The sequence below is a fragment of the Tachypleus tridentatus genome, chromosome 6 (genome assembly GCF_004210375.1).
Source record: "Tachypleus tridentatus isolate NWPU-2018 chromosome 6, ASM421037v1, whole genome shotgun sequence".
NCBI lineage: Eukaryota > Metazoa > Arthropoda > Merostomata > Xiphosura > Limulidae > Tachypleus > Tachypleus tridentatus.
In genome coordinates, this window is record NC_134830.1 from 116,796,463 (window position 1) to 116,940,641 (window position 144,179).

The following is a 144,179-nucleotide window of genomic DNA, read 5'->3' on the forward strand; positions in this document are numbered from 1 at the left end:
TAGATATTAATGCCTAGTTTCACTCTGATAATTTTACATATTACAGAATTTATTTTCCAGTAACGATAACCTGTTTGATAATGAAGAGGTCGTTTTCAATGTGCTAATGGTGTTTTATTTTGGGTTTGTTGTCTTCCTAAACGGTTTGCTATGTGATTTTAGTTTCCATTGGTACATGTTGAAGGCTCCCTTCTTCGAAGAAGCAAGGTTTGCACATATTTTTGAAATTCCATTCTTAATTTCAGTTGTTTGAAAGTGCTTGAAAGAGAGTACTTTTGGAAAAGGTCTTTAAAATATTATAGCGGAATATATTCATATACTCAACTTTAATACACATTGCAGAGTTGAATATAACGCATAAACCCATTCATTTCTTATTTCTCTGCATTCTTATGTAGAATAAATAAACAGAAATTGCATTTAAAAATATCTGCGGAGTTGGATAGAGTTTGATGCCGAATTTCTTAAAGTATTCTGAAGTGCTTGAAATTAATCTGAGAAATTCTGTATGAACCATGCATATTACCTGGTTACACATCAATCTTGCTTCGTGAATACCCTTACCTGAAACATGTCTGTGGTCGTCAGACTCTCCGCAGCACCATTGGACTTTGGAATAGGTGAGAGGTTAATATGAACAAAATATATAGATATTTAAATATCTCATACCGGCTAGGTGTCTCAGAACTTAGTATAATTCCCATATTCCTAATTTATAAAAGGGGGAGTGGGGAATTTATACAAAAGAAAGTTCACTCGTGTGAAATACTATATTGCACACTGATAGCGCTTATTAAGCCTAATCATGCTACGAACCAATATATTCTGTAAGGAAAACGTGACAAATAATAACTACCACGAAGTTTTTAAAGTAGTAAAAATTATGTTTATGCACGTGTTTTCGAAGAAAGATAAGTATTCGCGTAAGATTTTTTTTTAATACCCATTAGGCCAGTAGTGTAATAGGCTTACCTAATTGTGACTGTTTGAGAGAGTACATTGTAAAGGTTATGGCATTTTGACTGTAGTGTTCTGTTTTCTTTACCATCCCACCAATACCCCATATACCTATTTTAGATATTGTATCAGTAGGTAGAGACGACTTGTGAAATAATACAATACGCAATTCTCTTGAGTAGACTCGTTTTTATTTTTAATTACAGATATCTTTTTTCGCAGGCCTGTTGTCATTTTATTCATTGTTTTAAATTAAAGATATTATCTAGCAATAGAAAATGCTTAAACTATTGCATAATATTTTTAATTTGTTCAATAATAAATGAACCACAGAGAAAACGATTTAAAGAGTTTATTTGCATACAGCGCTTTCCATAATTATTTATAATACCGCTAAGGATATGTCAAAATATCTGAATGTTCTATCAGAAAAACTTTCCATAGTAATAAGTGTTTACTGTTTTGGTTATTTTATCACTTCCCAAAACTCTGTTGTGATGATTTTAGCTTTTCTTTCTTTCTTTTTAGAACTAGAAATGTCGCCCACTAGTACAGCTGTAAGTCTCCCGATTTACAACGCTAAAATAAGTGGTTCGATTCCCCTCGGTGGACTCATCAGAGGTGGCTTTGCTAAATAAACACATACACACAGAACTAGAAATAGACCCGCATGGCCAGGTGGGTTAAGGCGCTTGACTCGTAATCCGAGGGTTGCACCAAACATGCTGGCCCTTTCAGTCGTGGGGGCGTTATAATGGTACGGTCAATCCTACTATTCGTTGGTAAAAGAGTAGCTCAAGAGTTGGCGGTGGGTGGTGATGACTAGCTGCCTTCCCTCTTGTCTTAGTGTCTAACTTAGGGACGGATAGAGCAGGTAGTTCTCGTGTGGCTTTGCGCGAAATTCAAAAACAAATTTATTACAATAACATTGCAAAACGTAGTTTGTGTTTTAGTGTAATGCTGGGTCTTGAGCTACCGCTACGTGATCAAGAACCAGTTTCTGGTGTTATAACTCTAAGGTACTGTTGGGGAAAATATGGTTACGAAATATAAACCAACACAAAATGTTCGACCACTTTCCCGATTTAAAAAAAAAAAAAAAAAAAGTAATAGTAAACTTTTAAATGCTTGTGAATTAATTGTTATTAATTAAAAGTTATTGAGATGTCGCTTCAGAACAGAGGTGGGTAACTCCATGGCACAGTTGCGGCCTGCTCGAGTTCAGGAATCAACTTTTTCCATTGTTTATTTTTTTTTTATCGCAAATTTGGTAATCAGCAACTACAAACTTACGTCTTCGCTAATGTCGCGTGCGTCATCAATGCCACAAACTCTGCCTGTTTTGTGACGTCAGTCTGGTTTAGATATTTATTGAGTGTGCGTTGTTTTGAATGCGCTTCATATTTTTTATTGTGCAACTTTCAAACGCTTAAATATATTTTGTTTTTAGTCTCATATGGGTAAGTGGATAATTCGAAAACGAAAGAATCCAGATGATGATGAACACTCAGAAAATAAATACAATTTAATTGATTCTGGTATTACTGACGAAACTAGAATGGCGCGTGACTGGAAAAACATGAACCGAGAATTTAATGAAAGTTGGAAGTTGAAATTTGCAGTGATTGAAATAAATAATAAACCAGTGTGTCTATTGTGTAACAAAGTTTTTAGGAATAATAAAGTATTCAACCTTAAGCAGCACTTTAACAATTTTCACAACGAATTTGATGTAAATTTCCAGTTGATAGCAAAAATCGTATGTATGTATGAAATTAGCGTCTGAAAGCAAAACTTCAAGAACTAGTTACGTTAGCTTGGATTCTAGCTCAAAAAAAGAAATTTTCTGATGCTGAACTAATGAAAGAAATATTGATCGTGGTCATTGAAACTCTGTTGGAGAATTATGATTTAAAAATAAAAGATATTCTTCAAAAGGTAAATAATTTGAAATTAAATCGAAGAACAATTGTCCGCACAATGCTAGAGTTAGCGAAAGACAAACATCAGTTGCTTGAACAAATAAACGACTGTATTTTTCTTGAGCACTAGATGAGTCAACAGATGTTAGTGACACTGCGCAGTTGATATTTTGGGTTCAATATGTAATTTCAGATCTTCAAGTGAGTGAAGAAATGCTTGGCCTTTGTGGATTACGAGGTCAAACGTGGAAAAAATCTTTGAAAAAATTCTCGAAACGTCAAAAAATTCAATCTGGATTTTAAAAAAACTGGATTCTGTCACAACAGACAGTGTTTCTCCCATGACTGAGGCGAAATTAGGATTTGTTTCTCTTTTGAAGCAGCATTTAATTGAAAATAATGTGAAGTCCACGCTGCCATCTTTCCATTGCATTTTGTATCAGAAAAATTTATTTGCTCAAGGGTTTAAAAGTGATTAATTGAAAAATTTGATGGGCATTGATGTAAAAATCGAGAATTGTATTAGAAGTGGAAGCTCTCTCAACCATCGACAGTTTGTTGAGTCTGAAGAAAAGCAGTGACTGTACTTTTGATAATCTTACTGATTTTGCAAATATAAGATGGTTAAATAGAGGAAAAGTCTTGGAATGATTTATTTCATCAAATAAAAGAGTATGTTGTTGAAAAAGGTAAAATTGAAATTGAAACTTTGTCATGGTAGTGTGATTTGCACTTTCTGTGCGACATGATGGCTCACTTGAATAATTTAAATACGAAGCTTCAGGGAAAAGGTAAAATGATAAGCGAGGAATCACAGCATATTCATGAATTTTAATTAAAGCTGAACCTTCCTTGCGGAAAAGTTAAGAATGATTTAACACATTTTGAATAGTCTTCCAGAAAATAATGACTATGATTTCTCTGTTGAAAATGAACTCTATGTAAACTGGATCAAAAATCTATCTCAAAAATTTGAATTGCGTTTCTTCGAATTTAAAAATTTGAAATTGATATTTGAATTTTTGCATGATCCATTTTAAGTTGACTTAGGAAATTTCTGTAAGGAAATTACATCTTTTCTGTCTTTGGATAAGCGTGGATTTGAAGACGAGGTGCTTATCCTGCAAAGTGTAGAACACATAAAAGGTAAACAAAAATGTATCGGAGAGATGTGGCTCACTATTCTGATAAATGAGTCTTCCATATTTAAAAATAGCGAACGGGGTTTGAACCCGTGACCCTCAGATTACGAGTCGAACGCTTTAATGGCTTTACTGGCCATGCCGGGCTAGTATAGGTACCTCTCAAATACCTTTTTCACAAATTTCAACAACAAACAAATACTTCTGCAATATATCCCTTGTGCACAAAATTAGGCATGGCACAAAAGAAAATAATAACCCTACTTTTTACTGTAACAATCAAACAGCGACAGTACATAAATAAAAAACTGAAATCTTCTTGCATCTCATACAGGCATTCTCGCACCCTAACCACTACATTTTCAGCAATAACTTTTAAAAATAAACAACTACATCTCAGAACAACAAAAACACAGATTCACAAATAAATTTCCAGTAGATGTTAGTATAACAGATATCACAACTTGTGATAATATTTTGGACCGCAGAAAGCGGTAAGGCTATTCAGGCCATGGCCGTACCACGCTTTTATGGCATGTATAGCTGCAACTTGTGTATTAAAACTTGCTTATTTTAGTCCAATACATTTCGGTTTTTTGTATACAGTATTTTGTTTCATTAAAATGGTTCAAGATTAAATCTTATAGCACTAAAATTTCGAATATTTCCAATCGCACAGGTCCCCAACCCCCGAACTAACAACGGCTTAACCTCTCAAAGGGGAACAACTGTCGAGGAATCATTGTACATTATAAAAATAATATTCTGTATTTTACGCTGACTTTTGAACCAATTCCTATATTACTGGGGCCAGGCAAGGCCTAGACGTTTTAATGCTCGGGTTGTAAATCTGAGGGTTTTCAATTTTGTTCCCATTTTCACAGAAACAAAAACACGCTCCGCACTTTGGGGTAATGCGTATGATAAAAGAATGACGGTAATATTCCACTATTTGGTCAGAAATTTGTATCTCAAAAAGTTAGCAATGGATGTTGCTAACACTCGTCTGTCAGCTAAAAATCGGGAACGGCTTTGTGCAGATACTTTTAGTGTACCTTTCACAAAACTTCTAAAAATCAAACAAATAGATCTTTCATCGTTGGCGATGCTCAGTGGGATAATTATGATTGTGCACTGAAAACGCAATTTCAACTGTTAAAAAAGAAAAAAAAATGTGCAAAGGACGATAAAGCCAATTTTAAACCTCAGGCCTTGACAAACATTTAACAGACATTTGGCTGTATGTAAATATTAGGTTCCAAGAACATATTCAAGTAGACTATTGGAAAACCATTGGAACTGCATCGATTAACTGACAATTATGTAATCGAAAGAAGCGACTGCCTACTTTTCAAAATCACTAGTTCTAAAACTGTAGAACCGAAGATTTTGCTAACAGTGAGTTGTCTCAAAAGATGGATTAAAAAAAGTTTATAAATATTAGCAGTTTTTAATCTATGATATTTCATACACCTAGTTAGATCATATATTAAATTAGAGGCATTATTTACTAGGTAAATTTTCCGTTCTGCATGTAGCTTGCTTTAATCAGAAGTTTTTTGATAATTGGCTGGAGTACTCGACCTCTGGACTGAAGTTAGGTAAATTCATAATTAATAAAAAATTTATCTTAGAACGTGAAAAATTACTTTTCGTATATGTAATTGTACAAAACACAAAAGCATCGATAAAAACAGTAAAACTTAAAATGTGAAACCACAGATTTTTAACATTCCCCGCGTGGACTCGACAAATCTACTTGTCAAAGTTTGTGAAGATACATCAACAGGAAACAACGTTGAGGTAAAAAAAATAAAGAAATACCAATGAATTTCACAAAACGCAAAACTGAACATTTATTCATACTCCATCATGGTCATAATAAACTTCTATACCATTTTTATGGAAGATCCACTCACACCCTGTAAAGTGGTTGTATGTGCATGCAAAAGGTGTCCCTTCCCCGCTAGTACAGCGGTACGTCTACGGATTTACAATGCTAAAATCAGGGGTTCGATTCCCCTCGGTGGGCTCAGCAGATAGCTCGATGTGGCTTTGCTATAAAAAACGCACAAACACATGTATGCAAAAGGTAGTACGATTATATTTATATAGATAATAGCTTAACTCACAAACTCAGTATCAGATCGTCGATGTAGTAAATAAGCAACGCCAAAAAGCTGGGCTGTATTGTTAAATGTACCCATAGCAAACTTAATATGCAGAACTTTATTTATTTGCTACAAAGAGAAAATATTTTATAGAAGTTACTTTTTCTTAATTATTTATATTCTCATGTTGAAGCTCGAATAAACCACATTAATGTTTGCGATATCATTTCACCCCACTGGAAAGAGTCGTTTTTTTTAATGCTGCCGCTGTATAACCATGACCCGGTTTGTTTAGCAAGGCCTTTTGGTTAATAACTTTAAACTCTAGAGGGCGCAACTTAAACTAAGTTGTTGTCCTCCACGTGGATAAATTAATTTATATATATACATATTTTTTAAAGAATCCGTATTCGTTTTAGTTCCACTGAAAGTTCTAACAGAACGTAAAACAAGGTAATTTTGAGGTTTCCGGAATTTTGTAATATTAAGCTTATGTGAACTGAGTATATTTGAATACTATTCCAAAATATTAGAAATGTTTATAGGAATGCAAAATTTCTAAAGAAAATAAATTATTTTAAAAGAAAAATTAAGTTATCCATTGATTATAATACTACAACTAGTACAAAGACAATACATTTAATTTTAGTATTATTTGTAGTTAGAATTATTAGTACAACTGCTTTGATAATCCATGTAAGTTCTAAAAACTTCAATCCTGGATCTGGTTTTGTATTTTCATTTACTGATTAACTTGACTGACACTGCTCTAACGTTTACAAAAATAAAACATAAAAATAGTTGACTCTAGAGTTACACTAAGGGAAAATTCTGTAATGCTGTGCGAAAGTGATAAAGGATATTTATTTTATTTTGTAAATTGCAGTTGTTGTAGTAGTAATGCAATAACACTTTTTGTATTGTGGAGTTGGTAATATTTGAGGGCCTTGCTATATTAAAGAGTGTGTTCGGTTGGGGCTAGTTGGTTTGCACAGTATTAATACTGTTAATATTAGTGAATACCATGTTTTAAGTAAATTGCTTAGTAATTAAACGGTTGATATGTAAACGTTTGTAATGTGGTTTTGTAGATTCAATTTCCTGAAAGTTACAATTTTTAAAGTTTCGTTCTGAATGAAAAAAATGCAAATAATTGAGTTCTAACGTATTTTGAAATTAAAATTAGTAAAAGTGAATATTATGATTGTGAGATGTACTTTGTAAATTGTAATATCATTTTTAAATGTGAAATATGTTTTTGGGGTACGTAAGATGTTTGTGCTTGTTATTAAAACTGCCAAGTATCAAGTTGGTCAGCAGCGAGTCTGAGGGCTTTATGAGTTAGAACCCTATAATTTAGGTTATGATACTCGTGGTGTTTGAGCATGTCACAGATAGCCCATTATGTAGCTTTGTGCTCAACAGAAGATAAACAAGTCGGTTATTACTATCGTGATTTTACCTTTCACTTGATGGAAAATGCACAGCTGTTCACTTGCGGAAAAACTCCCATTTGAAACTTAGCGGCTAGAATTGAGTTTTGTAAGTACGTTGTTCTAAAGTTAAGTTCATGTAGGTAATAGTAAAAAAAAATTTGAATGTGTACGCAAAAGTAAAATAAAATATTATTTGTTCTTGTGTTTTTAGTCTAGAAATAGTCACAAAGGAGTGAAAAAGTATGTATGTGCAGATTGTAATAATAAGATAGTTATAACACGACTGCCAAGTCACATTTTAATACTGTCTCAGTATCACATAAGTAGCAAATGTTTTGATGATGTCACTGTTTGTATGTCAGTGAAATAAAATCATAAGGTGGGCGACCCAGAGTCGTAATGGAGCGGTGTTAACCACAAAATGTATAATATTGTATCTTAGAATAAAGATGATTCATTATGGGGGTGTTATAATCCATAACTCAGAGATGTATGATAGCTGGAAACTGTTTAATGGTGGACATGGACTATTTTATATGAAGATATTTGGCAAAGAAGGAGATAAAAGAACAACCCTGAAATAGGGCACATTTTCTGTTTTTGCTTTCTTACAGATTTTTGGCTCTGGCTTTAAAGACACTGATATTCAATCAGTTACATGTCAAATATTACTTTTTACAAAACAGAATATGCAGTTGGAATCTAACATAGTCATTAAGGTTGTAATAATTAAAGAAAAAATGGGAGCATTATCTTTGTCCTTTATATAATTGTTGCATTCTTAATCTTAATAGGAACCTTCAAGAATATATTTATATATATTAAGAAAAATTCAAGACTATAAGATTAATCACAGTTATAATCAATGTTCCCTCTAATGTTTTCACTCCATGCGTTGAATGAATTTTTTCATGTGCATCAGCATCAAAGCAATGTGCAGATGTGTTCTATAAATGTTTTTTTTTAGACTATCAACTCTATTGAATTTTCAGGTCACTTAACAATTTTACCAGTTGGTTATTTGGGCTTTAAGCCTATTAATTGCTAGGGTCATTGAGGTCATCAGTGTGTTGAAACTTGTCACAATTACTGGGAATGTGGCCAGCTGGAATATTTAAGTGCACGACATTTGGTTGGCTGTAGTGTGGCTGCACAGCCTAAAGGGAACACTGGTTATAATCAGTTTTTTAGAAAGCTTAATGTAGAACTAATCCTTAAAACTTATAGAATTTATATGCTGATAACACTTGTGAGGTTACAATCTCTGAAAGTATACTTTCATTTGTATATGTTGTGTATAATTAATACAGCTGGGATAAATGAATACATCACATAAACTATTTTAACACCATAACATTACTTAGAAGTGATAAAAACAGATGAAAATTGGTAGATATGCTCTTTGTAGACATCCTCATAGCTTAAATTAAAACATTTGCAAATTTTCTTCATTGTTAATGACCTTTAGGCAATTAATTTTAATTGGTGCCTCAATTAGCAGTAAATAGATTCATAACCAAAGCATCTGGTAAAGATTTTTGAATAAAAAATTCAAAGTATGGAAGAATGTAATATCAAGTGTGTTAAATTCTTTGCTGATGTTGGCTTTAATGGTAAAGTTACTGTGTTAAACTGGTGACCCCAGTGAAAACTGAGTTTTGAAAAAAATAGCTGCTAAGACAAAAATGATTTTTGAAATATTGGCGGTGCTGTTTGAGGGCCAGTGCTACTTAAACTGGTTATATGTCATCTTTGACTGAGATATTATGCTAATAATGAAAAGTAAAAATAGGAAGCATTTTGAAGGTGAACTTATTTGGAATCATCTATTTTTAAATTACAAGCCTCCAAATATAAGAGCTACTGACAAGGGTAAACAAGTCAACATTTAAAAGTCACATTTTTGAGTTGACGGTAATGTGATAAGTAGATTGATTTCTAACATGATCAGTTTAGGTACTTAAGTTTTTACTTTAAAGAAGTTCACTTTCAAAATACTTCATACTTATTATAATATTTCAATTCAAAATTTTGGATTCATCATATAGAATTTTGTATACATTTCATTACATAACAGTCAATCAAGAGAAAAAGGTTTTAAGACTGCTTTTTTGTTTTTAAAGAAAGTATCATAATTGGTGTCATGTATTTTTAATCTTAGTAATTAAGTGCTTTATGAATAGTAAATCATTAAGTTAAATTATTGTGGAATCCATTAGAAAGTTGATAGAAAATGGTTTTGATGGTACATAGCAGAGAATGTTGATGTATCTATTTTATGTAGAAGAATGTCCCATAGCTCTCTCTTTAGGGGCTCTTGTGAAGTAAATAACTACTTGGAAAGTAGTTCTTTTAAATCTGTGGAAATTTTTTAAACTTTAACCATCCATGTCTTTTTCTTTTCTTTTTTTTTTAAGTTAATGAGTTAGAAAAGGAGTTTCAATAATGAGAAGTGCAGTGTAAGGTGTGAACTGAAGAAGGAATTCCTTGCAAAGGTGTATTACAGTACTGAAATCTGTTTACAGAAACTTGAGTTTAAGAATAAAGAAAGTTATTGGAATATTGTGCAGGATTTTGGTGAGGTTTCATTTAAAACACCATGTGTACTATGTCTCCTCTGTTTAGAAGTGATATAGGTTTGTTGGAAAGAGTATGAAAACAGAATTTTAACATGATCTTTGATTTAAGAAAAATTTGACATTTATAGCAAGGCAGAAAATGCACAGTTGTTTTGCCTGGAACATAAAAGATCTTGAGTCAACATGTTTGAAATTGTTAGGTTTGTTTTTTAATGATTGAAAGAGATCTGTTTGAGTGGTGAAAAAATAAATTTAAAATGGAAAATATTAATTATATTATTATAGACAATTAGTACATGTATATGACTCAGGTCCAGGTTCATTCTTTGGTAGAATTTCTTCTTTTTTAATAGTTATAACCTTGTAGAATTGGTTGCTTGGCCCTTTATATTGTCTTTATTTTACAATTGCTCATATCTTGATTTACTGATGTAAAGGGTGATATTTAATGTAGGTAGTATTTTTAATGGTTTCAGGGTGAACTTCACCAAGTCAAATTATTTTCTGTTCCTCATTTTAAAGGAAAACTTTGTTTGCAGTTATGTTTACTTGTACTTTTCCGTATTTATATTTTTGCTTCTCTCAGGAAGTGTCTTTGTTCTCTTTGTAAAATGTATCTTCATTCCATCTGGCACACAGGACTTACTGAAGATCCACCCAACATTCTCTAAAACTTTTAAAGTTTATTTTGTTTTACTAGGCATTGTGAATAATTTTGATTGGATTTCATGCACTATACATGTACATTCAATCATATGTTTAAGGTAAATTGTCACCTTTTTTTGTTGTTAAATTTCCCTAAACACTTGCAGGTTTGAATCATAGGAGATTTATTTAAAAATAGTATAATATTGAATGAATATTTTTGGGTAGTAGCCTTCTTGGAACACATAGTATAGACAATCTTACTAGAATAATTTTAAAGCTTAACATTTGTTATATTTTATGCTAAGTTGTTTTGCACCATATATTTATCATGAGTGTACAATTGCCATTCATTCCAGTATATTCATAATAAAAAGGTCATTTTACATAGGGGGGGGAAAAATGGAGCAAATTGACCTGACAAAATCCACTTTGATGTGGACTCCAACAAGACGAGACACAAATATTGATATTTTGAGAAGAAAAATAAATTTGAAATATGAAGTAAAGCTTGGTAAGTTAGAAGAACAGTTTTTCTGCTAATTATTTAAGTGTGTATATTAATGAAGCTAAGTAATGATATGTTCTCACATAAACTGTACGTTGTTGCTTCTTTCATGTATTTGGCTATTATAGATTCAAAATGTATTGTGAGGTGCAGTGCTTGTATAAAGCATTTTCTTTAAACTTCAAATGAATTTAATTTGTGTTCAATAAGGGAAGACTTAAGATAGATTTTAAATGTGACTTTTAAAACAGTTAGCTATATATAAATATTTTTTTTTCAAAATGAGTAATTTAAATAAAGGTATCTGCTATCATTTTTAATGGTATTAAGAGTGCTGTAACCATGGAAGATGCTAAAAAGCATCTAACTAGTAAGCTGTAGTAAGCTAACCTTTTAGCTCGGTTGGCATCTGAAATTATCATAAGAAAAAAACTGGAAACCCTGATATAAATATTGGTGAGAGGGAATAGTTTGGTAGTTTCAACTATCAAAAAATATCTTAGTGGCAACTGCTCATAGGTTAATTCTCCAGTTCAGTTCATAGAGCAATCACCTGGAGAAAAAGAATTCGGTTTGATGTTGACCTCAAAATAAAAATGTTAATTACCATGGAGTTTCATTTAAATCTGATTACAGCTTACATAAATAAACTGATAGTCAGATGTTTAAGGTTATTCTGTTGTTGCTGTAAAAATAAAGTAAGAATTAAAATCATACTTAATTAGCTTAAGATATTATTATAATGGTTGTTATTCATGAGAAAAGTTATGAGAAAATGGCATACAAGTAGAAGCACATTGTTTGTTATAGGTTTGTATGTCATAAAGTGCTCTCACCTTGTAGTTTATTTATTTCAGGTGTAGAGTAATTTTTCTATAAATATTTGCTTCAGTGATATTAATGTGTATTTTATATTTAGAAAATTATTGGAGTTTCCATGACTGGTCTATAGAAAATTATGCAGATTTTTGGAAAGAGTTTTGGGATTTTGCAGGAATTATTCATTCTCAACCCTACGTTCAGGTATTTACACTTGTTTGAGGTTTTTTGTTTTATTAAAAGAGTCAATGAATGGAAGTGTGTTGATACTTGTTACATATGCTTATGTTAGACTGGTATTTCTTCTTGTGTAAAGTTATGTTGTATATGCATTTTAATGCCTGTACAAGAGTGCAGTTTCCCTAATTGTCTTTCATAATTATACGTCATGATTGTAGTATATGAATAATGTAACAAAAACAAACAAATCCAAATAAATCAGGTAGTTTAAAAATGTAGTTGCTGTTTTTAAACTTAATTCTATAATTCAACACTACTATTTTTTTGATATATTTTTCTAACATTTCTATTATAAAATGATTCAACATAACACAAGACAAATGACAATAATACAGCTACAAGTGTTTACAGAAAGACATTTCATTCTTTTTTTTCCTTCTGTGATTGGAGTACCTTCTTAGAACAGGCCAAATTTCTGAATGCCATTTTCAAAATACAATTTGTAACCATAATTGTTAAGTAGTTCACAAAGTAAAACTACTCTCAGAGCAGTAGGTAACATAGGTGTGTTATTTTTCTGTATGTGATTTAAAAAAAAAAGCAAAAAAAACAAATTGATATGATTTAAATAACATTTTATTGGGTGTGGGTTATGAAATCTTACTACAAGCAGTCTTACTATTCAATAAATATATCAAAATTAACAGTATCTACAGCTGTGTAATTATGATAACCATGCTTTAGTAAATAATCTGTTTAAAACTTTCCAAATAATGCCAACATATTTATTAGTGTACATGTGGGTGTGTGTGTATGTTTTGTTTTTAATAAAGTACTTTAGAATGGAGTTCAAGTAAAATTAGCATTTCTACTGTCTAAGTTAATATACAATTTTTTTGGAAAGCCTAATTATTAATGTAATAAAATAAAAGAAGGTCTTGGGAAAATAACTAATACAGAAATGCTAAGTTCAATGCTACATTATGTGCTTGTTGCAATATTATAACCAGTGTTTGAACCAAAGGATTCCATCACCCAGAAGAATTTAAAGTATAGAAAGATAACAACAACAACAACAAAAAATGCATAATTTTGGGAGCATAGATCTTTTGACGATGAAAGAAGGAAAATTTATTGATAGTTTATGTACTTATTCCATTTGACTAGGAGTCTAGAATGCCAGATTTTTGCACCATAATGTTATAGTTTTATAATATAGTATAAATATATATAAAAAATATTCACAGATTGTCAGATCAGTTACAGTTTTTGAAATTTCACAGCTACAATTCTAAAACTAATCAGCATAAATGAATAGCATAGTTTCATTAAAACATAAAACTTCATGTTAACAGTAAACTCAAAATTACATCAAACTTTTTAAAGGCTATCTTATCAGTTGGATGCTGCACTAGAACGTTTTTAATGCTACGTTAGATCTGTTATAATACTACATTGAACTTTTGTAATGTTTCTCTGTAAGTTTGATGCAAAATCAGAACTTTTTAAAATAAAGCCAGGTGGAAAGATAAGGCAAAAATATTTATTTTTATCTACACCTTTCTAAATGTAGGTGTATGTGTTATCAGAATGAATTAATGAGTTAATATGATGTATGTAATGTCATTAAAAATGAATTAATATGATGTTGTATGTAATGTCATTAAAAATGAATTAATGTGATGTGTTCTAAGTGATGGTATTAAGAGTGATTTAGTGTAATGTTTTATACATAATGTTAAAGAATTAATGTTGTCTGTAAATTCATCAAGTATGAAGTAATGTAACCTGTTATAAAATGGTTCAACATAATACAAAACATATTAAACATTTTACTATTTAATAGGTTTAAAAGTAAAGTTTAATTTGAGGTCTTTAAAAAGCATCTATGTATCAGACCTGAAGTAACCAGCTTGTTTCCTTGTCTTTGTGTACTTTAGTACCTGTACACACACACACACACACACACACACACACCTGTGATCCTAAGCAATTATGTTATGATGTTGAACTGTACAAGGAAACTGGAGATTTTTCTTATTGCTTAGGAAGTCCCATGGGATTTCCATGTTTGATTTTTACATGTTAACTGGCTGAATGCCAATTACTAAATAACAGATGCCAATTGGCTTTTATCATACAAATACATTTCGTTCTTGTATTTCTGTGCACTTCTTTTTGGAAGCTCACATTGTTGTTTTTATTAACTGAACAATAACCATTGAAAATGTGTTAAGTGTTGTGCTGCTTGACTTTAAAAGTACAAAGACTTTTATACAAAGAATAAACCAATATTCAACATGGTTGTTATTAACAAAATAAGGTAAACCAGTTTCTTTGTAATACCATGTCAATTGTTTGCATCATGGATCTAAAATGCTAAGTTTATTCAGTAATCAACTTAAGTACTTCCAGTGACTTAAAAATGAATGTTTATTGGGTATAACTAAACTGCAGAATATAACAATGTAAATAAAACATTTTTTAATAATTATATTATATACACTAGAAATGTTTTGGAAGGTAAATATTCTAAAAATGCAGTGGATATCATAATAAAGTGTATTATCAAGTATAGTAAAGTTAAATGTGACACCAGTTAACAAGTTCCATCAAAATATTGTTTTTACTGCGTACTGCAATATTTTATAGTTTTGTTTTGTTATAAACTGTTCTCTACAGTTTATTTAATTCATTCTATATGCTGCTCCATTTTTTAATTTTTTAACAGTTCATTCTGATATGGTATCTGGCTGAACAAAAACTAGAGAAGTGAAAATCTATATTATCCATTTATTTAAACATTTACATTGTATCTTAGAGGAAAGTATACTAAATTTCTTATGGTGTTCTTGCAAGTTTGTTTAAATTCATGTATACTGAGGTATGGACCCAGAATGTATAAGAGAAGATTTTCATGGCAAAAAAACAACAAATATTTTGAGAAGACTAAAAAATGTTTGATTTCATATATATTGATTTAATACATGAAGAAACCTGTGGGGAGTATATTTTCAACATTAAAAGTTTTGTTGTCTGTTTCAAACACTGGAAAAATATGTTATCTGTGAATAAAATTTAAAGTATTTCCATACACACATTTAACAATTTTAGAAATTACACCATCTTTTTTTTTATTTTATTCATAAGTAACTTATCACTAATATAAGAATAAAAAAAAATAACTTTTTGTACACATTTGAATACCTGAGTTATAAGTACTGTAAATATCTTTTATTAGGCTTGGTAACTGATTATTGACATCCAAATCAGTTTATATGTACTGAAATTGGATAAAATATAGAACAGTGAACTAAAATGTTGAAAGCAGTTTGCTATTTGTATAAGGAGATAAATTAATACCTTAGCTCATTGAATAGCCTTACACAAAAACAATGTGATCTATGTCCACAGAAAGCATCAAACCTCAAATTTTAGCATTTTTAGCCCTAAAGTTTACAACTGAGCCAAGCAACAAAACGTTTTTAGTTGAGAAAAATAGTATACTTTTAATTGATTATGTGCATTATAAAACCACAGTTTTTAAAAATGAAATCGGACCATTCAGGCTTAAGATTGGTTTTTAAGTTAAGACAAGTATTATGGAGAAATTCAGGAAGAGGTACTGCAGTTTTTGTTTTTTGTAAAAAAAAAAAAAATTAAGTTATAGGAAGACATCATACATATTTAATATGTAAATTTTAATAAGACTTGGCTTAATTGAGCTGTTGTTTGGAATTTTTGAATGTTTGCAGTTAAACTTTTGTTTTAAAGTTTTAAATTTAATTTTAGGCTAAAATATGTTAAAAAATTCAGAGTAATAATAGCAAATAAAAGTATTGTGCTTTAAAAAATGTTTTTATTTATTGTTGTAACTTCAGATATTGGATACCAATTTTTGAAGTTTAAATAGAATTTACTTTTTATTAATATATTTATTTTTATTATCAGTTTTTAGACTTTCCAAAATTTAGCAATATTTGAAACTTGCATTTGGTGAACTCCAAGAAAAGATGTGTATTTATATCATAGTATGAGATTGTGTAAACACTTTCAAACAAGTGTCTAGGAATTAAATTTTATAAAACATTAATGTTTCATTTTATTAATTAATTCCAAAATCAGACTTGTTAAAAAATAATTTGTTTGAAATGTAAGTAAGTTAAAGAACTGAAATGAGTTGTTACTTTTTGAATAGTTTAATGTGAATAATTTTAAATGTCTCAATATTATTTTTTTTGAGATGTCAAAACACTTTTTGTATGCACATTCCACCACTGTATAAAGCCTAATTTAATTTTTTCGATTTGCCCTAAACCGTGCAGTAACAAATGGTAAGCCTAATGATAGATTGGAAATTATCACATTTATTATTTGGTATCTTAATATTATCAATATTTGATTGTTTTATATGGGAATTGTAATTTTTTTTCTGTTGTATTCAAGGTTGTTGACACAACAAAAAACATAAGTGAAGTTCCACAGTGGTTTACAGGTGCAAGACTCAATTTTGCTGAAAACTTACTTCGTTACAAAGATGATAAAATAGCCCTTTATGTTACAGGTATGTTTATAAACAGTGGTTTGATATAATAGCTCATTACAGATTATATCAGAAACATAAATCATCAACCAAAATACTTATTAAAATATTGTAATTTCCCAAAGTTTTTATTTGTATATATAGGAGAAGGAATGAGTCCAGTACAAGAAGTGACATATATGGAGCTCCATGACAGGGTGGGAGCCTATGCAGCAGCAATGAAAAAACTAGGAGTACAGAAAGGAGACAGAGTTGTTGGTATGTGTGTGTGTATATATATATATTTGAGAAAAACAAATTTTACTCTCAGTTTTCAATTTGTGTATTTTATTCAAGTGTTTTTTGCTCCTTATTTCAGTTATTTCTGAGATAATGTGCCAACCTTGCTTGGTAAACATAAAGGAATACACAAAACCTAGCAAATATATTGAAATGTTAGAAATGGTCTTATCAGGTGATGAAGTTAGATATCAGTTTAACCAAGGGAATAACTCGTCCATTTTTTAAGTGAGGTTACCTTAGACTTTATATATATTTTAATATGGACTTCCATTACAACATTGACACTTAACCAAGTAAATGTCTTTTTTGTTTCTTTTCTAATATATCTCATTCAGTTATTTTGTAATTTCGTATTATTTATATACAGTTTTGCTTTCACCTGAATAGTGTCATATGATGTTGATACAGGTATTTTTACAAAACATTATTTTAATATTCTTAAAAACTTGGATTTTACAGTCCAATAATCTTCTGATTTTGAAATCAAACTAAGAATCAGAATGTTATGTCTGTATTTTTTCTTATTTTATTATAGCTTCTTTTTTTTTCTTGTTTTGTAAGCTCATGTTATTTTGATAAATTAAATTTTTGTTTAAGAAGAATAAAAAGGTCTGAATCATGATGGTTACTTAAATGTTGAAACTTTACAATTGTTCTTTACCTGTTTTATCAATATATTGCATTGTTTACTTCTTACAGGCTATTTACCTAATGGCCAGGAAGCTGTGGAAGCAATGTTAGCAGCTGCAAGCTTGGGTGCTATTTGGAGTTCAACATCTCCAGACTTTGGAGTCACAGTAGGTGGCATTATTGATCATATGGAAGGTTTAAAAAATATTTAATCCATCTGTTTGGGAACCACATTTGATTTGCTAGTGCAATTTCAGATCTGTTGAGAGGATTTACTTGTGTCACTCATGGCAACTGTTTTAGAAAAAATTAAAATAATACATTGTGCTATTTGTTTTAGAAAGATGGATATTTTAATATCACATTTTAAAGTGTGATGAATTAAGAAAAATAAACAATTACATTCAATGGAAAGTAAGAATTCCAAAATAAAACATTTAACTTTGATGGTTTTCCATGTTAGATTTTTGTTGTGTTCAGCATTTCTTTGTATGAAATCTGGAAATCTTTATTTGTATTTTTTTTAGGTTCACTACAAAACTTGTCTTTTTGCAGTTTTCATATCATTATATAAAAAAAAGCTTTGTTTCATTTATGATGATAGTTTATCACTCATCCACCTCCCCAAGAAAAAAGCTAGCAGGCTGGCTAGAGGGGTCACCCATTTTAACCTGTTGCACCAATATACAGTAGTGTGTTCTCAGTCAGTCAGTCAGTAGAAACTAAAACAACATTGCATAATAGATGCTGAACATTAGAATTACTACTGTCATGACATCAGTAAAATGTGCATGATGTGAATCAAGAGAAGAATTATGCACTCTATAGACTACAACACAGCACGAGATATGAACTTCTATAGCAAGAATTAAAAATATTTATTACTCTTAATTTTGGTTTTATTTACTCTTGAAACAGAACACTTTAGAGACACTTTGGTAGTACATCTAATCATAAAAGTTTTGCTGAGGTGTTGCCTGTTGCTTTTTGCTTTGTATTTATAGATGTGTGAGTAAAGTACTAATTCTGACTGTTTGATAATTTTGTTTTCCTCATTTTATCTTGAGCAGAATGGGGAGAAATGTTTTTGCTTCATGATTTGCTTTTGTTAAGTCTTGTAAAATTATTTGATCCTTTTTGTTACAAAATTAAAAATTTGGCAAACTTGCACTAAAGTGTCAGTCATTGATTTTGTGTATAGATGTTGAAAAGTAGTTTATTTTTTACACACTCCAGGGAGTTCTTGATCGATTTCTTCAGATTCAGCCCAAGTTGATATTTTCTGTGGATAAAGTTGTATATAATGGAAAGCTTCATGATCATCTGGAAAAGTTGCAACTGGTTGTTCAAGGTTAGCAATCAAAGAAATGTGTTGCATTTGATATTTGCACTCCTGATGTTACAAGGTCCAAAAACAAATGTTGACCAAAGAATTATGGTGGGGTTATAGTATTATAATTTTTTTCTATTTGTTATTAGTTGGTTAAACCTTAGCTCAGTTAGTAGAACACTCACCTGGTATCTGGAAAGTCTCGGGATAAATTACATTATCACAGAATTTTCTTTTGTTTACATTTTAGGGGTGTTATTTAGGAAGTGAAATTTCCATATTATTTTGACAGAAATTATATACAGTCTCAATATTAATTATTGAATATTATTTCCTGGCTGTAAAGTATTATCTACTGTTTTGTACCACTAGGTCTTTTAACATCAATGAGAACAATAATGTGAAGTAATATCTCCAAACTTGATTTATAAGTTAATATAATTAAATATATAATTATATTATTATATATTAATATAATTTATATAATTAATATAATTAAGATGATATAATTTTTAAAATAAAATTTTAAAGGAAAAATAAAACTTTATAAAGGAAAGCTTTGCAAACTACTTTGTCTGAAAATAGTTTCAAAAGAACATCAAAAGTTTGCTCATTAAAACTTGAATATTACAATATCAAAAGTTAATTGAGCTATCTTTTATTAACTATTAACTATTTTAACTATGTTATGAATGTAAGACAGAAAGCCTATAGAATACATCTTGTATAATAAAACCATGGCTCCATATGATTATGAATCTTTAAATGCTAATCAGAATTATTTTTTAATTTCAATTTGCTTTTATTCACTGTAGACTTGTTCTTCTAACCTTCTAGAACTCCACTAGATATAAGTGGATATCTTGAGTATCTGAAATTTGGCCATTTACTCTTATAAAAGACAATGTCAGTTGTGTTTTATAATCATTTTTCAAATGTAGTATGCTTTTATTATGTGTTATTTGGCTCTGTGGTAAACTTGAGGGTTTATAAACTTAAAGCTGGGGTTCAGTACCTATAGTGGGCTCAGCATAAATAGCCCACTATGTAAGTTTAAAAACAAATAACAGTGGAAGATATGGCTTCAACAGAAACTGAGCCATAAATATTTTTAATAGAGACATACGGTGGTGTCAACAAAAAATGTGATGGTTATTATAACCACACCAAAAAAAACATTTGATATTCTGTTCTTTTTCACTTTATTGCTAATTTTAAAAATATTGAATAAATAGTTTTTAAAACATTTGTTTAAATTGTATAGGTTGTTTTTTTTATCATAAAATCTCAGGTCTTCCTGCTATAGAAAAAGTCGTAGTTATTCAGTTAAAGAAAACCTGTGGTAGTGGAACAAGTGAAATTACTTCTATTCCACAAAGGTAATCACATATTACTTCCTTCAATGGAGTATTTGGTGAATTATCTTAACCAGTTACTGTGTGTGTGTTAGCTTGTGTATTTTTGTATCTCGTTAAATTGTACAGTCCTTGCATCATATTGCTTTGAAAGTAGACTTGCTAAAATGAACCATGAACATAAAAAAATTTCTTGCTTGAAAGGATATAAATTCAATTTTTTGAAATTGTTTACTTTTAACTTTGGACTAGACTTTATAACTTGCAAGACAGGGAAAGATGCAATAATGATTAGATATTCTAAGATTAGAAATACATGTATCTTTTAATATTGAAGTACAAAGGCCTGGTTAAGTATTGTCTGTTCACAGAATACTGAATGTTTCATGTATCTGATAGCTGTCATAAATAAAAACAGTGTAATGAACTGGGAAGATGCGTAACATGTTTACATATTGTAATAATAAGTATTTAGGTATCAGTGTTTGGTAATTGCACTTTCAAAATTGTTTATTAATAAAATAGAGGAATATTAGCTGTTTTGAAAGAAAAGTTTCCATATTTGTCAAAATATGCAATAATAAGGATTATTTTATGTAATAAATAATTCATTTAATTTTGAAATGTAGTTTACCATGAAGGTTAGTGTAAAAAAAAATTTCTCATGCTTCAATTACCACCAAATTAGCTCATTTTGTTCTGAAACAAATTCCATTAACTGAAAGAAGTGTCAATGGAAACTAACTGATGTTTACTAGTTATTTCTCTATCAGTTTAAATGTTGTTTACAAATTGTGAATACAGTATTAAAAACCTTCATGTACTAAACAAGTCCAGAGTACAAAAATTTTGATAGTTTTGTGCTTTTCAAGACAGACCTGTAGAAACTTGATAGAGATATGTACTGAAATATAGATTAAAGTTTGCTGTTATACTACAAGATGTATTTGCTGGGCATACATGTAAACCTTGGTTATCTTTAACTAGCCTTGCATACAGAGAATGGGAGACTGTCTGCTAAGGAAATTTTCCAGATGTGTCTACCAACTTAATTCATCTGTTGTGAAAACCAAAAAAAAACATTTAATTCCTGAAGGTAGTGAAATAAAACGTTAATGTTCTACAGTGAGATAGTGTTTAATTTATTGTTAAACCTTAACTTTCTTTTTCTCCAGAAAGTAGTAAAGCCATACTATGTACAAGTCTTTCTGTGAAATTTGTTAAGCAAAAGTTTGTTTGTTATTTATACTGTTTAGGTATAAATATAAAGTTTGATTTAAAAAAAAATTGATGCACTTAAATATGTTTGAAAAAGTCTGCTTTGAAGGTAGAGATCAGCCTGTGATTAGCAGTTCTTCCATAGATATTATTGCTTAGAAAGACTGATGTGGAACTGTACTCAGGAGAAGTGGATTAGGGATATCATATCAATCACAGTTGTTTAGCATTAATATGGGAACTTTTTAAATTGCATCAGGAAAATGAACTGTTACCATGTTCAGCTAAGAAGTGCAGATTCAAGTAGATTCAGGTCTAAAAAGCCAAGCTAAAGAATATTACTATTTAGTTTCAACAGAAAAGCACATTAGAGGTGTATTAAAGAATATATGTTTATCATAACATGTTGAAGTTTATTTACATATTTTGATGAACTTGAAAAAAAAGCATTGTTATTTTAAATTGATATGCTAAAATAATGTTAATGCCTGATTTGTGTAGATCGGTATGTACATAATCCTGAAATATTTTAAGATTTTACTTAGTTTTTATATGCAGAGTAAAGACTTGTATCTAAAGACACAATTCATCCATACATCTATACTACAATGATTTGTATGAAATAGAAGGCTAAAAGTGTAGACACTAAAAACTACTCTTATCTTCAAGTGTGTTTTATTTAATTTTAAAGCAAATGTTAATAATTCAAGAAATTATTAATAATTGTTTTCCTAGTTGTTCTCTTGAAGACTTTCTAGAAGTTGGTAAAGATAAAGAAGGTAACATTCCCATCTTAGAATTTGTCCAAGTTCCATTCAACCACCCACTCTGTATCCTTTATTCTTCTGGTACAACTGGACCACCAAAGTGTATGGTTCATTCTCATGGTGTAAGCACAGTAAAGAAATAGAAAAAATACATGTAACAAAAGTGTAAAAATTTGTGAAGTTGTTGTTTGCTTGAAAAATAAGAAAAAATTCATTGAAGCTAAATTTGATATCTGCTAAGGTTCCATAACTCTTGGTGTATGTCTCTTTTTGTGATATATATTTTTTAACATAAATAATAATTACTTCTATGTTAAAATCAAGTGGGATTTATTTCCTTAAACATAATTTTATTTTAGTGAATGAACTGCTTGAACAGTATGAAAATAAATATTAGTATGTAACACTATTTTTATGGTTTTATGGATTTTTTTTTACCTTGAAAAACTATTTTTAAATGATTAAAGTTTAACACAGCATTAAAGGACAGCAAGGGATCTTTTGATTCATTTAGGCTATTCTATCTACTAATTTAAACTAAAACCATTAAAAGAAAACCAAAAAACTCATAGCCACCCTTTATCATTCAAGTGCTTATTAAGCTTTCCCACTGAATTTCCATCTGAAATTCCCTGCAGCCACTATATCTGAGGGTAATCTATTCCAGTGATCAGTGACCCTGTAAGAAAAGTAAAACCATCTTAACCAAAGATGGCTTTTCTCTTCCAAAATTTGTGTGTCCCATAGCCCTACCATTTTTGCCCCTAAATGTGAAAGAAAGATGTAGCAACACTATCAGTTCCCTTAACAACTTTAAACACCTCAATCAGAGCATCTCTAATTCTCCTTTTTTTCAAGAAATATGTTCAGAGATCTTAATCTGTCTTCATATGATAACTTGTCCATCCCAGGACCTCCTGTGAATCCTTTCCAATAATTTATTGTCCTTTCTGAGATAAGGAACCCAAGACTTCAATAAAATACTCCAAATGTGGCCTAACCAATATCCTATACAATGACATTTAGACTTGTATTCAATATTTCTGTAGATACAACTTAAGATCCCATTTGCCCTATCAGTAGCAACAACACATTGCTTGGATGGCTTAAGAGACTGAACAATCAGAACACCAAGATTTGATAACCCATGTGCATTACCTTCCACTTGTTATAATTAAAAGCTATCTGCCATTTATTTTGTCAGCTTCCCAAATATTCCAAATCCTCTCGTAAGGCAGTAGTATTTTTCTCATAATCACCACCGCCAAAAACTTTAATATTGTCAGTGAATTTAAATAATCTATTGACCATTGAAGTTTAGTGACTTTATTAAATTTATAACTTATCTTGACAGCATTTGTAAAATTCCTAAAATAAAATACCATAATTTGTGCTGAAAAGTAGATCAGTTGACAAAGCATTTATTTCTAGGCTGGCTGTTACCTAACACAGTATTGTTACCACATTTTAACTGTAAATACTGTATACTATTTAGAAAAGGCCTATCAGAGTTTTTGTGTTGTTGCATAAGCCCTAGTGGCCAATGTTACAAACTTGTAAATTTAATATCTATAGCACACTTCAGTTTTTTTTTGAGGGACAATAACATTGTTCTATATTCCTTCTTGTCCCAAATTTCCTTCTTCAAGCTTCTTGTCTCTTTTCAAAATCCATCAGTTTGTAACTCATTATAAACTCTGTTTGGTTATAATTCACAAAACACACAGCTACACAATGAACTATCTGAACTAAGCCCATCATGGGTATTGAAACTTAAGTTCTTGTATTATAAGTCTACAGACTTACCACTGGGAGGTACCATCTTTTGTAACTCAAAGCAAAAGATCATCCAATATCTAGTAGTTTGTAAATACAATAAAAAATGCTTGTAACACCAAGAATGTAATATTGAGCCAAATGAGTTTACACCTGCCTTTTGCTGTTCTTCCTTTGATTTTGGTCATCACAATCTTGTCTCTTCTTTTACTTTACTTTTATATTTACGTATTAATAGTTGAGACACTGAGGTAGGCTAAGTTGAAATACTAGATTTGAAAGTTGCATGTTATCAAAGTATAACATTAGTGTGTTCAAGAAGAAAGTGTATTTTCCACATTAATATTTATATTATTAGGGGACATTGATCAAGCATTTGGAAGAACACTTGCTTCAGGGAAACATGAATCAGAATGATGTGATAATGTATTACACTACGGTAAGGTTTTTTTAAAGGCTATCCGAGTGTGACAAGCTAGATGTAGTGTAGAATTTATATATATCTTCAATTGTCCTGATTGTTTGTGTGATGTTTGGGCATCTCTGTCACTGTGGTCAATTTTTTGTTCTGTAGAAACTGTAATGGATTGTTATTTGGTCAGATGTTGTGTTTCAGCTCATCTTATCTTTGAATTTATGCCTATTCTTAAACATTAATTATAACTATCTCTGTCTGTATAATTAAAATATTAATGTGTTTGTATGCATGGGAAGCTTTTTAAACCATGCAAAAATGAAATTAGGAGCAGTGAAGTACAGATAACATCACCATATGTGCAATAGAGTAATGGGTATAGATAATACTGTGGATTACAGGAGGAAATAAATATTTCATACCTTGGAGCCCCTTCTCAGCAGTCTTTGTGTTAAGGTTTGTTTATGTGAATTAGTTCATTTGTTCATAGACACTTACAGTATTTGGTACCATCAAACTGTTGAGTAGGAACCTGGGAGAGATATCACTAAGTTTTAATACTTGTCCCTGAAATATAGGTTTTGAAAGTATTACTAGATCTGATGGAGTTTTACTAAACAAATTGATTATTTTATTCTTTTTCATCAGACCATTCAGCTGAAGATATTTTTGTATTAGAGGTGTTTGTTGTATATTACATGTTGTGGAATAGGTTTAACCCTGTTAACCATAAGGCAGCAGCAATGGTCCTGATTGGTTTTTACATTTCATAAATTCATGCATTCAAATAGAGAGTATCACTTGTCTTGTATATGAAGCACAATTTTCTCTCTAATTTTGAATTGTTGGTTGGTATGGATTTACAGAAAGCATCTATACAAATACAATAATTGGCCTAATTCATGAAATTTCAAAATTTGGAACCCTCTTAAAAACAATTTTATCATTTCTCTGATATTGTTAGTATTATTGTGTATTTTGTTGGTCTTTGTTGTTTTCTTTTTACTGTTTTTATGAAAATGTATACAAAAAATCATCTGATATAAATAATTGTTGTAATCTTTAAAACATAAAGTTCAAAACCTATAAATTATTCTACTCTTATTTAGTCCTAAGAAGTAGTAGCTTTCATGTGAATTAAAATTGTTGTCATAGTTAACTTCTCATCAATATATGCATACTTATCTTTTCTACAGAATGGATTTTACTAATATTGCTGTTTTTTATGGATCTCTGTTATATAAACAATCTAGATATTACAATATTACTTATATAGAAATTTTAAAAACGTTGGAATTATAAAAGTTTAAGATATGTTAGTTTAATGAAAAAAATTTCTATTTTGGTGTACTGGTAAAAAAAAAATTCGTTATTTATAAAAAATAATTCGTTATTTATAAAGGCACAATTTTGTTATGAACATTAAATATCTCAGTTTCTAACTGAAATGTGACATCTCTACCATAGACAGGTTGGATGATGTGGAATTGGATGGTAACTGCACTTGCTGTTGGTGCAAGTCTTGTACTTTATGATGGCTCACCATTTATACCAAGCCCATCAGCTATGTGGGACCTTGTGGATAAAACTGGAATTACTATTTTTGGTACCAGTGCCAAATGGCTAGCTGCAGTGGAGGCTAAGGAAGTAAAGCCCAGTAAATATATGTTTTTGTTGTTGGTTCTGTATTAAGTATGTTGTTTCATTTACTTTATAAATGGCATATTTACCATGTAAATAATATTTGATATTTTCAGCAGAATGTGCAATGATACAATAAATATTTATAAATTCTGATCAAAACTAACTGTTCAGCCCAGGTGTAAAACAGTCACGTATATTAAAGTCAACAAAACAAACTAACACAGCATACGTGTATGTGCATGTGGAAAGATGTTTTTGGATAATTTGGTATAAACACTAAGTGCTAATATAACTTACTAATTTTTTTCACATGTGTGATACTTCTCATATATCTCTCAGTACAGTACAAGTGTTTACAGAAAAAGCCATTTCATTCGTTTTTTCTTTGTGATTGGAGTACCTTCTTAGAACAGGACACATTTCTGAATGCCATTTTCAAAACACAATTTTAACCATAATTGTTAAGTAGTTCACAAAATAAAACTACTCTCAGAGCAGTAGGTAACATAGGTGTGTTATTTTTCTGTATGTGATTTTAAAAAAAGCAAAAAAAAACAAATCTGATATGATTTTAAATAACATTTTATTGGGTGTGGGTTATGAAATCTTACTACAAGCAGTCTTACTATTCAATAAATATATCAAAATTAACAGTATCTACAGCTGTGTAATTATGATAACCATGCTTTAGTAAATAATCTGTTTAAAACTTTCCAAATAATGCCAACATATTTATTAGTGTACATGTGGGTGTGTGTGTATGTTTTGTTTTTAATAAAGTACTTTAGAATGGAGTTCAAGTAAAATTAGCATTTCTACTGTCTAAGTTAATATAGAATTTTTTTTAGTATAGTATAAATATATATAAAAATATTCACAGATTGTCAGATCAGTTACAGTTTATGAAATTTCACAGCTACAATTCTAAAACTAATCAGCATAAATGAATAGCATAGTTTCATTAAAACATAAAACTTCATGTTAACAGTAAACTCAAAATTACATCAAACTTTGGTTTACATTAAAAAAAAGTAACAAGATACTACATTATTACAGTGTTACAAATAACATCCCACCAAATTTTACCCAAAGCCTTCAAACTATTTATTTTGTTAAAGTGAAATCATGCACTTTTTAACAGCATATTTAAGTACTCCATCATATTCAAGATTTTTTCATAAGCATTTTTTATGGAACAAAATTTCACTCTTGTCAACAGAATGAATTAGCATGAATTTCAAACACTGATTAGGACATTATTAATGCAACATTATGACCTGGTGTTATATTTGATTATTTTATAAATATTTATAAGTTATAATCAAAACTAACTGTTCAGCCAAGGTTTAAAACAGTCATTATATTAAAGGCAACAAAACAAACTAACACAGCAAACATGTATGTGCATATGGAAAGATGTTTTTAGATAATTTGGTATAAACATTAAGTGCTAATATAACTTGCTAATTTTTTCACGTGTGATACTTCTCATATCATATCTCTCAGTACATTACAAAATAATTAATGAAAGTAACAACTAACTAACTAACAACTCTGCTATCGTGTTTTATATCGCTCAATTAATTTCTTCAACTTAAAATAAGATTGAGGAGATTTAGCCATGTGTTTGTCACATGGCATAAACATTGCTTTAGACAAACAGAGCAAGCAATTTTTTTAAACATTATCTTATAACAGTGCAAAGCAGACTTGTCCATCTGTCTGATATTGCAGGTTGTAACTGGCTGAAATAATTTTGGCAAGTCCTCAATAATATCAAAGTTAAATGGATAACTGATAGAAGAGATGGTTTATGTTTGGAAGGCATTTCACTTTTATTGCCTTCACTGACAGATGATGACTTCACTTAAAGGAGAAGGGCAGCAGCAAAATACATGAAATTGAAATGTTTATTGCTGTGTGTAGCGTGGGTACCTTTGCATTGGCCAACAGGTTTGTGTGCTGTTGTTCAGCATAGATAAAACATATCTTTTTTCATCCTGGCATTGCTAGCTACCTTTGTCAATTATGCAGTAAATCAAATTATAAGAAAGCTGAAACCTGTAACGATGAGATAGCATTAAATTATTGTTTTGGTGTCAATTGTTATTAAGTTTTTATGGATATAAACCTAATAAAATCTTGAGAGATTTAGCCAGTGTAGGATATTTAAAGGATAAAATAAAAATAATCTTCATAAGTATAAAATTAATAAATAATAATCAGATAAGTTAAGGAACCGGTAGTAGGTTATTACTTACGAAACGCATAAATTTGAGTCATTTATTCATAAGATTTATAAAACTCTACAATACATAAAACTAGAATATACCATTAATGTTCATGTGTTAGCAGTAGTCCACATTCAACAACAAAAACTGGTTGGATTTTCAGAAAAAAAAATATAAATCCCAAACAAAAGGAAAGTATCAACGTGTACAGATAATTTTACTCAAATACTCTCACTGATTTATATCTACTGGTACAGTAAGTGTTGTGTTCTATTTATGTAGCAATTGCTACGTTTTTTAACTTAAATGTAACATTTTTGTTTTCAGTAAAAGATTTTTTAAGGATCAACATGTTGGGCGGATTTTAAATTTTGTATTAAATTTATATTAGAAATGTGGGTTTAAGTTTTTCCTTTTTTCTGTATAAAAATGTTATTGCTATAAAAATTAATAGTATGTTTTACTCTCATTTAACTTTTGTGTTATAACAACTATTAAATCAAAAGAATTAATTATATTATTTGATGTTTTTTAGTTTGGAAAAGGGTGCTTTGATATATCTTAAACTATAGTCCATTTTAATTACAGGTATAAAGAATGCATTGTTCTATATCAAATAAGTTAAAACATTTCAGTAATTTGTAACCTTAAGGATTTATAAAGATGGACCTTCTTTCTTTGGCCCAGCATGTTAAGGTGTTTGACTCATAATCTGAGGGTCATGGGTTCGAATCCCCGTTGCACCAAACATGCTTGCCCTTTCAGCCATGGAAGTGTTATAATGTTTCAGTCAATCCCATTATTCATTTTTATAAAGAGTGGCCCAAGATTTGGTGGTGGGTGGTGATGATTAGCTTCCTCCCCTCTAGTCTTACACTGCTAAATTAGGGATGGCTAGCAGAGATAGCCATTGTGTAGCTTTGTGCAAAATTCAAAACAAACCAAAAAAACCTTTTTTCCTCAGGAGTGAAATGGAAAGCAGAAAGTCTGCTATTCAAAAGAGCTTGGGCTGTTTTTTTTTTTTTAGTTGTGATTTGGTCTTGTCTTTTTATTTTTTATTTTTCTGTGTGTTTTGAAAGTATTGCAAATGAGCTACTTAAATAAAATTGTAGTACGTGTCCTTGTGACAGAGTTATTTCTGTTTTTCTGGTTGTAGGAGAAACCCATAGTTTAAAGACTCTTCACACAATCTTATCAACTGGGTCTCCTCTCAAGCCTCAAAGCTATGATTATGTGTATAAGCATGTTAAATCAGACATCCTACTGGGTTCTATCACTGGTGAGTTATAAGGGTTTCAGTCATTTCCAGTCTATTCTAGCTAAAGTTTGACTCATCATTTATTGCTGAGTAGTTTCAATAGCATTTAACTTAACAGAAAAGATTGAATTTTTATCAGATCTCAAAGCTATGAATAGTCTGATAATCATTTTATTTTTATAGGGTTTTCATTCATATTTCATGAATTTATTTGATTATATTAATTGCACTATTCCTTAATGAATTAAATATTATACAGTGTTACTGAATTTGAATTTCTGCACTCCAGCAACATAAATTTAAAAGTAAATTTATAATTAAGAATACATTTCTAAAATTTTTAATAAAGCTCTTTGTAAAATCTTTAAATTTTTTATCAGTAGAAAAGTAAAATATTTCTAAACTTCAAGAATCCAGAGGGAGTGTGTAGATATATAAACAAATGAATTATTTCATTTGAGAAACTTTTTTTTGTTTTTTCTTCTAAAGTACCTACATTTCTAAATTATAAACAGAAAGAACCTACTAATTCGGTAACAATTCGAAAAAAAAGGTGTAGTTCTATTAACTAATCTGAGTTTGCAAAAAAAAAAGATTATCCACATGGGAAAAATATTAGTTCTGTAAAAACATTTTATTCTTTTACTTCTGTAGAGAAACTCATTTAATCCTTGTTAAGTAAGATACTTAATATCAAATGAAAGCACAACAAACTGATGCAACTACAGGAAAAATTAAAGAGTCTATTAAGAAGTAGAGAAACGTTTTGATTAAATTATATTAATCCAGACCAGTTTGATTTGTTCCTTGACCACTCCTTTCACCCCTCTATAGCTTAAAATCATTACAAGTTAAATTCAGTATCATTCTGGTTTTTCAGGTGGTTCAGATATCATTGCTTGTTTTGCTGGACAAAATCCCACATTACCAATCCATAGAGGAGAGATTCAGTCTCAACACTTAGGGATAGCCTTTGAATGTTGGAATTGGGAAGGTAAAGTGACTAGGTTTTTCATTCCACTAACTCAGCAAATATTTATATTATAACTTGTAATGCATCTATTTTACTTTGATTCAAAAATAATCGTTTATCAGGCTGTGAGTAACAAAGAAATATAGAATGTTTTTCTCATTGCAAATTAGATAGTGAACTTGGGACAGTTCACCAAATGTGACAAAGTGGTCATTAGAGTTATCTGTAACTAACATATAAAAAGTTTGTGTTTAAAATGTCATTTTGTAGCCTGGTTTTGCTCTTGACTGTAATATGTCCATCAGACCTTTTAAAACATATGTTCTAATTATATTAGGGACAATAAATGCACATTAGTCAGTTACTGACAGGTTCTTTGTGTAATCATTATTATGAGAAGATGTCTTCATCAGAAATGTGTAAAAGAAACATATTTTATAAAAACAGTTAAAACAGATAAGTAAACGAGATTTTAAAGGAAAGGCAATATCAGCTGTGAATATGTATTGCTTTCCACAAAGGTAAAGCTGTCGTAGGAGAAAAAGGAGATTTGATATGTTCTAAACCATTCCCATCTATGCCCACCCACTTTTGGAATGATCCAGAAGGAAAAAGGTACCAACAAGCATATTTTACAAAATTTCCAGGTGATTTCACTTTCATTTTTAATTTCAGATTTCTACTTTTATAGTTGCTTGTGTTTGTTTTTGGAGTTAATGATTTTGATGCTGTGGTACATTTATAATACCTTTTTCGAATGCTTGCAAAAACAAACAAATCAAATAAATGCATAGTTACTAAATCAATACTGATAACTGATATCTTCACAAGCTCAGAAATACCAGTGTTTAGTAGTAATATTTAATTTTTCATTAAATTAATCATAATGTTATGGCAAAAACAATCAAGCTCCACTGGTATAATTTGACCATTTAATTATATAGTTAATGATTTATGTATTACAGTAAAACATGCAAGATCAATGGTTTGATTAATAGAGATATATAAAATATATTTAAAACCTTGGTGCTTTCAATTTATAGGCCTATCTAAAACTCCAGGGTTTATCTTTTTACATTTGATTACTTGTGATGTAACAATGGATTAATATATTTTTTTGATTGTCAGTTTTGTGTAACAGTTCTATAAAATGTTTATTAAGGTTTATTTAATATTGCCTTAACAATAGATTAAAGTTATGAAAAGGGTTCTGTTGCTTTTTACTATACAAATTGTTAAGCACTGTTTATGACACTTTGTTTTTATGTGGAAAACTCACTTTTGCATGTTATCTAAATAGGGGTTTGGTGTCATGGTGACTTCTGTTTAATAAATCCTGAAACCAAGGGAATTTTAATGCTAGGACGAAGGTAAGTAAAAACCTAGGAAAAGTCTTGCATTTTTGACATTCAGTAGTTATATAAATCAAGCAGTAGGAAGACTTTAGTAAAGAATCTATAGTCAATACTAGTTGTAATGGATGCTATGTTACGTTCTATTGGGATCATTTAATTGTCATTAATGATTTGTATATGAGAAATGGACAAAATGTGATTATTTATTCATAATATTAATAAAACATTTAACCTTAAGGTGACAACTACAATTGACAATAGATTTTTAACAAAATCTTAATACTTTTATATTAAGTTCATCACTGTTTTATACTGCTGATTTTAATCGTCTATTGACAATTCATATACTTAATAGCATTGAAGCTATTTGTTTCATTTTATATAGATATTGGTATCATGGTATAGATATTGGTATCATGGTATAGATATTGGTATCATGGTACTTATTATCTAAGCTGTAAATACAACTTACATGAAACAGTGTAATTAAAAAGAGGACATTAAATGTGTTTGGTATTATACTCGGACATTTTCAATATATATTCTCTTCTTCAGCATCAAATTGAATTATTGCATGCTTTTAATCCTAAAAGTATTGACTTGTTTTCATACTATTCACAATTAGAAACATACTCATTGCATCGTATAAAATAATTTAATACTTTAGCATTGTACAACGCATTCTAAAGAATTGACCCAAATGTTTGAGTGAGATCTGTCATCTGTGTAAGATATACATGAGACACATTGGTATTTCTGAGTCAGTGTTTATTTATTTACATTATCCAGTCAATTTGTATTATATGGTTTTTAATAACTTTTCAAACTTTGAAGTGATATGTTAACTTTTTCTTTATACAGAAATATTTTTATTAAAAATCTTCTTTCTCCTCTTTCAGCATGTGTAACAATATTTTCATGACTATCTTATTTTAATTCTGTTTTTGTTTTAGGACCACAATGCATGTAAACCTTACAAAGGTTTTATGTTAAATAAAGTATGGTATGAAAGAATTAGGTTTAATATCAACAGTCCGTTACAATTGAGTTTGCAGAGAAATCTTAGAGTTTATGAAACTTACAAAATTATTTAAAATGTATGAAAGTGGCTTAATTTATTTTGTGAACTTAAAAGAAATTTAACTTTTATACTAATAATATAAAATCAAATGTCATTTTAGTCTTGACTAAAACAGTGTTTAAATTGTGACAGTTAACATTTTTGCTTTCTTTCATAATTTGCAATGTTTCTTTTACTGTAATTTGCTTGATATTACAATGTGAGAGTGATTTGAAACTTCTCCAAAAGAAATTTGCTTGTGATAAAATTAAACTTGTCTGGATTATGTGTGGATTAAAGACTAAGATAAAAGTTGCAAACATTTCTCAGAAATTCACTCCAATTAAAAATTAGTTCCTGCTCACCAAATTTGTAGGGCAAGAATCTGTAGTTTATGTAAATTACTGGATATATATAATAGGAAGCTGTTTCATTGTACATTAGAATATTTTGTCATTACATGTATTAAATAAAAAATAATTAGTGTTCAAGACTATAATCTTACTACAGAGCTTTATTGTACACCATATACAATTATTTTATATTTTTTATTACTAGTGATGCCACTCTTAACCCTAATGGAGTAAGATTTGGAAGTGCAGAAATCTACCATGTTGGTATGTTTTTCTTGATAAAATTTTCATTGTTTATGTTAAATTTTTAGATCATCTGTTACTGAACTTTAAAATGTTAATTTATACAATTTTACATCTCTAATAAACATTTTGTAAAGCACCAAATACATAATTACAATAAAAAAATGTATATTTTTCTGTCCATTTTAGTTAACCTTAGTTTTACATTATATCTATAAAAAATAAGTGAATTTTGACCTCATGTATATTCTTAGAAGTTAATCAAAACTCAGATTTTAATGAGAAAAAGTGTTATTCATAAGTGCTGTAGGTAGATTTATATTTTTACGTTTCTGTTATTTTTAGTGTAATTTACATTTTGTTGAACTATAAATCAGTCACATAATGCTTGCATATTTTCAGTTGAATCAATAATGGAAATCCAGGACAGTCTATGTGTATCCCATTTTGATCGAAATGGAGAAGAGAAGGTTATTTTGTTTCTTAAGATGGCTTTGGGGCAGGTGAAAACGGATGACTTGATTGGTCGTGTAAAGATGGCAATACAGAAAGAGCTATCTCCTCGACATGTGCCTGCTCTAATACTTGAAATTAAGGACATACCAGTAATAATATTTTACATATAGGTTAAAATATGATAAAACTAGAGATCCAATTTATGTAAAATTAAAGGTTTTTAGTGACTGCATGGTATTTATTGTGATTTAAATTAAGACCTAATTATGAGGCATCAGGTTAACTAAGAAGTTCCTATCTTAAGACACTTTTACATAGATTCTGCTTCTTTTTAAAAATTACAACAACTAACAAATACTTCAAGTACATTTATTTATTAAAATATTTAATTTTCTAGTTGCTTTTTGCACTTTTAAGCTGGATATTTAAGTAACTTTCATATCTACAATTTTCAAATCAATTTATAGAAAAAGTAATATTTTCGTCCTAGTCTAAATCCATTTCTCACTGAATATTTAGGTAATTGTTTCAAAGCCTAGAGTTATGTAATGTGTAATACTTAAACAATTATCATATTTTGACAAATTTGATAAATCAAAGTAAAAAAAATTGCTTTCTTACTACTTTCCATATGTTTCCAGTTGTATGATCCAAGAAATAAATTCTCATTACTTAGTAAGTACTGACTAACTTACCAAACTGGTGTTTTATTTTCATTACTTAGTAAGTACTGACTAACTTACCAAACTGGTGTTTTATTTTCATTACTTAGTAAGTACTGACTAACTTACCAAACTGGTGTTTTATTTTCATTACTTAGTAAGTACTGACTAACTTACCAAACTGGTGTTTTATTTTCATTACTTAGTAAGTACTGACTAACTTACCAAACTGGTGTTTTATTCTCATTACTTAGTAAGTACTGGCTAACTTACCAAACTGGTGTTTTATTCTCATTACTTAGTAAGTACTGGCTAACTTACCAAACTGGTGTTTTATTCTCATTACTTAGTAAGTACTGGCTAACTTACCAAACTGGTGTTTTATTCTCATTACTTAGTAAGTACTGGCTAACTTACCAAACTGGTGTTTTATTCTCATTACTTAGTAAGTACTGGCTAACTTACCAAACTGGTGTTTTATTCTCATTACTTAGTAAGTACTGGCTAACTTGCCAAACTGGTGTTTTATTCTCATTACTTAGTAAGTACTGGCTAACTTACCAAACTGGTGTTTTATTCTCATTACTTAGTAAGTACTGGCTAACTTACCAAACTGGTGTTTTATTCTCATTACTTAGTAAGTACTGGCTAACTTACCAAACTGGTGTTTTATTTTCATTACTTAGTAAGTACTGGCTAACTTACCAAACTGGTGTTTTATTTTCATTACTTAGTAAGTACTGGCTAACTTACCAAACTGGTGTTTTATTTTCATTACTTAGTAAGTACTGGCTAACTTACCAAACTGGTGTTTTTATGAGTTGATTTCTGTATTAGTTTGTTTTTTTTTTATATTTAACTTCTACATGGCATGTGCAATAAATTATCTTTGGTTAATTTTCCACACTTTCATTGTAATATAGTATTAACCTCTATTGTATTTGTTTGGGAGATTTTTGAAATTTATTGATTACATGGAGGAATTGTTTTAATGGTATTTTTAATATCCTTTTATCAGTGTTGAAAAAAACATGTCACTGATGGGTTGTTTTTTCCTTTAGAGGATAAAAACAGTTCATAAATTGTTATCCAGAATAAAATCATAAGGTGTAACATTAAAAATAACACAGTAGTATTATATACATTTTCTAAACATTTGAGACTGAGTAATAGCAATAATGATTACTCATAAAGCACCATTTCACAAGTGTTTGTTGAATGTTACTGAAGTTTATGTCAGAGCGTAAGTAATGAATTTGTATAGTTAATTGTTTTTGTTTATTTTCCCTAGTACACCATTAATGGAAAGAAAGTAGAAGTCGCTGTTAAAGAAATATTATCAGGGAGAGACATCAAAGACAGGGAATTTTTGGAAAATCCCCAATCATTGGACTTGTTTTATAACATTCCTGAACTTCAAGAATTCTGATTCTGTTGGGAAAAAAAAACAACAAAACTAATTGCATACAACAGCCACTATTGATTATTTCAAGAACATTTTGGAATATCTACAATAACTTCTTTGTTACAGAATAATTTGTTCAAAAAAGATGAACTGTCAGCAATTTGTGTGTGTGATTGGTTGAACTTAAAGGTTCTTGACTTCAACTGCTATATATTGCTCAAACCACAATACATAATAAGCAAATAAAAGAATTCGAACTGTTTAGGTCTGTGTTAAAGGATTTATAATGAAGTAGATAAAAGTTAAATCTGCAATCAAATTTCATTTTGGTCTTTGACAATCTCTGTGAACTCTGATCACAAAATGCAGGTTTCTTTTGATCAAAGTTAGAATTCTGAGACAGATCAACATATATATTTGTATTAGATGGCACATATAGTAGTCAGTAGATTATTAATAATAATAGTTTATGCCAACATTCAATAGTCTTTTCTGTAACTTATCTATATTACTAAGATTGTCTTATTTAAATACTTCACTCTTTAGAGTGCTTTTTCAAATTCTCACGTTTGATCAACTACATGGCAGCTGGCTAGGGAAGTAAAATACAAAATTAACATCTGTCTGATTTTTTTGTTGTTAATTTATTATGTTACTTTGCATATATTGTTTTTTATAAAAGAAATTAAGAAACATGTAGTACTACATACTAATCTTTCTTTGTTTAATCTTTAATTTTTAACAAAAATACTTGTTAGAATTGTTTTTTCTGTAGAAAAAGACTTGTAATGTTTACTGAAAGCTTGCCAAGTTTCACAAACATAAATCGTCTCATATTGCTGTATCGCCATGCCTTTAACATATATACATACGATGTAGGTAGTCCAACCTGCACCTGCATGTGTCTTTGTATTTACATACATATATCATATAAAAAATCATTCTTTTATAAGTACAATTGTTCTATATGTATTGTATTAAAATTTACACTTAACTTTTTTTGTAGCAATGACACATTTTTTAAGACGGCAAATTAAAACGCGCATACACACACACACACACACACACACACACACACACACACACACACACACACACACACAGGTATATGTTTGAATGAGGACAGTAGTCCCAATCTCATGTAATTCAGTCTCCCAATAACATGATACTTTGTATGCATACTTCCGACATTAGAAACCGGTTGTCAGTAAACATGGTGAGCTTGGCATAGATAGCCCATTTTGTAGCCATACTTTACTGTAAAAATACTTGTACGATCCAATTAGCTCATTAATATCATAAAGTGGAAGGTATTGAGCATTAGTACATGTGGCTTAACATTTTTAGAAAGTATTTAACTATAATTTGAGTAATAACTGTTTATATTATTCAAAACCTGGAGATTGTCATTTCTACTGAGTAACATACGTGATAATTCTCTCTAAAAAGAACTGTGTACAGTGGAAAAATACAGCAGATACATGTGATTTAAAACACAGTTTTGTTCTACATGCCATTATTTGGGTATATTAATTATTAAACAACAATATCTTTGTTTATATGCCCTGCTAGCTAATACCCCCCTTTTAACCCTCAAATTACAGACTTGCCTTCATACTACTTGCTATCAACAAGTCCTGTGTACAATAATATCGTATTGAGTAATTACCTTTGCCTCAGGAAGGAAAGTAAAGGTATTGCAGTCAGGTCCATGTACGTGCCTATTAGTGTTTCCACATGTATATCTTGAAACTAACAGACTAACGTACATACATTTTACACAAGATGGAAAAGTGCATATGTGAAATATTATGTTCACTTGTGGCCTGGATCACTTTGAAGCATGTTTTATAATTAGAAAATGGGGCATTTTTTGCAGTTTTATGTTAACAACTTGCATTTAAACTGAGATTTTCATCACACCACAAAGAGTAATCTGGATTTCAAAAGGTATTTTGGTTTTCAAATATGAAACTTGACCATATCCAATATAAATGCATGCACAGGAAAGGAACAGTGAGATGGAGGAATTCAATCTCTGATTGCTCTTGTTTTTTTTTTTTTTTTTTTTTTGTTTGTTTTAAATACTCAACTTTAAGGGAAATGAAATTGCACAAAATTATCAACCTTCTATACAAAATATTTAAGGGAACCTAGAAGTAATAATTGCAATATCGTTGATACTTAAAATGGGTTTGTGTGACATGAACATTATTAGAAATATATGAACCCATGAGAAATTTGTGCATAAATTTAAAATCCAGTGAGTATCATTGGCAATCTTGTTAAGTTCTACACTTAAAATCTAGATATAGAAGAAAAGATTAATGGTATATCTATATAACAGAAATCACTTTTTTAAAAATTTAATTTGAAATGGATATGAATAAATGAATTAAATATTTGAACAACTACTGATGTATAGTGAATCCTGCATTTAGGAAGTCTATATGTTATATGTTCTGTATGTTATACGTTCTATATGTTAAACTTTCTTACTAAAATTTTTCAATATATTGATGACAGATATTTAGTCAAGTTATTCAATTTTAACCAGATGTCACTTATTAGAGAAATCACATCATTAAATACAGATAATATTGGTAATTTTGCTAAAAGTACAATAGTTTCCTATTGAAACTAATTTTGGTTTTAATCATGAATAGAAATAAGCAAGCTATTTTATTTTAAATATTTGATGTGTTTTTTTAACTTTAAACAGAATCTTTTTGTTTTGTGGTGTGATACTAAGTGGATTTATTATAAACTGATAGACCATTTTTAATTACTTTTATCAGTTATTTTCTCTTTCAGAAAATGCCAATATATAACTGTTACAGGGTGAACTAGTACCAAAATGTTTATATTTCTCTTTGGTTAATTTGTGTTCAGGGTTACTGATGAGTGGAATTCTCCTAAACTAGTACTATCCAATAACACACGTTGATCAAGGTGTAAATTGAACTTAGTTTTTGAGTATATAAGTTTTAAACAAATTATGGATTACTATGTTTATTAACATTAAGATAAGTGATGTGATACTAACTGGTGGACAAAATGATGTATACACTTGACGTTATATTTTAGTATTCGCGTGTTCAAGATTAATTAATGAATTGAAGAACAAAATCTGATTTATTATTATACATTTTCTTTGTTTTGTTGTTATCGTCCGTCTTAAAATGGTAAAGGTATTTTATTTGTACAATAAAATTTAATATGGCAAAATTGTTTTTTCTCTCAAAACAACAGTAAATAAATTTCATGATACTTAGTACAGTGCTGAGCTGTAGGTTTACTGGTTTTTCTTTTTTTTATTTTCTTATAAGTATGTAGTGCATACATTTGTACCATTATAAATTCAACTTCACAAGTATGTAGTAGAGTCATGGTAACATTTGTACCATTATAAATTCAACTTCACAAGTAAAACTAGATACATAAAAGATGACAAACAAGTAAACATACCCTATACTTTACGAGTCATGTTGTATGGTAATCATAAAATAATGTAACTGTAAAGTAGTAATCAAATTAAAACAAAAGTAGTAATCAAATTAAAACAAAAATACTTTAAGATTGTTATTTACCTGTCGCACACACGGCCCTATTTATGCATTGACAGAACATTTTCTGCCTTGGAACAAAAGCAACAACGAACTTGGCAGGGGTTTAGTTTAGAGAGAGAGAAGTCTGAAGAATTCTCTCCCAAACAGTTGTGGTCAGGAACATTGTGGTTCCTCTTCGTTCCCTCACATGAAAGATTACTTAGCTTTGCTTGTAAATTTTCCTGTATTTTACTTGTTTAAGGGGATGAAGTGCGGTGGAGCATTATAAAAATGACGGGGAGAGAGAGACAAAGGCGGCACAAAAGAAGAGAGCCAGGCCGAAGTCCGAAAAGCCGATGAGATATCAACATAAAACGAACCCTATTTAGGGCTGGGCAAGAATATTGTCTTGCTTGGATCTAAAGATCCAATGCCTGAGATTTGGATGTGGGAGGAAACGCAAGTGGCCTTAGAAAACTCAATTTCACAGGGTAGGCGCCGAAAATTTTATCTGTCTTATGCCCCGATCTGAAAGGAAATACATATTAATATTAACATGTATTCACCTTATCTGTGATTATGTATTTTGTTGAGTGGTTTGTGATTGTTGAAGTACGTTATATGGTGAAATGTATTTTGTATGTGCACTGGCTAGTTTACATAATGATTCAGTTAGTTGATTTCTATGTTCCGCTTTTAAGTAATATTTGTATGATATTTCTGTGAGCCTGTTTCTAAGGGTGGGTACATTACTGATTTTATGTGCATAGTTTGCAGGTGTGAATGATGGTAGTCGATTTCCTGCTATTAATATTTTATTTTGTTGTATTTGGATACTCTAGTATGTTGTTAGACATTACATGTGACTTGACATTCATATTCTATTAACGGTCGGGTGTAAACCTTGTATATTTGGATGATGATCTCTGGTGAGCAGTTTAAGTGTTTGCTAGATGTGGTCATCAAATGTGAAATGCGTTTTTTGATGGATGAGTGTATGTTGTTAACGTGTTTTTTTCCATGTTAATCTTGAGTCGAAAGTAATGCCAAGGAATGTAATGTGCTTGCTCATGTTGATAGGTGTATTGCCGAGTGAGATGTTTACTTTTTCTAGAGTTTTTCTGTGTCTTTAATTTCCTATAAAAAGTGATTGCTTGCGTTTTTGTTGGATTCAAAACCATCTTCACCTGTTGCTCCAGCTCGAGACAGTATTTAGTGTTTTCTGAACGCGAGACATGGCCATTAATTAGTTTCTAGAAATACTCCAGATAGCAATGTCGTCTGCGTATTGTAAATTGTAAGTGTACGTTAGACTGGGAAAAGGTATATCACTAACAAAAATAATGTAAAGGGGTGGCGAGAGAACGGATCCTTGGGGCACTCCTGCAGTTATTTTGAAAGATTTTGATAAAGTTTTGTTGACTCTTACTTGAACTGTAAGGAAGTTTGATATCCGTTTGATTTACTTTTAAATTAGTTAGTTTATACTTCATGGCGTTATAAATTGTTTTTATTTAGCTTTGTAATGCGGGGGGCGTTGCAACCCGCAGCATCAGATAGAGATACCAATTAAGAGCGATTATGTAGCTGATCACGTGATTAATGGTGCAACTAGGCGGGCAAAAAAATTTTCTTAACGCAGCCCTACGTATTAATGTGGTTCATACTCTTCATCGTGAATGTAAGTGATATGTCATTAAACGACCAAAATTTGTATTGAAACAATTTGCAGACGATGCAGCTATTTGAAAGAGTTCCAAACGTCATCAATAACGACCACAAATTTACAGCCCTCATGAAATAACATCTCAGAATATTGTTCTAAGAAAAGAATAAAAATTAATATATCACAAACAAGAAATTTAGTATTGGCAAACTAATTGAAATCAACCCCAAACTGTAGCTTAACAGAACACTTCTCCAAACAGCTGGCACAATATGATCAGGTAGGTTAATTTGTGCGACTCGTAATCTGAGGGTCGAGGGTTCGCATTCCCGTCGCACCAAACATGCTCGCCTTTTCAGCCGTGATGGCGTTATAATGTGATGGTCAATCCCACTATTCGTTGGTAAGAGAGTAGCCCAAGAGCTGGTGGTGGGTGATGATGACTAGCTGCTCTTCCTCTAGTCTTACACTGCTAAATTAGGGACGGCTAGTACAGATAGTCCTCGAGTAGCTTTGCGCGAAATTAAAAAACAAACAAAGAAACTGTTGGTTGATTACTCCCAGCCCATTGAGTGAATCTCAAATAATCTTGGCAGGTTGACGCTTTGGACCAGGGGGGAATTTTAGGGTTTGGGACCACAGATTGGCAGACTCAAACTGTTGGAATATTGATCTTTTTACAAACTACAATTTACAAATTGTACATAAACTACAAGACATCACACTTTATTCAATAAAGTGTAGATTATGGACAATCTGTAGAATCGTAGTTTGTTTTTAATATAATCTGTGCCATTCAATAAATTGTATTGAATGTCACAGATTAAAGTAAAAATAAAGACAAATATTTCACTTTTTTGTCTGTGGAAATATTCTATTTATAGTTATCTTTGACTTATTTTTTATTTACAGAATTTAGAGCCCATCATGTGTGTCAAGAAAGAGGGTACGATGATTCACATGTTCAACATGGATTAATATCCATCATCATCAATGAAGAAGAAAGTCATGAATGTGTTATTTATAGCAAAGTTTTGTCAAATGATTCTATGAAACCAACAAAGTTGAAGCAACATTAGTAGAATGTTCATCCTCAACACAGGGACAAGGATGAAAGCTTTATTGAACGTAATGGAAATGCTCTCAAAAAGATGAAGCTGCATTCAACAGGGGCATTCTAAGAAATGGACCAAAAGGTTATTGAAGCTTCTTATGTCGTAGCATTGGAGATAGCAAAGCAGAAAAACACATACAATTGGGAAAACCTTAATCAAACTTTGAGCTCTCAAAATGATGAAAATTGTCTTGGGAAATGGATTGGAGAAAAACTTGCAGCAGATTCACTATCATACAGTACTGTTCAAAGGAGGATCAGCGACATGACCATTGACATCAAGGATCAAGTTGTGCAGAAGATCAAGTCTGCAGCATTTGGCTTATTTTCAATTCAACTTGATGAATTGACCAATGTGGCATCGTGTTCCCAGTTGCTGGAATTTGCAAGATATGTTCACTCAGGCGCATTTAGAGAGGAGTTTCTTTTTTGTTTTCCTCTTGAAACAACTACCAACGCCTCAGATATTTTGATAAAGGTTTCATATTTCTTTGAATCAGAAAATATTTTGTAGGATAATGTCTGTTGGTGCTGTACAGATGGAGCACCAGCTATGCTCGGGACAAAATCTGGATTTCAAGTTTGTGTGAAAAAGCGAGCTCCGAAAGTGAAAGGCATTAATTTTATGATCCATCGTCAGTCACTGGCCTCATAAACACTTCAAGCTACACTAGAGAAAGTTTTGGATCAAACAATTCAAATTGTGAATTTTGAAGAGCTCTCAACTCACGACGTTTCAAGCAGTTATGCACTGACATGGATGCAGGCCATCAGTTGCTTCTTTTCTACACAAATGTTCGTTGGCTTTTAAAAGGAAATGTAACTGAGCGAGTATTTGAGGCTAGAGATGAGCTCAAGTTATTTTTTGAAGTTTAAGGTAAGATGGAATTTTTGCTTCGCTGAATGATGAGGAATGGATCATGAGCCTTGCCTATTTGGTTGACATTTTAAGCAGCTGACTAAACTGAATCTTCAGATGCAAGGAAGGAATACAAAGATCATAAAATTTATGGATTCCTTGAAAGCTTTCATGAGCAAGCTGGAAAATTGGAAGAGAAAGGTCAAGATAAAAATATTGCAGTGTTTGAGAAACTATCATCAATTCTTGTTGCTGGTGGTGAAGAGCAAGTGCATCCAGAATATGCAAAAAAATGAAATTTTGCAGCATTTGACAGCACTGGAAAATGAATTCAGCTGATATTTTCCTGAACTCAGTGATGTAGTGAGAAATCCATTTAAATTGTCAGTTGAAAAAGTTCCTGATGATTGTCAAGATGAATATCTGAAGCTGAAGACTGATTCTGGAGCAAGAGATATGTTCGATGAGAAATCAGCCACAGAATTTTGGCCCTTGACGTGCGATTCCTATCCAAAAGTGGCAGAAAGAGCTATCCATGCATTGCTTCCATTTGTGTCGACATATCTTTGTGAGTCAGGCCTGTCAACTCTGTTGTTACTGAAAACTTTGCAACGAAGTTGATTGGAGATTGAAAATGACTTGCATTGTGCCCTTTTAAACACTCCTCTACGCATCCAAGAATTGGCTAAGAAAAACAATCGCAGGTTTCTCATTGACTGTGATCTTCATCAGAATAAAATGAATTACAATACCCTGATATTCTATTAAACTATTTGTTTATGGAAGTATGCTTCAGTAACTTTAGTCTGTTAAGTTATTAGTTATGAATATAAAAATATATAAAAAAGCACTGTATTCAAATTTTAAAATTCATCATCATTTTCTATTGCTATTAAATTTGAAACTACATTATAAAAATAATCCAAGTAAATATATATGAACTAATATAGAAAAGAAATTCAATATTATGTGTATATTATTTGGAATGCACCTATTGAGTCAGACAATCTTGGAAAGGAGGAAATGACATATGGTAAAAAGGGTATATGGGGCAAAAAAGGTTGAGAACCACTGCTTTAAACAATGTTAAATATTCGAAAGGGATTCAAGGTCAAAATATGAAAGTTACTGAACTGTTACCGAAGCAGTCATGCTTTTCTCATGGCCAGCAAGATGTAGGTGTTCAAGGGTAGGATCACCTCAAAACTTCTATTTATTGGTAAATAGAAACAAACTGCAAATGTTGTTTATGAAGAAGCTGTGGTAATTTATAATTTTAAAATTTTGAGATAAAGTTTATGTTCAGGCAATTACTTTGAAATATATGACTGCTGCTAAACTAACATTGTTTTAGTTAAATATTCTTCGCCAATCGACTGGTATTTCATTTAATATATAGATAAGTAGGATTTGTTCTTGAAGTTTGTCTCAAACAGAAATGTCTTGAATACGCTTGCATGATTTGTGTGCAAAGCCAACAAAGAACAATACGTTATAAATAAAACATACTGAAAATATGAAATTTAAAATAAATACTTATTTTGCGTGTATAATTATTTGTATTAATTTCTTCAAGTAGTAATTTCATATAAATTGTCTACGTATGAAATGGATGCGTGAGCACTGAGTTTAAAGAATTAACCAAGCAAATTGGATTAAATATATTAGAAAGTTTAACAACAATTAACGTAATAATCAATTTTCTGTACAGTATTATGTTACTTTGTTTTTGATACTTGAATAAATTCATTTGTTTTGTTCATATTCTGAAATGTTACAATAAATGTTACTTTCATAATAATTATCGAACACAACATCCTGATGGATCGGTACGTGGGCTATCTTCTCTCACTAACACCCCTGATTTCTTCAGAGTCCCTTTTGCAGTAATGGACCCAGAATAAATTTTATCGCACTCTCGGGAAACCTGTCTAATGGTGGTATTGATGTATTTGAACATTTCTGCCTACGTTTAAAATTATTTTACATTATTTGCATGTAGTCTTTTCTTTATGCTTATTATCTGATATTTTGATATATAATTATTTGTACCAGAATTTCATAACTACTGACACTTTATTCATAATTTACGCCTAACTTAAATACTTTTCACCAGAAATTCCTTGCTAATTCGTCGATAACAGGCACATTAATATACTCACAGAGTAACTTAATAGATACAATAATTCTTATTATTAACAGTAAAAATAATCGTTCATCGACCCACATTGGCCCCTAGTAGCTCAGCGGTATGTCTGCGGACTTACAACGCTAAAATCTGGGTTTCGATACCCGTGGTGGGCAGAACACAGATAGCCCATTGTATGGCTTTGTGCTTAATTCAAAACAACAACGAGTCACATTAAACTGATTTTATCTATGCATTTGTGTTTATATACTGCACACGATTTCTAGAATCTACTGAGGCATTAATTTTCACGATTTTTTTAAAATGTTATGTCATGTGCTCTCTAATCCCCTGGTAAGAGAGTGGTACGTCTATGGATTTACAATGCTAAAATCAAGGGTTAGATTCGCCTTAATAGATACAGTTGAGAGTTTGACGTGTCTTTTCTGTAAAACACACCCTAGAAAATAAAAAAAAATATATAGCAGTACCTCCATCCTGGTTGTGAATTCCTTTGAAAAACCTGGTACACAAACAAAAAAAAGTATACTAAACTGTATAATCACCCAGCAGTTTTTGGGTTTTCTCTTCTATGGGTTGTATTATGTATATATATAATTACCTCTTATCCTTTATCATTATGTATTCCTGATACAAGAATAACTCTTTCTAGGTAGGTCGTCAATAGAATTCAGTAGTGGCTCTATCATTGATGATCCTCTGAAAGCAGACTTTACAGGAACCTATAGCTCTTCACTTGGTTAAATTCCTGTTGCATATTCTTTTGCGAAGTTCCTACCTCGTCATTCTCTCACCAATATACTTCGAAAGATGATCACAGTGGATGACGTTTGGTTTGGAGTGCCTATCCTTCTGGATTTTGTAAATCATGTCATTGGTTATTTCCTGTCCAATACACAGCCCTTCCTAATCCCTGCTTAAGTTTAAGTTCGTCATTTTTTGTGGCAAGAATTGCACAGTCACAACATGCCACCACGATGGAATTCTATCTTATCAACATCAGCATCATAGCAAATTTACATGTTTTTTTTTTTTTTCACAAATTGATCTAAGTCTTTCCTAGGTAAAGTCAAGTATGGCACTACTAGTGTTTCTTAATCTGTTTATTTTATGTACACTTCTGGTGATCAACTATCCCCCAATGTGATAACAGAATGTCCAGTAGCACATTAAATTATTTCAATAAAAATTCCAGTTTATTCCTGGTGATGAGAATTAGGTGAGATAGAGAAAGAATTTAGGGACTGCATTTTCCATCTTGTGGGCAAGATTAATATGTCATTTAAGGATAGCTTCAGCCCCAGCAAGCTACCATCTTCTAAGCACTTTACCAAGTATTAGTGATGATGGTGTATTACCTGTAACTTCATAAATAGCCATTCAATAACTTGCAACTAGCAATGGAAGACCTTGATCTAACATTTTCTGATGTTAATCAGTATAAAATGTAATTGTATAAAAGTGTATAATTGTATCTCTCTAACATGTTGTTGGAAGAAATATGAAGAGTTGTTGTCCTGTTTTTATTCTAAATATCTCACGTATTTCATAAAATAAAGTTAATCTAAATAATGAAGTTTCATGGGTACTCCATATCTTAAAACTAATTAATTAACAAGTTGCCATACCAGAGTTTCTGTTTCCTTTCTTAGGAACAAAATATTTATTTGGTGAAATAGTTTATCACAAGCATATATTCATCCCTACTATTATTTTGTAGCAGAAAATCAAGCCCACTGACAGCAGTTTTCTCGGGTGGCGCTGCAACACAGCACTGCTGTAGCTATCTAATCTGTTTCTTTTACGAACCTTTTCATTTACAACATAATTTATACCAGTTATCTACAAATCTTTTTTACATAATGCACGGCATTTCTATATTTAATAGGGACATTAGTTTTCGCAAAATTTCCAGATGTTATTTCGTCTGCCGTCTAGCAAATACATTTTAAAATTAGATATATAATATATTTATCAATATATATGTTATATATATATATATATATATATAAAACAAATATGAAACGAAAACAAATGCTGTGGTTATAAACGACACATGAGAAAAGTTATGGTTCTACGTTTTGAACAGCAAATGCATTTCTATTTTGATAAAGTTTTAGGCGAGAAGATTTATAACACATAAAGGCAATAAAAATATAAAAGTAAACAAAAGTAAGCGACGTTATCGTCGCTTTTCTAAGTATAGCACGAAGATATTGTATAGTGCATTAGTGCATACTACAGTATACCAACTAAATTGATATGCAGTGTGATCGGTATAAGCCGTTATAATCAAACAATAGGTAGCGCCACTTGAGAAATATATGTGGTGGACAAAGAATATACTAAAACTACAAGAGTTTGAGATACTTTGCTTCGAAGCACAATAAATGTTTTTCGAGAAGTAATTCTAACTACAGAATTTTTAACATTTTTAAAAATGATGTCCAGGTCGGTCCGTGCAGAGACACGAAGTCGAGCAAAAGATGATGTTAAACGGGTGATGCAGGCAATAGACAAAGTTCGGAAATGGTACGGTAGGTCAGGGTTGACTGCTACTGTTTAGTTTCCTAGTTTTTCCTTCGTGTTGGACGATGACGATACATTAGATCTGTTGTAGATGGGATCAGGTTTTGTAAATGGTCATCCCAGCAACCTGTTCAGTCTTAAAGGAAATTATATCTACTTTTAAGATATTGTTATTGCAAAGCTCTCATATGGTACAGTTTTACGCTGTAAGCAAAATCAGACACATATGTTTAAAATGCCCAAAGTAGCTCTTAAACGTTGAATTGAGGCATGGTTGAGCCAAAATTATTATTACATTTAAACATTTGCTTCTGTAACCAGTCCTAATAAAGTTTGTGCCACAACTACAAATACCCGTGAAAAAATATTATATACTTTAAAAATACGTTTCAAAATTCTCTAGTGCTTAAGTACTAAAAGACACGTAAACAGCAAAAGTAGAAAATCAGCAAGTAATTATTAAATAACATTTCTTCATATTTTGTAATTGTAATGTATCTATGTGTGTTTGATTCTTCCATCCAAATAGCATTACTTTCCAGTAACAATTTTCTCTGCTTTTAAAAAATTTTGTTTGGGAGAGTTGAGAGAAGGTGTGCTATTGCTGCAATAGAAGATAAATAATTTTTTCCTATCCAGTTAAATTTTCTTCTGATAACTACCAATCATCAGTATAAAGTATAGATACCATTATGATGTATTACTTTGTACATTTTATAAGGCATCTGTAGATGTTGAGTTAAATTCTGGTTGTGGTATATGTAATATAACCACTACACATTTCTTTCATTTCAGGTACAGCTTGCATGTAGCAGCAGCTTGGAGATTATGGGCTTAGTGTACGTTATAAGGACAGGGACATTGTCTGTTTTCACTTATGGTGTACTGTTGAGCGAGGAGCTTTGTAGGGGATACATGAAGACAGCTGATATTTTGTCTACTACTTTAGCATTTCTGTATACATGTCAAAGCTACCTTCACATGGTTGTAAGCTCACAGTACTAGAAGTTTTTGTACATAGTTTGCTCAGGTTTCCATACACATTCTTGTCCTTGTCTCTCACATCAGAGAGATATTCTATTAACATTTTTGGTGTTATTGTGGACTTTGCCCTGTTGTCACCTCCAAGGATCTGTAATTCAGTGTAGGTTTTATTTCTAGTTTTCTTCCCAAAGTGAAATTGTGCACATGTGGTATTACATCTAAAAAATGCATATACAAGTGGCAAGATATTTTAAAGAACATAAAGTATTTTCTACAAATTCTGTTTTTAAAAAGAATTACATATGCAGATCTGTGCTTGTTGGTGTGTTGTAGAGAGAGAGAGAGAGCCCAAGAACATCAGTGTCTGCCAGACTGTGGATCTTATGACGGTTCACAATTTTATGCCAGCAGTTGATGTCTGTTTTCTTTTGGTTGTTGACCACATCTGAGATAGTTTGGAATTTTTCATAGACTGAGTCAGCAAAAGAGACTGACAGTTTTATGTTTATGGAGGAGTTTGCAGGAATTTGCTATTACAGATACTTGCACAGATATTTGTGAAGAAACTTAACTCTCATTTGTTACCATTTAAATGCCAAGTACATATTTTAACACTGACACAGATCTCTCTTCAGAGAACTAGTATATTTTAGATTCTCAGTATCTAGCTACTCTCTAAATGTAATAACATTGTTCACATTTATGTAAAACATTTCTGATTATGTGTTGGAGAGCCTAAAAACCAACCAAAGATAATTCTGTCCATGATATCCAAATATGTGATAATGATTCCCATGGCATCTCTAATATGTACACTTGAATCCTTGTTGAAGGAAAGGAGAAATATAAACTTGGCATCAAGATCATGGAATAGCAGTGACTCAATACACTGTTTCTGTAGTCCCATCTTTCTGAAGTTACATCAGTTTTAATACTACTTGGAAGATCAGTTTTGGGCTTGGCTGTTAGTTATCTTCACTGTAAGCCCCTTGCTTGGAATTTTTGTTGTCCTGTATATACCAGTAAATGTGAGAATTGAAAATTATTGAATAAAAGCATTTATGACAGCCCACTGACAACAGTGCTTAAAAAACTGCTACAGTGAGTGCTGGCATTTTCTCAAGTGCTTTTTGCATATAGAAGTATTGAAGTTTGTAGGTATATTTATTTTTATAAATCATACCCATCATCTTTAGCTAAACTGTATTACCCTTGTTATTTCCAATGATTGGTTTGTTTTGAATTTTGTGCAAAGCTACTCAAGGGCGATCTGCGCTAGCTGTCCCTAATTTAGCAGTGCAAGACTAGAGGGAAGGCAGCTAGTCATCACCACCTGTTGCCAACTCTTGAGCTACTCTTTTACCAAAGAATAGTGGGATTGACCATCACATTTTAATTCCTCCATGGCTCAAAGGGTGAGCATGTTTGGTGTGACTGGGATTCGAACCTGTGACCCTCGGATTACGAGTCGAGTGCCTTAACCACCTGGCCATGCTGTGCCCATTTCCAATGAAATTATATGTACGTGTAGTTTTTAGCTAAGTTAAAATAAACATTATTTTCATTAAAATTATGTTACCCATTTAAATTTCAATTCTAGACTGTGTTATTCATGTAATATTCAGCTAAAGTATATCATACTTTACAGAATATTATAAACCTGGAATAAAAGACTTGCAATTAAACACTGTTAAAGTATGTACCAACTAACTTTAAGAATGTTTATACCTGATTTTTTACCCATTGAATACTGATGCATACTTTTGTTTTATAGGAATAAAGTCTAATAATAGAAAGTTCTATAACATATAACTTTGAAAGATTACTTGATGTTGTAAATGTTGAGGTACATTATGATTTTACCACTGTTGGCAGAAGCAAACGTTTACTGGATTATGCCAGGTTTAACAAGTGTTAATTTTGTGCATTTAAATATTGTTGCCTTATTTTGTTTACAGCATAAAACTGCACCACCTGAGGGCCCCACAACAGAAACATTTAAAAGTAGAAAAAACCTTCCATGTGATAAACTGTGTTGTGGGTATTAGGAAGGTTGGAGAGGTGGTTACCACACTCCTAAAGTATGGCTGTTTATTGAGATAAAGCCAGTAGAGACGCATATTAAAGGTTTAGTGAAATACTTGCATGTACTTTATTATGAATACTATTAGGCTCAACCTTGTAGTGTGTAATAAAATAAGAGAAATTATAATACCATAAAAATGCTAAGAGTTAAGATACTATTTTTACAACATTGCCCCTCTTTTAGTTTAGATCGTGGAAAATAAAAGTTACATTTCTGAGTATACTACTATTGAAAAAATGTTGCTGAAGTTGTTAATTTCGTTTACTATTTGCATGTAACAACGGAAATTCTGAATTGTTTATTATGCCACGATTCGTAAAATAGCAAAGTTTTTTTCAAGTACAAACTTCTAGCTCACAGCTTTGTCATCTCTGAACTGATTTGAAATCTGACTGTAGTTTTGGACTTAGTAGGTCAGATTCTTTCGATTGTTGTATTTGACCATACCTATTGTCTCATAGATTTATTTACTCTAATTCTGGCTTAAAGAGTTACAGTTTGAGGGTAAGCTAGAAGAAGTTCTGATGAACAATAAAATGGATTGGGTATTATATCGCTGGCACACAAAAATATAGCTTAGAAAGAGGTTTTGTGGTTGAATTTACTCTTATCATGCCTAAAAAAAACATCTCTTTACATTTGTATAGAATTTATGTGTGATACCAATAGTCTAATAAGTGCAGTTTCTTGACAAGACTGACATTGTGTGATAATAAAGTGGGAAGTATGCTATGGACAAGTTTATAAAAGTACATTGTAAATTTCGTTCCAAGTTTCTGTATAAACATCAAGTTACAACCTGTTTCTCCATAAAAGTATATGAAAGTTAATTTTTCTTGATTTATAGTTTTATCTTTTATTTTTCTAAATTTAGTCTAAGAAGACATTACTATTACTTAACTGTTACATCACAATCACATACTCTTCATAATTTTAAATAACTTATAAAATATCATATATGTGGACATTTATTTATAAATGTTGTAACTCGCCTCCTCAGATTGGGTGACTTGCAGATGGTTACAATTTTCATAAACTTTATGTTGTGTGCCATCCCTTGCTGGGAAAGCTATAAGTCTTCAATTTACACTGCTAATATCAGGGGCTCTATTCCCCCTCGGAGGACACAGCAGATACCCCAGGGTGGCTTTGCTGTAAGAAAAATGCACCTTGTTATATGCCATGTATGAAATTGTCAGATTTGAATCAGTATGTGTACCTGCTAATTCTATTTGTAGTATTTTGTATCTTTTTCAAACACACTTATTTTAATAAAATTTAAGCATTTATTATATGTAAAGTCTTAATATTTTCAAAACTATACTTTCATAATCAACTAATTACGTTATTATTTTCCTTAGGGAAAAGAAATGGGTCACTATTGGAGATACCACCATGAAGATTTATAAATGGGTTCCAGGTTTGTATAAACAGAAACTAAAAATATTCTTTGTATGTTTTTAAGAAGTGATACTTGTCTAATTTTTTAATTGGAAAAGAAAAATGCCTGAAACACATAAAAATATGATATATCTTTTGACAGAGTTGTCTTGGACATTATAAAGGCCAGTCAATCTGAGTTTTGAAGTTGAAAAAAATTTGAGTGAGTTTGATAAAAAAAAAGCTTTAAATAATAATTTGGTGAAATATGATGTCATAAAAGAAAGCTAACATTGATTCACCAGTGATAAAATTTGCAATATTAATCTGTTATCAAGGATACTATTTATTAGCTTGTTAAGGGAAAGGGTGTAGACTTAGTGTACTTAGATTCTAGAAAAAGCTTTTAAGAAGGTACCAAATAAAAGATTAATAAAGAAAGTTACATTGATAGGGGTTGGGAAAAGACTCGTTAACTGGATTTTATGGTAGTTGGATAGGATAAAAACTTTGATATAAATGAAATTTAATCAAACTGAATTCCTGTTTCTATTGGAGTACCTTGGAGTGCTTGGATTTCTGCTTTTTTAAATTTACATCAGTAAAGTTTGCAGAAGACATTAAATTAAAGTATTTCTCCATGTATTAAGGATGTTGATCAACTAGCAAGTTTGACATATATTTGGCAAATGACATTTAAGCATTTTAAGCATAACATAAAGTGTTTGGGTTGCCATAACTTGGATCACACACTTAAGTACCTGAATCTAATCAATGGTGTGATTGGATGAAAGGATCTTAGCATAATGCTTAGTAAGTCCCTTAAGTCATCAAAGAAGTATTCCATTGCTAGTAGTAATGCTAATAAAATTGTATGTTTTTTTTCACAAACATATTGATTTACAGGTCAAATAAGGCAATTATCTGTATACAAATCACTATTTATACCTCTCTGGTATAGTGTTAATCTCCTTATATGAGAAAGGATATTGACTTGTTGGAAAGGGTTCAGAGGAAAACTATTGAGATGAGTCCATGGATGAAAAGGTAATTTCACAGAGATAAAATCTCTTAAATTACTTTCTCTTGAGGATAAAATATCTAATTGAAGATTACAGGAATAGCTGGAAATCATTTTGGTAAAGGCTTGTTATTTTCTTGTGCTGTGTTTGGAAGATCAGGTATGCATGTTAAACTGGCTAGGCTTCAGTTCAACAAGTTAAGTCTTTCTAACAGGATAATTGACTAAGTTTCCATCTTCAGTAGAAGTTGAGGCTAGAAATTTACAAGGTTTTACATTTTTACTTTTCCAAAAAAAAGATATGCTAGGACAACTTTGAAAGACCAAATGGTCCCTTGTTGTCAATATATTATGTCCTCCTTTGTATTCTAAAGATGGCTGGTATGAGCATTAAAACTTTAATTAAAATAAAGTACAGAACAATGCTTCAACCTTCTTAGATCATCTTTAGTTTAACAAAGAGACTTTGCAACTGACCGTTGCTGGATATGTATCTTACGGCCAGGAGTGGGAATGGTTACGAGATTGTAGGGGGCATTACAGTTAGACATTAGTTATTAATTAATGTAGATATAAAGGTGTTCCTTTATATTGGCTTAACTTTGGTTTGAGTTCATGTATAAATAGAGCTTTATGATTTTTCTGTTGTTTGTATTTGTTTCCCTACTTAGTATGTTGGTGTCTTTTATGGTTATGATGTGCTTATTTGATTTGCAGTGGTCAAAAATGTGTGAATGTGTTTTTTTATGTCCTCCTTTGTTTGGAAAACTATTGAGACTAGAATATATTACCAGAAGTCAGTTTCTTGTGCATAACAACTAGAAAACAATTTTTTTTATTTACTTCAGTTATTGTAGGTTTAAAAATTTCAGTACTTTTACATATTATCTTGATAAAAGATGAATGTATTATTTGCTGAATAGAATGTAATGCAAAATATTGAAGGATACTCATTTTGTTACTAGTTTTGACTTTGATATTGTAATTTGAACTCACTTGTTTTTGTACTGATGGCACATAATGTGGTTACATATAATGTCACCAGATGTCCCAGTTTTGCCAGGACAGTTCTGTTTTTCATCTTCCTCTCTTTGTGTCCCCATAAACCTTAGGGGATGCAAAAATGTTCTGCTTTATCAAAATTAATAATGGTATAATACCAATAAACACTACCATATTATGACTGCACTTAAGATTTTTCCTGTCATTTTATAACATCCTTCTTATTTTTTAATGCAACCAGTTTTTTATTCATCAATTAAGCATCCTGCTTTGGATTCCAGTGAATCTGGTCACATAGTTATGTGTGTATATACAACTATGTAATTAGTAATCACCTGTTATTACTTGTTTAAAAACAAACAGCCCAACATGGCCAGGTGGCTAAGATACTTGACTCGTAATCCAAGGGTTGCAGTTTCGAATCCCTGTCACAACAAACATGCTTGCCCTTTCAATCATATGGGGGAGGGTATAATGTGATGGTCAATCCCACTATTTGTTGGTAAAAGAGTAGCCCAAGATTTGGCAGTGGGTGGTGATAACTAGCTACCTTTTCTCTAGTCTTACAGTGCTAAATTAGGGATGGCTAGCTCAGATAGCCCTAGTGTAACTTTGTGCGAAATTCAAAAACAAACAAACAAACTTTTGGTTAATTACTCCCAGCCCATTGAGTGAATCTCAAATAATCTTGGCAGGTTGATGCTTTAGACCAAGAGGGAATTTTAGGATTTCAGAAGGAAAAATTGGGATCACAGATTGGCAGACTCATTTGGCTGCTGAAAGAATGATATAAAACATAAAAAGTTCTGATCGTGTAGAATGTTTTTAGAGGGATGTTGCCTGTCTTTATGCAAATAAATATTTTTAGTTTGCAGATAAATATCTCCTGTAGTTTCACACAGTATCAAAACTAAGCATATGGAAATAATTTAACTGTGGTAACTGCATGATGAAATATCTATTGACTACATGTTGTGTATGACACATAGCAATGATTGAGGAGGTCTGATGTACTTTGAATGTTAAGACATGGAGTTATCAGGCACACTTTCAGGTTTGGGTTTTATATAAAGAGTTGGAATGAGTCAAAATTATTTATTATATGCTATTTTAATTAACTATTTTTAATCTGAGGTAATTTGCCTTTTCAAAGCACCATTTTGTGACCCTTAAAAGTGCAGTAATGCCAAAGTTAGAACTCCCCAGCAAAGGCACTGCCCCTACATTTTTGTCAGGAGAGGAAACTCCAGTACCTCACCCATTGCACTGTTAGTCTCTCATGGTGTTTTATTCTGTCAGTGTGCTATTTCCCTTATATATTAATTAAAATTGAACATTTATTGTGATTAACTTCTCATCAAAGCAATTTACCTACAGAAATCAAAACTAAAACATAACTCAATAATTAATATAGCTGATTTAGTACATCTTCTAACTAGGAATGTAGTTAGACACAAGTTGACCTTGTGTATTGCAGTAATTGTTTTTTTATTATCTAAATCTTCATTAATATACACAAAGTTCATGAGTGCAAATTATTTGCATGTTTTCTCACTGATTTGTACTATCACTCATCAGTCAAGTGTTTAACCTTTTATCTCTCACTGATTATTTGTTTTCTAAGCATATAACAACTGCATATCCACTGAAAAGCAAGCACTTTGTTGCTTTAACAATATGTGTAACAACAAGAAAATATTTTTCATTAAAATTGTTCAATTTTATCATGGTACACACATGTTTTCTTTTACATTTTCAGCTTGTTATTGGTCAGAGTTTTTATATGGCTTTAATTTTTTAGCAGTTGTTAACCCGGAAATGAGCCAAGTAAGTAAATTTTTGAGATTTTTACATTTTGAGAAAGACTTATCATTTTTTAAAATTAAATTTATTTTTCGATGGGTCTCCAAGTAATCTTTTTGTTGCTGAATTTTGAAAAGTTTTCAATATATTTGCTATAAAATTTCTTAGTGTTAACATTACTACTGTATAACATATAAAGAATGTGTTTTGAATAGATTACTGCAGTTGAATTTATACTTAAAATGCTGGTTTATTTTTGTACATTAGGAAAGGTTGTACAGAATATCATTAAGAATATTATCACTGGTAATTTATGAATGATTGACACATCTACTTACTGAAATAAATGATATAAACCTAATTAATGAAGTATGTTTGGCCACTGTAGAATGAGTTTTTGTAAATAACAAATTATTATATCATCATGACATGTTAAGTCTAAACTTGTATTAACCTAATATGGAATGTATTGTAAAGTTTAATGTGCTTTATTTTTTTTAGGGTTAAATATAAATTTTAGGCATAAAGTGTAAGATACAAAACATAAAAATTCATGAAAAGGCTGTTATGGTTTTCTTGTTTAAAAGAAGGAAATAATTCACAGTTTGTTCTATAAAAATTGTTTTCACATTTTTTTACACTTACATTTAATGTTTATCCACAATTTTTCTTTTTTAATTTGGGAATAAGTTTTGTATAAGGTGTATCAAAAGCTTGATTTAACAGAAGCTTTATACACTGCTGGCCAAAATCTTAAGGCCAATGACCATAAAGAAAAAATATGCATTTTGCATTGTTAGACTCAACCACTTATTTGAGTAGAGCTTCGAAAGATGACAATAACAAGAGGGAAAATAAAAAAAAAACTTTTTTTGCATTTGATAGGGAAAATGTGAACACTATGAAACAAGCCTAAATACTAGCTGATCAAAAGTTTAAGACCATACTGAAATGAAGGGTTAATCAGTAAACACATAATGAAATTTAGTCATTTGTGTTCAAGCATTAGTGTTGTCAACATCTCCCACTGACATCTCCTGTGTTACATTGGGTAAAAATACGGCAAAGTCGACAGAGTTTAAACGTGGCAGAATTATTGAGCTGCAAAAGCAAGGTCTCACTCAATGTGCCATCGCTGGTGAGATTGAGCATAGTAAAACTGCTGTTGCAAATTTCTTAAAATACCCTGAGGGATACAGAACGAGAATTTCAAGTGGTCAGCCCAAGATAATTTCAGGCGTTAAGTAGGAGGATTCAACTGGTTGTCTGGCAAAACACCAGTCGATCGTTGAACCAGATTAAGGCCCTTATGGATGCAGAATGCAGCTCAAGAACAATAAGACAGCATCTATGAGAGAAAGACTTTAAAAACCGTAAATGTCTTTAAAGGCCACGCCTCCTTTCACACCACAAATCAGCTTGGTAGAACTTTGCTGAGAAGCACCAAATATGGGACGTAGAAAAGTGGACGAAAGTTTTGTTCTCTGATGACAAAAAATTTAACCTGGATGTTCCAGATGTCTTCCAACGTTACTGGCACAATAAAGATATCCCACGTGAGACATTTTCTACACGACACAATGGAGTAGGTTCCATCATGATCTGGGGTGCTTTCTCCTTCCATGGAACAATGGAGCTTCAGGTTATTCAGGGGCATCAAACAGCAGCTGGCTACATTGGCATGTTGGAGAGAGCATCGTTATTGACTGAAGGCCCTCGCTTGTGTGGAAATGACTGGATCTTTCAGCAGGAAAATGCTGCAATTCACAATGCCTACAGGACAAAGAACTTTTTCATGACGAATAGCGTGATTCTTTTGAACCATCCAGCGTGTTCGCCCGTACTGAACCCCATTGAAAATGTTTGGGGGTGGATGGCAAGGGAAGTCTATAGAACTGGATGTCAATTCCAAATAGTGCATGATCTTCGTGAAGCCATCTTCACTACTTGGAATAACATTCCAGCCAGTCTTCTGCAAACTCTTATATCGACCATGCCAAAGCGAATGTTTGAAGTTATTCGCAATGACAACCGTGCAACTCACTACTGAGACCTCTTCTTGGGCATTTCCTACCCTGATTAGTGGTTCTTTTTGGTATGGTCTTAAACTTTTGACCAACTAGTATTTAGGCTAATTTCATAGTGTTCACATTTTCTCTATTAAATGCTAAAAATGTTTTTTATTTTTATTTTCCATTTTCATCTTTTGAAGCTCTACTCAAATAAGTCATTGAGTCTAACAATGCAAAATGCATGTATTTTCTTTATGTTCATTTGCCTTAAGATTTTGGCCAGCAATGTATATTACAAATAACTATTGTGAAAATGTTAATAATTAATGCACTCACTATTCAGCTGAGTTTAGTAGTTTGTTGTAAAGAAAATTCTGTTTGTAATTTTTTTTGTTTGCTTATTTTTAATATTTCAGTAGTCAGTTACTGACAGTGAGGGTTTGAATGAAAAATGTGTATTCATGCAGTAGGGGCAAGAAAAAAATGAATGAAAGCTTGGTGTATTTTAGGCACGAAACAAAGGAAAAGGAATTACTGGTGGAAGCAACAAGGAAAATGTTGGAAAAGGAGGACCAAAAATTAGTAGATCACAAAGTAATTTTTTTTATCTTTCTTTTCCATATATGAATTATAAAAGTTTAAATAAAAAATTATTAACCATATCTGAATCAGTGAGCACTTTTCAGGAGTCAAGCACTCCTGTGCATATCAAATATCAACATTTAAATAAAAATACTAATTCAAATAGGGATTGCACAGAGTTTAAATTTTTTAAATTTAAATTTTGCTTTAAAAAAACTTCTTGTATTCCAATAAAATAACTTGAAAAACCCTTAAATTAAAGTATTTTATGAAATTTCTTTCACAGTATGCTCTTTAGTTTAATAGTTGATTAGTTATAAGCTTCCTGAGGTTAAATCAGTTGCTAAATTGTTTACTTTCATAAGTTATTTTTTGCCTGAGCAGCGGACAGGCATGGCTAGGTAGCTAGGGTGCTTGACTTGCAATCTGAGAGTTGTGGGATCAAATCCTTAGCCCACCAAATATGCTTGCCCTTTTCAGTCTTGTGGGATGTTATAATGTGATGGTCAGTTCCATTATTTGTTAGTAAAACAGTAGCCCAAGCATTGGCAGCAGGTTATGATGACTAGTTGCCTTCCCTCTAGTTTTTCACTGCTAAATTAGGGAAGGGTAGCACAGATAGCTCTTGTGTATCTTTGCACAAAGTTCAAAACAAACCAAAGCCTAAGCAATATTCTGTTCATTCTTGTAGTGTTTCTCAGAAATGTAATTCATTTATTTATTATTATTATTTATTTTTTTGGCAATTAACAACCTTTTTGATACTTTAGTTTTTCAGCATCAATGTAACACAGTAATTAATTGAAAATGGCAGTAAATATCTATGTATAATCTTTTTTGAAAGTATGTGATATTTGATCTTAACCAGTTTTCATGAATTCAACCTTTATTAACCTTTATTAAGCTATGAGAAAGTGCATATTTAACATGAATTGGTTAGACAAAGATTAATTCTCAAGATATGCCACAAATAATGTGTTGTTACTCTTGCATTCAAGTAATTGATCAGTGAAAAGATGGTTGAAAGTGTGCTAAGATTTCACATGGAAATCACTTTATAAATGTGTAGGCTCTTGAGAGAAACTGTTCTAATTCTCTTCCAGGATTTATTTGTATGAGGAATAATCAAAATGCAGTGTTATGGATCTTGTGAATCATAAAAGATAAATTTTAAAATTGTATGAATTTCTGTTGTTGAGATTCTTTACAAAACCTTGAATTTTAGTGCCATGAGTGTGTACAATCCCTGTTTAACAATATTTCACTCAGATACTTTTATAATTGATATTTTGTAACATCTGTACAAAAAATCTAAAATATTCAATCTTACATATCCATACAGCTCCAAGAAATCTTGTATTTAAACAATATGCATTTATCAATTAATTTCGGAATTTTGTGCCCATTCAAAATTGTAGGCTTATATCTGCAAAGAAGCTGTCATTCTTCAAAATCATATTTAAAAACAGTTTTTTTTTCATGTATTTTTATTCTCTTTTCACTGATATCTAAACACATCTTCCCGTTCTCAATTTTTTATGACTTCAGAGTACGTACGTAACATGAACAAAGTGACACTGACCTTGGACTATAGATACAGATAAAGTTTAGTTATCTTTGGTTAAATCAAGTTATAAACAGTTTACACCAATCTAGAGTGTACACAATGGAATTAATAGTAGTATATGGTTTGTGGTAAAATGGCACTTGCTGGAAAAAAAACAACAGAATCTGATGGGAAGTTAAGACTTAGGAATAAACCACAGATTTAAGAAATGTTTTTATAATTTACTTAGACATGATTTTCATTCTTGGAAATGTATTAATGTAAAGTTATACCTTTTTGAAAAATTTAGAAATGTTCATATGGAAGCCTAGTTAAGTTTAAAAAGTACAGGAAGTGGCAACAAAATATTCTGATTTGAAATCTGTCTCATGCATATTTACTGAAAGCTAGCAGAGTACCTGGCGTTGCTTTGATGAAAATGGCTCTATCTAATTTAGTTCTTTATTTATGAGCTGATTTATTTATCTAATGTAATTCTTTTTTGTACACAGTTAAATATTGTTTTTGTGATGTCAAAATAATAATTCAGTTTTGTATGAATTAGGAACTCGAGTTATCAATATTGACAAGCCAGAATATAAAATAAGAATCTCATGTCTTTTCTCTTTGATGAGATACAGTGGCCCCACTTACCTGTTTCCTGAGCCTGGCATGGCCAGGTGGATAAGGCACTCGATTCGTAATCTGAGGGTCAGTGTTTGAATCCCCTTCACACCAAACATGCTCACCCTTTCAGCCATGGGGGCATTATTATGTGACAGTTAATTCCATTATTCATTGGTAAAAGAGCAGCTTAAGTGTTGGTGGTGCTTGGTGATGATTAGTTGCCTCTTTCACTGCTAAATTAGGGATGGCTAGCACAGATATTCCTTGTGTAGCTTTGTGCAAAATTCAAAACAAAACATACCTGTTTCCAATTTTGGAAATGGTCCCTTATATTCACTTAGTTCAATATATGACATGTGAATAACCAACTGAAAGCTCAGAATGTCTCACTGACTAATTTCTCAGCCATTTTAATGTGTTAAAAGTAATCCTGTTCTTTTAAATCAAGATTTACAAGAGGTAGGTTGTGTCTTTAGTCTGCTTGAAACTTCATATTTTTTTAGATCAAAATACAGCTTGTAGGGAAATTTCGAGTTATTGAAAATTATAGTTGATTTCTGTGATATTGAAAATTGGTATTGATGTAGTAATATATGATTTTCTGGTTATTCGACTGAATATATAAAACCAAAAAAAATATATTTAATTTATTCCATGTGAGAAATTTTAAAAGGCTTAGCTACTAAATTGAAAGATTGTAGCTAGGAAAGATAATAGTTTGCTTTACATCTTTACTTACTATTCTATATTTTAGAAACTTAAGTTTTAAAATCTGTTTCTAAATAGTAATAATCTATATACATATATAATGTATAATAATTGAAATGTGAGTGTATATTGGAAAATATAGTCCACTAAAATACAGCTAAGGCAAGGTCACTTTGTAAAGGCTAAAGGTCAGTTTTATATTATTGGATATGGTAACATGAGTGCACGTGTGTCTTGTCAATGCAAGTTATATAATGTTAGCTAGACATGAGTGGAAGGTCAACATAATTAAAACAATAAATAAATGGAAATGCTGCAGCATTGTTGAACAAACAAATTTTGGAAATTTTATGACATAGAAGTGATAAAAAGTAAATTACATAAGAGTTTCAAAGATACTACTTATTAAACTTATCTGGGAGAAAGACAAAATCTTGGGATATCAGTGACACCTCTCTAACCTAGAAAGGATTAAAATTAAAACAAATAACTTCATGTAACTTTTCTTTCATATAGTAAGCATTTAATGAACCTTGTGATGACTAGAAACCCCCTTGAAGTAAAAATGTATCTCAAGATTTGTTAACCTGAAGATGACCTAAGAAGGTTGAAATGTTATTCTCTGCTTTATTTTGGTAAAAGTGTTAATATTCATACCAGCCATCCTGAAATACATCCTTAATGAATCTATTTACTAGTTTTTTTTTACAGAATGTGTGTTTATGTGCTAGTTTATAAGTTTAACTCTTATTATGCACAAATCTATGTGTTACTAATGTGAAAAGAGGTATCATTAGCAGTTATCTTGACGACAACTGATCAGTCTCTGATTTAGTTTATAATTGTTATATATTCAAGGCCTTTTTACAGAGGCTTTTTTTATTTATTAGTACGGGTTCGGGAAGCCATTCAGAGTCAGGACATTAGTCTCCTTAGTAGCCAGGAGTCAAGCATAACTCACATCTCTGGCATAGTTGATGAATCAACAACAGGTGAGTACATGATTTCATGTTTTGGTGGTTTGTCCTTTGATATGAGGAATACAAACTACTATTAATAATACCATGAAGTCCATTAGTTACATAGTTTATAATAAACTATTAATAATGAAATGAAATTAACTTTATAATGTTTTATAACAAATATATTTTTCCAACAACCTTTATTTAACTACTTAACATTTCCTAAACCTAATCTCACACAATCAAAGCAATTCCTGAACAAACGATAACTATAAGATCTGTTACAAGAATTTAAAAAAGTATTAGCCATGGATTTCTGAGTGTAAAGGTTTTGTTTTTGTTTTTTAGCTAGATACATTAAGCCTAAATGTATTCTTTGTTGTCACGTTTTGCTCTCTTTCTGATGGTCAGTCCTGTTACTGGACTGAGTTATGTAGGGTTGACTGTTGGGTGTTGGATATTTGGCTATATGAAGATCATTTTTCTTTTGTTGAGTGCACATGCTGTTATTGATTTTTGTCATAGTGCTAATAACTGTCTGCTAAGTTGGATGTGCTTTTATCAGTTTGTCTAGAAATTATTCTAGGTTGTGGGTATCTCATAGCATTACCACCTGTTATGTATTTTATGGAACCATTCCTTATTTCAATAGTAAAACACAGCATTCCAGCTCAAGTGAAATGGAATGTGACTCGTTCCTTATTTTAACTAGGGTAGAAGGTCCTGACTTAACAAAGGTGTTAATCGAATGTTGAAAAAGTGTTCCTTATGTTAGATCAGTTAATGTAGCAACTCTACTATCTTCATAGATCAAGAGAGAAAAAAGTCCCCTTCTTTACCATCTTACCTGTACCTTAATTGGCAAATCTTTCAGAGTTATTCCCCAAACACTAAAGTTATAGAAATTGGGTTTCAGTTATTCTTGAAGTTCAAAATTATATAACAGTAATCTGTTGGTTTCAGAAAGTTATTGGTCTTTGATCCTATTTGTCCTTTAAAGTCAAGTTAATTCCATGGCTATGATTAAAGTAGTACAGAAGCTCAAGCCATTAACTTAATTCTTTATTGTGACAAGTTCTAAGTCTTAGAAATGCACATAGGTCAAAGTGAGAAACTCATGTCTTGAATGAAAATTCACTTTAGTCCCCAGAGAAATAAAGTTAGGTGCATCACACAACAAGTATTATTTTTTATCATTTGTTTAAACTGTGGTCAAAATATGAATGTTGTACCTAAAATACAGCCCAACATAAAGACAAATATGAGTTTTGTTGTTGAAAAAAGAAGAGTTGGAGGTGATGTGATTGAGGTGTGTAGGATTGTCAGTGAAATCGATATTGTTAATGTGGTCATTGGTGAGAATGGTTAGATAGGGGACATACACATTTGGGCAGGGTAGGAATCAGCTTCAACTTTACTGTTTCTAACAGGTTAAGTAATGGAAGCAATGAACTTAAAGTAGCAGTGATTCTTAAAAAACTTGTCAGATTTACATGCTAAGGAAACATTGTTAAACACTTTTTTTATCCTTCAAGTTAAGCACAAAACAAAAGTATAATTGAAACACTGAAATTACATTTTTGGTCATGTGTATAATTAATGTGGCAGAAATAAATGAATACATCACATAAACTATTTTAACACCGTAACTTTGCTTAAAAGTGATAAAAATAGGTGAAAATTGGTAGATATGCTCTTTGTGATTACCTCAAAACTATGTTCTTAAAATTCAGCAATCTTTGCCATTTGTATTGTTACTAGTGTAACTACTATTAAGGAAGGTATTAATTAAAAATTATTTGCCCATGATACATGAACATTGAAAATAAGTTGCAACGTTTTTAATCCAACCTATGAGGATGTCCACAAAGATATTGACTATCAATTTTTAACTGTTTTTATCATTCCTAAGTTATGGCATTAAAACAGTTTGTCATGTTAATTATACATATGACTGAAAGTGTAAAATTTAGATATTGTAACATCATACTTTTGTTTTGTTTTCAACTTGGATGATGTAAGAAATGTTTAACAGTGTTTCCTCAACATGTAAATTTGACCAGTTTTAATGATCAGTGCTACTTTAAGGGAGTTTAAGGAAAAGCTTTCACTAAATATTTTGAATGATAAGAACTCTGTTTAAGGCTGATTTGCTAAGTAATGCTTTAGTGGATGGAACAGCCTAGATGGACTAATAGGTTCCTTTGTTGTCCTTTAATGTTATGTTATTCTTATAAACATGTACGATGGGATTGTTTCATCGTAATTTCGGTTAGTCCTTTCTGAAGTTAGAAACATTCAGTCTAATTTTATGTTTTTCTGTTCAACTGTACACAACAAAGATGTTTACTTCTCTTACACAAAGTTACACGTTTTTGTTAATTAAAATTCATGATGAAGTTAACTGTAATTCAATGAAATGGTGTATTTCTTTCTAAAGTGAGTTGAAATGTTCCAGGTAAAGTTTTATTATAAGTTTCATTCGAATTTTTTATATGTCAGTTAGTACTGAGAGTCCTAGTTTTCTTAAAGAGGGCTATTATTTACAAAAATACATTTTCACTGAAAATTACAGAAAGTTTTATAAATAAGTGTTTTTTTTCTGTTTCTATATTCTCTTTGTTTCTAAACTAAATTTATTTTTGTTTCTTATGTAATGTCTTTAGAGTAATTTAACAAAGTTCAACTATATATTGCAACTTAACCCTAATTCCTTACCTTTTTACATGTTATAATTCTTTTGCAGCTTTTTCTGAAATGAGTCAGGACTCTCAGGGAGAAGTTTCTCAGCCAGTTAGTGATGATGGTACAAATCTCAGCTTTCTCGAGAACAGTAGTGATGCCCAGTTTCCCGATCAGTCAAGTAAGGTTGAAAGTTTGTTATGGATCAGTTCTGTTTAAAAACTAAAGCCAAGTAGTGAGTCATGTATTTGCTTGAAATGGCTACTTGATTTATCATTGTTTGATATGGGTTAATTTTACAAAAATAACATAAAAAAATGGCTGTGTAAATACTAAGCTGCAGAAAATTATTAAGAAGGTACTCTAACAGCATTAAATTTTGATTTTTATTTAAAAAGAAAGATTAATACGGTTTGTGAAGGAAGGAAATAATTAACTATTATATCTATATGTGGTACTATGTAAAGTTTGTGTTTAAGAAAAGAGTGGTTTCATTTAGAAAAATGGAGGTTAAAGGTATCATATAAATATTTCTGCATTGTCATCTGAAAAATTCAGACATGCCATTGTTTGTAAAGGAAAACATTGAAAAGAAAAACTTGCATTATTTAGTTTTTTAATAGTAAGCATAGTTTTTTATTAAGACCTTCCCTGTCAGTGTGTATTTTTGCAATCTGTGAGAGTTGTTGATTACAAAAGGATGATGGATTTCAATCCATGGGCAAAATGTGTTACAGTTATGTTACTGTTTGTACTTAGTTAGGAACCCCAGCTTCTTCATTTAAGGTATTAAATGCTGTTTCTTAAAACCCTTACACTTGATTTAAAAAAAAAATGTACACGGTTTAATTGTATATTTTGGTATTTTCTATTGTTAACATCAGTGGAAGGTAAAAGATACTTAATAGATCATTTTATAAGTCAAGACTGAAAACAAACATGGGTGTGCGATACCGTTACTTCCAGAACTCTGTGCATTTATCACGTAATCCAAATGTTCAACAAATCCTCTGGTTTTGAATTATTTTAAATATACTGGTATTACTGGTAAAATGTACAGTAACTTGTCAGTATATATATTTGAATAATTTACTGATTATTAAGTTCCTTTGAATGAACAAATTTTGAATGTTCTATTATTGATCAACTTGAAATATTAACAAAAATGAATGTTATTATATATATTGTTAAGTGTGTAGTCTTTCTTGTTTATCACGTTAAAAAGATTTGTAAAAGTAAGAAGTGTTTAGCACCTATCATTTCTACATCTCTTATATTATATAGATTTAACTTTAGCCTGTCTACATTGAACAGTAATATAGTTTGCATAGAGTCGTATTACATACCTGTAATTTATTCAACTTTTTCAGCCTGTCTCAAGTTTATACACAGCATTTAGTCCTTTTATATAAAGCTAGGCCATTATGTGGAAGACGTCATTTTTTATGTATATGATAAAATCAAATATTCTTAAAAGATCATTTTTTGGAAAATGAAAGATCAAAGGGCTTAGTTAATTTTTAATTTCCTCTACATGTAAAATTATTGTGTAATCTACCCAAAGCTAGCAGTACACTAATGATGACAAAACATTCCAATACAGATTGTTATTTTTACATTTTCTACAGGTCTAGCAGCTTTGAAACAGGATGATACAAGTGAAGATAGCTGTGAGCCTCCAACAAAGAAAACAAGAAATGAACTAGAAGACAGCTCTAAGGACTGAAAGATTAAGACATATTTATATAAACAAATCATTTTAAAGACATTTGCTATTGGGTGTTGTTTTAAATATCATTACTTCAGAGTACGAATTAATGTTTCAGTTTTGAAAACAGAAAGTGGATACAATAACATTGGTGACATTTTATAACTAATAAAATAAGCATAGATGCGAAGTTGTTCTTGTTTTATTTTGTTATTTTGCTCAGTTTTCCTGAAATATTGGAATTATAAAGAAGTAAAATCAGGCTTACTGAGAAGACCTGGTTTGAGGTTAATAGGATATTAAAAGCTATGATAAATTTTAATTTTTCTGTTAATATGTATTTTTAATTTTAAGTACAACAGTATTATTTGTAAAAGATGGAATAAAAATTCATTCTTAAAAATAACTAATGACCTAAATGCCAAATTTTTGCTTTGTTAGGTTAATTATTATTTGTACTTTTGGTATTTTTAACTGAATATAATTAAGGTTGAACAAAATTAAGTATAATTTTAAGAAACCTTGCTCTTCTAAGATTTTCGTTTTTTTTATCTTATTATTTCCACTGTTCATTGATTACTTTCCTGTAACAGGTATAATTACATGAAACTCAGTTAACATACTGATAAGTATCTTTTATTTTTCAATTATAGATCATAATTATTGACTTGCTAACTATAAACAAATGTTAACATTAGGATGAGTGATTCTACTTGTACTCGCTTCATAAGGTAGTAGTGACCATTGAGATAAGTTTCTTTTTATGGTTTGTATAATAACTAAGAACGTGATGTAGTAACAATTTGTACCCCCAATGTGCTGTAAGCAATTTCTATATTGTATGAAAGTGAAAGAGAACTGTATACAAGGAGAATAAACACAGAAAGTTGTCACTGAAATCCTTGAGAGAGAAACATAACAAACTCAAATGGATCAGATTTTCTACCTTACTAATATTTTCTTTTAACTGTACAAAAAAGTTGTGGAAAAGTGTGCTAATGATAATAACAAATTTTTATTCACTGTGTCTTGTTTCTTTTAACATGATTCAAAGTTTTGTAACATACAGTGTTATAAATAATTTTAAAACCATTTCATTTGATATTTAACTGAGTAACATAAAAATAGTGAAGTGTTTCACCTGTCTTTTTCTTTTTTGACACTTATGTGACAACAAATGTTTTTATGGTGTTACATTGAAAAAACATTCCATATTCAAAGATTAACATCAATCAGAGTCTTAACTTTGAGAAACGTTATGAAATGCTTTCTATATTGATGTAAGATTTATTAAATTTGACATACTTATTTCTTTATATACATAATGATGCATCATTTCTGTTTTACTTTCTCATAAAAAAATCCATAAACTTCACTTTCACAGTTTGAAACTTAGTTTATTTAATATGTAACACGTTGTGTAGAAAATAAAAATGCACATAAAATGTCTGAGGAGTGTGAAGCTCATTTATGGTCCTTTGTTTTTGTGTAATAATGTCAACGCCATCTGCATATTATACCATCAAGTGGCAATAATATGGTTCATTGGAATTGTTTGAGTGAAAAGAAAGACAGAAACCTAACATGTAATGTTTAATATGTTTTTATTAGTTGCGTTTATATCAGGATAAATTTTAAGAACCTTAATGACTGTAGGCTATTTTGATACAACTTTTTTATTAATTGTACTTCACAACAAAATTTTTATCAAATGAGCAACAAAGATCTCGGATTTCAGTTCATCAAGCTTTCATATTTATATACACGTTCTAAATCTTGTTGGACCAAGATAAAGCAATACTTAAATGTAAAAACTTAATTTGTGAACTATAGTATTTTGGATAAAAAAAGTAAGATATGCAACTTCATTACTTCACAAGAGAAAAAAAATTAAATTTTATTGTGAAATACTGTGTCCTCCTCTCACTAGCGATTCAGTTGTAACAATAAATATCGAGTTTTAGCACCAATGATGTGCGCAGCAGAAATAACTTTTTCTGTATTTTTGTGCGTAGTTTGGTTTGTTTTTGAATCTCGCGCAAAGCTACACGAGGGCTAGCTGTCCCTAATTTTGCAGTGTAAGGCTAGAGGGAAGGCGGCTAGTCATCACCATCCACCTCTATCTCTTGGGTTACTCATTTTACCAACAAATAACGGGATTAACCATCACATTATAATGCCCCCACCTCTTAAAATGCTAGCATATTTAGTGTGACGGGGATTCGAACTCGCGACCCTCGGATCACGAGTCGAGCGCCTTAACCACCTGGCCATGTCGGGCCCACTAGTGGTATAAAGAAATTATTGACTGCAAATAATTATACCTTCACAAAACTATTTTCAGAAATTTAATTAGCAAATTTTAACTAAGAGGGATGGTTTGTATCATATTCTATTTTCTTTGAAAGAACTATTGTAAAAAACAAACAAACTTAGTCCTTGGTTGTCTACAAATTTTACCGTACACTGTGTGTGTATACACTTATTTCAGTGTTTTATAAAAGAAATCAGAAAACTCTTTATGTTTCTACTAGATTAGAAAGAAGGAAGAGGGAGTTGTTGTGAAATATATATGTAAAAACGGCTCGTTTGGGTTGAGAAAATTTTTTTACGTAGAGGAGTGAACAACGTTTCGACCTTCTTCGGTCATCGTCAGGGAGTTGTTGTATTTTAGTGAAAACTGTGCAATTGGCTATCTGCATTCTTGCTACCACAAGGAATCATTTCAACATTGTATATTCTAATTCTTGCCGCTGAAACCTACAGAGTGACATACATACATATATATATAGAAAATCTTTGATCTGGGTTAGAGTTGCACGTGTCTTTTTGTTATTTTCTAAAAATTTACAGCTTATTGGGGAGGATGTTACAGACAAAATTATACCAATATTTGGCTGTCATATTATCAAAACTATTTTATTCTTTTATGTAAATACACCGTGATCAGATGACTATTATTATCTGATCAGGCGTAGTTTAACAACGATTAGTTTATTATGATTCTTAAAAGAAAAAATAAAACTAACATGACTGATAATTCCTTGTATAAGTAAAAACATGTAGTTTAAAGTAAACACCACTTTTTTGTTAGTCCGAGCATCGCATCTAGAACAACACATCTGAATACTGGTTTATCAAAATTATTTGAAATTTGAAAATGAATTATAAGATCGTATGAGTTATAGTATGGAAGAATGTATAACAACGTCATCTACAATGTATCAGCTATATCCAGTGCTGATGAAGTCTTTTGTCTAATATTTGAACTTGTCATTCCGAATGGAATGCGACAGACAACAGTGGTTGAAATGCTATTTACATTATACAATTGAATGAACAACAATTGTTATGATGGGAATTATATCAAATTGGTAATGCATGTACACAAATTATTTCATTCTTTATCAATTGTGATAATTGCAATATAATTTTAAAGTAAGTATTATATCTTACTCGAACTTACTAAAATGGATATAACAAGTTCCTACCGTAATTACTGGCTAACTTAATAACATATTTTGTACAAAAATGTATTGTTATATATCACTATGAGACTGCAAATGTTTATTTATTGCTAACGCAAGCTTATAATACGAAATAATATCTTTATGATGGGCCTGGCATGGCCTAGCGCGTTAAGGCGTGCGCTTCGTAATCTGAGGGTCGCGGGTTTACGCCCGAGTCGCGCCAAACATGCTCGCCCTCCCAGCCGTGGGGGCGTTATATTGTGACGGTCAATCCCACTTTTCGTTGGTAAAAGAGTAGCCCAAGAGTTGGCGGTGGGTGGTGATGACTAGCTGCCTTCCCTCTAGTCTTACACTGCTAAATTAGGGACGGCTACCACAGATAGCCCTCGAGTAGCTTTGTGCGAAATTCCAAAAAAAAAAAACAACAAAATCTTTATGACATAATTTAGCCCTGTAGTGACAGAGCGGAATGTCTGCGGTCTCATACCGCTAAAAACCAGGTTTCGATACTCGTGGTGAACAGAGCACAGATAATCCATTGTGTAGTTTTGTGCTTAATTCCAATCAATCAAACAGACATCATTTAAAGAATGCTGGATCGAATTTAGCGAAAGAAATTACAAGAAAAATACTTTAGACACAAAAATAAAAGAAATAGACGTTCATTTGTTTAAATTACACAACTTATTAGGTCATTTAGCGACTCAAAAGAATACATTTTTTTTACTGAAATTGATATTTGTATCTAACCCTGATCATATTTCGCGATTTAAGTAAGTTGGTTCAAAATGCATTTTTTTTCGAAAATTATATTTAAAAAATAAACATAAAAACAATTTCCAGTACTATTTGTCTAGGTGGTGCTAAATGTATAATACTGCTCATATGAGATGGCAGCGATGGGTAATCAGTGGGAAGGTAAACATTTTTTTTGTAACTATTATGTTTCGCTTTTTTATGCAGTATTTTAATACACATGAAATACAGAACTTATGTTTTGGAATTTACAACTGATTTTATAGTAAAGACGTTACATATATAAGTGCTTAACATAAAAAAATCAGTTTGTTAAGCCTATCATTGTGCAATGAACAATCGGAACAGTAAGTGAGATGTTACGATCTTAGTCTAATAATTCTATGTCAAAATTAGTTTAACGTAAATTTTACGCTTAAAACTTAAAAATAGTACAGTAATAGTATTATAAAGTGAGATCCCCCTTTTTTATGTATACGTCCTTGTTTTACAAACTGATTGAAATTGAAATATGGCAAGTACGATTTTACTGGTTACAGTATACGCATATATAAGTTAGTCTATATTCATGTCATATGTTTTATTACATATTGTGCATTGTTGAATTTGAAGACAGTAGAGAATTGTTATTGTACAAATAAATTATCACACATTTGTTGATACAACTATAAATTTAGTTTATCTGCTAATGGTATAATTATTACAACTTTTTCACCCTGTTTGAATTATGTTTAACAAATTTAACATAATCATATACTTGCAGACTATTAGGGTGGGAGAACATTTGGAAAAAGCAAGTTAAGTTCTAGTTAAGCCAGTTTTATTTTTTTGAGATGTACTATTTTGCAGAAATCATAACTTGCATAACTCCTTTGAATTTTGCATAATTGATGGATATAAAAGATGTGTATAACAGTTTTTTTTTCCTATGATTAATAAATTAAAATGCAGGTGTATTTTATACAATAAATCAATTGCATTAAATTACAGTTAAAATATGAATGTGCTCTGCCCAACAGGCTTATTAGATAATGAATGAAAATGCAGATATTCAACTTAAGGGTCAACAAATCAAGTTAAATGTAGGTGTATTCTGCACAATAAGTTAACTTAGAGCAATATATTTGTGACAGACAATTCTTCATAAGTAGTTGAATCTAAATAAGAGGACCAAATTTTACTTACTATATATTCTGCTTATGTATGGAAAGAATGAACAGTTTCCTCATTGTTTCTGCACTTCATTTTTTCATGAGGTATACAGAACTAGGTCTGTGTAACTTAGTATATGTAGTAGACCTTATGTAAACTTATTATCAAGTAATATGCTGTCATGCTGAGTTGATATATTATGCAAAATTAACCATCATTTTATCATGTTGTATGGTAGCTCATGAAAAATTACTTATCATGTAGGATCAAACCATTATTAATAATATGCTTGTGTTTTATCTTGTTATGGAGAATCAACATATTATTGATAACGTGCAAAATTTAAAGGAATTATGGAAATAGGCAATTTATATGGAATGGTATATCCCAGTTTTTATAAAAAGATGATTTGTTTATGAATATTTAGTTAATACAGGTGTTCAAGATCTGTATTTTCAAAAAATGTAAAGGGTTGATTTAACTTTTACATTTTTTGTGGGTTTGTGTGTGTGAAGGCACAACATTGAAGAACATCTTTACTGAATGAACTATACATATTGTACAGTCAGTGAAGTTATTCATTGCTGAATTTCAAATGATTTATTATACTCTAAGGTAGTTATAGATCCAAATGTTAAATGAAGACTGGCACCAGTGTCACTAGGTTTTGGTATAAATTAAGTGTTATTGTATCACATGTACTTGAAGTTAAATCATGAATATATTAGAAGGATTTCAGTTCAGTTGATAAGAGTGAAGAAAAGGGTCAAGGCTAATGGGAAGGAATTTAATAAGTTTATTGAAAGGTGTATATTTATCAAAGGATTTTTAAAAAAGCTAGAACTTGAATTAGAAGAACAGGATGCTAAATTTCAGGATTTTGTTGAAAGATAAATTATTAGCAGCAATGAAGAAAGATGATTTTTTTTGTTGATAATAATAGAGAAAATGATGTTAATTATTGGATGTATGAGAAGTTACCTTGGGCAATTAACATCAAGACGTTAAGGATAAAAGTCAAGTTGCTTTTCTTATTCTTCCAAACCTTAGGTGACAGTAAATTTTAAACAGTGAAAAGATTTAAATGAGAGAAGACATAGAGTATGTTTGGAGTAACAGATGAACTGGTTAGATTGTTGATTAAATGTAAGGGTAGAGGAAAGGTGTTGCATGTAAAACATTAAAGAAATTTCAGGAAGTACTTTTTTCTTTGTTAAAGAACAGTTTAAATTATGTTTAGATGGAAGTGAAAGAGCATCATTACATGGATTTTGGAAGACAAAATAAATAGATTAAATATTAGAAGGAATGAAAGCAGATTCTCTTTTTTTGTAATGAATAATAGAGCAAATTAACTTAGCATGGGAGACATGAGGAATTCTACTGATAGAAAAATTGAACATTATGTTGTAAGTTATGTTTTTATGTTTTGTTTTAACTTAGACACTTGTGTTAATTTTAGCTAAAGGGATTTTGACATTTATAGGATGAGTGTGCAGCTCAGTGTGGAATTTTGTGTTTCAGAAACTGTTTGACCAATGCATATAAGTGCAAGTTAAGTTGGAATAGATTGATTAGTAAGTTTGTTATAGGTTTTGACTGATTTTGTTGATCAGTTTGTATGGTATTTCAGTTTTGCAACAATTGAGTTTGTACATTCACTGATAAACAGAGGTAGGAGAAAATTAGTAAGTAAATGTTTAGGATTATTTGTGAAGTTAGGTCTAATCAGTTTGTGGAATTGTATATGTATATCTCTTGTAGTTGAACATGTTTAAACGATTTGATTATTAGTGCAGTGGATTTTGTTTTATTTTCTACCAGTAACAGGGTTTGAAATTTTCTAGTTAAAGCTGGACATGTCCATCAAAATATCAAGTTTGACTGGCACTTTCCCATCTATCACCAGACATTGTGACCGGTGGTCATATTCCTAACATATCAGACACAAATACATTGTTCATTCAAAAATAAGTGAGGCAAAAGCTGTGTATGCACAGCTCAAAGATTTTGCTTAAAAGTATATTCTATAATGAGTGGAATATAGCTTGCAAAATGTAAGATTTAATTTAAGACAAAAAAAAAGCAAATTTTGAAAAACTGTCCTGAACACTCACAAAATGCGCTTTTTAGGTCGCCTTATCCATGCCGTCCCAGATAGTTACGTGACTGCCAAACATTCATGACGATCTGACCATGGCGTCTGATAGTAAAAAAAACGGGAAAGTTTCATGATCTATTTCAGTTTGGCTTCACGAGCAAGACTAATGAATCAGAAGACAATACTATGGAACCCCAAGTGAAAAGACCCAAGCCCAAGTGTTAAAGCAAAAACTGTTACTGCTTGTACTGGTGCTAAGCCTACTCGTCATTTCCAGGATGAATGGAATAGAGACTGACCGTGGCTGGAGTATAATAATGCTACAGGACTGATGTTTTGCTCAATTTCTCAGGAATATGACCAAAGTAGTGAAAGGCAGAAAAACACCATAATAGGATCTTCCAACCTGAGAGCAAGTGCTGTTAAGGAGCATGAAAACAGTCGTGCCCACAGTCTAAGTTATCAAGCTAAGACAGCAAAAGAAACATCTGATTTAACTCCCATGATGAAAGAATTGAGCAAACTTAACCAACTGAGAAAGATCGTTTACTTGTGCTGTTCAGGACTGCCCTTTATATGGCTTTGAATGCCAAACCATTCAGCAATCTTCAAGAGCTTCTGTTGCTGCAGGAGCACAACTTTGGTATGAACTTAACAGAACATTATGCCAATGACAAACAAGCACTTATCTTTATGAAGTATATTGCAGAAAAAAATTAGAATTAATGTCAGATCTTGTCTGCACACCTCATTATTCTTTGGCATTATGATTGACAGCTCAACAGACACTGCCAGCATTGAGCAGGAGATAGTCTATGTAAGATACTTGGACAGTGACTGTTACCCAGTAACCCACTTCCTGTGTCTGCAGTCAGTTGAGAAGGCTGATTCTGAACACTTGCTACAGGCACTTAGTTCAGGTAAAGGTTTCTTAATTACCTGGGATGAGAATTTTCTGGATTTATCCTGAATTCCTAATTAAGAAAAATTAAAATGGACAATATTTCATGTACATTTATGTTTTAATTCAGGTTTACATAGTCATTCCATTATTAATATACATCAGTGAAAACTCAAGCATTTTTCAATTGATTTAAACTAAGAAGAACCATGTATTTACCACTGACAGAATTGGAGCTTAACCTAGCACAACTAACGTATTAGATAATGGAGTAATTGAATTTTCCAAAGTACAAATTTACATTTTGTTTTGTTTTTTACAGAAAGTAACTAATATTGGATACTAATTTTTTGTACTTGCAGCATTGTTCATATATGGCAAGTTTCCCCGACTGGCTTGAATCAATTGTATGCCTGACAGCTGATGGGGCAGCTGTCAATTTTGGCACAAATAAAGGACTTGTCAACAGATTGAAGGTGGGAAAACCTTATTTGACAGGGATCCACTGTGTTAGTCACAGATTGGAACTTGCAATTAAGAAGACCATCAAGGACATTCCTTACCTTTATAGTATCTGAACCTTTTTAGAAAACCTATGGAAGTTTATGACAATTTGCCACAGAAATGGGCTGGCCTCAAAGAAGCTGGTAAAGCCAACAGCATTGTTGTTAGAAAGCCAACAAAAGGGACAGGAACACGGTATGTGGCCTACACAGAGCGTGCTCTGGAATCAATTTCTTGTAACTGGCCAACTTTAGCAAAGCATTTGTATTAAGTAAAGCTGCATGACAAAGGGGAATGTGGACAGAAAGCTGCAGGATTATACAGTACTTTGACAAGCCTTAAATTCATCCTGTACATGGACATACTCTTGGCAGTTCTGCCTGTTTTGACATATCTTAGTCTCAAAATGCAAGATAATTCTGCTACTGTGAAGATTGTTTCTGACAAACCCGCTGTTTACAAAGAGAAGCTGGTCAATCTGAATCATGTTGAGAGATCCCAGAAAATTGTTAAAGAGCTCACAACATGTGAACAAACTGGCAAGTGGTTACTTAGAGGAAAGGTGATTGCTATTAGTGGTCAGACAAGGGCTAGTGGCTCAAAAAGTGCCACAAAAGAGACAGTTGCTCAATCCTTGGCAGAAGAAACTGCCATCTTCATAGGTAAAATTGTCACATATCTGAATGAGTGATTTGAAGAATTTGATTGTGCCTTTCAAATTTTTGAACCAAGCAACTGGCCTAAAAGCAAGGAAGCATTGTCATCTTGTGGCCATAATGAACTCCAGACACTGTTGGACCACTTTGGTGCTCTGCTAGAATCTAAGGGTTTCAACATTGCAGCTGATATTTGTCAAGCTGACTTACATGAGACACTGCTCAAAGCCACAAGATTTGTCAAATCAGATGAGTCCCTGGCTAGTAGTGCAAGTGGATTGTGGGCCCACATGTTAAGTCAAATTACTGTCTCGACATCACTGTTGAGGACGGTAAACCTTTCCCTGGATCAACAGTGTTGGCCTTGGTATGCCTCATGCAGGTGATTTCCGTGTCATCTGCTGAACCAGAACGTGGATTTTTCCAGATGGCAGTTATTAAGGATGACTGGCAGTCCAAACTAATAAATGATTCTCTTAATGACTTGATGATAATAAAATTAGCTAAGAATAAGACCTGTGATTTTGCAAGCACAGAATTACTGTGCGAGTCTGTAGAATCCTGGTGGAAGGACAGTAAAAAAACCAGATGATTTGTGAGTCCACATGGAACTCACACACGTAGAGACAATAGAGATACTAAGTCTACATCATCTGATGTCTTACTGCTGGATGACTAAATCTACCAGTTTGATTGATGTGTCATTTTTGATGGATACAAAGCTTGTTGCCACTTGCTTTGAAATAATGTTTTAGTGCCATAAATAAAATGATTCGGTTTTATATAATAATTGTCTTTACTTGATTTCTTGTTTTTAGTAATGTTTGGTGACAATTTTGAGGTGTTCTGCTAAAATTTCAAATGTCCGGCAAGATTCACTGTCCAGCAGGACGTGTCCTGCTGAAAATTTAGAATATTTCTACCCCTGAGTAATGTAAAATAAACCACCAAACACTAGAAAATGTAATAAAATTGGTGTCAAAAGTGGGATTATTTTGTTAGAAATAAAACAGAATCCATAATGATCTTTAAGATAACACATGTTCAAAGAAAGAGCTTTAGGATTAAATGATCAAGAAGAGATGGACAGAACAATTACAATATAAGATTTATAGGAGAATTGTGAACAAATATAAATTTGCTTAAAGACAAGATAGAACATGTACAGATGAAAGTTGAACAAGCTATAGGAGACATGCAGAAAGATTATAATAAAAGAAAACTTAAGTATAAGAGGAGTAATGAGTAGAAAGATTATAACAACAATATTAATGACAGAATAATAGTTTTTGGAAGCCAGAACAGGAAATTCATGAATCAAACCAGCTTCATGCTTCTCTACAATCTGTTATAACTTTCATGTAATATGAGAAATCATTTAGTCAACACCTGTTTCCCTGTCACTCAACACACTCTCCATCTCAGCCATGGGGGTGTTATAAAGTTATGGTCAGTCCCACTGTTTGTTGGTAAAAAGAGTAGCTAAAGAGTTGATGGTGTTGACTAGCTACTTTCCCTCCATTCTATCAGTGCTAAATTAGAGATGGCTAGTGCATGTGGCCCTTGCATGAAATTTATTCATAAATCAAAACAAGCTACATCTGTTACTGCAGCTGTTTTGTCACTTCTGGACTGTTTCAGCTGCACCACTGCATTGTGTGGTTACAGAATTTAGTAGAAAAACTTATCCATATTGCCAAGTTAAAAAACTTATGGATTATAAAGAAAAAGTACCATATCAGGCATAGGTGAACAGACTTCATGTTAATCCACTTTTTTATGCATAAATGCACACATTTTGACACTGAAAAAGGAAAAACATTACCTCCCCAAATTGTTGCTTGTTAGCTCTTTTTACCACCATCATATAATATTCTATAAAATTGACATCTTTTGTTTGTATTTTGCTTTCAATTGAAATGTTCTGTATTGTTTTGTGAAATTTAATACTCACCTATTTGATTTGGATGCTTAGATTTCTGTCTTCAAAACTTTGTGATACATGATAATAATGTCCTTGTGGTAGACAAAACAAGAAACATCATGAGTAAACTATTTATAGTATATGAAATGTTCAAATACTACAGTTGATAAGTAGGAAATAAGGAAAGTATGAATTCTGATGTTTTTATGCTTTATTTAAAAATAAAAGAAGACAGGCACTGTTTTTTCCAAGTGGTTGAGTTTTGGGACTCAGAAATTCAAGTGTTAAATCAACACTAATAAAATAGTGAACAATAATGTGTTCATTGAAAAGAACTAGGTTTTATAAGATTAAAGTGTCATTTTAAAAACATAACATTAGTGACAATTTTTTCAAATGATGCATCAGAAGGAAGCATCTAAAACAAAGTTAAGGAAGATAGTAATGATCAAGGGCAAGTCCTGAACCAAACTTCATGAAGATGCTCCACATGCAATGATGGATTTATTTATTGAATAATCTAAAAGCCCACCTCACTAGAACAACAGAAACCATTACAAAACTGAGCTAAGTTTCTTTAATGCTAGAAGCTTTTATTTATTTTTTACAAGTTAGAATCTGTGGTTGCTGCTACTGTAGAGTTCTGAATAATTGTACATGTACAATTATTTATTTTTGGACACTTTTCATCATGTAGATACTTATTTGGGATCGTATGATTATTAATTTTAGCTGACAAGGCAGGAAAATCTGTCGGTGTCTCTTACTTGGGAGAAATCTTGGCTACCTCGCTTCCTCGGTGAATATAAAAGCGAGTATTGCTCATGTCAGCCATTGCAAGTCAAGCAGTTGTGGGCTAGGCCATCTAATTACAGCACTCTGTGACCTGTTGAAACCCATGTTTTAAAGTAGAGTATAGGCTTTGGCCTATTTGAAATTCAAAGTAAAAGTGTTTCCATTGAATGTAAGAAAAATTAGCAGGTTACCAGTCTGTAACCAGCCAGTTTGTTTCGGTGATTGATAAAATTAACATTACAGCATGTTTATTTCATTATCAGCAAAGATTCAGTTTTAGCTAAAAATGCTCCAAATAAACTTGTTTAAAGACAAGTGTTCACTTCCATTTCCTATTATACTTAAATAAATGTGGTGGTATGAATACTATTGCCACTATTAATGCAAGGAGGAGAACATAAAAGTAATGCATATGAAATACAGAGTAAAAAAACAAACTCCATTTTCATGTTCCACTATGTACTATTAGTTAGGACTCTACTGTTATTCAGAATTGTGTAGATGGTTAACTGTTATTTGATGTTAATAAGTCTTATTTAAACTTAACATTTGTAGATGTATTTTATAGATGTTCATTATCTTCTTTTCTTGGGAACTATGTTTGGTTATATGTTATGTTTAAAAGAAATAGACTTGTCAGAAAAATAAAACTGCTGCAAAACTTTGAGTTGAGATTCTTGAAGAGAAAGAAATAAAATATTTGGTATTTTAGACATAAGAGTGTACATAGACAGTTAAGCTGATTGTGTTGCCAGCAATCAAAGATTGTCCAGTTAATGTGATCTATGTATGAATGATACAGAATTTCTTGGAAGTTATGTGGAATTGTTTGCTCTGATCCTACCAGAGGAAAAACCTATTGAAGGTCTTGTTTTCAGTAGTAGGTAATGAATGTATTTGAGTAGTGAGAACCAGATGTTTTTTTGTTTTTGTTTTTTTGAAACCTGTTGTGAAGTTATTATAATTAAAGAATCATACCCCTGTTTGAATAAATGTTGACTTCCAGGGGCTACTCAGTAATTTAAGAGTGAAAGAATGGCTAGCTAATCTAAATAAGATAAATGTATCCCTTTTAACCATAATTTCTTTTTTGGCAGGGAGTGAATAAGGAGTTAAATGAGGAGTGGTAAGGTTACTAACATGTTTTATTAGAGTGAAGGATGACAGTATCTTGGTTGATGCTGTATACCTTGATTATGGTAAGATGGCTTACAGATGACAGATTTATACACTGGTTAGTATGGTATTAGTGAACAAGTGAAGAAATGGACTGAAATTTGACTTAGTGATAAAAAAAGGAAATAGTGATGAATTGTTCTGTTTATAACATTTTTTCTTCATTACAGGTCAACAATTCCAATAACTTCATGCATTGTAATATATTCAGATTTACTGATGCTTATTAAAATGCTGGGAAAAGTATTATGAAAGAACAGAATCTTGGTGTTCTGGTTGATCGGTCTCTTAGACCATCAAAGCAGCGTGTTGTTGCCTTTGCTAGTGGTAGGGGAAATAGGATTTTAGGTTGTGTCTACACATATTTAGCCATATTTAGAGTTGTGTTCAGCTTAGAGCTCTTTACTTTAAGAATGACATTGAATTACTGGAAAGGGTTCACTTTTAGAAGATTACTAGAATGATATATGGGATGGAAATGTTGTCATACAAGAAGGGTAAAGATTTCTGGAATTGTTCTTTAGAAAGGAAAAAAGAAGGAATATGACTGAGGTGTTCAAAATTAAAATAATTAATGGTATATATGCATAAGCCTATTTTTTAATAGTTGGTGAGGATGGTAAACTGTGGGTTGCAAGTGTAAATATTGGCATGGTGAGAGTCATCTTCAGCTATGACAGTTTTATTTTTCTAACAGGGTGGTTGATCTTTTGGATGACTTTTCTTCCGATGTAGTGAATGTATCCTTAGGAAGAGTTTGAGTATTTGAATGGTAGAAATTGGCTTAAAGTTATTTTAATAAATAAAATAACTTAGGTGGACTAATAGATCTATTTTTGTCTTTAAATATTGTATTAAATTATTAGCCTATTCTTTTAAGAATATTTCTCTTATTCAGTGATTGAGCCAGAAGTTGGAAAATTGACTGCCAAATTAAAAAATATAAAATTATGTATATAGGCTTGTAGAAAGAAGAGAAAGATGTGTGATTGTTGATAGAGCCATTTGCCAGCCATATGTTTAGCTGTGGTAAGAAATATGGTGATCTTTCTTTTACTTACTTTCATAAAAACTGGTGAGAACTTATAGTAGCTCGTTCTATTTCTGTTCCTTAATAAAGAAATGATATTTGATTTTTTTTTGGAACAAAGAAACTTTTAGAATAATTTGATTCAGTTGTTCAAAGTTGTCAAGATTTAGACAGTTTTCTTGTGGGTAGTATGAGTGAAAAGGTTGAATTAAAAAGTGGAGAACCAGGAATAATAGTTGTGGGTTTTGATAGCCCAGGTGCAAATTTGTTCTTTAATTATTTTTTTTAATTAGAAACATAATTTTTTAAAATGGGTTCTTTGATGATGCAATTAGTATAAACTCTGCTTGACAGTTATGTGGACATGGATGGCTACAATTAGTTTGAATGTAGTCATGTGATTTTTTTTTTTTAAATGAGGGATGATATCATTAGATTTTTCTTTCATCTTGCTTTTTCATCATGATTTAGTAAAAGCAGATCACTCTATGACAGTCATGCTTTTTTTGTAAGGCTTAATATAGTAAATGTACTGTGTCTTTTCTAATTTCTTTGTTTATTGAAATACTTGAAATATTGTTCTAGTTTTGTGAATTTGTAATGCAGGGACTTTCACAGTATTGTTTTGGTTCCTGATGATCAAAAATAGAAATTAAAGACGAGTTCTTCAATCTGGTAGTAACATCATATGTTTAACTGATGTTCTGACAAGGTTGTTCTGAAGCTTATTTTGTTACTAGTAGTGTAAGCATGCATTTGCACTGCTTCACAGTTCTCGGCATTTTAGATTATAGGGAAACAACAATTATTCCTTTTAGGTTGTTAACCACATATTAAGTAGTCAATTTCCCTTTATGAAAGTTCATTAATTGTTTGTTTGTTTTGGAATTTTGCACAAAGCTACTCAAGGGCTATCTGTGCTAGCCATCCCTAATTTAGCAGTGTAAGACTAGACGGAAGGCAGCTAGTCATCACCACCAACCGCCAACTCTTGGGCTACTCTTTTACCAACGAATAGTGGGATTGACCGTAACATTATAACACCCCCACGGCTGGGGAGTTCATTAATATTTGGTTCCTGAATGAAATGTCAGCAAATAATGCTGCAATCCATAAAGTATAAAGCCATTTATTCTTTAATTTAAAAGGACAAGCAAAGAGCTGAAGAGACAACTGTTCATTTGGGGTATTGTCAGAAGTTGTTTGAAATGTACTCTTGCAATTCTGTGTGTTCACTAACACTGTAGAGGGAGCATACATAAAGTTCTTAATTTTTCAGTCACGTAAGTGCCCTTAAGTTCTTGGCTGTTCATCACACCTGGCATGATATAAATAAATGACATTCTGTTATGATTTGTATTTTACAACAATTCCTAGCCTGCTTTGGGTAAATTTAGAAGTTTTTCTTTAGACATTTTGTGTACTGTAAGCAACTGGGAACGTGGAAGTTATTCACAGTAAGCAATTGCTTTTCAAGGAACATCTTTAAAAGAATCTTTTTTACAATAGATCTGCGTAGACAAGCCAGACAACTAGAAAATGACATCGATCTCAAACTTGTGTCATTCAGCAAGCTAGGAACAACATTTGGAACTCGAGATTACAAGAACGAAGAGTTTGTATTTGATTATTTTCACTTGCTTACCTGTATGATCTGTAATACTTTAAATTAATTTGAGTAGCATTTGAACTTTCTTACAAAGAAGAACATTAATACTAAGCTTGAAGTCATTGGTGGCTAGCTACCAAAAAGTCAGTGGCATCTAGTTTTTAGTCAGTGTCCAGTAAGGGGGTCGTGGGGCATTTATTTAGTCAGTTGAAAATACAGATATGATTATGAATGTTCAGCCCTATTTTAAAAATATGGTTGAAAGTACAGCATTTGTGGAAAAAAACCATCATGACTGATTGATAAGTTTTTGTGTTGGTAAATTGTTGTTGTTCCCGTGCACACTTCATTTATACTTTTGTGAAATCAACACGTTCAAGTAGTGTTTTGATTTTCTTCTTTACCTCTTCTCTATTACTTCTATATCTAAAACTTGATAGTATATTAAAAAGATGAACTCTGAAAATATGACATTTCCAAAAATCCTTGTAGGCTGTCTGCTTATGGCACCAAACTTGTGATTTTATTTATATTCTTTTTGCTAACCATGACTCTCTTTATTATTTTTATGGGTAATGTTTAAAGTAACTGGCAGACATTTGTCATTGACCAAAAAGAGGGCAATTTCAAGCCCTAATAAATACACTTTACTGTGATGTTGGAATAACTGTTTTTTAAACTTTTTTCTAAGAAGTTACTAAATAACAACATTTTGAGTTTTGGTTAATGTGTGTAACCTTTTAATTTTTCAAGTTTTGTCTGTTAAATGATGAACTTTTTCTTCTGCAAAAATCACAGCCTTGATACAGTTCCGTTGTTAAGCAGTACCAACAGTGACCATATGTTTGACTCAATGGCCCTAGATATTGAACAACTATTATCAAAGGTATGCTTTGTTTTTATGTTGAAAAGAAATGTGTTGGAATATTCTCAATAAATTACTGCATTATGTTTTAACTCCTTTATTTCATGTAGCATAATCATACATAAGTGTCTACTAAGTAATTAACCTTATTAGAGATTTCAACCTGAAGGCATAAAATTATTACTATATTTTTTCAATTACTTTTTCTTAAAGATACAACCTAATGTCAATAAATTTTTTTATGAGAAAACATAGCTGTACACGGACATATTGAAAGTGGTTTGAATTATTTGACACATATGAAAGATATTGTGACATTTTGTGTTTGAAAGTGTTTTTATACATACTGGATTAAACAGTTTATATACAAGGGTGCAGTGTTTTTTTGTGCTTAGTAGAAACTACCAAAAAGTAATGAATGACATTAGAACATAAATTACCCAAGGTTGTACACTTCTATTCACCTTCTTTGACCTTTTAATTAACTTCATCACTGAAAATAACATGTGAACATGTGTAGTACATCATTCTTCATTGTTCTGCCAAAAATGGTCCATCTCTCTTGATGATGACAGATATATTTCATATTTTTTTTGAGAATTGAATTTGATTAACGCTGTGTGACAGAGTTATGCTTCCTAATGAGTGCCTATCTAGTTCTGTATTTGTTTTTACATTATCTACTGTTTGTGGGGTTGACAGATTGTATTATACTAAGTAATATTTTTGCCTATTACAGTACCTGTTGTAGAGAACTGACCACTAAATTAGATGAATACTTATAGAAAACTGAGCAGCTACTAGTTTGTAATATTGGTTGTAACTGTTTTTTTTAACTCATGTTATTGAGCCTTCCAAGTCTAAATAGTTTGGCACATGCTTTAGAAAACTTTAAGAATTAGGTAGGGCCTAGGTTTACATGAACCCATATCAGAGTTGAGTTAAATGCATGGATCTAGGTATAATTATGAAAACAACAGTTGTTAATTACTAATATATTTTACACTATGGTTTGTTTCATCGCAGGTGTTTGACAAATTGAAACTGGTAGTAATTTTTACTACATTTTGAAGCAATTTGATATGTTTAAAATTCTAAAACAGCTAAATTGGAATAGAAATGCATCACCTAAAAAACGTTTTGCCAGTGTTAAAGTGGATTCATCAGGCATTCAGCACAAATATATAATTGATATGTTTTCTAGTACAATGGTTATTAACTGGCAGTTTGGTATAGTAGCCATGTGTAGGCACAGCTCAAATAAATGCTTGTGGCATCAATGTGGGGGGACATGATAATGTTGAAAATTAAACTAGGGTCACATTACTAGAAAAAGGTTGAAAAACCACTGATCTATTGAACTTACATTAATGAAATGGTGTAATTTAGGTGTAGTCATCTATCTGTTCTCAATTCATTAGCTGTCGGACATAAACGATAAGATGTCGGACTATGCTCAAACACAAGGTGTAAGCATGCCAAATTCTACCTTGCTCCATACTCAGCAGAGACATCGAGAAATTCTACAGGACTACTGTCATGAGTTTCAGAAGACAAAAACTAACATACAAGCTCGTAGAGAGAGGGAAGAACTACTGGGATCTGTCCGTAGAGATATTGAGTATGAACTTATACCTATTTATATAATTGTATCTGTATTGTGTTAAGTTAGTTTTCAATAAGTGATATTGAGTATGAACTTATACCTATTTATATAATTGTATCTGTATTGTGTTAAGTTAGTTTTCAATAAGTCATATTGAATATTAACTTATACCTATTTATATGATTGTATCTGTATTGTGTTAAGTTAGTTTTCAATAAGTCATATTGAATATTAACTTATACCTATCTATATAATTGTATCTGTATTGTGTTAAGTTAGTTTTCAATAAGTGATATTGAGTATGAACTTATACCTATTTATATTATTGTATCTTTGTTGTGTTAAGCTAGCTTGTTTTGAATAAATGTTGAATATGAATTAGCTCATAGATATATTTTTTCAATCAGAAGAAGCTTTTTTAGATTGTATTATTGGGTTACAGTTACATAGTCTGGCATCTTCAATCCATTTTTTTGCTCTGACATGTTTTTCTTCTGAATTTGGGTCAGCTTTTTTGCAACTGGAGGTTTTTTTTTTCTGAATCTGTGCTCGTTTTAGACTTTTGCATGTTGAGTACAGTTTCCAAAAGCTTTTAGGAGAAAATTAAAATGTTGCAGATTTCAGAATTATCTCGATATTTTATTACAAAAACAAAGAACATCATTAATTACATCCTGCTTTAGTGACATTAACTCTGGTGTAATATTATAAAATAGTGTAATGCAATATGTCAATGGCATGTGCTGCCACCTTTGCATAAGCAATGGAACTTAGCTGTACACAGGAAATAAATTTTGGGGTGATGCTGGGAATGCAGACCTGCACCATCACAGATATCTTGTGGACTTGGCAGTTATGTGATTAACTTGTATTTAAGTAAAACAAGCATCTTGGATGTTAGTCTCATGTTGATGAAAAGGTATTGAAAGAAGATATAATTTTTTTTCAATACTTCTTGTAGTTCATATAAGAATTCATCCAGCCTCAGTAGAAGAGCAGACGTTTATGTTAAAGAACTTGAGCACATCAGAAGGTGAGGACTTAAGTTCAAATTTTTTATATATATATATTATTATTATTGATTGCAACATTTTTTTCCCTACCAAATAAAAGAAATTTGTATTTGTGATTCATTTATTTGTAGAAAGTTGCTTTGACTGTAACAATATTAAATCATAGCTATTCATCAATATATATATATATGTTTATTTATTTTCTCTTCAATTACTTTCCAGCTCGGATAGAATGGTGGATGAACAAATAAGGTAGGATGAGAGGCGTATTAATGTTATTTGTTCATGGTAAATGCAGTGAAAGTCTGTGATTGTTACTTAATCTTCTTGGTAATTTATGATAATTTTAGTAAAACAAACAAAAAATAAAACAGGAAAAGTGATTTAATCCTAGATTCTGCTGTTATTTAAAGTCATTCCTAAATTTTTACAGAAGATGGCTGTAGATTAGTGTCTGAAATTTATGATAAAATAACTTGTGATTTGACTTAGGTAATGAAATAGGGCTATTTATCCTGACAGTGATTGATATTCAATTCTTATAAGGATTCTTTAAGGGCATAGTCATAGGCTTGTTAGTATGACAGTTTTATTGTGTAATAAATCTGTGTATAGTATAGAATATTTTACTGTCTTTTTTGGATACAGTATTTGAATATTTATCTTTTAATTATAGTATTGCTATGAGGACGAAAGATGAACTTCGAAGCCAAAGAAATGCATTTAAGTCAATTCAGACTAAAATAACAACATTTGCAAGTATCCTTTTTGTTGTAAACCCAGACTGCAGATATTAATGAAGTTTTTAAATGTTGTATGCATTGTACAGAAGAAGTAATTTATTACATACATTCATTTGTAATTTGTCAGCAAAACTGAAGTAGCACATGCTGTTTTGGTTCCAGAAGTTTTCACCTCTTAAATAATACAACTTGCCCTGGCATTGCTCACCATCTAATTATTCATCAATAAGGTTTGTACAAATTGTATCTCAAATGATGAGATAGAGTAATTTTTATATCCACACTTTTAAGCCATTGTAAATTCTTATAGTTATGAGAATATTTTTGAAATATCCAATTATTTACATAAAATGTAAATTTCACACTTCTGTATGTCATACGTCTTGGTATGATGTAATAAATGTTACATGTATTTATGATGTCAAACTGTTTCTACTGATGATTTAAATTATGATTTATATTCAGAACTAACAGATTTTGTCATATTGCTGTATTTTAATTATTCTCTGTTAGGCTAATGTTAAGTAACTGTATCTTACATTAACTGGTAAGAGCTGAGCAGTTAGTGGAATTTACTAATTTATTAATTATCAATTATTATTTTGAGTTTGTTCTTTAATTCATTTTCAAACTATCCTTCCTTTAGTTTGAGACATCCTTAGGTAAGATAATTTAGGATTTAGGATGTAAATATATTGTATACACATAATAGTATGAAATGTGTAACAGCTGAAAATGTAATGTTCCACGGATTTCTCCTGATGAAGTTTTGCAACAAAACTGTATTAAAATTTGTATTAAAATACAGAATTTGTGTTTGTAAAAATAAACATTTGTTCATGATATTCATTATAAATTGGAAAAGAATGAATTTAATGATGACTAGAGAAATTAATAATTAGTACAGTCTAATATAGTTACTTGGTTCTTGTGATCGACTTTGTGATTTGGACACAACTACATTGAAGCAATTGAGCATATTGTATTTCAGGTGCGTTTTTATTATATGAAGTGGTAGCAGTTTATTCTACTTCACTTAGTCTGTGAGAACTAGCTGATCTGATCATATGATTTCAAAAATTAATGTTTATCTCAAGGAGATTTTTAATTCAGTTGGAACTAAAGCATGATGTTGCAAAAGAAAAACCTTCAGTGTTTGTGTACCTGAAAAAATTTACATGGCTGAAGATTTAGGACACCTGCAGGCTTGGAAAACACTGGTGCTGCAGAAACTAGTTCCAAAAGCTACATGTTATTTTGAATGTTGTTAGTGTAAAGTACAGTTAACCCTCAGTCTCCTTGTTTTGGCTTTGTCTTTGGAAACATAAGTATCATAGCTTTACAGCTAGTTTGTCTTCATAACAGGAAGAAAAACACTTACTCAGTTACTGAATGCTTGTCTTTACTTGTGAATTTTCTTTGGTGAAAAGATAAATTCAAAGAAAACTTATCATGCCACATTGTATTTGTGTTCATTTTTAACCTAGACTTTTAATAGATAAAGGCTATGTTGTGTAATGTCTGTAGGAAACGACTTTTCTGTGTGATAGATTTTTCGTTTTACTTTTACATTTAAAATCATGAAATTATAAAGTAAATGATTTATACACAAGCTTTAAAAATTAATTTTGTTTCAATGTTACTCTGCATTCGATTGCTTTACTACAGTATGAAAGTCAACTGTACCTTGATTAGAATCTGTATCAAGTCGTGTGATAATGTTTGCATATAGTTCTGGAGCAAAAGGTGAAATTGCAAGAAATTTGTAAATCTATGTGTTTAATTTTGAAATAGAAATGAAGTGCTATAAATTTTAAACTAGTAAGAATTAAATCTTTAATATTTTGGGTTGTAAAAGTTACCTCACAGGAAGATTGTTTAACCTCAATGATATTCCAGATCGATTCCCTATGATCAATAGCTTGGTGCAGAGAATCAACCTGCGCAAACGACGAGATTCCATTATCTTGGGGTCTGTGATTGGATTGTGTACTATTTTACTAATCTTGTATGTGACACACTGATTTGTATTTCATGGATGGAAGTTTTTCTTTTTTTCTTTCAGGGAAAACAATTGTAGTTTCATTCATGTAATTTGGTTTTAACCTTTACAGTGTGAATGAAGGGAACTGTGGCATTGTTGCACTTATATCTTGTGACCCCCCCAAAAAAAAAAACCAAACAAACAAACAACAACAACAAAAACCCGTCAGATTTTGTATTGTTGCACTGTAGTTAATTAAACAATATCAGCCTATTGTCATGCGACTACTTTAGCATGGAAAGGTTACGGAACAACGTGCCTTATGAGGTAGAAATCACGAATGAGCTCTTTCCAAATGTTGTATTAAAGGAAAATACAATAAATTTTAAGTTTAATATACAAAACATAAATGCTAAAAAAGTGAATTTTATGTATTTTGTAAAAAACAAATAAAATTATTGAAAGATTTTCAAACACTTAGAAACTTGTTTCTAAATAAGAAAGGATGTGAAGATTTAATATACGAAATGTTCTGAAGAGTTTGTAAAAAAAAAATTTATTGCATGTGTTCATGTTAGCTTCTAGTCTTAACTGTATTTGTTCATGGGCATCAGTAACAGCACTTAAACCTATCCTGAACAATTAGGAAAGCTTATTCCAATACTGGGAAAAGAAATTCCTTCTTGTGGTTATGATTGAAATGCTTACAATGAATGAATTGATAGCTGCTGGGACTAGATCAGTGAAATGTGAAAAAGAATTTATCTTGAATTTGGCTACTTGTCTTTGAGGAAAATATTTCTAGATTGAACTTGTTAGTAACTGCAGCTATTTATGACGGGAAGGATGAGTATATTAAGTTATAAATTAAAACATGCGGAATTATTACAAACATATTTTGAATTCTGGTTTGTGACGTGCTTGTTTCTAGTAATGTCGTTAATGTACAGGTGTTTTTTTTTTCTCAGTCTTTGCTGGTATCATTATTAACTGTAGGAAAAGCTTGAAAATTAAAGTTGAATTAATAAAGTAATGATATACAATTTTCTATTAAAAGAAGGTCTCTCTCAGGCAGTGCAAATACAACTATGTCAATTCTAACATTCGAAATTAAACATCCACTCTCTTGTTTAACACTAGATCCAGTTGTTTGTGGGGTTTTAATGTTAAAACTTTTGGTGTGAGAATGTGTGATTTAAGTCCACCTCTGTCCCAAGTTTATATGTTAAACTTCAGATGTGAGAACAGATTTATAAAACACTTTGTGCCGTTTTTATTGTAAGTAACTACTTTAATCACCAGATGAAGATGCTATAATGATTTATTCAGCCACAGCAGTTTATATTGACATTCTTCTTTCTAGTTTAAAGTGAGCATTAGCACAGAACTTCACAGCTAGCTTTTCTTTGTGCTTGTGGTTTAGTCAGGCTTTGGGCATTTTATACATATTGGTATTTGGCTTTAATAATACCATCACTAAACAACCACCAATTCCATCTTCTTATTGTGCTAATATTTCATTATGGCTTATGCTTGTGATTGGAAATATACACACATTCAGCTACTGTTTCGATAGAAGATTGTTTATCGTTGACAAATGGTCAATAGCTAATAAGGTATGTGAAAAATGTACAGTATGTTCATCATTTGAATTTGTGTGTGTATATAATATATATAAAGTTAAAAATGCTGACTTGAGAGAGAATTTTTTTTTCAAGATCATGTTTGTAATATTCTTAATGAAATTAAAACATGTTACTGTAACCTCTGCTTTTTCATTGACAGATGTTAATACAGAATATCAGAGTTTAAACCTCTACTTGTATACAAACACGAGAATAAATTTTTAAAATATTTCTGAACATTCACAGTAACACCTCAAAGACTAAAGCTACAAGTAGTTTTAAACACGAATGAACAAAGTAAAATGTAAGAAAAAGTGTACTAATATTATACAATGTGTTCATTAATGATGGTGATAATTTTGATGATAACTGTCAGATTTTTCTCAATTTGTTTTCTTGAAGAAACAAAAGACCATCTTCTCTGTAATTTTTATGAATACTGAAGTTATTTGTTTTGCTCTCTCAAGTAGGACTGTTTAGATGTGGATTTAGCGAAACTAGTCTTTGATTTGCTATTCCATCAGCAGCAGAGGTTGGACTCATACATCATCCACGAACTTTTTTCTTCACTGATGTGTTGTTTTTTTCTAATCCAAAAAATGTTACAATATATTACCAGTTAGTCAGTTGAATAGTAATGAATAATTGTAATAACAAAAAGTATTGGTTAGGCAAAGGATTATATTTCAAAACCTACGTGAATTATTGTTAAAAACTCGTGATCCAGGGTGAAATCATAATGGAGGGTAAAGCTCTATAGGTTATTTTACCAACTGGGCAATTGTCGGGGGCTCCACACATGAATGGACCTGTAATGCTATGCCTTTTAGTGTACTTCTGATTTTTCTTAAAATTATGGGACCCCATTTGCTGAGTTTAGACCGTTCTTGCAGCGCCACCTCCTCCAACCAGTTTGGTTCGTTTTGAATTTCGCGTAAAGTTAAACAAGGGCTATCTGTGCTAGCTGTCCCTAATTCAGCAGCTAGTCACCGCCAACTCTTTCACCAACGAATAGTGGGGTTGATCGTAACATTGTAACGCCCACGGGTGAAAGTGCTAACCCGCGACCCTCGGATTACGAGTCAAGCGCCTTAACTACCTAGCCATCACCAAGAAACGAGTTTTGCATTCTTAGAACCTAAATAGAGGACTATGTTGGTTTTTCAACATGTTAGAACAGATAAAGAAAGGCTTCGATCACACGCAATATCAAACGGGACAAATATCCAAATGTAATGAGTGGTTAAATATGCATACATCCAAGTAAAATTGGAAACTATTCATTCATAAATTGAGTCAAAGGCACTGATCCAAAATTTCATCTTCACGCTATCACCAGAACTACGAATTACTTGGAAATCACTCTTCACCTTGAATGTTGAACTTATCTGATAAATATGCCCAATATATGTTTTTTCCAAATAAATCTGCCAATGTACAAAGTTTGTTTTGGAATTTCGCACAAAGCTACTCGAGGGCTATCTGTGCTAGCCGTCCCTAATTTAGGAGCTAGAGGGAAGGCAGCTAGTCATCACCACCCACCGCCAACTCTTGGGCTACTCTTTTACCAACGAATAGTGGGATTGATCGTCACATTACACACCCCAACGACTGGGAGTGCGAGCATGTTTGGCGCGAACCCGTGACCCTCGGATTACAAGTCGCACGCCTTACGCGCTTGGCCATGCCATGCCAATGTACAAAGAAACGAGAAAAAACATTCATTTAACAACAATTTCTTTTTCGATAAGCAATCATTCCTGTGAATATTTCTACTAATAAAATAGCTACGTAGACAAAGAAGTAACAAAATGCAAAATATAATATAGTGGTGAAAAGCTCGCGAAGTTGAAGTAATTTTATTGATAAAACATGAAAACAATGTTTTGGGCAACAGGCCCTTATTAGTAAAAATGGCTATTTTCATGGCAAGTTTTCCACAACTACTATTTCTTATTCTGCTGCACATTTCTTCATGCTAGCCTTTACTTCTATATTAAGTTTACGAGAAAATATTTATATAACTACATGGGTTACTGTCTGAATCTGATATAATTTATCAGTTGTTTTAAGCCGTATAACGAGATAACCTAAAAAATCTTGAAACATCGAAAACCTGTCAAAATGCACAAAAATTGATTGTGTCAGGTAGACGGATCCAGGACAATGTCTCACCTCCATGATTACTGACTTTCATTTGAAAACAAATTGACTTTTGATGTTGGATTGTTATTCATAAATACAGATTTTCACAAAATTTGGCGTTACTTTGGTACATACTTTCTGATATATTATAACTGTAAGACTTTACTGCAGTAATCAAATGAAGTCGACCACCAAAATTTCTCTAATTTTTATAAATATTCAACAAGTTTTTTTTTAACGATGTTTCACCTGTCGGCATTTGCTCTAAGTTTTATAATATAAATTGAATCGTCATAGTTTTTGTTTTATGCTCAGACAATGTTTTTTTTTTGTATTTTCTAATATTTTTTTAAAACTTTGTCTTTTGCATTTGAATGAAAAATGTGTTTGACAATTGTTTTGGGCCCGGCATGGCTATGTGGGTTAAGGTGTTCGACTCGTAATCCGAGGGTCGCAGGTTCAAATCTCAGTCGCACCAAACATGTTCGCCCTTTCAGCCGTGGGGGCGTCATAATGTTACGATCAATCCCACTATTCGTTGGTGAAAGAGTAGCCCAAGAGTTGGCGATGGGTGATGATGACTAGCTGCCTTTCCTCTGGTCTTACACTGCAAAATTAGGGACGGCTAGCGCAGATAGCCCTCATGTAGATTTGCGCGAAATTAAAAACAAACAAACAAACTTTACAATTGTAGGAAGAGGTCTGGCGAACCTGACTCTTTTGGGTATACAATATATATATATATATATTTGTTTTATTGAAATAGAACCATTTCTTTCCAATGAGACAAATTTTATGGAACAAAATGCCGAATTTTTTGAAACAATGTGTAATTTCTCATCTTGAAAAATAATTACTAAATCACATATCTAATTATACTCTCACTGGGAAACAAACTTTAGATGTCTTCGAAAAAGTAATAAAAATAAATAAAAAGGTGTGTGTCTGTGTTTTTCTTATAACAAAGCTACATCGGGCTATCTGCTGAGCCCACCGAGGGAATCGAACTCCTGATTTTAGCGTTCTAAATCCGTAGACTTACCGCTGTATTAGCGGGGGGCTAAATAAAAAGGTTGACTATATAAATAATATTTGGGTAAGACATTGTCAGTATACCCAGCTAGGCTCCTCCATTACAGCTTGTGCACGATATGACGTTTCTTGTCATATGATCAAGTAGTAGGCCGGAGTAGAATACAACTGGAGTAAGAAACGACAACTACATTCTTTATACGCAAAAGTTTTATTCCTTTATCACTGAGGGTGTTTTGACTAGGAAATGTTGTTGTCTCCTCTTAAGTCTTTGCGAGAGTTTAAGTTAACGTGTCGTTCAATATCACCCAGCCTTCGGTGCATTCAGCTGACTAAATGGTTGTGTCGAAAATAATTCTTACTTGACGGTTCATAAACGATGCATGGGTACTTTGTCAATTCTGGATTAAACTTAGTATTATACTTTGCAGCACCTTTTGTATTGTTTCACTGTTGGTTTTGGTGTTGATGGACCGTCAAATACTGAACCGCTTTTACTCAACTTGTTTACTAGATTGTATGTGATAGCAAATTCATCTCATTGGTTATCAGACGAAAAATAGCCAATTACTTGACAAAGCAACTATCTATTTTAAACTTGTCCTTTACTCTCGCTACCCATCGTACACATTCCAAGTAAAGAAGAACCATTCTGACAGTTTTGCAAATAATCTTACATGATAAAAAAAAAAAAACTTATTTTAGCAGTCAGGCTTAAAAGCGTGATATGTATTTAATATGCACGTTTCATACACAATGTGTCAGAGTTGACGGGTACATTTATAAAGTTTGAAAATCTTTAAGAAACAAGATAACTAATGTAGTGTTAAAATATAATGGGCACAATACTAATGATTTATAATAACAAGTATAATTAATTATAATTATATTTTGCGAGCTTGAAAAAGATGTTCACTTTAACAAGTGCGAATAATTGTTTTATCCTATTGTAGTCCAACGTCCAGGTCGTTTAAATTAATCTACACGAGTTATATTATTATAATGAAGATGGTTGATATCACGTAAAAATATTATTACTTATAAGTAAGAACGAGCCATAAGTTTGATCACTATTTTCAAAAATATCATCTAACTTTCATTTTGAGAATATAAGCATGAACTACTTAATTTATATAGAAAATCTTTACAGTAGTCAAATAGTTCCGATACAAACTTTGTGCTTTTCATAGAAGAAAATTATTTTTAAAACTAAACAATATATACAACAAAGAATAAACACAAGGTTTTTTAATTTATATCTCTGATTAACAACTTTCCAAATTATCTACAAGCGAACTTCCGATTATATTTTAAAAGGATTTTTATTTTATGCTCGTCATAAGATTTATATATTTCTTATATATTTTTTGCTACTAATTAGCCCTGGTGGCAGAATATTATTATTAACAATCATGGCGGAGAAAAGGAAGAGTGAGTGTGTAGAAAAGCAGGAAAATCAAACTGTTGACGAAGAATGGATTGGTCCATTACCTTCCGAAGCTGTGAAGCCAAAGAAAATGAAAGTTTTAGAGTTTGAGCACGTTTACTTAGATAATCTTCCATGTGCAGAATCTTACGAAAAGAGTTACATGCACCGTGATGTGATTACACACGTCGTATGTACTCCTACCGATTTTATCATTACCGCGAGTTGCGACGGGCATGTGAAGTTTTGGAAGAAACAAGAACAAGGTATCGAGTTTGTAAAACATTTCAGAACTCACCTGGGTAATGTACAGGATGTGACAGCCAATTTGACAGGTACATTGTTTTGTTCAGTTTCAAATGACAAGTCTTTGAAAGTGTTTGATGTGGTAAATTTTGACATGATAAACATGCTGAAACTGTCCATTGTCCCAGGGCGATGCGAGTGGGTACACAATGCAGGAGACCCCATTGCAGCACTAGCTGTTTCTGAAAAAGAAACTACGAAAATCCACATTTTTGATGGCCGAGGTGACAATATCCCACTTCACACACTAGAAAGAATCCATACAGCTCCATTAGTATTAATGAAGTATAACCCAGTTTTTGAGACAGTGGTATCTGTTGATAGAAATGGTGTTTTGGAATACTGGACAGGGCCAAAATACGATTTCAAGTTTCCTAGAGTGGTTAAATTCACATCTAAATTAGACACAGATTTATATGAATTTGCCAAATGTAAAACCTGCCCAACAGGTTTAGCATTTTCACCTAATGGCCAACTGTTTGCAACATTATCCATGGACAGGAAGATACGAGTTTTTAGGTTTCTTACAGGAAAGCTGATCCGAGTCTTTGATGAAACATTGCAAATGCTATCTGAACTACAGCAGATGCAACAACTGCTACCAAATATGGAATTTGGTCGAAGAATGGCATTGGAAAGAGATTTGGAGAAATCAGATGCCTTTGGCCTTGCTAACATTACATTTGATGAAAGTGGATATTTTCTTCTTTATTCAACTTTGCTAGGCATTAAAATTCTTAATGTTAAAACAAATCGCTGTGTTAGGATTTTGGGTAAAAATGAAAGTATCCGACCATTGCAGTTGGCACTTTACCAGGGGATACCTAACCAATCTAAAGCTGTTGTTACACTTGAAATGAAGGCTTCTGAAAATCCAACATTGGAAAAAGTCATACCAGATCCAACAATTTTCTGTAGTGGGTTTAAGAAAAACAGGTTTTATATCTTCAGCCGAAGGGAGCCTGAAGACACTAAAGGAGTAGATGCAGAGAGGGACATTTTCAATGAAAAGCCTTCTAAGGAAGATATAATTGCTGCTACAGAGGCATCAGGACAGCAGCGAATATTTGAGACATGCACTATCCACACTACAATGGGTGACATTCACTGTAAGCTTTTTGGAAAGGAGTGTCCTAAAACTGTGGAAAACTTTTGTATTCACAGCAAAAATGGCTACTATGATGGTCACATCTTTCATCGAGTTATTAAAGGCTTCATGATTCAGACTGGAGATCCTACCGGAACTGGATCTGGAGGTGAGAGTATCTGGGGAGGAGAATTTGAAGACGAGTTTCATCCAACCCTTCGTCACGATCGACCATATACTTTAAGTATGGCTAATGCAGGACCAAACACGAATGGCTCTCAGTTTTTCATCACAGTAATACCCACTCCATGGCTTGACAATAAACACACGGTGTTTGGGCGTGTAATAAAGGGTATGGAAGTTGCTCAGAATATCAGCAAAGTGAAAACTCATCCTAAAACTGACAAGCCATATGAGGATGTAAGAATTATAAATGCAACATTGAAGTAATTCATATATTGTTTCTGTTTGATATTTTTCTAAGAAACTTGACAATATAATGTTATGTAATGGTATTCAAACTGTACATTGCATTGTAAAAAAATATCAACTGTTACTTTATGATTAACTCTTGTAAACAGTCAAGTTGATAGTTGTGAATTATAATAATTTTTTTAAAACACTTCAGAAGAGGGTATGTTTGCAAAAGCCTATTTATTTTTCTGTTTTTCATCTGTGTATGGAAAAATTTGTACAAGTTTAATATATGATTTTCATTTAACTTTTCTGCAATTATTAAAAGTTTTAAAATTTCAATACTAAGCCATATAAATGTACTTTAGTTACTAGTAATATGTTTTCTTCATAAACTCTTGTCAGAATACATACATCTCTATTAATTCTGTTAACAGTAACATTTTAAGCATGGTTCATATCCTAACTGTAATATGTCTTCTAGCATTTTTTCACATTGCAAGATTTGGGTAGAATGGCATTTTATTTTGCAAAAATGCATGTTTGTCAGGAATCAGTTTCAAATAAATTTACTTTTTACCTTGTATATCTAAGTAAAAAGCCCCCCTTTTTTTTTTTACACTATCATCAAGAATCCATCTGAAACTATACAACTCCACTGCAGTAAAAGTCATCTTTGAATTAAATAAAATGCTGTGGTCAGAAGATTAATAAGGATGCATAAGTTATGAACTGTATCAAAGACTATACACAGTTTTGACAATTTGAATCTGGACTAGGTGTGACCTAATGGCTAGCTTGCCAGATAGTTGATTGGAAGAGATGTGTTATTGAACACACCATGCACTTTCAGCTGTAAGTGTGTATTATAAAAGTTAGAGTCAGTTCTTTGAAATCAGTTAAATTTAGTCATGTAAGTCATGGGTGCATTTACTGGTTTCCTCCTGGTGCTAACTGTTCTAAGATAAAGGGATGGCTATGCTTGGTCAAGAGGGTTGTCTGTTCTAAATATTTAGCCTGTGCTAAACCCCAGTATCAAAATTGGGTTTTGTTTGTTTTGAATTTTGTGCAAAGCTACCCGAGGACTATCTGCACTAGCTGTCCCTACTTTAGCAGTGTAAGACTAGAGGGAAGGCAGCTAGTCATCACCACTCACTACCAATTCTTGGGCTACTATTTTTTCCAACAAATAGTGGGATTGACCATCACATTATAGCACTCCCATGGTTGGAAGTACAAGTATGTTTGGTGCAATGGGAATTTGAATCTGTGATCCTCGGATTAAGAGTGAAGTGCCTTAACCACCTGGCCATGCTGGGCCCATCAAATTTGGGTCTTGAACATTTGTAACTATTCTTGGTATCATAACAAAGAATTATACTTGACCTTAAAGCAACAAACATGTAAATTTGTTATATGTGCATTTGTTTTCACAAAAATAACATTTCATTTATCTTTAATACCCTAATATGGTTTTATTGTATAATTGTAAGAGTAATTTTCATGTTTTATATTATATCTGTAGTTTATTCTTTAAAATTTAATTAATGAATTCATTAATTAAAAGAATATCTTTCAAAGCTCTACTCAAATAAGTGGTTGAGTCTAACAATGCAAAATGCATATTTTTTCTTTATGTTCATTGGCCTTAAGATTTTGGTCAGCAGTATATCATTGGACATTAGACAGGCACCCAAGTTTTAAAAAAAATTGAAAGATGAAAATAAGAAAAAGGAAAATAAAAAACTTTTTTAGCATTTAATAGGGAAAATGTGAACACTATGAAACTAGCCTAAATACTAGCTGGTTAAAGGTTTAAGACCATACCAAAAAGAAGTCCTAAACTGGGTAGGAAATGCCCAACAAGAGGTCTCAGTAGTGAGTTGCACAGCTGTTATTGCGAATAACTGCAAATATTTTATTTGGCATGTTTGATGCAAGTGTTTGCAGAAGGCTGGCTGGAATGTTATTCCAAGTGGTGAAGATGGCTTCATAAAGATCATGCACTGTTTGGAATTGAAGTCCATTTCTGTAGACTTCCCTTGCCATCCACCCCCAAACATTTTCAAAGGGGTTCAGTTCAGGCAAACACGCTAGATGGTCCAAAAGAACCACTTTATTTGCCAATGTCCTGCAGGCATTGTGAATTGCAGCATTGTCCTGCTTAAATATCCAGTCATTTCCACACAAGTGAGAGCCTTCAGTCAATAAGGATGCTCTCTTCAACATGTCAATGTAGCCAGCCGCTGTTTGACGCCCCTGTATAACCTAAAGCTCCATTGTTCCATGGAAGGAGAAAACACCTCAGATCATGAGAGAACCTCCTCCACTGTGTTGTGTAGAAAATGTCTCTGGTGGGATATCCTTATCATGCCAATAACGTTGGAAGCCATCTGGACAATCCAGGTTAAATTTTTTCTCATCAGAGAACAAAACCTTTGTCCACTTTTCTACGTCTCATGTTTGGTGCTTTTCAGCAAAGTTTAACCGAGCTGTTTCGTGATGTGGAAGGAGGCTTGGCCTTTGAAGACGTTTATGGTTTTAAAAGCCTTTCTCTCGTAGATGCCATCTTATTGTTCTTGAGTTGCATTCTGCATCCGTAAGGGCCTTAATCTGGTTCAACGGTCGGCTGGTGACTTGCTGGACAACCCGTTGAATCCTTCTGCTCAACGCTGGCAAAATTTTCTTGGGCTGACCACTTGAAATCCTCGTTCCATATCCCTCAGGGTCTTTTAAGAAATTTGCAACAGCAGTTTTACTACGCCCAATCTAGCCAGTGATGGCAGGTTGAGAGAGTCCTTGCTTTTGCAGCTCAACAATTCTGTTCAAAGTCTGTCAACTTTTTAGCCTTTGCCATGTTTTTACCCAATGTAACACAGGAGATGTCAATGGGAGATGTTGACAATGCTAATGCTTGAACACAAATGACTATATTTTGTTATGTGTTTACCAATTAAAGCTTTGTTTCAGTATAGTCTTAAACTTTTGACCAGCTAGTATTTAGGCTAATTTCATAGTGTTCACATTTTCCCTATTAAATGCTAAAACAGTTTTTTTATTTTCCTTTTTCTTATTTTCATCTTTTGAAGCTCTACTCAAATAAGTGGTTGAGTCTAACAATGCAAAATGCATTTTTTTTATGTTCATTGGCCTTAAGATTTTGGCCAGCAGTGTATATCCTAGTTTTAGTTGAATTTTATAGTCCATTAATTATTGGCCTAATTAATTAGTTATCTTCAACTAATTGATTGCTCTCACGAGATTTTGGTACTTGAGATTATGAACAGTAACATTTGGAAACAATAATTGATCATTCTATCAAGTCATGATTTTAATCATTTAGGCTGAAAAACCTTGAATTAATAAAATGTCATAACAGAAGTTTTATTTAAAATAAATGTTGGAATAATCAATGGTAGGAATAAAATGAAATGCTAGTTTTGATCAATGAATCATTTTCTATGACACTTGTAAATATGGAATCATAAATATTGATGTTAATTTCCCAGCACTTTTCAGAGATGTAGTAATTCATTATCTTACTTATTAATCATTTGGTTTGTTTTTGAAAGTTATCCAAAGCTACATGAGGGCTATCTGCACTAGCTATCTCTAATTGTTCAGTGTACGACTAGAGGGAAGGCAACTAGTCACCACCCACCGCTAACTCTTGTGCTACTCTTATCAACGAATAGTGGGATTGACTATGGCTTTATAACACCCCCATGGCTGAAAGGGCGAGCATGTTTGGAGTGACGGGGATTAGAACCCGCGACTACTTAATAATGTGCTTAAAATGTCCCATTATACACTTTCTGCATCTCCAAGTAAAAACTTATTCCTACAGTTATTTATTTTTATAATGTAATTCTGTGGACTTTGCATGACCATAACTGGTAACAGTAAGATTAGTGGGTATATAACGTATCAATAACACTATTGATGGTAGAATGAGAATATAGAATTGAGAGTTATTTGTTTCCCCAAACTGTAGAACTTTACCTGAAACTTTCTAAAAACTACTTTACATGAATCGAAATTCCCAATCACGTCTCTTCGTTTAGGCAAAAGACATTTGTTCTGTCTAGATTTCACATGTGTACATTCGATGAATCTCAGAATTGTCTACATTTAATTCTTGCGTGTTTAAAACCAAAATCTTTTCAACGTTGATATTAAATAGAGGATTTCAGCATATTGCAATAGTAATAAGGCAATCGATTTTTTTTTTCAGATTGTTCCTAACTTTGATCACAAGTTGGTATTATAAACAGGAAAGTTTATAAAATTTATCCGTTTCAGTGACTGAGAAATCGATTGCAGTTGGTGTACAAAATTAAAATTTAATGGGTCTTTAAATATTTAAAAGTTAGTTGCTAAAAACCAGCCAAAGTCTGGTGTATGTTCTAATTCTTTCATGCTTTACAGGTTATTTTTTGTGTGAATACTTAAAAGAGAAGTTCGTTCAATCTCAAATACTTAATTTTTAAAAACCACTTTGATGTGTAGCACTATCTAGTGGCTATAAGTATAACTTGTCAAAGTTTTGTAAGCATAAATGTTTATATCCAATTAATATCCAGTTAGAGAAAGTACACCCATAAGTTTTAAACTGTGATGTTTATAATTAAAAGTTTTAATTGTTAACAGGGTGTTTCTGAAAGTTCAAGTCTATGCGCATATATATATAATGTAGTATATAATTCGGTTTTGATAATTCAGTTTAGAAATGGGCATCACAGTTCAGAGAAAACATTACTAGAGAGAACGGTTGTGAGAGAATGATAAAATAATTTTCTAAGAAAGCTTCATTAAAAAAAACAACATTGTAACAATGCTTATTGTAACTGGTACACTGGTAACCTTAGAGGTAAGTGTGGTAATAATAAAGAAGGAATACTAGGAAAAGTACCGTGGATTTGAATCTGAATTTTTTAACGAAAGAGTCCACACAATGTAAAATCAAAGTGGAAAATATTTTATTAGCAACAAAAACAATAAAAGACAAAAAGAGTGCGTAAGCTGAATTGACAGTGCTTACATTTGAGATTTAATTTGTTGCTCATTAATTGACTTATTCTAAACTAACATTTGACCTGTAATCAGAAATTGGAGTGGTCTTCCCACGTGGAAACATAAGTGATATCATGGGAGAATAACCCAGAAAAATAGGTAGCAATAGCGAAAGGAATATAGCCAATTTCCCTGATCAACGTTCTAATGTCAAGATTAGAAATTTGTATGTGCGAAACATTTTGCAAAATCCAGGTTAACGTGAAACACTTACCTTATCAAACTAAAGAAGACACTACATATCTGTTGCATGTTACATACATTAAAAATAAAGTATATAAGATAATAAATAAGTGCATTGACCAATGTAAACAAACATAAGTTGTACACAAAATAATAGTTTTCAATGTGTTTTGAAAGAAAAGTTAAATTATAACTTTGAAAAGTGCAGCACACAAAAAACAAAAGTAAAAAAAAATGGGTTTACACTTTAACATCACCTCTGTTCTCTGGTGGGACAGTAGTAAGTTTGTGCACTTATAACTCTAGAATCTGGGGTTCAACTTCCCATGGTAGACTTAGATAACCCAACGTGGCTTTCCTCTGAAACAAACAAATTCCATTACTACCAATATTATTAAGCCAACTAAATTTGCTTTAAATTTTGTATGAAATGTCAGAAGTAGCAAAACCATACTCAAAGCTCTGTGAAATACAAATACAATATAAAGCATTTGGGTTAAAAGGATTAGCACTGTAATATCTTTAGCTGGTCGATCATGATGCTTACTAAATGTAACAGCCGACCACTGGTATTGGTGTCGATGGACAGAGAAAGTAAGTTTACCTGTTGAATTATAGCATTCTTTTTTAGTCAGTTTCATCGAGGAGACCAGTAAGTGAAGAATTCTGTCAAGAACAATGTATTTAGTTATTACAGAAATTAATCATTTGGAATTCCTTTTAGTAGAGTTCACCTGGAACTTAGGACTGATAGCATCTCCTCCTGGAATTATGTGATTGAGGTCAAGCACACCACACTGGATGGACTTAGGAGAATGAAAACAACACTAGGTCCTGATCTAGACTTTCGATGTTGCTTAATATCTGGATGAAGGGCAGTAAACTAGTGGAAAATTCTTATGTTCAAAATGTATCACTCATTTGACCCAGAGGAGATTTGGATGGTCCATTGAATCGAGTTCAAGGCTCAGAACTGGGCTGGCTGCCTAAATAGATGATCTGTGCCAATAACATGGTAAGACATACCAGGTAAAGGCCTCAACAGAGCAGAAGGATATCCTGATGAGTTCATTGAGGGGCCGATCATGAGCTTCTACGTCAGCACCTGTGAATGGTAGATCTCATAATTCTCACGGAAGTCATGACTTGACCACCATCCAACAATCCAATTATGCGACCTTAGAAAGACACAGTTAAATCCCAGAATCCTCTCGTACTTTTGATGGGATAATTGTTTCCACTCTGTGATGTTAACTATACAAGTTTATTTGTATATGACGTCGGAAAGAAGGATGATTTATATTCTTGAGAGTGTCAACTTTTGGGTAAGATGTATATATTTTGACCTGTTAGAAACATCATATACTTACTCTGCATTTGAAGTGGTCAGGTTCTGTTTTGAATTTGGTTTCATCGTATTTCGGTGTAGTCAAAAGAAGAGATACAAACGGACGAAAGTCCCACCGGCCATACTTAAACCTGGTCAAGATGACACTTTCGTCTGTTGCAACACCTCTTGTTTCAATAGCCAATATTGTAATAAAGAAGCTCATTAAATCAGGATTATTTTGAAGAAGTTCTTTCCAAATCATTTTCATTCTGTACTTGAGGCTGGAATTCCAGCTATAAATATGGTTACACGTTTACCTGTTTTTGATGATAAAGCTTTAAAAACAGTTGTGAAGGACTTAAACATTTCGAACTCGTTTTAAACCAAACTAATTGAAGTTTAAAATAAAAACTATTTTTATCTTACCTCTTTTGCACTCATATAAGAAATTTTAAAAAATGTAAAAGCGTCTTCAGATACCATCAAAATGCACCGTGCATCAACAAAAAATAAATTAATTTCGAGAATCAAGGGGACATGCAATAAACTTCAATAAAAGCATATAATATGGAATAATATTTGATTCGTTTCTTCCTTTGCTTAGTGCAAATAATTTCGAGTGTTTGCGTGATATGATACTTTTTCCTGTACTATGTTAAACTGTCGAGATGGCATAAGGATTTTTTTTTATTACGGTTCCTAAACTTATTAAATACTTTTATCTTAAATGTTGCAACTTCTTTGAAGTGACACACATGAAATATATTATTTCATCTGTCTGTATCAAAAAGAAAAATCTTTATAACTGTAAACTCTTGGAAACGTCATAACCGTGTGATTAAATAGTCGGCTTGGAAAATAATATCAAACCTCAAGCTAGATGGCAAGGTTTTAAACATTAAATAATCCACTGCAAATTTCCGACTAAAGCTTATGCTAAAATCGTCGGTTTTTGGTGTTTTTATTTCTACCTCCCAGTCAGACAACACCTCTGATACAGAAAAAGGCTCAACTTTTAATAGTACACAGACTTAAAGAAGCAAATATATTTATCACAATCACAACTAATCACAATTCAGTTGAAATCATTAACAAAGTACCAGATATTTTTTGGGTAGGAAAAATGATAGTTTGTGAGGTTGGAAGCCAATATATCACCAGAATAAAAAAAGAAAATAATTACTACATCTCTAAGTATATACTATTGACACTTTTGCGAGAAACATTAATATAAAATGTATACAAACATTACAACAGTGAATATTAACTATAATTAAAATATATATGCTTTATAGGTTTTTGAAAATAATCCTTGGTTAAAAATGATTATCCAGTTTTGCAAATATAATCCAATATATTTTATTACAAGAAGGAACTAAAATCAAGGTTGATATGTTTATGCATATAATTACTTAAATTTATTTAACTTTCGTGACAACACTTAAATAAACGGGTTTCAGGTAATAAATTAGAAAAACGACTATGAGGCCTAAGCAGTCAATAACCAAGTCCTGTTCTCGATCTTACCAAACTATTTCCTGATATCCGGGTAAGCCACTGGGTTGCTTTTTCTAGTCATGTTTGTTGACCCTATTAAATCGATTTATTTTGAATTCCTTGAATTCCGATACGCATCAACTACTTTGTTCTGTTTTTAAACGCTTTCAGAATATTTTTCTCGGAATAATAAGTTTTTTCCCAATGCCACTTCATTACAATTTCTTTCTTTATTTTTGTTTTGTCTAATAATGTAATTAGAAATTAGTAAACTTTATCAAAATGTTACTTGTTTCAGGACGATGGAAAGTATGTGTAAACTTCGTGTGCTTAGATGTTTTAAACATGTTTTGATTAGGTGTCACACAAAGTAATTAATAAAAACAAGGCAGTAACGGTTAGGATAAAAAAGTAGTTATTCAGTTTAGTGTAATTTAAACTACAGGGTAGTAGGATAGTATAAAACAAATTATTATTAATAGAGTCTAGTAAAATTGGACTGTTGTTACTGGTGGAGTGCCAAGGGTTAGTGGTTGGACGTTTTGATTTTATTATTTTTATTGACGATATTGATAAGGGCGTAATTAGTAAAGTTTGGCGAATACATTAAACTCTTGAGTATTTATAGCTGTTTTGAGAATGTATTACAGAATTACTTGGATCAATTAGTCAGTCGGACACACATTTGACATGTCACGTTAAATTATATTATGTGTAAGTAAACAGTGAGGATAATTCATGCGAGTTTACCATTTGTATCGCACATTTAATGTAGATGAGAACGAACTCTTACTGTACAAAAGGAGTTTGGCATAATGCCGGATAAGTCACTCAAGTCAACGTGATAAAACTAAGAGAACTTAAGTTTTTTGTTGTTTTTTTTAAATAGACGTATATTACTAATTAGGCCTCAGTTGAAATATCACGTGCAGTTTGGTTTACTTGAATGACCGCTCACAGAAATATTTTCGGGGAGAGGGGAACAAAACGTACATAGGGGATCAGCTTTTACAGTGTAAATCAACAAAGAAAGAGAATGTATTGTTTGCTTAAACACAAACTTACAGCTTTAATAAAACTGAGTAAACATACTGAGTTTAACAACGAAATTTAATTTGTTCTGAGGTTTAAAGTCTCAGAATAGCTTACAATATATAACATGTATTTATTCTGTTTGTTGTTTTTGTAAATTGAAGGGGCTACGCCCCCCTCTTGATCCTATCTGTGGGCGCCCATGTGTACTTGTCTAAGACAGGGTGTTAACTTACTGGAAAAGTTTTACAGAAGTACTTTTAACTTTAGGATGATTCTGGAGTTACATCATCGGGTTAGATTAAGATATTTTCATGTATTTTCTTTATAAAAAAAAGAAAGGTAAAAAAAAAATGTTGAAGGGGATCGATAGGATATATACCTCCAATTCCTTTATACCATATTCTAAAGATATTAGGTTTAGAGAATATAAGTTTAAGAGGTGGAAAGATAAAGATAGACTAGGTTCCAGTTAATAAGGCAGTTTTATAGTTCTTACCGAGGACTGACTAATGAAATGAGTTGTCGTCCGTAGCATTGCAAACCAAGAGTTTATTACAAAATATAAAGAGTCGTCAGAAATAAGGGGCGTTTTTAATTTTTATCCTTCCTTTTAAGGACAATATCAAATGTTATGTTGTTTGTACGCTTTGTCAACTTTGTTTTACATTAAACAAAATATTGAATTTATAATAAATTACCAGCTAGGCTGGTGATAAATATATATTATTGAATGCCTGGTTCTTACATTTTTAATACAATATTATGAAACTATTTCTATAGCCTTTTTTATTTGTTTAAATGTAGTCTAAAATGATATCGCATAAAGAAAAACGTTGTAGTTTGTATGCACATTAATAATTATGTTTTGCTTTTTCCTTAACGTTAAACTAAATAAATAAAGAATATTTTACCTAATTCAATACGCAACAAAACATGCTACAAATAAATAATGAAGATAACAGATAACCTTATATACTTGATTAATTTATCAGAAGTATTTCTCCTTACCCAGCAAGTTTCAGCTTCAGTGATGTCGAGAAAACCCACTTGTAGAGAAAAATATATATGTAAAAACGGCTTGTAAAAATTTTTCTCAACCCAAACGAACCGTTTGTACATATATAAGTTTCAGCTTCTTCTAAATCAAGTAAATTTTCAATGATGTTTGGATCATATTTCAGCTGTGAACGTTTCGCAGTTCCCTTCTGATTCGTCAACTGGTTCCTTGTTTAGTGACAGCTCAGCCTTCAATGACCTTGCCTCAAAACGTAAGAAAATACTTCATTCGTCACGTATGACGAGGTTTAAAATCTCCACACGTAAGGCTTAAGAGGATAGTCGTTCTATTGTACCCATATTAAACAAGTATTAGGAACGATGACATTCGATTTAGGTCTAACGCTGCCTTGTTTTAAATAGGTTCGTCGGATCCGGGTTCGGGAAAATACACCAGTGATTAGGACTTTACAAAATTATAGTTAAATACTCTTATATAAGTTTAATTTCTTAATTAATCGTATCTACTACTGTAGGACATACACACCTGGCTATTAGTAATTATATTACTCTTACGCATACTCGAAGCCCCCGCTCCAAGATTTACACACATTACGTAAACAGTACGATGTTTTTCTGACGTTACTGTTAAACATTTCTTATAAAATATATACTTGGCCTACTCTGGAGAACCTCACGCAAATACACTCAGAACCTTGTTTCAACCTACGGCTCACATTATGTGATAATAGTGTGGGACAAACTTCGAAACGAGTCTTGTTTATATTAATGTGAGACTTTCTAAGGTTAATAATTTGTTTTTCTGCATAAAGCTACACATTTTCTGTGCTGTGCCCACTACGGGTGTCGAAAATGTTTTTAACATTACAACCATTCAGATTTACCGCTGTACTACTGGGGTGATGGAAATAACGTGTTTTCTTTATGTATTGTATGTGAAATATCGTACATATTGTTATAACATATATCGTAAATACTTTTGGTTAGACATCTATTTACAAGAGAGAGCATCTGAATACGTTATGTGACATGATATCTAGAAATTTCATAAAATTTAAGACCTCTGATGAATTCAGAAATTTCTTGAAGTAGGTAGAAAAGAGTACAATATAAATACCAGAATTACTTAATGAAGAAATGAGTAAACAATCAGTGAATCAGTTCATTGCCAATCAGTAAGTTATTCAGTTTTGTGTTTTAGCTAAGAAGCTAAACAGTGAGAAAGCATGTTTGCTTTCAATTTATTATCAAGGTAATTTTGCAGGTATGTTTATTTGTGATTTAGATTATGTTAGTTTCAGAGTCGAATTTTTGTTAAAATATTATTCGTGAAGTTAGACCTAAAACGCGATAGAGCCTGCAGCAAACGTTCATAATGAAATGTTATAGCTTTATGAACTGGATTTTGTATTATCTTTATCAAATAATTCAGAATAACCTACTTAACATCATAAAATTATTATAATAGATAAAATTCTATAATTTGTTACAGATTTTTGTTAGTTGGAATCTAATTTTTAATATATTTTTAAACCTTTGTATTTTTTGCTATATAATTATTTAATAAGACAGGATGAGTGTGTCATTAATGTTTGATTTTATTGAGAGTTTGGGAAATAATTCAAACTATATAAAATACAAATTAGAGCAGATTTATTGTTGATACGTTATAATGTGTCGGTTTGTTTTTGAATTTCGCACAAAGCTACTCGAGAGCTATCTGTGCTAGCCGTCCCTAATTTAGCAGTGTAAGACTAAAGGGAAGGCAGCTAGTCATCACCACCCACCGCCAACTCTTGGGCTACTCTTTTACCAACGAATAGTGGGATTGACCGTAACGTTATAACGCCCCCACGGCTGAAAGGGGCGAGCATGTTTGGTGCGATCCCGCGACCCTCAGATTACGAGTCGCACGCCTTGACACCCTTGGCCATGCCGGGCCACATGTGTCGGTCAATTGTAAAAGAGTAGCCCAAGAGTTAGTGGGTGGTAATGATTAGCTGCCTTTTCTCTAGTCTTACACTGCTAAATTAGGGAAGGATAGCGCAGATAGCCCTCGTGTGGTTTTGCGCGAACATACTTGTCCCCCAGACCACTTGCTTTGTTTTTGTTGATTGTTTAAATTTGCATAAAGTTACTTGAAGGCTATCTCTTCCCCTCCTTTTAAGAAGAGGGACTAGATGGAAGGCAGTTAGTCAGTGCTACCCCATTAAGCTATTCTTTATGAACTTATAATGGGATTAACTGTCACCTTATGATGCCTCTGTGACTGACATAGCAGGTTCAGTGATAGGATTCGGACATATAGATTGTCAGTCAACTGCCATAACCACTCCAGACTACTTGCTTCTTGAATATCTTATGAATATGAAACTTTCTAATTAATTTTAAGTTGAAAGTCTTATGTTTTTTAGTCTCCTTTGTGAAGTGGAAAATGGTAATCGCCCATTGTTTACAATTAGAATCCCAGCAAAATATTTTCATGGTGTAATACATGCAAGTTATTGAAGATATGAAAAAAGTACGTATGCACAATCATCTCGCAACATGTTTTGTTGCCCCCTGATGGTACAGTAGTAAGCCTACGGATTTACAACGCTAAAATCAGGGGTTCGCTTCCCCTCGGTGGGCCCAGAAGATAGCTCGATGTGGCTTTGCTGTAAGAAAACACACACAATATTTGGTTTCTACAATATTCACAAGTGTGGTGATAAGGCAAAATCAAGTAAATTCTATTGAATAGTATTACTGAAATGGTAAGCATGTGAATAGCCAAAAAAATAACATTAATGTTTTCAATATCTAGCAAAACATCTATTTTAAGAGTTCAAAATTGACTAAATATAAACTATGAAGTTTTTGTGAACTATTAACGGCACAACTAGTATTAGCATCAAATAAAAATATTTATCAGAGGGCTTCAAACAGAAAAGAAAAAAAATCTTTACAAACTTAAGAATTGTTAAGTTTAAAATAAAGCAAAGGCATTTTTAAACGTTAAAAGCAATAAGATACTCTTTTAACTTATAGTTCTTCATAGACATGATTTAATGTGTTATGTTGGGCTAAGTGGCATGCCAGAGAAGTAAAATCGTCATAGCGGTGTTTCAATCATATGGAACATCTTCCTCATCAAGGGGCCCGACATGGCCAGGTGGTTAATGTACTCGACTCGTAATCCGAGGGTTGCGGGTTCGAATCTCCGTCACACCAAACATGCTTGCCCTTTTAGCCGTGGAGGCGTTATAATGTGACGGTCAGTCCCACTATTCGTTGCTAAAAGAGTAGCCAAAGAGTTGGCGGTGGGTGGTGATGACTAGCTGCCCTCCCTCTAGTCTTACACTGCAAAATTGGAGACAGCTAGCCCTCGTGTAACTTTGCGCGAAATTCAAAACAAACCAAAAGAAAATTCTCATCAAGTAGACCTGATTTTAAACTTAAGGCAATGTCCATTATGGACAGATAAGTGTTTTGTCGACAAATGTTCTCCAGGTAATGCAGCAAGTTTCTATGTCTCCATTTTATTGGAAGAGTTCTAGCCCCTCCCATAGCGACCCTGAAAATCCAAAATGTGTCATTTTTTTCACACTTAAACACGTGGGTAGTCAAATTACTGTATTCATTCATTACACTTAAATATTATGGTATTATATGTATATTTCAGGTTGATCCTGAAAACAAGCTGCCATGGTAAATTGGCAGGAATCATGATTATCCCACAGTAAACGAATGGTCCATTTAACAAAGGATTGATGCCAAAGGGACAAAAAAAAAAGATTTAAAAAATTTCTGGATTCAAGATGTTTGTAGAACTATATATATATTACATACTAACCAATTATTAATACTTCAGCCTTTTTACTGTTTTTTTTTTCTTTCATTACTCTACTCAGGTCTTTACCTGAGCACTTGATACTAATGTAAATATTATGACATGGTGCAACACTATTTATCTTTTGTTTCCAATACCAAAAATAAAACTGTTCTCTAATATTGAAGAGTTATACGTTTGTTCTTTTGAGATGGAGGATATACTGCACTTTACAAAATAAAGGTTTGTTAAGCTAATTCAGAGGTAGGATACCATAAAAATGTGTGATCTGGTGCCATGGGTAACATGTTTAGCATCTGTTTATTTGATCTGAGGCAAATTCCTGACCATTCAATGTGCAATGCTACAAGAAGCAGATCCATAACTGGATAATTTATTTTCTTTCGTTTGTTGTTGTTAGGTGCAAAGCTACACAATAGCCTATCTGTGGTCTGCCACCACATATTGAAAACCTGAGTTTTAATATTATAAGCTTTCGGAGTTACTGCTGAGCCATTGAAGGAATAAATATCAGTCCTTTCTAATGAAGTAAATTCGTACAGATAAACTGTTAAGTGATGTAGAACCAGAGAACATAACATCTTGATGAAGGAAGTTTTCAAAGCTCTCCATGGAAACAGTAACTACTTAAACAGTAGAGCTTCTACGACCACAAAGGGCTATGAAACCATGCTCCAAGAGAATCCAGGGCAATGTCCTCTTCTACAGAATGCTTTGGTAATAAGAGAAAACCCCCTCATTTATAACCACACTGCGACGAATTGGAAGTACACCTCGTGTTATCATTAATTAGATAATAAAGGATTTAAAACTGACTATGGCTCACAAGCTTTCAGTTATAACTCATAATCCACATCTGATGATGATTTTAATGGTGAAACTGCGGTCATAGTAAATAAAATATTTTTCAAATGAATGGTTGTCTTTATTTTCCTCAGTTTTGTAATTTTCTAAAGTTCTGAAGGCTTCAAGTACTAATTATATTAACGTAAAATCAGAATTATTATTAAGAAATGAAAATAAATTTTCTTGTTGTGTTATTAAACAGCATCTTTCAGTTAAGATTTAGAGAAAAATGTTTCACTTAACTACAGTGCTTGCTTGTTTAATTTTGCACAAAGTTACTTGAAAGCTACAAGACCCAGTCGTTCTTAATCTTAAAGTGACAGACTAGACAGAAGGCAACTAGTCAACACCACCCATCAGACTACTGGACTATTCTTTACCAATGAAAAGTGAGATTGATTACCATATTATACCACCTCCATGGCAAAAAGGGCAATAATGGTTGACAGGTTTTGATTCTGTGATATACAAGTTGTAATTTGACTACTCCAAGCAATATTACAAATACAAGAAGAAAATCACACAATGTAGGTTTAAACCATATTTAATTGAAGTTTCATACTATAATAGGTTTTCTCAAAAACATCATAGAATTGGTATAGTTCAGAATAAAAAGGTAAAACAGGAATTCAAACATTTTCTTCTGTATACATAAAAGAATTTACTGTAAATTCCATAATAACATATTTTAAATATATATACATACAACAAAAACCAACTGTAGCAATCAATTTGACACAAAATTCACAAAAAATGAATTCATATGATAAAGAAACTATGCATTCAACTCAGATATTGTGACCCATTACAAATTTGGAAAGTTATTAACTATTTTTCTGTAAAAGTCACAGGTATTCTGAACTACCATAGAAGTCAAATATATTTCTTCTACACAAAAATAATCTTTTAGCTTTTTACTGATTCTTTATGATTATGAAAATAAATGTGGAAACCAGTGTAAAATAAAAATCAGTATTTACAATCGCATTTAATTCTCAATTAGAATGTGCTTTTTGAAAAAGGTGGTACTTTCCTGCTTTACAAAATCACTAAGAAGTCAAATTTACCTTCAACAAGTTTTCTATTGAAAATACACCTTTGTAAATCAATAATGTAAATAAATCTATTATTTTTGTACTAGATAGAAAAAAGAGGAAATGGCACTTCAAGACAATGCCACAAAGTATTTCTTTGTCACCCACAATTTCAGTATTACATATGTAATAGGAATCATAATTATTTGATCAATGTTACTTGTTACTCTTTTCTGCAGTTTTAATTTCTTTTTTTTGTGTCAAAATCTTATTCTAGAGTTATTCTGTACAGATGCTTGCCACAAAGTGCCATATTACAATTGCTGTAATTTTTGTTTTACCTTCCTCAAAACATGCCTCATCTTGTCATACATTCCAGTTGAGTTGGACAAGTTTTCAAAAGGTAAATGTTCTGATACACCACTCTTAAATTTAGAAGGATCTGGTATGGATGTAAAAGAACTAAATTTCCTAAGAACAGGGGTTCCGCTGGACACCGAGAGGGAGCGGCTATGTTTCTTTTTGAATGGCATTTCTTTGAAACCTTTACTTTCACCAGGTCCTGAATCACACTGTAAGCTATATCTGTTTTCTGCAGCAAATGGTGATTTGATGTCATCAAAAGAAATTTTGTCATTTAAATTGCTTCTGTTTTCTAAATCTGTCTTATTAGAAACCTCATCCAGTTTCTGCATAAACTTTTTTTTACTTTCTTCCATGTCAGTTAAAGATGGCGAGATTGTCCGTGATGACACTTGGCTAGATGTTGCAATACCTTGACCATCTGTACCTGAGTATTCTAATGGAGGCAAGGAAGAAGGAAGAGAAAGAGTGTTTGGAGGATCATCAGGTGGAGGAGGCGGAAGTCTCGGGGTTCATCAGGTGGAAGAGGAGGAATAAACTTGCATGTATTACTTTCTTCATCATCTGATTCAATTATTTTCCCATCTGTATAACAAAGAAAACAGAAGACAATCAAAATACTCTATAAAAATAATCAGTAATTCCAAAGAACATGAATGTTCTTTTATTATTTTTAATCTATATGACCATCACGATTTATGATGAAAATAACACTTAGTTAAATAATGGACTACAAGTAAATAAAATTCAAACCAAAAGGTAATGACATTAGTTCTTTACAATTACTTATATACATTATACGAATTAGAACTCAAATTCTGTTATTTCAAGAAATTATTGTATTTTTATTAAGTCTACCAGTTTGAAAATTTAAGTCCCACTAAAATGGAGGTTTTAGAATACAACTGATTTGTTACACCTATAACAACAAGTGTAACATACCATTACTATCGTCTACTTCCATATCGTCTTCCTGTCTGTCTATTTTTAATTCTTTCGTTCTAATTTTTGAAGATTCAGAAAACTTCCTTTTTACATAAGGGTTTAGTTCCTAAAAATATAAGTTGTTACATTACATGCACAAGTGTTAAAAAATACAGCTAGTCACACTTGTACCATATATGGAACTACAGTCATAACTCTCCTATACTTGAAAGAAATATAATTTAGTTTATGTTATATATTGCATTTGCTGGTGTATAAGATGACACTTGAAATTTTTGAGCTCATTAAGTGTATAGCATGACCTCTATCAATAAGCAAGTCCAGAATGTTATTTTTGTAAAGAAATTCTTAGAAGTTATATTTAAACTGTGCTAATATGCACTATACAACCACTAGTGTAGTTTATGTTCTTCAAATGAAACAGACATCTCAATATGCCATAACATGTAATAAAGAACTTTACAAAGTTTCCATCACAGTTGAACTCCTTTTCTATAACAAAAATACTAAACCTTAAGAAATAGTGATCTACTATAAAAACATGTTTACAAAATAAGTGGACTTTTTCAATATAACATTACCAATATCTTAGTATGACATTAGATCAATATATTTCAAATAAAAAAATGTTTTGATTAATTATAACCAGCATGTGAAACAAATAACTTGTAGTTATGAAGAATCGAGACAAATGATACAATTAGATATATGTTATTGTAATGTAGTCGGTGATACAATGTTAACACACTTACTTAAAGAAAGCAAACAAAAGTAACAGGGATAATGTAGTTTGGGTTAAATATGTTACTCTTCCTGGAACTCTTATCTTTGAGCCTGTGTATAAAAATTAAGCATTCTTTTAAAAGTAAGAATTTTCATCTTATACACCAGCAAACACAGTATACACGAAAAATTAAATTCTTTAGACAAATTATTTTACAAAAGACAAACAAATAAAACACAACTAGCATACTGTTTTCCAAATTATTAACTACATTAACACCATGTGTACATCACTAATGCACTGCATCAACCCATTCCTGTGAAGCTATTTATAACAATGAAATTACTGAGTATATTTTCACAAAATCTGTAAAGCTTTTAGTAAACATTACAAGCATTTCTATACAAAACAATAATTTTTAATAAAGATTTCTCTGTGACTAGTCTGAATGCAAGGTCAGTTTTATGTTAAGAATTTGTTTTGTTTTCATATTTTCACGTTATCTAGAACCTCCTGAATAATGTTAGGTGTTTTTCAGAGATACTATAATTCATCTCTTATTTCTTCTATCCACCCAAACACTAACTCTAGCAAAAGCCAAGAAACATAAAATCAAAAGTATGTTTTTTCTCTCTAGAATGACTGCAGACTATAAAAGACAGTTAGAATTAGATATCTAATAAACCTCAGGCTCCTAAGTTTATACCTATTTCCATTTCATATAATTTTTGTATAACCAGTGTTAAAAAAACAATAAAACACAGAAGGAGCTTAGTGCAAGTTACAGTAAATATGGTATGAAATTATATCACAGACAGCAGTTAGTTCACATTCTTTGTGAAGAAACTATTTAATAAATTTCTAATTACTATCATAACAATAACCAAAACATACACACACAAAAAACTTAGCACTTACATCTTGCACTCCAAAAGTGTCTTAACAATAACTATTTTGTAAGAATATTGATGTTGAATGAAACATTGTTAAATTTTGTACATGTAAGTTAGAAAATAATATATTATATCAAGCACTCAAATTTCAAATGCCATAAAATTACTGTAATCTCACTGAGCCATAAATGAGTTGAAAACACTTTGTTAACAGGTCAAGGAGCACTTCTCAATACCAAATAATGAAATTGAGGATGATATATTTCAAAGAATGGAGTGTGGATGAGAAAGTTTCATAATGAATTCATTAAAATAGAATTTTCTCTCTCTGTTGGTTATAAATAATCCAAGAGCAAATGTGAGAGACAATTATTGACATTTAAAAAAAAAATGGATGTGAGAAAAAAAAGAGCATGACATATGGGACTTGCATTATAGCTTAGCAATATTAACACTATGTGTAATTTGTGTCACTCTCAGAAGGTCATGTTGAGATAGAAAGCAAATTTAAAAAAGGGCAATTAGGAGTGGTTTCAACCAAACAACTTTTTTTTCTTTATGTTATATAACAATGCTACTAGTTACATCACAGTATATACCACAATGATTCCACTGAAAGAACTGAACCTAATTTAGTTGTCTAACACACCAGCAGGCAGCACTCTGAAAGGTTATGGCAAAAACTACTTCACAAATTTTTTTGAGCTCTTCCCACTTCATCATGTTACAAAATTTTGTGAATTAAAAACTATAATTATATACAGTTCTATAGGAGAAATTATGGCTTATTTTAGAGTTTTTCCACAAACTATACAAAGGATCCTAATTTAGAAAAGATGTATTAGTAGAAAAGCAGCTAACAAATCTTATCCAACAAATCAGCAGGATTTGACTGTCAACATTATAGTATCCATGGATCCAGTGTATTTTTGCAGCAACAAGATACTAAGAATGAATGGATTCACAGTCCAGACATGCTAACCATTAGACGATATCCACTCACTTGAAATTATGAAACTACAGAATATGATGTAATTTTTTTACAAAACATTTCCATCGAGCAAAACAAATGCATTTCTCTGTACCAAACAAAGTGTTACTTCATAAAGTAAATGAAGAATCTGTATCTCAACTTCTTCCTGTAGATGGTTAACTGTATACCAGTAATGCATACAGTTGTACGTTTTATATGTCTTACGTGCTTCAGTATAATATCAAATATAAATAGGCCAACATTGGGCAATAAACTTCATATAAAAATATATGAAAAGTCTAAATTAAACAATAAAGTTGTTTAAATATTAAAAATGACTACACAATTTGGAAGCTTCCACCTCCATCATCATGAGTAAAAAATCTACAAGAACAATAGGTTCTTATATAAGAATTGTTGGACTAACTGTAATTCACAGGGGGTGACATAACTTTGTACATGAAGCATTCAAGTGAGTCTGACCATTATTATATAAAGATCTGTTCATGTAGGTTTTTATTCCTGATGATGGTGGCAGAAGCTAGTGAAACATGTAGTCATTTTTAGTTTAAAACATTTTTTGTTTATGTTAGACATTGTTTTAACTGTGTTTTACATTAATGTTCCAGTACCTTTTCAGACATGAGTAGCTTATATACTCTTTCTTAGTAAAATTACACTTCAACTCATTTGTCTGTGCTTCTTTAACAAACTGATTAGTTCAAGATGATGAGAAACATTAATTATAATTGAAAACAATAGGATTTTTATTCATCTAACTAATAATTCATTAAAACTATGAACATTTAATTATTAAAAACAAAAAACAGATAATATGTCAACTCAAAAAACTAAATTTAAGTATTGATGGATCTAGTGTCCCAAAAATGTTTAAAATATGAATAAACACAAGATAATGTTAGACAAATTTTCCAGATAGAAAATGTTCAGTTGAAAGAGTATATATAAATAGAATTTTACCATAGGTCTTACTGTATGCTTTGTAGTCTGTCGAAGTTGATGAAATTGCAAAGAGGGCATCCTGAGATGTTTACTTTCCTGTACAAGACAAAATGAGGTACTTATAAATGATACAATTATAAAGCTGAGTTGATACAAGTTTTATTTACTCTTTAATAACTCATCAATGACTTCATGTTAAATTTATACTTAAAGAAAAAAACAAAATAATTGTTTTAGTGTGAATTTTGCACAAATTACATAACGTCTACTTCTGCTAGCTGTACCCAAGTTAGTAGTAATGAACTTTTTTATCAACATATTATAACACCCCTGTGGTTGAAAGAGCAAGCATGTTTGGTGATAGAGATTCAAGCCTGCATACAACAGATTGTGAATTGAATGTCCTAACCACGTGCCACATGAATCCAATAACACAGTGTTGAGCCCTAAAGATAATTCATAAACTTAAGATCTACAACTGCTTATATTTTCAGTTCTATGATTCTTATATTATTTATGTACTTATAATTCTTCCTCTGATAGTTAATTATTACTAGATAATGTTAAGACCTTTTACAACCATTGCAATAATTAACTGAAACTGGATATTTGTAAACAAAATGTTAAAATATTTTTTTTTACCCAAAAGCTGTTGTATCATTGTTTATTGTAAGTGAGAAAGAGTGGAAAAAAAAAAAACCCAAAAAAGCAGGTTCTTAATCACCATTAAAATATGTTCATAATACTGAATACATTTTAGTGAACTAGTCAGTACCAAACACACAGCTAGATAATTTTCATTTAACTGTCAGGTAGAATACAATATACAGAACAATAAACTATCACGAAAACATAAGACACACAACTTTAATGATTCTCTGGTATATTGTTAGGTAGCTTAAAAACATTCATATACCTTCATAGATTTTACGAATAATACTAAACATTGTTAAAATTCTATTAAATAAAAATACAGTTCTGGTTCTGGTTGATTTGACTTTGTTGACACTTTAAAAAGAACCAATCACAAATTTGTGCAATGCTCTACTTATGTGGATAACCAACATAGAATGGTGACATGATTTACAAGGTGATAGATTGACCACTATTAAGCTATAAAAGGAGAGAAATGCAGCTAAATCTGAGTGTGTATTACAAAAACGTCTCTGATTTTCTAAGAGAGTATTAAAGTAGTGCCCATCTAATAGGTGTACCATTAATAAATATTTATTTTCTAAGAGAGTATTAAAGTAGTGCTAATCTAATAGGTGTACCATTAATAAATATTTATTTTCTAAGAGAGTATTAAAGTAGTGCCCATCTAATAGGTGTACCATTAATAAATATTTCAGACATTTTCTACGAAGAATGGTAAAACTAATAAGAATACATCTGCTGCTTAAAAACAAATAAACAAACTGAGTTATTGTGAAGGAACTGACCTGATCTGTAAAATGCAACAGACTGCATCATACACGAACTGATCCTTTATAACAGTTACAGAAGCAATCCATCAACAAAAGTATCATACAAGATCTTACAAAACTGTTACAGAATAGTTATAGGTCAGTTACAAATACACTTGTCTCAGACGGAACATGAAGAAACAGTTTCAGAGGTGATTAAATAACAAAAAACAAAATTAAGGACTTGTTGCTACTTCTGTCATTCTGCCATGGCAAACTGGTGGAGGTAGTTTGGTTGTGTGATAAATATTCTCATGGCTGGATTAAATTTTCTCTTTCCATTAGAAAGATTAATAACATCCATAGCATAACACAATATTTTTCATAATCAAATCCACTTCAAAAATTTTCATTTCAATTCCAATAGACAAACCAGAAATATGTTCTTCCAAGATGATAATGCAACAATCATCAGCACTGGTTTTGTCTGAAATTGGATCAATGTGCTTCAGTGATCCTTCTTGTCCAACACAAACATATGTGATAAGAATGGAGAATGCTCAAGATTAACATCCTACCAACACCCTAATCCTTTAAAACTGCAAATATTATTTCTTGTCATTGATAAAGATGCTACAATCAAACATAACAACATATGGTATCTTTTAGAGGCATGTTTGTTATAACAATAGTCTAACCCAGTATTAGGTGTGTGTGTGGATGGGGTAAATCCTCCAGTAAAATATAAAGATAAACTGACAAAAGATTTTTGTATCAGTAAGAATATTTAAAGAAAATAGCTAGAGAAACAACAAATAAAGAATGAATATTATGAACAGTTAACATTATCTAAAAAACACACATACAAAAAAAAAAAACCCAGAGAAAAACAATGACTTCATATGATGTCATTTGTCTTCTTTTCTGTACATTACTGAATATTAAATTGATTAAAGCTTTTGTGATATAATAATCTTGAAGGTGTTAATAAAGTATGCATTAAAAATTTATAAGCAATAAACTAGTTAAACTAACACATACACATAAATATAAGTATATACTAGGTTATATAAAGTCAAAGCAGAATACTACTGATTGATACACACATCAATGAAGCCTCGTGGTACTGGAACGTTAAATCCTGGGTAATCAACCAGCTTCACTGGATCATACTGCACTGTAAACAATAACATAATATTAAGAATGTTTTTATCCTACTGTTATAATATGTTAAACAAAATTACTAGGATATCTTATCTCCACCAACAGTGAATTTTATGGCTATTAAAAGCCTTAAAAATACCCAACTTTTGCTCGTCTTTAACTTTACTGACAATAATAAGGTTGTAGAAAGAAGCAGTGAAGTTATGTACATTTGATAACTGCATCACTACCACAGGATACAAGAGTATCAACCACAAAAAATATCAAGTCTCTAAACATTAAAACAATAAGTAAAACTTGTGAAGGAAGCACATAAGTGAGAAAAACTGTTGAAAGATTTTAAGAAAGAAACCATAACATAAAGAGATATATAATGTGTGTGGTATTTGAGTACACTGATACCCTACAGGTGGTTGCAAGCACCCACAAAATTCATATTCTAGAAATGCTATAAAGTGATTAATTTCAAATAGTAACAACAAAACTAAAATGAGCACTGTTTTGTTTCTACTCTAATTACATGATTAACTATTCCTTAAATTCTGTTGAATTCAACAGGCTGCTGTTGCAGAAAGCAGAATAAAGATGAATTATCTGCATAAGCTAAAGATGAGAACCAGAATAGCATTATCTAAACATAAAAGAAGGAGAGAATGAAAATAACTGTGCAGTATACTGCAATTCTAAAATTACCTAACTAAACTAAACTAACGTGGCAGGGGTTCAGTTTAGAGAGAGAGAAATCAGAAGAGTTCTCTCTCCAACTGGGGTGTTCAGGAACTTTGTAGTTCCTCTTCGTCCCCTTTCGTGGATTGTTATTAAGATTAAGTGGTGGTTTTTTTTTTATTATTATTTTAATAAATTAATTATCGTTATTATTCTTGACTTTTTGGGTGGAGAATGTCTCACTAAATGTTCTTTTGGGTGGAGGCAAAGGCAGCAGTGGAAAGAAAGGCCGGGACCTGTCCCGAAAGGAAAAAGTTGGGCAGATGTGAACATAAATGTAATTCATTCAAATTCAGATCAAATCAAACGGCCTGATTCTGGGTCTGGCAAAAAGGTTGCCTAGGCTGGGATCTAGAAATCCAATGCCTGAAGAATTTGATGTGGGGAAACGGGAGTGCCCGAGAAAACCACTTTCACACGACAGGCCGAAAGTTTTGCCTGTCGTGTGCCCTGTACCTGAAAAAAGGAATTCATGTTAATAACATAGATTTTATTTATTTAGATTCTTTGTTCAGTGGATTGTGATTCTTGAAATATGTTGTAAGGTGATATGTATTTTGTTGGTGCACTTGATAATTTGTGTAGTGATGCCGTTAGTTTGTTTCTATTTTCTGCTTTTAGATAATATTTGAGAGAAAGTTCTGTTATTCTGTCTCTTATAGTTGGTAAATTACTAATTTGGTGTAGATAATTTGTTGGCGTAAAAGATGGTAAACTGAATGCGGATTTTAATATTTTGTTTTGTTGCACTTGGATTTTTTGGAGTGTGTTGTTTGACATATTGTATGTTACTTGACATCCGTACTCTATTAGTAAACGGATGTAGGCCTTGTATATTTGTATAATGGTGTTCGGTGCGCATTTCGATTGTTTACCAGTTATAGTCTTTAGATATGAAATCCTTTTCTGATTGATGAGTGTATATTGTTTATGTGTTTTTCCATGTTAGTTTTGTGTCGAAAGTGGCGCAAGGAATGTGATGTTTTGCTCATGTTAATGGTTGTGTTTCCAAGTGATAGTTTTATTTTTCTAGATTTTTCTTTGCTTCTTTAGTTTTCTATAGAAGGTGATTGCTTGTGTTTTTGTCGGATTTAACACGACCCTCCACTTGTTGCTCCATGTTGAGACGTTGTTTAGTGATTCTTGCACGCGAGACATGGCCATTACTGGTTTCGGAGGTGCTCCAGATTGCGATGTCGTCTCGTATGTGATTGTGTGTGTATGTTAGATTTGGAAAAGGTATGTCACTGACGAAAATTATGTATAGAAGTGGAGAGAGGACTGATCCTTGGGGCACTCCTGCCGTTATATTAAATAATTTGGATATGGTTTTATTGACTTTTACTTGTGCTGTTCTATTGGTTAAAAAATTTGAAATCCATTTGACTATCGTAGGATTTATTTGTAGGTGATTTAGTTTGTATATGATGGCGTTGTGCCAAACACTGTCGAATGCTTTTTTGACATCTAGGAATACCCCAATGGTTACTTGATTGTTGTTGTAAGCTTTGTAGATTGATTCGGTGAGTCGTGTGAGGTGATCTGTTGTTTGTCTATTTTTTCTGGAGGCATTTTGAGATTCTGGAAGGATGTTGTTTGATTCACAAAAATGGAAGATACGGTTGGAGATAATTCTCTCCATCAGTTTGCCATCTAAAATTACCTATTTTAAGAAGCATTTTTATACATTCAAGGGAGAAAAATCCTAGACTCCACTAATTTTCATAACCCTTGTACTATACCATGCAATGAGTATGACTTTACTTTAAAAGGGCATATTATAGAAACAAAAGTATATTGAAATACATAATCATTGTTTTTCATAGGGGATTGATGTGATATCCTTTAAATAAAAACACCAGGCTTTCTAGGATGACATAAATACATGTAGGTCACCTACACAATAATTTAGAAAAATTACCTAAATTTAGTTATGGAATGGTCAAATATAACATTTTCAATCATAAAAAAAATGCTTGAATTTATGACTAACCACCTGCTTCATGTTTGTTTATTTTCTGAACTTCCTATAGATTATATTTACTGTAAATACATATAGACAAATATCCAAGTTGGTGAAGCAACAGGCACAAGCTGCTCTGTTTCACACAATGCAAATTAATTATACTTTGCTGAAATATTAATATTTTAATCAAAAACTGCAGAATGGTTATTGCTGATACCTGTGTGTGTAATTAGGGCAAATTCAGCTTGCTTAATACTGTGGTTAAGATGACACTAGGCAGGCTAACTCTCTTGATCAATTTGACCGACCATGTGATCTCTTTTTACTTGTTTAGTCTTTATTGATTGAATAATTCTAACTTTCAATATAATTTGGCAAATTTCACAAAATTTGGCAGTTTTTCAGTTAACTTTTTTTTTTCACATACAAAAAAAATATTTTTAGTGAAGTACTTTTAATAAAGTAAAATAAAAAAATGTCCATATATACTGAGTATTTGTTTAGAATAATCATGTTAAGTTTAAAAATGCTTTTCTTTATTTCAAAAAATCTCAGATTTCAGTTGTGTAATCTCAATCATCTTAAATGCATTTCAAATGTTTGTTTTCAGTAAAATTTTGTATTTTCTGTTATTTTCTCTACCTTAACTCTATACAAGGTTTGTCAATTGGACTGATCTTTTAATGCCCTCAAATCTAAATCATCCTCTTTTTCTTTCTAGAATGACTTCAACTGTAGCATGAAACTACATTTATCTTAAGTAGCTTTCAACTTGTAACAGTATACATCTATTTATAATTAAATTTTATTGTTTGATTGACCTTTGAACTGTGCCTAACTACTATCTGCTCCATTATAAGTTGTAAATCACTTAGGGCAAGTGCAACTCACATCTGTGCCTCGTGATACATTTTTATTATATTACTATTTAACTAAACTAACCTTAGCTAAACTAAAAAAGCACGAATCTTTACATTTTAGTTACTTTTATAATAAAAAATAAACAAGAAAAAAAGTACTTACCCAATCTTTTTTCTTTCTTTCTTGCTGTTCATTTGATTGTCAAGAGCATTTAAGCCTACTTTTTATATGAAAACCCAAATTTTTTATTTCACTAAATAATACACCAATGAACACAAACTAATAACATGCAAAAGATAGGCAATTTCCTTTCCCTTATTTCTCACACATTTTCTGGCTTTCTAACTATGTGAAGACCCATTACAAATTCATTCAAGTTAGTCATTAAGTTTTCTTACTGGAATGTTGTTTGTACTGAATGAAATTGTCTGTTGTCTGTTGAGCACACAAAGTTACACAACATTTTATTTGACAGATGTAAACCTTGGAATTCTATTGGTTAAATGTAATATATAATTAAATGTAATAGAGAACTACAACACATCCTAAAGATTGGTGTGATTTGCTACTGACAGCTCTGTAACCAAACAAAATTGAAGGCTATAAAAATTAGAGTTTGTCTGAGCAATAATGATTTTATAATGGTTAATTTATGTTTAACTTATTACTCTTTCAAGAGGTGGTGGAAAAAAATAGAGAAGACAAGATGCCTACCAAAAATATGTCACGTGTCATACCAGGGAAAAATTCAAGATTTAAAAAAAATATATCCTTGTAGAATTAGGAACTTAAAAGTTATATACAATTAAAATATGGATTGGTATAACACAAACATAAAATATTTGAATAAAATGTAAATGTAAGACACTAAAACTTCCTCATGTACAGTAAAGGATACACAGAGTGAAAGGGTTAAAGCTAGTTTATATGAGTTGCACTAAAGTTATTTTAAATTACTTTTATGTAGTGCCTTAGATGCTTAGTTTATTTGTAGTTAAGCACAAAGATATGCAATGGGTTATCTGTGCTTTGCCCACCACAGGTATCAAAACCCAGTTTCTAGTGTTGTAGATTTGCATACACATCTATGTGCCACTGGGGGAGCTAGATGTTTAAAAAATAATTTTTTTCACACATAGGGCTTCTGGAGTATTCTCAGTAATACCATTATCTTTAACAACTGACTTCTTTTCACACAGATAATTCATGCTTAATTAAAACCATTTATTAATTAATCTTGTTAGAATATGGAAAACACTTTTTATAAAGACTTAACATGAAAAAATAAATAATGAACCACTTCATACCATAAAAGTCGTTTCATTTAAATATTTTCACTCAATACTCTATTATTTTCAGATTCAAATCTCACCTTTCATTGAGTCTAAATCAACCTCACCATCTTCAATATTTTCATCATGATGAATTGCTAAAACAATAGTTCACATCATACATTTTAAATACATCAAATATTTGCTTCATTTCATTTAGTTATTTTTAACTTTGAAAGCAAAGAGTACGTTTACAACTACACATCACATCAATTTAAAACAATTTTTGCACAGAACTACTAAGATGTCAATAGCATTTCTGAGCTCTCAGAGAGAGATTATAATCAATGATACTTGTTATATGACATTATGCCAATTACATTTATAACACAATATTCTTTATTTAGTTTCTTAAGGTTATGTATATAAAACAGAATAAGAAAATAATGCTAAAAGTATCATAAGCCTAATATTAATGTCTTATGACCAGCATAACTGATTATCTTTCACATAATTCTAGCCATTATCAAAGTATCTAGCGCTAGTTGCACTAGTTCCTTTCAAAAAAAGATATCCAGAGCCTTTCAAAGATTACCCTAATATTGTGGTATACGTGCATGTGATGTTATTAACATTTCAGTAAACTTTAAAATAATAATACAAGAATAGAGAACTCTAACTTGTACATGCTTTTAAGAATGTGGTCTAGATTCTCTGTAAAGAAACATGGCAATGAAAAATTACTGTCTTGATTCAAAATGAAAGAAAAGTTTTAATTATGTTAAGGCTTATGAATAACTTCAACTATATTTGTTAATGGTAATAAACAATGTACTTAAAAACCAAATTTATAAGACATAAATATAATTTCACTACAATCTCATGATAACTGATTATTCATTAAAACTAGGTACAACTTTATTTATAAGGAAGAGAGAGAAAAGAAAAAACGTTTAGAATTTAAATGCTTGACAAATTAGGGAACAGAAAAACATCAACTTTCCTTTGTAATTTCAGATGTGCATTTAAACACGTAAAGTTATATAAACTCATCAAGCATTGTAATTATTCTTACATCTATTTACTGTCAATCACAGCTTTTCTCAGACAGATTAAATGCAAGTAGTATCAACAGGGCAACATTTTATGGCATATTGTATATTTGTTGTATATGTAAAACATGAGACAAGTGGGCTAATGCTTCAATATCAGTTGCATGGTTTCTATATGAAACACTAGTCTGTGAGTTTCAAGTACATTTATAAAAGTAAATATGATAACACATTCAGACAATAGAAAGAATGAAAATGGAAAAAAAAAAACACATCTAATACTAGATGTACTTCCGCAGAGTCCAAAAAGTGTTCTGTTTCAAGAGAAAATAAAACCAAAATTAAGATCAACAATGTTTTTATATTTTGCTTTTGATGTTCATATACTATGTTGTGTTATTGCCTATAGAGTGCCTAATTCTTCTCATGATTCATGACATGCTCACCTTTTACTGACATCACAACAGTGCAAATTCCATATTGCCGCCTTTATGTGACATTATTTTAGTGTCTATTGACTGACCGACAGAAAACACTCATGCATAGTGGTGCAAATGATTAAAGCAGGTGATCCCTTTAGTTCCCTTTCACGGAACACTACTACAACTAAATGTGGTACTTAAAAATGAGAGATGGTTTGTAGGAAAAAACCCAAACAAACTCCAACTTTTAAAAGACTATAAAAAAAAACACTCTTCTGCAAAGTTAAAAGGCCTTCCTAATGATTTGGCAAAAACCCCAACATACTAGGGAAGCTTTCCTGCTATCCCTAATTATTTTTATAGCTAGAAGTTAAGACACTTACCCATGGTACCTGAGCACAGGTGCTATATTTGGTCCTGATAGCTTTAGAGTGAGGATATGAAAATATTAAAGTTCAGCAACCATGAAACATTACTTTAAATATCTCCAATAAAGGAGTACAATATATACATAAGCATCCCCTCTCAGTCCTCTTGGCAAGTTTGATCTGTGTAACTACTGAACTGTAGGAGGAGTTAGTTGAACATAAAAACTCACTACACTTTTTATCAAACTACAATTTTTAAAATTATTTGTTTACTTATGCAGAACTAGTGCCCATGTATTTCTGATGCAACAACTAACAAACAGTGGTATTATGCAAAATAAGCTTTTACTGAATAAGACATTTACTTTAAGAAATAATATATGACATAACTGTTATTCTAACCCTTGTTTTCTCCAGAAATCAGTATGACTTGCACAGATGTTTAAATAGGTTGGAAATATTCAGAGATAAAAGTTTGAAAAATACAAACCTTTACCATCTGATCCATACAGCATCAATCCTGAACTTTTAATCTCTGCTTCTTTTAACCAACCAGGAGGGTAGCCCAAGATTCTCATCCGATAAATGTAGGGAGGGAGTTGATTAGGTCGCAAGTCAAGGGCTCGTTGAAGTTCAGCACTACCATGTTAACACAATTGAGGAAAAGAAAATTAATAAGCAATAGGATGTCTGTATTAACCTTGTTTCTGTCTACACAAAGAAGTATACTCCACATTAACAAGTGTTCAACTTACAAAGACCAAAATAATTTGACAACAAAACTAAAGTTTATTAATGTTTCTTTGAGGTTTCTTTCAAAATAAAGAATTAAAACTTAAAGAACATAAAAGTTTGAATTATAATGTTAATTTGATTGACATATATTAATTGTAAAATTGGTTAATCAAATTTTAAATGAAACTCAGAAGAACCTTGCAACATAGACAGAAATAGTACCCATTAAGTGTAAAGTTAGGTGAGTAAAATTCAGTTTGTTTTTAAACTGATCTCTTTGATCAGACAGTTCTCTAGGATTTTTAATTAATTCACAATAAATCACAAAAGCAGGCAGCAATATACAAATACTGTACAAGACCTATGACATATACTGCATACGGCATAAAAGTCTTAAATTATAGAAGGATTACCCACGGACATATCTACAAACAAAACAATATTTGAGCAACTTTTACTTAATTCTATAATCAAAAATAAAACATAACTCAAGATTTAAAAAATAAGTTACCACAGAATAACAATTACATTCCCCTGTAGCATAAACTTTGTTTCTGGTAATTCAATAATTTTTAGAAAAGATAAATTAAGGCTAATTTGTTGTTTCTACATATAGCAACTGTTGGTTAGTGCCAGTTGATTATTTCTGTATTTAAAATAGCATAATTGTTTTCAAATATTGTTAACTTACCTTTTTTATGTCAAAGAATATATTGATCTCAACTTACCCAATAACACCCGGTGCAAAGCTTTTTTCCTTCTCCTCCTGATGATATCTAGACACAATTACAACCATAAATTTCACACAGTATTATTTTATATTATTATTAATATCAGTTACATGACTATTATATTTCAGCTGTTTAATATGAACAGACTGAAAAACAATTTTTTTTTATGAATTAGATTAAGCAACTTCAAAAATATCTGAAGTACAATTTATAGTTGTAGCTAAAGTGAAGTACCAAAAATAATTTTCATATGCTAGCACACATCAGAGTTCATTTCAACACATATTACTATAGACTAACCTTTCAACAACAGGTCAGGGTTCAAATGCTATGCCATCACATTTGCTGACTTCCATTCAAAATTTTTTCAACTACTATTTTACGAATTTATGCCAATAAGCTTGGAATCAAACTGTAGACAGTAACTGAAACTTTAATATTATATATGAATTAATGTCTTAATTTAAAAGTATTAAAAGAACACATTTAAATATATATTTCAGTAAGTCACATGGTATGCTGAATGCAGCACTGGTTAAAATTACATGTTTGTAATGTTAAAATATTGTGTATATAGTTTTGTACAAATTAGGAACTCAAAGTAAGAATATGAAATAAGAACTTCATATCCCTATTTTGCTGAGATATAGCTTTTGTACTGAATCAAATACAGTGGCCCCGTTCAACTTTTTTCATTTTTTTAAATGAAATATGTGTGAATAACCAATCAACAGCTCGGAATGTCCTCAGAGTGGTTTTCTCAGTCATTTTAATCTTTGAAAAAAACTACCAAGTTCTTTCTATCCAAGTTTTCAAGGAGGCAGGTTGTGTTTTTAGTCTGTTTGAAGTTTCATATTTTATAAAGTATAAATAAATCTTAATTAGTAAACTTAATAAATTATAGTAGAATTCTATGGTATTAGTGTAGTTATTTACGATTTTTTGGTTATTCAAATATATATATAAAACCGAGTTCAAAGGTCATAACAAGATGAGATAATTGTTTACTTCTTGATTTACTGTTCTATATTTTAAGAAAAATAAGTTTAATAACTTACCTATAATCAATAATATTTATACATATATAATGTATAATAATTGAAATGTTGTTATTTATTACAAAATACTAGTCCACTAAAACACATCCAAGACAGTGAAGACTAAAGGTCGATTTTATATTATTAGATATGTATTATGAGTGCACATGCATCACATCAATACAAGTCCTCTATGCATGACTGGAAAGTCAATATAATAATTAAACATATATATAGTGTTATGAGATTTAAGCTACTTAGACTATATGTTTGTATTTTCTTGTTATAATATGTAGCATGAAAAAAGCATAATTTTTATTTACTTCCTATTTTTTATGATGGTTACTAGATTGATCAAGTGACAGATTCCACATAAAGTATAGAAAATAACATAAAGTCTTATTCAAAACAATGATTGAAATATATTTATGAAGTTTTAGAGATTATGCAAATAATATCTGAGATTTTTGGGACAGTTTTATTCATCATAACATGAAATCACTTTCCATTCAGACAAGTAATGAAACAGACTATTTTCACAAACAAATGTTTAGTAAAAATATTTCACTAAAAAATATGATTTTTTATATACAAAATACTTTTAATCTTTACTAAATGTCTACCAAATTTTATGAAGATAGTATCAAAAGTTATAGTACAAATACTTAACATGTACAAATATGTATGTGAACTTGTGTATATTATACTGAGCCCATTACAAAAGGTCTAATGTAGAAAAACCTTTATAAAGAGATTTGAGGTTCCACCTTGAACAATGGAAGCTAAGCATCACATATGTCAATTTACAGTTTTTCAGGTCAAAGAGAAACTAATACAGCAACCATTATGTAACCACCCTTTGAGGATCATTTTGGTAAAAACAATGTTAAGACTACAAAAATCACATGTTTATGATTACAAGTGAAATAAAATAGATAATGCATGACAAACCTAGCCTTGGACATTGGTGAGGAAGCCATGTACGCCTTGCGATTCTTTGCTATTATCCTCTTATCATGCTTTTCATGACATTTGTCCAAAAGATGGTTACCCATACAATTAAAACAAGTGAATGTAGGCCTGGTAAAACAAACAAAAACAATATGAATACAGACAATGTTGAAAAAAATGTTGCATTAAAAAACGTCACTTACAAGCAATTAACCTTGAAGTAACCTAGGCCAGAACAAAGTATTCTTGCTATTGTATGTTTTTGAGCCACCTTGCAAAATTCATGTTTATATACAGTGCAAAACCCTAGAGAAAGATCAACATTCCAATGTACTTTTAATTTGACAAAATGTTCTGACCTTTCATATTTGAACACAATGAGTAATCATGTATATAATAATCCAATCAGGCCTGTTCTGCTAAAAATTAACAACAGGATAAGATGAAAACTCAGAAAAGTTTTGTCTCATATGAAATATATATCTAAACTATTTTTTACAACTAACTAGACCAATGTTTTCCAACTGGTGTATCATGGAGCAGTGGTGGGATACAGAGGTTTGGAAAAGTCACAAAAGAAAAATAAATAAATGAAACACATCATGTGTATAAACAAACTTCACGTGGATCCAAAATTTAGTTTTATTTCCCTTTTTGAAGATTTCAAATGGGTACAAGGTCCTCAGCAATGGATGGTAGGGTTGATGTATCACCTACTACTTGTATTAAAATATGTATGTCTTGGGCTGTAATGGATTGGGAAACACTGATCTGGACTGTAGGTGTTATAAAATGTAAACAGAAGGGTTAAATTTTATTTTTATGACTTAATAATTGTATTGTTTTTTTTTGTTTAAGTAGGTGAAAAAATAAATTAAGACTTTAACACTCCCATAATGGCAAATTAATGTAATTTTTATCTTAAATGGATAACTTTGGTATGAGTGCATGTTTTGATACACCATCCTTACTGCAGAGTTAGAAAGTTTTATGTTTATTAATATCTGAGAAACAAAACTTGGAGATATATTACTGAAATATGTTTTATCTATGATACACTTCTTAAAAAGGGTACTGGTCTCCTTTTGATGTAACAGTGCTGGTTATAAAACACTTTATCCAGGAACAAAAGTGAAAGTTTTCTTTGATTGGTTATGATTAAAACCCTATATAGATGAATTATTGTGATACTCTGTCAAAGGTTAAATAGTGCTTGTCACATCACAACTGTTGTTATGAAGCAGTAATACCGAAACAGTTTCAGCTTAAGATTCTGGGGATTTCCTTCTGTCTTCTTGTCTTGCAGTATCTCCCTATAGTTTTTATCATAGCTGTATTATGTTATCTCATTAAAGAAAAAGTTTTAAAGGTATATTTACTTAACACTCCTATGAAAAGTGGGGCCTAATAGGCCCCAGAGCAACTTGAAAGGTTATTAATATTAGGCTAATAAAGTTGTATTTAAATGAAATTGCCATTTCATTTGATTTCATTTCATTTAAATACAAAATTATTAGCCTAATATTAATAACCTTTCAAGTTGCCATTACATTTGATTTCATTTCATTAAATGAAATGGAAATTTCATTTAAATACAAAATTATTAGCCTAATATTAATAACCTTTCAAGTTGCTCTGGGGCCTATTAGGCCCCACTTTTCGTAGGAGTGTTAAGATTCTGCTAAAGTATCTCAAGCATTGAATTGGAGGCAATTTAAATGAAATACAAAAATTACTATAAATAAAATAGTACACTTTATAACCTACACAGTCATAATTTTGAATGTTAAAAACAAGTTCAATTAATTGGTTTCCTTCTCAGATCAGAAAATCACATATTTACTAAACAGTAACAAAAATATCATTTCCAAACATTTCTTAGACAGAATCCTAATACCCTATTACTTTATTACCTTTATTAATAATGACTATTAGAAAAATTAAGTAAAAAAAAAAACATGGTGAAAAAAGATACAGAGGAAGCCTATTTTGTTCTGCATATGAAATTTTGTCTAATGTATGCTGGAGAGTGTCGACACAAAAATCTTGAAAGAACTGTAGTTGTCCACCTTCCTAGAAAATAAATTACACAGGATGATCATAAATCTATGAGAACTGATATCTGATGACTAAAAAGTGTACTAGCATAAATTTAATGCATAAAAAATAACTAAATTGGTGAAAAGATATTAGTCTAATTTTATGAAGAACAAAGAGATGTGAAAGAGTTTCAGCCTTGTGTCGTAGTAATATTATAAACAAATCATATCTTTAATAGTTCTTTATACTTAATGTTTTGAATTAATAAAAATTCTCATTCATATTTATACCAGCTATAACCATCTTTAACTTTTAACCATTTTCACTCTAGTGATTAATACTCAATTGTCAACATTTCTAATGGTTTCACGAACCTAAAGTGTGAAGAATAACTTTGTTTTGTGTGTGTGGTAATTGGACGTGAGCCATATACATCCTTAGACCCACGTCCGACCTCTCCTTCTCATCCACTTCTGAATGGGCTTTCAGTCAAAATGCAAAATTAGGAGCTGAGCTAAATTTTATTTTTAGCAAGTATGAAAAAAAACTAATTTTATGAGAAATCTCAATAAACTGTTTAAATAAAATGAAGAGAAACAAAGATTTTTTTATTACTAACATCTTCCTCAGAAATAAACCTCTTTCCATAGGCAGTACAACTACTTTCGAATGTTTTCTTGTTAATTTCAGCAATTTGTTTTAGATGCCCAATAAAAAATGTCTACAAGCATATTTTACCCAGAACTTCAACCAAATCTCCATATTTTTGCCAACTTTCATGTGACACCTCTTTCAGACATTTTCAGTTCTCTTTTAATAATCTAAATAAACTTTCTCTTTTACCATCTCAGGTTTTTATCTTCATAATCACAATTTATGTTGTTTTATAGCTTACTAATAGCACTGAGGTGAGTTACAGATAAAGTATCAATACAAGGACAAAAGTCTAATTTGAAAAGACTGTACAATCAATGGTGTCTAATATGCTAACATGAAGTGAAAGCTTCAGGTAAGTTTGTTTTTTTCAGACTTGCTTGTGATCTTTTCCCTTTCATAATAACTCTATTTTTAGTTGTCTCCCACTTGTACAACAGTAAATCTACGGATTTATGATGCTAAAGTCAGGGGTTCAATTCCCCTCAGTGAGCTCAGCAGATAACCCAATGTGGATTTACTATAACAAAATGCACATTTTTAGTTACGTGTTTCAAAAAATTCAAGATATGATATCAGTAAATGAAAGCATCCTTACCTGTATTGAAACTTGTTTAAACAGTTCCATACTAATAACTTAATGCTTCTTAAAAAGCTGTTTACCTGCAAACTTAAATGTATCCCATTATGCTCAAACATTTCTGTCTAAAAATGTCTTACATGGATCTAAACAGGCTACCTGTTTATTCAGATATATCACCACTAATTTAATCTTTAAGCCTTACCTTTGATGAGAGAGAGAGAGCTGAAACCTTTTATCTATAATTTTTGTACTCAGTTTAAGAGCAGCTCATTGTGCCTGGTCAAAAACTCCCTAGGTCTTACATTACCAGCATTAATTGCTTTGAGATGTACTTAACAATTTGAATGCTATAATCAGGTTTATCTGACTCAAAATTTATAGTTGCTTAGTACAACAAGTGGATTTACCCCACAGTGCCATGAAAACATTTCCTCATAATGCAAAGGTCAAGATACTCGCACGTCTTTGAATATCCTGCCTTAATTTCTTGTGCGTACATCACCAAGCACATGTAAAACCAGTTGATTTTGATATTAAAAAAGTAATACAAAAAGTAAAATTATAACTTTAATTTTTAGTGAATAACTGACACTTTCCAAGAACACATCCAAAAATTTAATTTTGCACTCAATGGTTTTAATGTCATCTCATTTAGCCCATGTTGTTAATCTTGTATATCCATTGTCTCCACAATATTTAAAAATAAATATCAAGTAGGCATAGAGATATTTATAGATTTTCTGTGCACTACAACATATATATAGACCTTTCAGGAAATGTAACTATAATATACTTAATAAATACCATGTTCCTTTTCTTCCCTACCATAGTCAATGGACAGAATGAAACATGGCTGAAAATTGCACAACACTTTTTTCCCTAAACCTTTTTCCTTTGCACATTACAGTAAACCATACATTGTTTTTCCTTCCTCACAAACACAAGCTTAACTTATAGATTATTTACTTATTTTTTAACTATATAACTTCTTTAAACAACCTGCTTATTTTGTTATGAATTTCACTGAAGCTTTTATCTGAGGATGCTCGAAATATAAACACCACAGAAATTCTATGACTGTTTTGAAAATTTCAGTTAACACATTACTGTCATTATTATATCTCAAACATTTAATTTGTTGTACACTTTGTAGCACACTGCCAATTACAGTGTGAATACTAACCTCATCTTCTTGACCATGTGAATCTTCATTGATGGATAAATCTTCATTGGCAAGCAATTCTTTCAAAAACTGTTCTACTTTCAATCTATACTTTCTAGATAGTCAAAACAATCTTTATTTCTTAAAATTTCACTAAATATAATGTAATCTATTTACTATAAGAATGAATAGTTTAAAATATTTTGTTCTGTCCTTTTTTTTTGTGAGAAAGCAAAGTGAATACTTTTGTGAACACACATGCTGCAAGAATATTCCAAGTTGTAAAGTAATACCAAAGAAACATAATACACAGGAAAAATACAAGTATATAACAATTAAAAAATCTTGTACCAACTTGTTTAATAACTAGATAATTTCTACACCTGTTTTCATGCAGATGGAACTGTTAGAGTATATGTATCTAATCTATATAAATGACAACATTTGTCATGTCACACTTTATTTCTTGAAATAGAAAGACTCTTAAAAGCCTGAGTGCATTTATCCAGACAGATTAGTTTGATTACTGTCTGCCTGTAATGATTTAATTGACAGGGTGCAAGGGAGCTGTGTGTATGTGCTGTACAACCTTATAGCTGTAGTAAGTGTTGGTATAAGTTGAAGAAATAAATAAGCCTAAAGTAAAGATGTAACATGTGATCACCTAGCCTAGAACCACGTGCATAAATTTACCTTTAAAGTAAAAATATTGTTTCAATTTTAAACTTAAATTGTTTCTTAATTAAGTTATTTTCTATCACCAATATTTTAAATAAAAACAAACCTCTTTAATTAATGGAGACTAAAGAAATAAAGTTTTTTTCAGTTTTGCTGTTTGTAAATTTCATTTCATAGTTTCAGTATATAAACTAACAATACTACATGAAACTTTTGTTGCTAAGTGACATAACATACAAAGTTATGGTTGGAATGTAGTGTTAACAAAATGCATTGGATTTTCTACACAGTTGACCTGATTTTTATAAATTATTATTCTATGAATACACCACAAATTAATCTCACAAATAATCTTAAGTTTTGATTTGCAAAGAAATTACAGATCTTTGACTGCCATGACTATACTCTTTTGTCTCTTTGTTGGTCAAGCTAGGTTTCATAAAATTTATGTCACTTAACTTAATATGAGGTCAGGGTATACTTAAGAGGTAGAGAAGTAGTACTTGTCCCATCATTTTTGGCAGGCAATATGCTAGTATATGTACAAACAGGAAAAAACAAAACAAATAAAGACTACATTGTCACAGAACTGAAACATTTTTAATTACTGAAATAAATATCATTTCATGAAGATCATAAATATCTGAAAATGCATTGTTTAACACAGCATGCAGCAAGCTTTTTTCCAATAAGTATGCTTTTTTTTCAATAAATACTCACTCTGCCAACTTTTTACTCTTGAAGGTTACATTTATCAATGGTCCGTTTAAGGTATCTTCTTTGTTGTGTCCGAGCCAAAATATTTCTGGAGTTGGCTTTAAATGTGAATAAAGTCAAGGGGGAATAAAAACAACAACAAAAAAAACTTTAAGTGTGCGCACACATTAAAAATTAGTTGAGAGTAACACCACACTCATTTCTCTAACATTGTATAAACGCTCACTATAAAATTCAACAAAATTTATTATAAGCCCCAAAATGTTTATGTTTCTGTTGTTGAGTTGCATGTATGTTACAGAATTATGGAATATCAAATTCAATGAACTTGACATACTAAGAAATAGAAATTACAAGTGGTTATATAACATTTCATAAGAAAGCTGCATATTTTAAATTGGTCTGGTTCAATTAATATAACATATATTTAATATATAATAAATAAATAATAAATTCAATATGCTAGAAAGATAACTTATTTATCTACTGTGGTGTACTTTTGGAATAGAAACCAAGCAACATGGTGACTTCCAATTTTATATTAATAACAAAATTATGTATATGTTAATAGCAACTAGTGTGGATAAAAGAAAAACGCAACCATATCACTAAAGAGGAATGAAATATGTCACTGCTAGTTTAGATTTCTAAAAATATAAATATTATTTAAATTCAAATTCAAGATGATAATAGGAGTGAAACTACCATACAGATCCACCAAATCTAGGTCGTATTAGAAGTAACAGACAAACATAAATCTATTAAATTCAACATTAAAATAAGAGGAAAACTATCACATAACTACTCAGTTCAGAGTTTGGCAATTAGTGGAGTTTGCTATATTGATTAATTATAGGGTTCATTAATCAATTACATCCAATAATTCAATAATCATTAAATGAAACCAGCTATTTTCAGTTTGTTTTGGTTCTTTTCAAAAACATTTTCAATCTGCCATTCATTTAATATGACAGATTCTCTATGTAGTAGTTTTGTTAATCTATTGTATATGAAAATATATCTCATAAGCAAGGTAATACAAAACCTGTAACAAGTTAAAAATATGATTACTATCTGGCAGGTTTCTCTCTAGAAATATTCCCAATACTGCTCTATTAAATACTACATTTTTGTTTTTGGTAATGTGTAAATGTACTTTCAGAGCAGAGAGGGGCTGTCAATTACATGTACCAAAATATAAACTTATGATTTGTATTATGTCCATAACTTATGTTTAAAAATTATTCAATGAATACCCTCATTTACTACTTTCAGCAGGCAATGAAGCAGATGCTACAGTAAAGAATGGGGTAAATTAGGTATCATGCAAACTGGAGTGTAACCAGTTATGGTAGAATAAATATTATACCACAAAATACAAGTCACCTGTGATAATTATATACAATATTTTATTTCTGGAAGAGAATCCTACTTTTTTATATAAATAAAATGTATTTATTTTAATTAGGCCACAGTTCTTTCTTTTGGTTGGATGTATGAATAAGGTGCTCTTGTACTATAGGCTTACATGTTTATATGAGTCTCACAGGTACATCATATAGGTGTTTAAAAGAAGCATGTTTTTATATTATTAACACGATCACTGTTCTTTGTAACAAATTCAAAACTACAAATTGATTTTTTATTTTATTTCAGTGAATTACCTGTAAAATACTAGGATTTTCAATGTGAGTAGCTAAGGCAATTGATAAATTATGTAAGTTAGCAACAGTGAAGGTTCAAACCTTTGCTGGGCAATGTGTTCCAAACCTTTGAAGGTTAAAATTTACACTGTGGTGCAGACCTACAAATAAGGACATAAATACTACCTAGTTCTCTAATATCTGTTATATATCAGTCAGCTGTGCAAGCCCTGGTAATGGGCTAAAGGTGTTGCTGGCAATGAATACACCATATAGGGTAAGTGATGAATTATTACAAATTCTTCTTGTTTATTTTCAAAACTCATAGAATTAGCTATAACTATTCTACTTTCAAGTTATTTTTATTTGTATAAACACTTTACAATTTAAATATATTTATTTCCAACTAAGTAAAACTAAGTTACTCATAGTTGAAAAATGCTTGGTTTACAAGAATATAAAGTGAACTGGAAGACTGGAACATAATGAAATAAACAGAATTCATGAAACTCATTGTTAAAGCTAAAGAATGTTTCTTAGCTCAAAACACTCATTAGTTTATAAAGGTTTTTAATTCACACATTTACTTATACGGAAAAAAAAAAGCTACTTCATCTTATGTCCTTATGATTTTCTGCCTCCTTAACCAATCTTACATTTCTAAGTAACACATAATACACATATACACTGATGAATATAATACACACACTTTGTAAGGTCAAGACATTATTTCAATGCTTACAATTATTACAAAATAACATTTTATACAACAACAATGTTGCATATATTTGCTGAAAACATTCATACAGTTTTTATTGGTATTACCAATATTACGTTCACTGCTCACATTATGTGTTAATACAATGACCCTTCTATCATGGTCTGAATGGTACTACTTTGTAAATTTAACAACCAATACAATAGTTCAAGCCATTTCTTATAAATAAAAAACATTACCTCAACAAATTTAACCAAAATGATAGCTTAATACAAAAGGATATTTTTCTTTTTAATTCTTTTGGGATCAGTCTCATAGATTCTTCCTCGGCTTAGTTTCTCTGTTATGAACGAATCATCACCAGGTACAACAGCAACTTCCTCATCTATTATGCTTGACATAAAAGTTTGATCTCTTTTACTTATTTTATGCTTTTTTGCATTAGATTTACTGGTTACAATACCACTACCAGTACAACTCTCACTTTCATGGTTAAGTGGGTCTGATATATTTGTATTCTTACAATTGGTTACTATACTAGTAGTAGTACTACAGCTGTCACTATTACTATTAGCAGCTGTGTTTTGTAAATTCTTTATTTCGACTTTCTCGTCACTGGATTCTGAACTTTCAACTGAATCAATAACTATGTGTTCACCAAATAAGAAATAATTTTCATTACCATCTTTAAAACTACCACTTCCTGAATTATCGTCGTTACCATCAATGGTATCTTTATGAACAATACTTTTTTCAATAGTATTAGGCCGACTTGCTGAAAACGATATCCCTAGTCTGGAAGTTTTACTGTTACTATTAGGCTTACAAGAAACAACGTTTGACTTTGTATAATTATTCATAAAGATTTCATTTGAATATTTCTTCCTCCATCTTCTTTTATGATTTTTACGTTTTTTAGACAACACTTTCGAATGCCTTTCGTTCTTTGTTTTGGAAGAATTACTCTCAAAAACTATAAATAACTCATCATCATTACATACATCTTTAGCAAAATCCGCCATTTTCAATACTAAAGGGTGTAATTGATAAAGTTAAGGGACCGTTTATCTATTAAATCTACTGTGGTAATACAAACCAATTATTCTAAAAACTCATCACCATTAATTGTTAACAAGAAAAGGTTTGTTAAGTATATGTTTTATGTTATTTTGCCTTTTTTCAGAGATAGATTTGCGTAAGTCAGATTAAATACATATAATACCCAAATAAAAAATAATAACTGCATTCATAACCAATCGCATAATTTTATTCTTACATCAATAGTTGGAAAGGTTTTGGAGGGTGTGACTTCACGAAATACAAACAAAAGCTCGGGGAAGATAAACAGGTTCATTAGTTAGATCAGTAAATGTAAAAGCAAATAAAGAATTTTGTGTGTATATGTGTGCGGGGGAATACACCCTTGTGCAAATTAATTGAAACAAGACGGATAATTACGATTTTTTCATTTTTTTTGCGTTTTATTTCTGAGAATCCAAAAATTACTCACAAATTAATACATGATATGAACACCTTTGGCCTCGAGTCCACGAGTTGACTGCAATCTTTACTAATTTTTGGATTGCGGTATCACACCTCAATTATGGCCTCAATTAGCTTATCTTTCGTAGTACAGTTTTTTTCCCTGAAGTTTTTCTTTACAAATTATCCAAAGATTTTCAATAGGATTTAAGTCCGGAGAGTTTCCAGGCCAGTCCAGCACCTTTATTCGTGTTGTAGTCATAAAATTCTTCACAAGTTTCAATGTGTGGCACGGAGCCAGATCTTGCTGAAAAATGCCAGATCCATCTGAAAATCTCTTTTTCAATTCTGGAACGACTCTTCTCTGCAAAACTTCGATGTACTGTGGTCCTCGCATCATACCTTCTACGACATGTAAGAAATGAAACGAAAGTACAAAAACGAATACATAGAATACAGTTTTATCGCTTTGGAATCGGAACATTTTAAATTACCATTCTGCCTACTCTGCAGTGCAGCTTTATCAAACGAGGCGCTTGTTTCTAGCAAACTGAAGAGACACTTGGAAACAAAACATTCAGCTGTGAAGGATAAACCAAAAGAATACTTTGAGAATCTCGCAGCTCAACAACATGAACAATCAAGGAAGTTTGTGAACTACATGAAGCTGCCAAAAAAAGGATTGATTGCAAGTTATAAGGTTGCTCAATTGTTGGCAAAACGCAAGAAAGCGCATACGAAGGCCGAGTCAGTCATTGCGCCAGTGTTCGCAATCATCGTTGAAACTATGCTTGGAACGGATGCCGCCAAAGAGGTTAAGCAAGTTCCACTGTCCAATGACACAATTTCGTGCAGAATTGTAGACTTGTCGTCGAATTTGAAGGATCAAGTTTGCGAACACTTCGAAGCGCCTGAAGATGTATTGTCTCTGCTATAGTCTCTTCATGTTGATGAATCTACTGACGTTAGTGGAAAAGCTCAAGTTATGGCTTTTGTTCAATTCATAAAAGATGGAAAAAATCATAAACGAATACTTATTTGGCAAAGATTTAAAAAAAGTACAGCGAAAGGCCAAGACATTTTCGAGTTGGTGAATGAAAATATTTTGCTCTTCAAATTACTTTGGAATAACTGTGTCAGCGTTTGCACCGATAGCTGTCCCTCAATGCAAGGAAAAAAGAAGGGATTCGTCACTCTGGTGCGCCAACAAAATCCAAACATTAGGATTGTTCACTGCATGATTCACAGAGGCGCTCGCCTCCAAATCTTTGCCGAAAGACTTGAAGTCTGTTATGAACAAAGTTATTCAAGTGATGAATTTCATCAAGTCTCGGCCACTTCAATCTCGACTTTTCTCTCTTCTCTGTGAGGCGATGGATTCAGACGTTAATTATTTGGCTACAGTTAGTTAGCCCTTAATGTAAGAAATGGAAAAGATTTTAAAACACTTAGATAGTTACTAATAGATGGCAGCACTTAAATTCTGAAAAAGCAGATATCTTTTACAGGAAGGAGGGTATTGCCATTAAAAAGGTTTATAGGTTTATTTGAGTGTTACGTTGGCCAACCCTATATTAAAAGAGAGCAGAAAAAAAAGAAAAATAAATAGATAAATAAGTCAATAAAACGTGAAACATGATAATCGTAATATTACAAAAAATTAAATTAAAACTTAAAATGAAGATTTTAATTTGTTCTAGAATTTCATGTAAAACTATACAAACAATATCTGTGCGTAGTTCATATATAACACACTCTCAACCACAAAATGCGGACCCAATATTTTTATGGGAGGTGGGAGAGGCGGTGTCGGTGAGACAGCTCTGTCAACTACTAGGTTACTGTTATCTGACTCAACAGTTTGTTTGTTTGTTGAATTTCGCGCAAAGCTACACGAGGGCTACCTGCGATAGCTGTCCGTAATTTAACAATGTAAGACTAGAGGAACGGCAGCTAGCCATCACCACCTACCGCCAACTCTTGGACTACTCTTTTACCAACGAATATAGCTGACCCAACAATGGGATTTAACTGTTACTTGATTGCTTCATAGTGCGGAGCGCATTTTTGCAGGAGCGAAATACGAGTTACGAACCATTGGATTAACAATCAAAGCACACTGACCACTAAACCATGCCTGTCCTAACAAGGAATGTAACTAAAGGTAAAACGTAGTTATCAGATTGCTTTACCACTGTCCACTGCGAGAAGGTTCTGAATACGGTAAATAACTTAAAATATATCGGTTCATATTTTACAAAGCCTGAATAAAGTTATTACAAATTTCGAATTGAATATTGAACTCGAAACTCTGCAGTAATGTTTCTGTCTTTCCCAGCTGAGGAATTTCAAAAACCTCTTAAAAATAAACAAACGTTTAGTTTGGTTTTTCGATTATTTGTTTGTTTTGTTGCTAAGCACAAAGCTACACAATGGACTATTTGTGCTGTGCCAACCACGAATACCCAAACCCAACTTGTAACGATATAAGTCCTCAGATTTACCGTTGAGGCACTGAGAGGTATTGTTTTTTTTTTTTTCATTCTCTTGTCAGAATGTTTTAGTGTTCACTTAACCCTAAAATTAGAGGTGATGTATATAGCCGTTATAGACTTTTAAACGCATTTGTCTAATCCTTTTATACACCTCACTGCTTGTGTGTCCATGACGTTTTTATTACAGCATCCATAATAGCACATGTAACAAGCAGAAAAAAAGCATTGCAACTAATAACAATGAATACTGCAAGAGTTTCCATTATAATATATAAATTTTGCAGAGGAAAAAATGATTTCACCAAGTTTTGTAGTCAGTGCTTTACACTGAGTGTTGTAACAGATATATTCTTTACTGTGTTGTTTTATTTTAGTGGCAAAGCTACCAAGACTATCCGCCGTCGTTCCTGATTTTGTATAGTCGACCTTGGTAGAGAAGACAACCGGTTCACAGCGCCATCTACCGCCAAATTTTGAGCTTTCCCTTTCCAACGAATGGTATGATTGATCGTTATATTATAACGCCCCCACAACTGAAAGGCGTTCGTGTTCGGCGACGGGTTTCTAACCCGTTACCTACAGAGTGCTCTAGCTGTACTAGCTTGTGCCAGGCCTTCAGACAAACACAATATTAACAGGGTTGATGTAGTATGTAAACTACATCGTTAAAAGTAGTTGGATGCTTCGTTGTGACAAGACAATCTTATTTACTTTGTGTCAGCTCAATGTTTTATTTTTCTTACATAAGTAAGATCAAAGACATGTTATATGACTATAATATATATATATATATATATACTTTTCAAAAAAAGAAACGCAAAAGGCAAAATATGAGACAAATTGTTAACAAATTTATTCCGGATAGTTCTGTATGACATGTATGAAACTTTGTACATTCACTGCTGAACATCCAAAGTCTGCAAAGGCGAAGTCCACGCTCACTAGGTGAAGTTTAACGTCACTCAACGTCAATAACGAGTATGCCTCCCGTGAGCATCAATAACTGCTTGGCATCTCCTGCCCATGGAAGCGATGAGATGACGAATCACATCCTGTGGAATGGCTG

General features: G+C 31.5%; 6 protein-coding genes across 13 annotated transcripts; 5 read left to right on the forward strand and 1 right to left on the reverse strand.

The window, feature by feature from the left end:
• The first annotated feature begins 6,482 nt into the window (after window positions 1-6,482).
• On the forward strand, window positions 6,483-39,483 carry LOC143253390 (acetoacetyl-CoA synthetase-like). Of its 4 annotated transcripts, none has more exons than XM_076507197.1 (18): window positions 6,483-6,584; window positions 11,184-11,306; window positions 12,220-12,323; window positions 16,746-16,863; window positions 16,987-17,100; window positions 17,824-17,921; window positions 18,991-19,105; window positions 20,376-20,463; window positions 22,393-22,546; window positions 24,559-24,639; window positions 26,083-26,272; window positions 29,647-29,769; window positions 30,629-30,742; window positions 31,243-31,368; window positions 32,022-32,091; window positions 33,695-33,753; window positions 34,135-34,337; window positions 36,142-39,483. In XM_076507197.1, the coding sequence occupies exons 2-18, from the start codon at window positions 11,195-11,197 to the stop codon at window positions 36,277-36,279; spliced, it is 2,007 nt and encodes a 668-aa protein (XP_076363312.1). In that variant the 5' UTR covers window positions 6,483-6,584; window positions 11,184-11,194; the 3' UTR covers window positions 36,280-39,483. The 4 variants fall into 4 exon arrangements, with proteins under 4 accessions (XP_076363312.1, XP_076363310.1, XP_076363313.1 ...); XM_076507195.1 differs by lacking the exon at window positions 6,483-6,584 and adding an exon at window positions 6,900-7,674; XM_076507198.1 differs by lacking the exon at window positions 6,483-6,584 and adding an exon at window positions 9,986-10,145.
• Window positions 39,484-39,803: 320 nt separating this feature from the next.
• LOC143253391 (protein FAM200C-like) lies at window positions 39,804-46,081 on the forward strand. 2 transcript variants are annotated; one of them, XM_076507200.1, is made up of 2 exons: window positions 39,804-40,294; window positions 42,382-46,081. In XM_076507200.1, exon 2 carries the CDS (start codon window positions 42,654-42,656, stop codon window positions 43,095-43,097), a length of 444 nt encoding a protein of 147 aa, XP_076363315.1. In that variant the 5' UTR covers window positions 39,804-40,294; window positions 42,382-42,653; the 3' UTR covers window positions 43,098-46,081. The 2 variants fall into 2 exon arrangements, with proteins under 2 accessions (XP_076363315.1, XP_076363316.1); XM_076507201.1 differs by having other exon boundaries at window positions 42,382-46,078.
• Window positions 46,082-47,894: 1,813 nt separating this feature from the next.
• BCL7-like (chromatin remodeling complex subunit BCL7B-like protein) lies at window positions 47,895-68,673 on the forward strand. The gene is made up of 7 exons (XM_076507202.1): window positions 47,895-48,123; window positions 52,552-52,610; window positions 56,398-56,420; window positions 58,918-59,002; window positions 62,762-62,863; window positions 65,580-65,696; window positions 67,144-68,673. The coding sequence occupies exons 1-7, from the start codon at window positions 48,032-48,034 to the stop codon at window positions 67,239-67,241; spliced, it is 576 nt and encodes a 191-aa protein (XP_076363317.1). The 5' UTR covers window positions 47,895-48,031; the 3' UTR covers window positions 67,242-68,673.
• A 2,857-nt stretch (window positions 68,674-71,530) lies between these two features.
• Gos28 (golgi SNAP receptor complex member Gos28) lies at window positions 71,531-91,272 on the forward strand. 3 transcript variants are annotated; one of them, XM_076507203.1, is made up of 8 exons: window positions 71,531-71,611; window positions 83,198-83,303; window positions 84,096-84,183; window positions 85,584-85,783; window positions 86,730-86,801; window positions 87,004-87,033; window positions 87,458-87,540; window positions 89,424-91,272. In XM_076507203.1, exons 1-8 carry the CDS (start codon window positions 71,584-71,586, stop codon window positions 89,546-89,548), a joined length of 732 nt encoding a protein of 243 aa, XP_076363318.1. In that variant the 5' UTR covers window positions 71,531-71,583; the 3' UTR covers window positions 89,549-91,272. The 3 variants fall into 3 exon arrangements, with proteins under 3 accessions (XP_076363318.1, XP_076363319.1, XP_076363320.1); XM_076507204.1 differs by lacking the exon at window positions 71,531-71,611 and adding an exon at window positions 71,766-71,796; XM_076507205.1 differs by lacking the exon at window positions 71,531-71,611 and adding an exon at window positions 81,660-81,687.
• A 4,429-nt stretch (window positions 91,273-95,701) lies between these two features.
• Window positions 95,702-99,127, forward strand: LOC143253394 (peptidylprolyl isomerase domain and WD repeat-containing protein 1). Its single transcript, XM_076507206.1, has one exon. The coding sequence runs from the start codon at window positions 95,723-95,725 to the stop codon at window positions 97,577-97,579; it is 1,857 nt and encodes a 618-aa protein (XP_076363321.1). The 5' UTR covers window positions 95,702-95,722; the 3' UTR covers window positions 97,580-99,127.
• A 13,757-nt stretch (window positions 99,128-112,884) lies between these two features.
• LOC143253395 (zinc finger CCHC domain-containing protein 8-like) lies at window positions 112,885-140,181 on the reverse strand. Of its 2 annotated transcripts, XM_076507207.1 has the most exons (13): window positions 139,418-140,181; window positions 136,779-136,879; window positions 135,402-135,495; window positions 132,917-133,014; window positions 132,192-132,272; window positions 130,942-131,070; window positions 128,951-128,998; window positions 127,978-128,126; window positions 125,747-125,803; window positions 120,764-120,834; window positions 118,270-118,347; window positions 114,696-114,804; window positions 112,885-114,338 (listed from the first exon to the last, which is right to left on the reverse strand). In XM_076507207.1, the coding sequence occupies exons 1-13, from the start codon at window positions 140,156-140,158 to the stop codon at window positions 114,190-114,192; spliced, it is 1,905 nt and encodes a 634-aa protein (XP_076363322.1). In that variant the 5' UTR covers window positions 140,159-140,181; the 3' UTR covers window positions 112,885-114,189. The 2 variants fall into 2 exon arrangements, with proteins under 2 accessions (XP_076363322.1, XP_076363323.1); XM_076507208.1 differs by lacking the exon at window positions 114,696-114,804.
• Between the last annotated feature and the right edge of the window lie 3,998 nt (window positions 140,182-144,179).

Bases quoted from the DNA above. Each gene is read 5' to 3' on its own strand.
- LOC143253390 (XM_076507197.1), top strand. From the start codon at position 11,195: ATGGAGCAAATTGACCTGACAAAATCCACTTTGATGTGGACTCCAACA. The intron at 11,307-12,219 runs GTAAGTTAGAAG...TTTTATATTTAG, and splicing joins GAAATATGAAGTAAAGCTTG to AAAATTATTGGAGTTTCCAT. The intron at 17,922-18,990 runs GTAGGTGGCATT...TACACACTCCAG, and splicing joins CTCCAGACTTTGGAGTCACA to GGAGTTCTTGATCGATTTCT.
- LOC143253391 (XM_076507200.1), top strand. From the start codon at position 42,654: ATGGACCAAAAGGTTATTGAAGCTTCTTATGTCGTAGCATTGGAGATA.
- BCL7-like (XM_076507202.1), top strand. From the start codon at position 48,032: ATGATGTCCAGGTCGGTCCGTGCAGAGACACGAAGTCGAGCAAAAGAT. The intron at 48,124-52,551 runs GTACGGTAGGTC...TATTTTCCTTAG, and splicing joins ATAGACAAAGTTCGGAAATG to GGAAAAGAAATGGGTCACTA. The intron at 65,697-67,143 runs GTAAGGTTGAAA...CATTTTCTACAG, and splicing joins CCAGTTTCCCGATCAGTCAA to GTCTAGCAGCTTTGAAACAG.
- Gos28 (XM_076507203.1), top strand. From the start codon at position 71,584: ATGGCAGCGATGGGTAATCAGTGGGAAG. The intron at 71,612-83,197 runs GTAAACATTTTT...TTTTTACAATAG, and splicing joins GATGGGTAATCAGTGGGAAG to ATCTGCGTAGACAAGCCAGA. The intron at 87,034-87,457 runs GTAGGATGAGAG...TTTTAATTATAG, and splicing joins ATGGTGGATGAACAAATAAG to TATTGCTATGAGGACGAAAG.
- LOC143253394 (XM_076507206.1), top strand. From the start codon at position 95,723: ATGGCGGAGAAAAGGAAGAGTGAGTGTGTAGAAAAGCAGGAAAATCAA.
- LOC143253395 (XM_076507207.1), bottom strand. From the start codon at position 140,158: ATGGCGGATTTTGCTAAAGATGTATGTAATGATGATGAGTTATTTATA. The intron at 133,015-135,401 runs GTTAGTATTCAC...TTTATTTTCTAG, and splicing joins CACATGGTCAAGAAGATGAG to GAAGGTGGACAACTACAGTT. The intron at 131,071-132,191 runs GTATTACTGCTT...TTGTTTTACCAG, and splicing joins CTTAAGCTGAAACTGTTTCG to GCCTACATTCACTTGTTTTA.